Source organism: Girardinichthys multiradiatus, chromosome 13 (assembly GCF_021462225.1).
Source record: "Girardinichthys multiradiatus isolate DD_20200921_A chromosome 13, DD_fGirMul_XY1, whole genome shotgun sequence".
Lineage (NCBI taxonomy): Eukaryota > Metazoa > Chordata > Actinopteri > Cyprinodontiformes > Goodeidae > Girardinichthys > Girardinichthys multiradiatus.
Window position 1 is genome coordinate 16,111,933 of NC_061806.1, and position 121,896 is coordinate 16,233,828.

General features: G+C 40.8%; 1 protein-coding gene across 1 annotated transcript; it reads right to left on the minus strand.

Annotated features, from left to right (window-relative positions):
• Positions 1–54,650: 54,650 nt before the first annotated feature.
• angpt2b (angiopoietin 2b) lies at positions 54,651–108,877 on the minus strand. The gene is made up of 9 exons (XM_047383303.1): positions 107,985–108,877; positions 91,793–91,948; positions 91,030–91,151; positions 83,162–83,394; positions 81,524–81,648; positions 72,927–73,028; positions 62,715–62,881; positions 55,506–55,636; positions 54,651–55,261 (listed from the first exon to the last, which is right to left on the minus strand). Exons 1-9 carry the CDS (start codon positions 108,300–108,302, stop codon positions 55,098–55,100), a joined length of 1,518 nt encoding a protein of 505 aa, XP_047239259.1. The 5' UTR covers positions 108,303–108,877; the 3' UTR covers positions 54,651–55,097.
• Between the last annotated feature and the right edge of the window lie 13,019 nt (positions 108,878–121,896).

The following is a 121,896-nucleotide window of genomic DNA, read 5'->3' on the forward strand; positions in this document are numbered from 1 at the left end:
TGGGACAAAAAGGATATTGGGAGAGAAGATTTTGTCATACAGCTCATGAAAACCCAAAGTTCCTATCTCACAAAATTAGCATATCATTAAAAGGGTCTCTAAACGAGCTATGAACCTAATCATCTGAATCAACGAGTTAACTCTAAACACCTGCAGAAGATTCCTGAGGCCTTTAAAACTCCCAGCCTGGTTCATCACTCAAAACCCCAATCATGGGTAAGACTGCCGATCTGACTGCTGTCCAGAAGGCCACTATTGACACCCTCAAGCAAGAGGGTAAGACACAGAAAGAAATTTCTGAACGAATAGGCTGTTCCCAGAGTGCTGTATCAAGGCACCTCAGTGGGAAGTCTGTGGGAAGGAAAAAGTGTGGCAAAAAACGCTGCACAACGAGAAGAGGTGACCGGACCCTGAGGAAGATTGTGGAGAAGGGCCAATTCCAGACCTTGGGGGACCTGCGGAAGCAGTGGACTGAGTCTGGAGTAGAAACATCCAGAGCCACCGTGCACAGGCGTGTGCAGGAAATGGGCTACAGGTGCCGCATTCCCCAGTCCTGGGCTACAGAGAAGCAGCACTGGACTGTTGCTCAGTGGTCAAAGTACTTTTTTCGGATGAAAGCAAATTCTGCATGTCATTCGGAAATCAATGTGCCAGAGTCTGGAGGAAGACTGGGGAGAAGGAAATGCCAAAATGCCAGAAGTCCAGTGTCAAGTACCCACAGTCAGTGATGGTCTGGGGTGCCGTGTCAGCTGCTGGTGTTGGTCCACTGTGTTTTATCAAGGGCAGGGTCAATGCAGCTAGCTATCAGGAGATTTTGGAGCACTTCATGCTTCCATCTGCTGAAAAGCTTTATGGAGATGGAGATTTCATTTTTCAGCACGACCTGGCACCTGCTCACAGTGCCAAAACCACTGGTAAATGGTTTACTGACCATGGTATCAGTGTGCTCAATTGGCCTGCCAACTCTCCTGACCTTAACCCCATAGAGAATCTGTGGGATATTGTGAAGAGAACGTTGAGAGACTCAAGACCCAACACTATGGATGAGTTAAAGGCCGCTATCGAAGCATCCTGGGCCTCCATAAGACCTCGGCAGTGCCACAGGCTGATTGCCTCCATGCCGCATTGAAGCAGTCACTTCTGCAAAAGGATTCCCGACCAAGAATTGAGTGCATAACTGTACATGATTATTTGAAGGTTGACGTTTTTTGTATTAAAAACACTTTTCTTTTATTGATCGGATGAAATATGCTAATTTTGTGAGATAGGAATTTTGGGTTTTCATGAGCTGTATGCCAAAATCATCCATATTAAGACAATAAAAGACCTGAAATATTTCAGTTAGTGTGCAATGAATCTAAAATATATGAATGTTAAATTTTCATCATTACATTATAGAAAATAATGAACTTTATCACAATATGCTAATTTTTTGAGAAGGACCTGTATAATAGCCAGAGTGAGGATCCACAGACCTGCCCCCCTCGACACGAGACAGTAACGGAGGAGATCCAAGTGACACACATCCAAAGGCCCTCCAGATCCCTGGAATCCTTGGAGGACCACCGCCGGGACTACCGCAGCCCTCCAGAGAAGAGCAGAGGAGAGCCCCAGGGGAACCACCCAGCAGCCACAGTGCAAAAGCCCCAGGGAGCTGCAGCGACGAGCCCACAGGCCCCGCCGGCAGCCCTCTACACTGGAGGATAACCAGTCATGGACCCAGAGACTCGAGACCCTGGGGCACATCACCCTCAAGCAGAGGCCCGACTGAGTTAGGGGGTAAGCAGCCACCGGGAGTGAGCCGGCACACACTAAAGCACCCAGCCCCGGGCATTGACAACCAGCAATACATGATATTGTGGCAGAGACATCACCCAGTGTCAAGGATTTCATTGGAGTTTATGCATGAGGGAGTGTGGTGGGGAGGAAATACCCCCAACATTTGATGGGTGCCCTAAACTGATCCAGGAGAGGGAGCAGCACAAATCCCAAACTGACAAAAAAACAGGCACACGCAGTCACAATCACACATTCCCACACTCATGTATACATATAAAAACACTCACACCTACATGTCCAACATAAAGACACACAACACACTCCTCATACACACCCAACCAGGGCACAGATATCAAACACGTGCCCCTGAACTCAAACGCCATGAATCCCCTCCCCACAGGGGCACACCACCATAGAAGACCTCCACCGCTGAAAAGCCGATAATGACACATCCACACAGCGCAGGCCCCACAAAGTGTCGTGATGGCAAGGCAAGGGCCCAGCGCAACGCCACCTCGACCTTCGCCAACAATCGCAACAATACAGACACCACTGAGCACTGTGCTCACAACGGATCCCCTGTCCTCATACGAAGATGAGACAGAGAAAGCTGAGTATGCCCAATCTGCATAGGTTCAGCTCCAGAATTCTGTGGGGCTGAGATGGGGAAAATAGGTTCAAGTGAGGGACTAGGTAAATGAGTCCTACTTGCTCTTTGCTCAAGTCGAGATCTCTTTCTTTCTCTCATTCTGTTATCTAGTCTGACGGCTATCTTGATTAGCTCATTTAGTGTTGATGGCTCGTCGACTAACGCTAACTCGTTTTTCAATGATTTATTTAAAGCCTGAAAAAAGGCAGCCCTAAGAGCGCAATCATTCCATCCAGATGCAGCCGCCAAGATGCGGAAATCAATAGAAAACTCAGCCACAGATTGGTCTCTCTGTTTAATTGACCAAAGGCTAAGAGCATTTGCAGTTAAAGTTGTTCAATCTGTTGATTGGTCTGCTTTTGCTGTTCAAACAGAAAATATGATTATGGGTTATGATTTGGTGGTGTTGTTCAGACAGAGTTCTCCTGAGTGCTTCTGCTGGGTCTGTTTGGCCAGAGTGTTCTGTCATAATGGTTCTTACGGATCCGACCCACATGCAGAAAAGCAACTCAGGAGACAAAGATTTACGGTAATGTGTTTTATTTACAGTGAAGTGACTTCGACAGGGAAACAGGAACCAGGAAACCAACTGTAAAAACAAACAGGTTGATGAGCAAGATAACTCAGGGTCTTGAACTATTACTATAAGATTTAGTCTTACTTGGTTTATGGAGTGATCCGCCAGAGGGAGGAAAGTGGAGAGACCAAGATGTTGTTTACCCGTGAGACTGATTAGGATGAAGGTAATGTGTGCCAGAATGATTAATGGGTCCAGGAATACAGAAGTTGTCGCGATGGAAAAAGGAGGAGGGTGGACGAGGTTCTTGTAGGCTCGGCGAGGAGTGAGGAATTCAGGAAGCCGCCAACCAGCGACGTCAGAGAGGTGCGGTTCTTGATTAATGATGAACAATGGCTCTTCCACAGGAAAAGGTAAATCCTAGCTGTGTTCACCACAAGGCAAGGTCAGGTTCTGGTTCAGGTATTCCTGCAAAGTAACAAGATCAAGTTACTAGAAATTCCAGGCAAGGACAAGGCAAGGTAATGTGGCTTGAGCAGTACCACTAATGGACAACACTCTGGCAATGAGTTGTTGACAGCCTCCTCCTTAAATACTCCTCAGCAGGTGATCAAGGAAATGGTGAACACCTGTCGCCTCTCCTCCAGGTTCTGCGCCATCTAGGGGCTAAGCAAAGTAACAGCACCAAAACAGACAAAAATCCAGATAATGACACCAGGTAAACCATTTTGAGATGTATCGTAGCCTATTGGCTAAGAAGTAATGGTGAAAGTTAGGCAGATCTAGTTCTCCCTTATCTTTGGTCTTCTGTAGCATTTTTAAGCTAATACACAGGTGTTTATCTTTCCAAAGAAGTGGATTTCAGTCGTTACCTCTTCTATTTGGGTTATCATTTACATGCTCATTGACTGTATTTTGAAGGGACAGTCTTACTGTTTTGTAAAAGTGCCTTGCAAATATGTCTATATCTCTTGACTTTTTTCACATTTATCTAATTTTATTGCAGTGGCACTTTCTGTGATGGACAAACAAAAAGTAGTACACAGTGTGTTCCCTACATGGCTTGGGGTACACAGCGAATGGGAGTCCTGGGTTTCTTTCAACAATGACTTCCTTCTTGTCACTCTTTCATAAAGGTTCAATTTATGGGGTGCATGAGCAATAGTTGTCATGGTGAAAAGGTTTCCCACCTCAGCTGTGGATCTCTGCTTGTTGGGCCTCTTTGCTGTCCTGATTAATGCTCTCTTTGCCCAGCATATGAGTTTAGATGGACAGCCATGTCTTGGTCAGCTTGAAGTTGTGCTATACTTTTGATTTTTGGATGATGCGTTGAACAGTGAGCTTCTCCATGAGATGCTCACTGTTACTGGGATATAAGAGATACTGGTATATAATGTTGCTTTAAACTTCTCCACAACTTTGTCTCTAATGTGTCTTGTCTGTTCCTTGGTTTTAGTGTGGTTCTTTGTTCATTAGTGTTCTCTAACAAGTCTCTGAAACCTAAAAGGTTATTAAAGTGCAAACAAATTAAATAAAGTGCAAACAAGCAGTCTCTGTTTACAAACCAGAGTGTCTTCTGAAGAGATCTGGTTTTATTTAGGTTCCTTTGGAGGCTAAATAAAAATGCTCTCTACACTTTTTAGTTTGAACACCTTGTTTCATTTTCCTTCCATTTCCCAATAATGTGCTATACTGTGTTGGTCTCCATCAGATAAAGTTTGATGGTCGTAACGTGAAAAAGATGAACAGGTATGAATGCTTTTGCAAGGAACTTTAACAATTTCACATAAACATATACAATCAGATTATGTTTCACACAATGGCAAATTCTGCATTTGCAATTTGGTGACTTTATAATACAGTCTTTGTTAAAAAAATAAAATGTATTTTATGTATTGGGTTTCTCATCTTATTAAAATAAATTTTTAAAAATGCTGTTAGCTATAATGTGATCTGGTTCCTTTGGTTCCTTTGAGTGCAGGAGAGAAACAAGACATCTCAGTTCAAAATATATTTCACCCAGCTGCTGAGAGGAACAAAAGGCAGCCTGAGGTGTGTGATCTGTAAATGCATCACTCTGCTGCATTGTAGTTCCCCACTTTGATGGAATATATTTTAAATGTCAGTAGAGGGGTCAGTTAGTCTCTAAGCTGATGCGTCATGTGAATTTCACTTTTAAGAGTTCACTCTGAGGTAAATCATTCCACAGTGAGAGACAAGATATGTTTTATTCAGAGACCCCCTGTTCTGCCTTTTGGAAACAGTGCAGACTCAAGGAAGCAGGAAGTGGGATAAATATAGAATACAACCTTGCAAGCATGTACATAATTTCTATTTCTGTATACTAATTTGGTTTAAGTAACAATTCCATTTTAGACTTGTGTGAATGCATTCACACTATTGAGATCCTGTTTCTCTTTATTCTTTATTATTCCGTCTTCTTCTTATTATTATTCTGGTTGCTTCCGTACACTTTTTGATTTGCTTATCCTGCATACTTTGTGCTATTTTAACCGTTCAAATTTCAAAATATTCAGTCATTTCAGGACATTCCGGCTATAACATTTGGTGTTTATACCTTTTATACTTTTAAAAATATTCAACTTCTTATGGTTTTTTTGCTCCCATTGAAATGAATGGAAAACGACACATATTCCACTAAAACCTCACTGTTTTTGCCATTTAACTACTTCTGCATACTTTCATGTAGAAACACCATTCAACTTTTAAAATGCTTTCACAACCTTCTGCTATTAATTCAAATCAATTCAGTTTATTTATATAGCGCCAATTCACAACACATGTCGTCTCATTGCACTTCACAAAAGTCAGGTACATACATTCCAATTAATCCTAATCATTGAACTGTGCAATCAGATTCAGTTATTTATTCAAATTGGATAAAAAGTTTTTATGTCTAAGGAAACCCAGCAGATTTCAACCAGTCAGTGACTTGCAGTATTCCCTCCTCCCGGATGATCATGTAGAGACAGTGGACAGTCACTGGCGTTGACTTTGCAGCAATCCCTCATACTGTGCATGCACGTGGCGACAGTGTGGAGGAAAATCTCCCTTTTAACAGGAAGAAACCTCCAGCAGAACCACGACTGGCCCAAGGCGACTGTGGTTCAGTAGGAAGAGTAGTCGTCTTGCAATCGGAAGGTTGCGGGTTCAATTCCAGCTTCCTCCTGCTGTATGTGCCCCTGGGCAAGGCACTTAACCTCAAGTTGCCTACCGATCTGTGTGTCGGTGTATGAATATGTGAGCGTAAGTGAGTGCGATTGGGTGAATGTGGCTCTAGTGTAAAGCACTTTGAGCGGTCTGTATGACTGGAAAGGCGCTATATAAATTCAGTCTATTTACCATTTAACTAGGCTCAGTGTGAGTGGCCATCTGCCATGACTGACTGGGGGTTTGAGAGAACAGAGCAGAGACACAAAGAGAACAAAGAAGCACTGATCCAGGAGTACTTTCTATGGGAAGCAAAAGTAAATGTTAATGGATGTAGCTCCGTTAGTCGTTTCACCTACAAAGAAAGAACAGATAAACTCTGAGCCAGTTTTCAAGGTTAGAGTCTGAAAGAGAGCACATACAGTTAGTTACAGTTAAGCTCTGTCAATCGCCATGTCTAGGAGAGAGAAAGGGTTAAACACTAAAAGACAGGGCCATGTGGATCATCAGTAGAGGGTGAGCATGAAGTTGATGCCAGCAGAAGCTCGGACAATGCCCCTCTCCAGAAAGGTGTCACAGGTAGACACAGAGCCAGGCCAAGTGTAGATTGTAGGAAGAGGAAAGAGAGAACAAAGTTAAAAGCTGAAATAACAGCAAAATTGGAGAGTAGTGTGAGAATGTAGTGAAGAGGGTGAAAGTGGTCATTATGTCCTCCAGCAGCCTAAGCCTATAGCAGCATAACTACAAAGATAGCTCAGGATAACCTAAGGCACTCTAACTATAAGCTTTATCAAAATGGAAAGTTTTAAGCCTAGCCTTAAAAGTAGACAGTTTGTATATCTAGAGCCCACTGATGGCCATTGTTATACTAAAAACCACAACGATTGGGATACCTCTCTCTGTCAGACTGATTATAACCATTGGAAAAGAGAAGGGGTCATACAGGTAGCAGAAATGGAGGGTGTGTTTGCATCTCAACCATAACTGAGCTGGTTTAGGCTAAACCTGACTCCCCATTACTCCATCCAACAGGGAGGGAAGAAGACGGAGGTAAAAAAAAATAAGGAAGATAGCTCAGGATAACCTAAGCCACTCTAACTATAAGCTTTATCAAAAAGGAAAATTTTAAGCCTAGCCTTAAAAGTAGACAGGGTGTCTGCCTCACGGACTAAAACCGGGAGCGTCTTCCACAGGAGAGGAGCCTGATAACTAAAGGATCTGCCTCCCATTCTACTTCTAGAGACTCTAGGAACCACCAGTAAACCAGCAGTCTGAAAACGAAGTGCTCTGTTAGGAACATATGGAACAATCAGATCTCTGATATATGATGGAGCTAGATCATTAAGGGCTTTATATGTGAGGAGGAGAATTTTAAATTATATTCTGGATTCAACAGGGAGCCACTGAAGGGAAGCTAAAGTAGGGGAAATATGATCTCTCTTTTTAATTTTCATCAGAACTCTTGCTGCAGCATTTTGAATCAGCTGAAGGTTTTTAACTGCATTTTATGGACATCCTGATAGTAACGAATTACAATATTCCAGCCTTGAAGTAACAAATGCATGGACTAGTTCATCACTCCTCGACAGGATATTTCTAATTTTGGCAATGTTCCGGAAATGAAAGAAGGAAATCCTAGAAACCTGTTTGATATGGGATTTAAATGACATGTCCTGGTCAAAAATAACACCACGTTTTTTTACTTTATTATCGGATGTCAATTTAATGCGATCCAGCTTAAGTGATTGACTAAGCAGTTTATTTTTGAAAGACTCCAGTCCAAAGACGACAACTTCTGTCTTGTCTGAATTTAGAAGCAGAAAGTTTAAAGTCATCCAAGTTTTTATGTCTTCAAGACATGCTTGTAGTCTATCTAACTGGTTGGGCTCATCAGGATTCATGGATAAGTAAAGCTGAGTGTCATCAGCGTAACAGTGCAAATTTATTCTATACTGCCTGATAATTTTACCTGTTGGAAGCATATAATATAGTAAAGAGAATTGGCCCAAGTAGTGAACCTTGTGGGACTCCACAATTAACCCTGGAGTTTAAAGATGAGTTATCATTTACATGAACAAACTGGAATCTGTCAGGCAAATAAGATTTAAACCAGCCTAGCACTACTGTTTAATTCAACCATTTGATATCTTTTATAGTTTTTCTACAATTTTTATTCAGACTTTATTACAATTTTTTCAGATTTTAAGTTTTATAATGTAATCCAATGACGGAATCTTCGTGTCACTAGAATGTACACTCTAGGTTTTTGATTAACCTGAGAAAGAATGAACAAACTCTCCTCACTCGCTTAATTTTCACTCAACCTATACAAATTATACATCAAAACGTAGGATGCTCTTTCGCGATTAAGAAAATGTCACCCTCATTTACGTGGGACTAACAGTTTTCCGGCAACATGCTCCAAAGCAACGCAAAGTCAACACACCCTGAATTGGAAACCTACAGGAATTTCAGAAAAAATCAGAGCAAATAATCCTTAAACTCACATATTTTCAAATTGCCACCTCTCGTAAACCGTTCGAGGTAGAGACATGAGCCTTGTGCAGATTTATCTTCAGACCTTGCTGGCACTTACAGTGAAGGAATTATTTTGATATCTTTTATCATTTTGTCATAAAAAGGTCTGTTTAGGAGTACCAAATATTTCCTTCCCAAAATCGCTTGAAATTGAAAAATTTCAAAATTATCCACTTTTCTACACTGTCACATCTCCTACACGGACTTATGTAGACACATGAAAATCTCCAGGATTATTCACCAATCCCTGCTGATACCTACAGTCCAAAAATTGTTTGGATAACTTTTTTCGTTTCCTCGTGAAGTAGGTTTGTGTGAGAGTGAAAAATTCACCTTCACTCAGGTTAAAACTGGTCAAAATGATCCACTTTTTCATAGGGTCACACCTCCCAGACAGATTTTTGTAGAAACTCGAGAAGCTCCATGATTGTTCAGCAAGCCCTGCTGATTCATACGGTGCATGAATTAAATTGATACCCCTTATAGTTTTCGAGTTATTAGACGTTTGAGAGCATGTTTAGGCAGTTTTGTCTTTTTCTCCATTTTTCCCTTTCATTTCACCTAGTGTTGTGCCTTTAATATTATATTTTCAACAAAAATGTGTTAATATTCTCGTTCCCCCATCTGTTCTGAGAAAAACGGTCCAACAATGACGTCGATAGCCCTTACGGTTTCCGAGTTATGGGCGGTAGTTCGGGAGCATGTGCCTCCATGTTAAAAACCCAAGCCAAGGGGAGACGATAGTGAGATGCTGCGTTAGAAATGCTGCAGGTGTCAAGTTACACTGACACTCTTTGCTGATTGGCTGATTCATTCCTCATTGTTCTATTTATAGCTCTGTGTATCTTCCACTGTATATGTGTGTATGTGACTCTGCCTTTCTTCTGCCTCTCTTGTCTCCCTGTCTCCTACTCAGACACACAAGAGCCCTGACACAAACACACACACACACACACACCTCCATTAATTTTCCACACTACAAGCAAGACATGATCTTTCATTCAGGTCGGCAGCTGAAGATTATGTGGTCCAGGACTCCGGAGCTCCCTTCAAATTGGTTTTTCTATTATGCTCCTTTTCTCCATCCATTGCAGAGCTATTTGCCTTAAACCTTTGTGGTTGTGTGTGACTACTAAGCTGCCAGCGTTAATGTGTGCATAAGTGTGGGTGTCAAAGCAGAAAGTGAAGAGCTGTGCTGAAGGCTTGCATGCTGCTTTTTGGAGTTTTACTTTCAACATGTTTGGTAAAACGGTTTGACTTTTGGTAAAAGGACAGAAGACCTGGTACAGTAGTTTCAAATAAAATCAACTTATTTGATCATTGTTCCATTTTATCCTCCTCCTCTGATTGGATAATGAAACCTCTATGCATTGCGACGAAACTGGCTTAGTTATTCATCATTTATCATAGACACGGTTTCACAAATTCCTGGACTCTTTTTCAGTAACATAAAATTGTTGATTAGTTTAGTCATTCTACTGTGATATAAAATGTTTGTGTCTGGTCATTTGCAGGTATAGGGTTAATTTATTTTAACTGATTAAGGGTTACTAATCTAGACTGTTTCTTTGTAACCCAGTGGCAGTAAAGGTAAGTGTAAATCTACCAATGAGCCCTAAATCTACATGGTTCAACACTGAACAGAATTGGGTCTTTCAACAGGACATCGATCTCAAGCAGAAATCACAAATGGTTTTGGAATGAAGAAAGAAGGCTAACATTAATCTCCTGGAATGGTCCCAACCTCAACCATTTAAAAAATATAAATGCATCTTAATATGAATTTTTGCAAAGTATGAATGAAGCAGGATTCGTTTTAGTATTGTTTAGGTTAAGGTGTTAATTGACTATGTTCCTGTAAAGATAACTAAAGGCAACTTTAGGTGTTTGCCAGTTGATTTTTTTTCCTGTCTTTGTGTGTGCATAACCCTGCTGATTGTATCCCCTTTGTGTCCATGCTGAGAGCTGAAGGCGGTAGAGGGTCTTCCGGGTGACGGTTCCTCCGTGCTGTGGGAATGCAGTTTTCGAGCCATGGAACACTGATGCCGGAAAGATGCTGGACAGTTATCTGGCAACAAATATTGTGTGAGGCTGACTCATTTATACACCAGTAAACTGCCTCTGAAATCTAACTTGCAGTGCTGAAAACTGCTGTCATCAGAAATACATTTTCAAGTCCATAAGCCTTTATTTGGCATTATTTTCCCTGACTATCTTCCTGCGATCCCCTACACAGTATCTAATTTTTTGATCCGTTCACAGACAGTGTGACACAAGCTGAAGGACTAAGTTAAGGGGGTATGTGTGTAAGAGAGCATGCACTACAGAGCAGTAAAAAGATATGCCAAGTGTGGAATAATGGTTTGGCATGTGTGAAAATGAACACAGTGATTGGGATTAATGACCTTATGGGAGCTTAAAGTGGGCATAATGAGCTGGAAAAGGCATATTCTAGATAAACCTGCTGGAATGGTAATGGAACAAACTGCTGGAGTCAGGGCCCACCGTTGAAAGATATCGACTGCAGATTTGGACTTGATGGATTTCATTTATGCACACCTCAGGTGATGAAACTTCTTGATACTACATTACAACCAGCTTTCCTTTTTTCTATTTTGCTGCTTTGAGTAATGTTGTACAGTATCCATCATAAACAATGGTTAATATGGAACCCTAATGGAATTTTCACCTTCCACACATTTGTTGTTACTTATAATAGATGGTCTTTGAAATAATAGGCAAATTTTTGACCCAAATATTATTTTCTCCACTCCAGGCCATCTATTACAACATTGCCTCTTAAAACTGCAGTTCACATTCAGTACAACTAATCTGCATGTGGGATGCCTGTGCTGCCACATGGAAAAAAATATGGTTCATGTTAAATTGTTAGTAGTCAACAGTCAAATTAACTGATTTTAGGAATTGGTTATTTCACTGGATAAAACCTAGATTTTTGCAGAGTATAAGCAAGTTGTCATCCAAAATTTTAAAGTCATATACTAACATAGCATCCCTAAATGGGACATACAATGCTTTTAAATACTTCCATTTCACACTTAAATCATTCAGTTGTGGTGTACATAAAGTGGAACTGCTATGCTTTGGTCTAAATGTCTTATTATTGTAGCTCCACAAGCCCCTTTTTTTACCCCAATTCTGAGGTGCGTCTGAGAGAAACTCGTTTTGGTACCATCTCTTTAAATGCAATAGAGGCACTTCACACCCTCCCCCCCTCCAGGTCAAAGAGCGCTGCGCTTTAACTCATTTGGCCATTTTTGTAGTTTGATAGCAATTATCAAGTGCCGCAGAAAAAAGACCAAAATGGCAAAAACAATGCAAAACTGTTTATGTAATACTATTCAAATCGGCACACAGTACTGACATGAGCAGAAGACTCGATGCTACTGCTTTCACAACAATAGCCAGGACGTCATATCAACACATGATAAATTCATGTCTAAAATAAAGTTTGTTGTTATTTTAGCATTATTTGCTGTGTCCGTCTCTCCATAGACAGAAGGAACTGACCCCTCAATCAGATGAAGCCTTTCAGCAAATCCTTCTTGATACTGGAGGAGGTCGCTGAAGGAACTTATTGTTGAATTAGGGGAAATAGGAATTTCCCCACTTGTGTGGGAACATTTTCATGAAAAATAAAATTTAACCAGGCACTTCGAAGAGGTTCTAATGCTGGGGTGGTGTAATTAATTGTGTGGGTTAATACAACCAAGAACCAAACCAAACTTATTCTCTTTCAGCATAGGCATACTTGAGCTTGGACTACAAAATCACAGCAAGAAATAAATATGGACGATACGCAAAATTGATCAGCCGGAAGTCCATGACCTGATTTAGCTGTTCCACAGCAAATACTGTAACTTAACAGTTAGAGAAACATAATAGATGATAGAGAAAACTGAACAGACTGAAAAAGAAGACCCAAACAGAATATTTAGATATCTAGGCAGCACCTGGAGAAATTAAATTCAACTTCTCCGGACTCCTAGAGACTCCAAGTACACAACAAAATGTAGGCTAAAAAAGTGGATTTTGTATGATATGTGCCCTTTAAGGTTGACGTTTAACACTTTAATGCATACAAGCACATATTAATAAATTGGAATATCATTAAAAACTTCATTTATTTTAGTAATTCAATTAAAATTTGGTTGTCATATGTAGATTTAATACACACAGAGTGACACATTTCTAGGATCAATTTCTGTTACAGTTCATGATTAAGAAACACAATTTGAGGTTTTAGTAGGTGTATGCAGTGATCACCAAAATTAACAGTATAAACACAAAGTAAAAACATTTTACTTTGAATATTAAATAAAGTATTTGTCAACTTTTACATGTACATGAACTTTGATGAAATCCTATTCTTAATCTGTAAGGTCCAATTGCTTGATGGATCCACCTTTGTCAGCACTTTATCTATTCACTAAACATATTCCACAAGGTTGTGTGGAGTTAGATGAGAAAACCAGAATTGCAACCTCTGCTCAAATTCATCCCAAAGGTGTACAAAAAGGTTGAGGTCAGGACTCTCTGCAGGTCATCAAGATTCTCGACACCAAACTTTATACAATTGCAGTCATGGAAGTGATTGGAACACTGGAGTTCATTTATTTGGTGGTGCGACCTAGTACTTTTATATAGTATATGAGGTTCTCTTTGTTGGGCCCAGCCATATATGTAAAACAAATATCCATGGCTACACAAACAAAAGAGACTGATAATACATCCCAGAATGCATGGCAGTCAACTATTTTCAGGACAGCCCAAGGAAGGAGGAGTCAAAGCTGGAATCCTCGTGATGTCATGGAGCCACAAACAAAACACAGCTCCCAGCAGTATCTCGCTCTGTTACCTGCAACTCCTACAGAATGGATTATGAATGTCTTGATTTGTCTGTCTGTGTATCCAGTGTTCAGAATTAAGACTTAATCCTTTCTTTCTGAGCTTCTGTTATCAGAGCCAGATATTTATCCAGAAAAGACAGTGTCTCTAAGTGGAGCAGCCTCCCTTTTCCACTGCCCTGAGAACGAACACTGTAGGAACCGCAGCTGCCCACGCCTTCCAGCTTGCGTCCAGTCTGAACATCCTGTCCTCCTGTTCACCAGAACATTTCACGTATGACGTGGTGTCTGGGATTTACATCACAATACCTGACAGATTGAAAGTTGATTGGCTAATGACCCCTGATCAGGCGGTGCCCTGATTTGTTAGTCAGACTAGAAAATGTATTTTCTAAGTTTATTAGTAATTCTGTTAATATTTAATTGGTAATTTCAATCAATAATAGTTGCTCATAGCCAAACCAAACATACTGTTGGACGATATTTTTAAGAACTAAATTGCTGAACTACATTAACCTTTAGTACTATTAGAAATTCATGCACATATACTAAAAAATATAGGTACTGCTACCTTTTACAGAATTAGGATCTACCTTTGAGTTGCTGTTGTTTTTCTGTACAGAGCTCTACTAGCTTGTCACAGTAGGGTTTCACTTGTAGTGAGGATAACCAAATGAGAAACCACCATGGTGAATAAGTGAAAGGTGCAACTCTGACCCTCTGGGGGACCACTTGTTCTGAATGGAATAGTGGAAGCGAAAGGAGAAAAGAAAGGGTGCAGAGGAAGAAGAGAGGTGAAATGAAGGGTAAGGAGGAATGAAATGAAGCAATAAAAGGACTCTTTGGTGAACATGTGTCATCCACAGCTGCTGTCTTAATGCCTTCCAGCAATACTTGAGGCTTTAGGTCTCAACTGTGAACACCACTGTACAGATGAGGTTAGGGCAGGCCTGCAGGAAATAAAGGCAAATGTTCTGTGTGGGTGAAGAAGGTGCAAAGCAGAGTTAGCTCATGCGAGTGTAATAAGAATGTTGGAAAATGAAAAGGAGAAGGTAAGATTTGAGGGAACACACCATTCTCAACAAGTGACAATAATGTTAAGTGTGGAGTTCCTGTCACAATGCAAACTTTGATTCAATATCTGAAATCACATACATTTTCTACCACAACGACACCAAATTACCGTCTATTCAAATTTTTATTAATTAGAGTTTGTTACCGGCAAGTTACCATAGAGACTGGGCCTGCAAGTTTATAAGGCCAGATTGGCTAGAACTCGAGGAGATGACTCAGGAAATGTGTAGAAGCCTGTTCAGGAAAAAGCTTCAGTTGGTAACTAAAAGGTTCTCTTTATCATCTAACCTTCACCGCAGGAGACTGTGACTCAGTTTAAAGATCTTTTTCTTTGGTCACCTTCTCATCTTGGTGCTCAGAAAGCTGCGGGTGCCAAGGATAATAACACACATGTCCAGATGCACATAGATTCCAAAAGTCCTCCTACGTGGGATTTTCCGTGACAACTGAGTCTGTTTGTCATCACTCTTCTCTTAGTGTCTCTCTTGTCAGCAACCTGACTGCCAGTGTTTGTGTGTGCACATGTGAGTGGATTTGTTGTTTATGTGCCTTATGTCTTTACAATGTTGGTAAATAACCCCAGCAGCTCTCCAGGGCCCGATTCCACTCTGACAGAGAAATGACCACAGTGACCATGAGAGTAAACTGATAGTGCCAACAGATGGATGTCCATGCCCTTGTTGATGGAGGGTCTTCATGACCTACATCTAAACCCACACTGAAATTGAATGGTTGGGAGTGAACTCTGAGTGTAGGGTATGTCCCTTGCCATGACAGTGACTTTACAAACTGCAGTCTCCATGCAACACAGAACAGAATAAGGTTTATGTAAAAATAAGACAATAGCATTTTCCTTGGGTATAATAGTATCGTACCCTTCTTCTTCAGTATTTTTTCATGTTACATCATAGTTTATATGAGAAATGTTTTTTTGTTGCTATACACTGAGAAAAATGTCCTGTTGACCAGAATTTTCAGTTGGATCAGCTATAAGATCAATCCAATAACAACACTCTTCAGTGTGGATATTGTTGCTGAAGGAAAAATGACTCAGAGTGAGCTATTTTCAGTAAAAGTGATGTATTCCGACATTAGGTCATATGAAGAACAGAGATGTAAGAAACCATTTAAAGGGAAACGATTTTCCATTAAATATCAAGACATGTCTTTAGTTCACTCAGGCTACAAGAAAGAAGGGGTGAATGAGACACAAACAGATAAAAGGAAGACTTGATAGAGTACAGCGAAATTACTTCCACTAAGATAGAAATTTACAGTAAGTAACAATTTGTCTTGATGCCTAGTATAGTGTAGCAAGCTGCTATTTTGCAGTTTAGCTAAATCTTTTTTATCTGTTTTAATAATCATGGATTTGCAAGCATATCACCATAATGCCTGGACATGTCCAACATGACCACCAGTGGCGGTTGACCAGTGGTGGATACTCGTCTTTCAAGGAGGGGAAGCTCAATTTCAAGGTCACTGATTCGCTCATTTCGCTGTCAATCAAAAAGGGATTCAGTCTCAGATCATCCAATCATCATGCAGAAGCTGAGCGTCCGGGCCAGCCGAGGCCAGCCCACTGCCCCATAGACCCCCAGAGACACTGAGTGTCCGATGGGCGGGACAAAGTCCAGCATTTATCCAATTACTCGTCTCGTTTCACTGCAGCCGAGGCTGCCCCATAGACTCCCAGAGACGCTGAGCGTCCGATGGGCGGGACAAAACCCAGCATTTTTGCTTTGCTATTGAACTCACTGTTTAAAGCACTGTGAAGCTTCGGGAATGAGTGAGAGGAAAGCCGCGCCGTTACCAGTGATAAGAAGCTGATTCTGAACAAAAGTTGAGCGCGTTGTAGCACATATTTAGTCAATAACATGTACACACAACAGTATATATTTGATCACTTATTTTTTGACATTTTAGGGGAAGCTGAGCTTCCCTTGGAGTCTTAGAGCAATCACCACCACCATTCACTGTTGAAGCCACTATATAATCAACTGTTTCAAACTGTTAGAATCAGCTTCTTTACATGGTGTACATCTGACAAGCTTGGCAGCTAGCTTGGTTGGGCACATAATTCACTCAAAGTAATTGTGCATTACAGAAACAACTTTCCTAAAGATAAAATCAGAATTGGCTAACACTGGTAGTGGAAGATCAAATCTTTACAAAAAAACTATTTTTACAAAATGATTTGAAGATGGCCCCAAAATTCTTATCAGTGGATGTCTAATTATCTTTCTTTTAAGTTATACCCTCCAACATATCTTATGTGTGCTGTGAGAAAAAAACAAAAAAAAAAAAAAAAAAAAACAATTGTGGTGCAGATTATTTCTCCAGGTCAGTTGCCCACCTACCCACAGACCCCTCAATTAACCAGATAACTAATTCTGGTTAGTACACACTGGCTTGATATCAAGAGAGTTATCTACATTTCTAATACTGTCAGGTTATTTCTGTTCTTAGAAGACTATTAAAACTGCTATTGTTGAACTGTTTATAGTCTAATGTAGATCTTTGGGTTTTTATCCACAACATAAAGTACTGTCACCACTAGTTGCCATAATTCCTTTTAGTCGATGTACATAACACATCAACGTTAATAAACGTTTTATCCACCAAGTAATCATTCCTATACAAATAGTGAGTAAATCTGGTAAATTCTTTTCAAGACTAGTACACTAACAAATGTATCAAAAAAGTTTGAAGCTCTAAAATAACATCCAGCTTTCAGATAGGTTTTTCAAGTGAATCTGCAAAGACCCATGTAAACTAATCAGACATTCTTGTGCAATGTGTGTTGACAAGCCAAATTGGACTCACAGCTGAAGCTATACTGTCAGGTGTTAGAAAATCCATGTTAAACACATTGTGTTTGTCTTTGCTCCACGGCTTGGTTCTATGTACCCTTGGAGGTGAGTCAGAATTCTTCATCACTCTCCACCTTACAAAGACCTCGTTTCCAGCACACAGACAAGCAAAATTAAGGAGTTTGGTAGACTATTGCTATTCAGTGTGTCTGTGTGCATAAATGTGTGCTTTGGAGTTGACCCACTTTTACATAGTGTGAGAGAGGTAGAGCTGTAAAGGTTCTTCTGGCTTCCTTCCTCCAACTCCCTGCCCTAGCAATCTACAGATGGAGTGGTGGCTATGGCAACGCTGCAGTGGTGAGTTAAAAAGACGTGCCTTCTTGTGCTGACTCCCATTCCTTCTTTCTATCATTTGTTTCACTCCCGTTTGCCTGCTCAAGGCTGTGTCACGGGTATCCATCTAAATGTTGTCTTTATAATTACAAAGATCACTATCTGCTGAGATATTTTGTATGCTTGAATAGGGATTCTTTTTTTGCAGTAAGCTTCTTATTTAGCGTTGTTTGTGTCAAATCACTTCTCTACACTTCTTCAGTGGGGTAACTATAAAGGTTAATTGTAAATTATACTGATTTCATTTCAGCACAGCCACCACAATGCTTTCTCAATGGATCCAGTAGAATTTCACAATAAAGACATGTATTAATTTCAAAGTTTGTCTTCCAAAGGCTCCCTATATCACTCCCACATTTCTCATATTTATATTTTGATGACCAAAATAGAGAAAAGTAAATGCAGCATACAACTGGCCATTTTCCAATAACAGAATGTAGTTGTTTAATAAAATTATTTTCAATTTTCTCCACGTTTATTAATAGATGTAATGTGTTCTCAGTTTGAGAATGGGTGCTTAGAAATTTCAAAATTATTGCTCAATGAGTCAGGGAGTGACACTAGGGTCCAAACAGCAGTGTAACATTACACATTGAGAGTGGAAACTGACTCCACTTTGAGTGCCTGTAATGGTTCCCAGAAGGGTATCAGGATGTTCTGGATAGCATCCTGTTGTTGTTAAAGATACTGCTATTGTGATGTTGACTCTGCTTTCAGCTCACTTCTGATCCCATGATATCACCTCATTTGACAGCGCTCTTCCAGTCTCTCCATGTGTGTTTGTGTGTGTGCTTACCATCTCCTCTGGCAAAGTCCCACCATCCCTGCCCTGTAGTTTGAAGCTGAGGACTCTTGCCGAAGACAGGAGGCCTTTTGGGATGTGCAGACAAATTAACTTTTCATTAATTTCTCTCTGCCAACTCTCGTCTCCTTTCTCCCTCTCTTGCTCTTTCTCTGTCGCCTGATTTCTCCATTGCTTTTACTCCTCTTTCTGTTTCACTCACAGGTATCCTGCAACAGCACCCCTGGTACCTGTGCAAACACAGCAAATAAATCCAAAACTACACACGTGTAAAGGCACACACTCTCAACATTGTACAAACACTGCATGTAGCCAGCAATGAAGCAAACAGCTTCTACAGCAGCATATAACTGTTATCTTTTCCCTTTCTTCATCTTCACCTGTTCGGTATTCCCGAGGCTGATCCTGTGGAGAGAGGGCACAGGAATGCGGATGAATCACCTCCATGGGGTAATGTAAGAAAACCACAGGATAGTGAGGGTAAATACACACTGGAATTGCACACATTGGAACTTCCAAGAATGGGCACTGCATCAGCAAACACACAACCCCTCCATGCTAGTACTCACAAATCTCTTCCCTATGTACTACTTTGTGTTTACTGGAGTGTTTTTCCAGGGGACTGACAAATATTTAAACTGAAGAGGACAGTAAAATTGCCAGATTAAATCCTCTCTATGCTGAGCTATGCACAGATGGAGTAGGAAAAAAGAAGCAAACATTTGAGGGTTTTCACTTTTTGTCATCCATCACCTTATGCCTCTGTGCTCACGCACCAGAATAGAAAAAAAAAAAACAATGACAAGACAACCTGACATGTCCTTTTCAGGGGCCACAAAACTGAGCTGTCAAGTGGCTGTGACATGGGCGAGCTGTTGCATCCGGATGAATTTCTCGCACAAAACTGACTGAGGATGCAGTTGAACCCTGGAGCCACTGACATTTTAGATCTCAGCTCCTGAGACATTTAAGATGCTCACAGATGACATGTTACCTTGGCCAACTGCCTTCTTTCAGAAGTATGTGACTCTGCATGTCACAGAGCTGCAGGTAATGACAGATATGTCGAGATTTTGGCTGTGTTCCTGCAGAACCAGTTTACGAGTTGCTGGATCAGTTACGGGAAACCAATATATATATGTATATATATATATATATATATATATATATATATATATATATATATATATATATATATATATATATATATATATATATATATAGATACACACACACACCCACGCACACATACAACCTAAAATGAACAATCAGGTCTGCAGAGAGGATCTTCAGGATCTTCAGAGCTGACCTTCCCTCTATCCAATACTTGTACAGGTCTAAGGCAAGGAAAACATCTCTGCAGACCCCACACATCCTAGATACAAACTGTTTGGACATATGATGTTCGGGTCAGTGCTACAGAGCACTATTTCCACTAACATCGAGCCTCCACAAAGACCGTTTCTTCCCCCAGAATGTCACTCCAGTGAAAACTTAACAGTCTCAGAGAGCCCAGACTGAGACCCTGAATATTTGGATTTATTCAACCTTGTCTTCCTTTTATTGAAAAAAACACAATGTATAACAAAAGGAAAAAATATTTACCACCTATTTTTAGATAATTGTATTTTTATAATGTCTGTACAAGTCTTTACATTGAGATCTAAATAGAGCAAAGTAAAATCCTTTGTTGTAATTAAAGCAACATTTGCTTTAATTACAACTGTATGTATTTTAAAGTGTTTGGATATCTCAAGGCTTCTTTTTAGGAATGAATATCTAAAAGCTGTGCTGTGCATTTCTATTAAAACTCCCTGACTCAATTCTTGTAGAACCACCTGCAAGTCCTTTGGGGTGTCTTTCCATCAGTTGTCTGTATCTCCAGTAGACACTGAAATTTCTGGATATTCTTTTTTGCAAAATAGCTCAAGCTCACCCAAATTGTATGGGGAAAATATGTGAACATCAATTTTCAATTCTCACAAGAGAGTCCCATTTGGATTTAGATTGACTGAACTATTCTAACCGATGACTGTGCTTTGATCTAAACCGTTCCACTGTAGCTGTGTGTTTAGGGTCATTGTCCATTAGAAAGTAAACTTCTCACCCAGTGTCTAGTGCTTGAAATCCTATAACAGATTTTATTTACAGATTGCACAATATTTATCTGAATCTTCCCACCTTTCATAGCAGATCTCTTGTTCCTCCTGAAGAGCAACTTCTTCCATGTGTTTGCTGTGTTCCCTGGGTAGCTTGTAGCAAACATCCAACAGGATTTCCTATTGCTTTGTTTTTGACACACTTACATAAAGGCCAGATTTATCTACTGCATAACTATATGGATATGTCTAGAAATATTTGTCCTGTTGACAAATTCTCCCAGTTGGGCTATGGATCTGTTCAGCTCCTCCAGAGTTACCAAGAGCATCTTGCCTTCTTCTCTGAATAATAATTTATTTGCCGTCAACTTAGGTGGACAATGATTTATTAGTAGGTTTGCAACTGTGCTATACCCTTTCCATTTTCAGATGATGCATTAGTAGTTCTCTGTGAGGTATTAAAAGCTTGTTTGTTCTCTACCAAACCTCTGAGAACTTCACAAAACTGCTTTTATTATTCCAAGATTAAATTCAACACGTGAACTCTATTGACTAATTAGAAAAAGGCAAATGGTTGAACTGGACTTTATTAAGGGGCTTAAGAGTAAAGGGGGCACCATAAAGAACGCATGCCACACTTTTCAGATTTTTGTTTGCAAAAATAAAAAATAAAAATCAATCATTAAAAATGTTAACCTTCCTTCCATTTCACATTTACTCACTACTAAATGTTGGTCTTTCACATAAAATTCCAATATTTATAGAAGTCTGTGGTTGTAACATGGTGAAACTTGAAGGATTTGAAACCTTATGCAAGTTACGGTATAGATCGCACCCTACCCTTTTTTACTACAAGCCACATTCACTTACACTCATTCACACAAGACTTGCTAGTTTACATTGCCTCTTACTGGCTAGACAGTGCACTCATTCACACTCTGAGAAACGTGGAATGATGAAGCCGAGATTGAACACCAAATCTTCTGCATGGCAGATGAACAATCTGTGGTCTTTCTGCGTTATGGGTCTTTTTTCTTATGTGAATCTTGGGAGAAAGTGGAAAATGGTTGCCTCCATGTGCTCACTACAATCTTCGTAGTTTCAGTTAGAAATTTATCTTGATCAAATATTGATCAAAGCCATTACACAGCACTGTGAAAGCTGTGGCTTACTGTGTCTGTGTTTGTCTGTGAGTGAATCTGATTCTAAATGTGTAACAGAAAACGCAAAGTAAAAAAAAAAAAAAGAAAACTCAGGAGCACACAGAGAAAGGGGGGAAAGACAAAGGTATAAATAAAGGACAGTCCATGTTTTTTACAGCTGCACAGTCTAAAATGAATTGTGAGGAAAGTGATTGCATGGGTTCTTTGGGAAGAATACACAGATGTTGTGGCAGGCTTTGAGTTGCATCAACAATTAGTTAGAGTTTATGTGTTAACCATTTTAATAATATCAACTTTAAAACTTGTTGTATTCATACATCATAGGAAATGATCTATTTTCAGTCATTCTGTCATATAGGGTCTCTGTTATACTATCATATAATATTATCTGACTGGAGCATCATAATCACTACTAAGGTATTTATTTTTTCTTCAGTAAATCCAAATGAAGCAATTAAAGGTTTTTCCCCGTAGATGGTGCTCATCTGGATGATTTTACTTTTGTTGTTAATTTTGAAAAAATAATTTTGTTTTTCTAATCTTGTTACTGTCTAAATCTTTTTATCCCTTTCTCTTTAAATTGTAGTCCCTAATCAATACTCCCACTCTCTTTAAAGTCCAGTCTGCTCTGATTGGACTGCTAATGGGTCATAAATGCCAGAATGCGAGACAGCTGCTTCTTCTTGAATGTGCAAATCGAATGTGCAAAGAAAGAAAGAAAAACACAACCTACAGATGAGAGGTATTTTAGGTAATACAGGAGCTCTGTTTTCTGTCTCAATAAACTGTTTCTTTTAATTTTTCCTTTCTGTGTAGTTTCCAGGCTTTGTAGCTTTGCAGATTTTTAACATTTAAAAAGAAAATAATGTATAACGCACAAAACTGATGCCAAATCTCTAAAAGCATAATATGATCAATCATGTGTAATTAGTTTGAAAGACATTAGCAGATAAAGTATTTTGTCATGCTTGTTAAACACAGTGATACTGAACATAATAAATATTAATAGTAATTAAAACTGGACATTGTGCTGTATAGGAAAACACAATGTGAAAGCTGCTCAATCATTTTTGGCATTAACATGGATAGCACTGAAGTACAAACAGGTCACTGGATATTAGCTGTGAAGAGTTTTACCAGACGTGGAGATGCCTAAAAATAGTACAGTTCCAAAACAAGATCGCTTGGTTCCGCATAGATGGGCGACAGCAGCCAGACGCTGCCAGTGTGGATTGGTATAACTGCAACTAGTAGAGGCATATTATTTGAACAGCATTATACACCAAGAATGTCTGTTCAAAGGCTATTGTGACTATTGGATTTTTTTAACATAGAAAACACTTCTATTTGTCAATTAGCTTCTAATTCTTAGGCTGTTGTCACTCCCTTTCTTATGTTGCCATTTTAGTATCTCTGAAATGCTTTTTACTTGGGCCTGAATGTGAGCAAATCTGGTGTATTTTGTAAAACATAAAGCTCTGTCACATCTATTGAGAATGTGTGTCGCTTGTAATGTGCAACCATTTTGTAGTGCATAGTTATTGGCAATAAAGGTCTACAAATAATGGCATCAGACCATTTTACTTTATTTTTGTATTTGAGTACACTTGCACAAATTGCATAGCAGTTGTGCATATAAGTTGCATATATCAGATTTTCTGTACTCATGCCATGGCATGTTTGTACATGTCAAAATATCTTTGGCAGTCTGGTTTAGCCAGTGATACGATTGTGCATGCTACAGGTAAGGTAAGGTAAGGTAAGGTAAGGTAAGTTTAATTATATAGCGCTTTTCAGTAACGAGACACTCAAAGCGCTGTACATACAATTACAATACAATCACAAAGAAAATAAACACAGAACAAATTAAATGATACTACAATCTTTCTAAGAAATCTAGAAATATATGAATCTTTCTGAGAAACCTAATAGTCTCATCATTCCACTGAATTCTAACTAGGGAAGCTGAGTCAAAACAGCTTTAATCCACATTTTCAAGTGCTAATGATATATTGCTTTTACTAGTACTGAAGTTGAACTAAGTAATAACAGTAATAACAGTAATAACAGTCCATTGTAGTCTAATTAAGAAAGCTGGTTCATTGGTGTAAGAGCAGCTAAAGTCCAAATTACTAGTAATATTTGGTTTTCGCCGGTAATCCTTCTGATAAAACTAAGAATCAATGAAAAAGTAATGAAATACTAATAATAATTGGCTTTTGCTGGTAATCCTTCTGAGAAATCTGAAAGTCTATGAAAAGTAATGAATTCACACATTTAGGTAATGTAAGATAGGAGGAAAAAAAATCATATTTCAGACTCTATTCTTAGCAGAATAGTCTGAAATAGTACAAAAAACCTCAGCAGGGGTAAGCAAAACACATAAGTAAAGATTTAGCAAGGGTACGGTAGAATCTTGAGGGTGTGAATGTAAGTCTGAGTGTGTTTGGAAGAATTAGACTGTCAACACTGATAGAAGCGCCATTGTCTTTGAGAAGAGAGGTGGACGTTTTATCAATCGGCCGCATAGTCCTATCAGCACACAGCTGGTAGGGGAGTGCTGGGGAAGAGCATCGAGTTTAAATAACATCCAGGGGATATTTTGTCGATAGCCAGTTAGCAGAAGTTGCCAAGGCCACATTGGGGAGCTAGATTTAGAAAAAAAATAAATGTTGTGGTTCAGGCAGTTGTGAATTTCAAACTACCTTAAGAGTTTTACTCGTATGTCTCAATTCCGAATCCAAATAGCCAAATTGCTGGTACTTTCTGCAGATCTGGAGCGTACAACTTCTCCAAGATTATATCCTTTAACCTCTGAGTCCAACCGCTGCCAGGCTGCGATTCTGTTCAAGAATCGTGTCCAGCTTGCGATTCTGTTCTCTTAACATTCCAGTCTGAGTGTTGATCGCTCTACAGACTCCATCTAACATCGCAGGCAGCTTTGGAATACTTTGAACAGCCGCCCACGTTTTGCGAATCACTTGATAAGCCACGTAACCACCAACTCCAAAAAGCAGAATTCCTGTTATCAAAAGTCCAAATATGTACACATTTTCTATGTCCTCGACCGACATCGTAGTCAGGCACACAATCTTCCACTGCTGCCAAGAATCTATTGTGTATCCAGAGAAGAACGTCCCGTCTGGACAAGAGGGTCTCCTTTACCCTGTCTTCCCATTGAAAAGAAAAAAAATTGATCAATTACATTGAGAGTCCAGGTGACCAAATATGTAATTTAAAAGTTTGGAGGATATGCAAAGCAAAGCTCTGAGAAAAATACAGACAAAAAGCAGAAGCAGGGATCAGCAGGGAGGGAGGGAGAGAGAGAAAAAAGCAGTATGAGATGTGTAGAAAGGTGATGCTAGAATTGTGTATTTACTTAAATAAGACAATCCACATTTGCCATTAAACTCAAGGCAGATATGCAAAAGTTAAAGTGTGCCTTTAAAAAGATAGTACTAATGCTACTAGTACTACTACCACTCTAGTAATACTACTCCCTCTCCCCTCTACATTACAGAATAAATTAATATACCCAGTGGCGTGCACAGACATTTTGGGGGGCAGGTGCTCAAGGGGGAAAAAAGGGCACCTTGTGCAGCACATGGAGTTATTGGTTGCCTTTGTAGTGTGAGATTTATTACAGGCACAACAGGAATGTTAGGAATTATGATTATTGATTAATTAATCTTGATCAATAATTATAATAAAAAATAATAATTTGACTAAATTAATTTCTTAACCAAAATCCTCATTTATGAATCGAGACCAGAGATGTCTTCTGGTGTTGTAATTGTGGCTCAACGCCTTTGATAATTACAACTGTTAAATACTCAGTAATAATTAATAACTATTACCACAGATGTCACTGTTTAATCGACCGTTTCTGCCGAAACGTGTGGAACTTTTAACCTTATCTTGACTGACGAATCACTCTTGCACAAACTAAACACAAAACGCCTTCTGTTACCATCTATGTGAATATTTATTAAATCACAGCCTGATACAATCCGTTCTTCCGATTTAATAATCTTCACCTACTCAAACATGCAAAGTTCTAAACACAAGGGGTAAAATATCTAACTAAACAAAAATAAAGCAAAACAGCAGTATGGGATTAAACCAGCAGTTATGGCAAAATTGATAATATGACGAAAGGGGTGTGGTGGTGAGGATGTTGGGGCGCAGTTCCACTGTAACTCAGTTATACTCAGTCATAAAACTTCCCCCAACTCCTGAGCAGACAAATAGTTATAAAACTTTTGGCGGCAAGCTAGCAAGCAGTAAGGTTGCAGACAAAGAAAATGGGGAATTTCACCATGAGGTTATTTTAACAGTCCATCCTCAAAGCGCACCTGCGCTTGCTCTCAGGTGTTCAATACCCCGCAAAACACACACAAAGCTGGGAGCGCAGCGGCTTCCAGACGTCAACAAGGCACATCAAAGTTTCAATAACAAGGTCACATGCACATATCATTCAGAACACATTAGATTCTAACTGCACTAAAAATCTCCTCTACCCTGCCCGGCTATTCCTAATAAAGAAATAAAAAGATTAAAATAAAGGATGGGTTTTACTTGTTGAAGTTTCCTTCTGGGGCAGCGAGTGAGAGGGAAAAAGGGGGTGGGGGTGTTAAATTCACGTCTTTGATTGGCAAAGTGAAATTTCTAGCCTTCTTAGTCCAGAAACCTCAGTTATGAATTGTTCGTTGGCCAACGAGAGAGAATAAATGAGATCCACTCGGGACTCTTCTCCAGGTGATGACTCAAATGTCGGTAACCAGACCCCGTCTCCAGCTGAAGGCGAGTGTTCAAAATAGAGGCCCTGTTATATAGCGTTTGTGACGTCAGACTTGGGACGCCCCGTCATATCAGTTGTAGTGTCCGAAGGGATTTTGTAGGAGTGCACTGTCCTGGATACAAAATGGCCGAAAACACCAGGAGGTCTGGTGGCGTCCAGCGCCGTGCAAATAGTCCAATATTCAGCCAACAAGTGGTCCAACAGGAACGTAATTTATATGTATTACTAAGCACCCACAAAACAAACTGTCCTGTGGGATGTAGGGACATGACCACCCAGGAAAAAAAAACTCAAAACAAGAATACATTTTACTAAATTCTTAAGATTAATAAGGCAACAAAATTATCATAGATTGATTTAAAGTTAGATTACTGATTCACAACCTGAACTTCCTGAGTCAAATTTGAAACTTATGTTATCCTTCATTTTTTTTCTTTTTACACACTGAGCACAACATGTTTGTCTTGACTATATTATTCTCTACTCAGTCAGTCAGTCATTTTCTACCACTTATTCCATAGTGGGTTGCGGGGGAGCTGGTGCCTCCAGCAGTCTATGGGCGAGAGGTGGGGTGCACCCTGGACAGGTCGCCAGTCCATCGCAGGGCAACACTCAAACAACCATGCACACACTCATTCATACACCTAAGGGCAATTTAGAGAGACCAATTAACCTAACAGGCATGTCTTTGGACTGTGGTAGGAAGCCGAGTACCCGGTGAGAACCCACGCATGCACGGGGAGAACATGCAAACTCCATGCAGAAAGACCCCCGGCCGGCTATTGAACCCAGGACCTTCTTGCTGCAAGGCAACAGTGCTACCAACTGTGCCACCGTGCAGCCCATTTTTATTATTATTATTCTCTACTTTTATCACAAAATGTCTTCTGCACCAAATAATCTTATGTTGTAGAAAGCAGGTTACACTGCCAAATTTACCAGGTAAGTCACACTAAATGAGTTATCTTCAGAAATGTGAGTAACCATAAATTCTACAGTGTAAATCAACTATACCCAGAAAATAAGTTATAAAATCTTTATAGTCAAAATGAAACCAACAGCAGAGAATATGATCATAAGCAGAATCATCTATACTTCTGCATGTAGCCAGTATGATTTATGAGAAAAACTATTTTTAGAGAATAAAAATGAATGAGATTACAAGTCCTGAGAACTGATAAGATGTCTGCTATTTAGAAATTAAAATACTCTGATCACATCATCATTTTTACACACACAAAAGTAGAAAATACAACTTAGCCTAGATGCCCCACATTTAAGCTCATTTGGCCGTATTTGGAATAAAAAAAAAAACATGAGTCAAACAGAAATCATCAGGGACCATTATAGCAAATGTAATACGTACATCTACAGGGGTTGGAAAATGAAAATGAAACACCTGTCATTTTAGTGTGGGAGGTTTCATAGCTAAATTGGACCAGCCTGGTAGCCAGTCTTCATTGATTGCACATTGCACCAGTAAGAGCAGAGTGTGACGGTTCAATTAGCAGGGTAAGAGCACAGTTTTGCTCAAAATATTGAAATGCACACAACATTATGGGTGACATACCAGAGTTCAAAAGAGGACAAATTGTTGGTGCACGTCTTGCTGGCACATCTGTGACCAAGACAGCAAGTCTTTGTGATGTATCAAGAGCCACGGTATCCAGGGTAATGTCAGCAAACCACCAAGAAGGACAAACCACATCCAACAGGATTAACTGTGGATACAAGAGGAAGCTGTCTGAAAGGGATGTTCGGGTTCTAACCCAGATTGTATCCAAAAAACAAAAAACCACGGCTGCCCAAATCACGGCAGAATTAAATGTGCACCTGAACACTCCTGTTTCAACCAGAACTGTCCGTCGGGAGCTCCACAGGGTCAATATACACGGCCGGGCTGCTATAGCCAAACCTTTGGTCACTCATGCCAATGCCAAGCGTCAGTTTCAATGGTGCAAGGAGCGCAAATCTTGGGCTGTGGACAATGTGAAACATGTATTGTTCTCTGATGAGTCCACCTTTACTGTTTTCCCCACATCTGGGAGAAGCCCCAAAGAAGCGTACCACCCAGACTGTTGCATGCCCAGTGTGAAGCATGGGAGTGGATCAGTGATGGTTTGGGCTGCCATATCATGGCATTCCCTTGGCCCAATACTTTTGCTAGATGGGCACGTCACTGCCAAGGACTACCAAACCATTCTTGAGGACCATGTGCATCCAATGGTTCAAACATTGTATCCTGAAGGCGATGCTGTGTATCAGGATGACAATGCACCAATACACACAGCAAGACTGGTGAAAGATTGGTTTGATGAACATGAAAGTGAAGTTGAACATCTCCCATGGCCTGCACAGTCACCAGATCTAAATATTATTGAGCCACTTTGGGGTGTTTTGGAGGAGCGAGTCAGGAAACGTTTTCCTCCACCAGTATCACGTAGTGACCTTGCCACTATCCTGCAAGAAGAATGGCTTAAAATCCCTCTGACCACTGTGCAAGACTTGTATATGTCATTCCCAAGATGAATTGACGCTGTATTGGCCGCAAAAGGAGCCCCTACACCATACTAATAAATTATTGTGGTCTAAAACCAGGTGTTTCAGTTTCATTGTCCAACCCCTGTAGGTGTGTTATCATTTTTTATTGTTACATTGAATTTATTTATTAGATATATGTAGATATGTAGATATTAGATATATGTAGAAGACATTTATTGGTCTGTTCTGTTTAGATAACATGGTGGCAGGTGAAGTTTTAATTTTTTAATCCGAAGTTTAGGAAGCAAGTATATTCGTTTTGTTTGTTACCTGGATGGTTAGTCGGCCTGTCTGCAGGGCAGGGCTCCATTTGACGGCGGAGGGGAGGAGAGAAGAGGTAAGCTGCACCAGCGCACATCCACCTCTCCGCTATGCACGCAGCCCGTATCCGCTGAGAGACACACGAGGCGGGACACGGATGTGTGTTGCCGTGTGGGGAGGGAGGTAGTTGTCGATCAAAATTTCAAAACGTGGGGCACTGGTATTAAAGACCTTTAAATTCAGAAATTTTACCTTGGGCCCCTCACTATACACTGTAAAAAAAAAAAAAAAAAAGATTTCAGGAGGGCACTTTTTGTCCAAAGAATAAAAGTGCACGTGCTCTAGCATCAACTCATGTCTATCTGTGCACATCCCTGAATATACCTCTTACCTATGGTGCAAAAGCACAAACTATACTTACAGTTGAGTGGTAGCGGCAATCGTTGCAACTGGATTCAACTCTAAAGATCGTGTGGGGCTCGGCATGTAAAGGTAGAGCGCGTGACCCAAATATGGAGGCCTCAGTCCTCTTCACAGGGTCTTTTGCTTTTCTTCTGGGACTGATGTACATGCTTTAAACCAAAACAAGTTTGCTTCTAGGACAAAAAAACCTGTCTCATTTCCGAGCAAAATGATGGCTGAATATTCCCATACTGCCTGAAAATACATCCTCAGAATCTAATAAAGCCAGTACATCATTACATGAGCTTTTACAAAATGTTTAAAGGCGCAGTAATCTCAGTGTAAGCAAATTATCTCTCATTATTCTGGTATTTAGCAAATTAAAGTAAATGTTCGTCATCCTAACTGACATAAAACAGAAACGATTTAATCTCATTTTGTGTCTGACTGTGGGATAAAACATGATTATGTCGCTTTTATTTTTATGCAGTGTATGTAAATATCTGGTTTCATTTGCTGTGTACCCCCGTAATCACTGTTCCCTGCAACATTTGCAACATCCATGGCTTTGATGCTGGAGAAATGTTCTTTAGCTCTGTAGCGTATTCTAATTACACAAATTAGATGTTATGAGTTTCATGGTGTCAAAAAACTGGCAGGACATATTAGTAGAAGAAAACACTTAGGGTAGAGGAACAACTAATTTAGAATGTGAATTAAATACATAGGCTTCTTTAGCTCTGTACATTATGTTTACATTGAATAACATCTCTGAGAACTAAAGTACTTATAATAAAAACAAGAAAAATGTAATATTTGAGATATTCTTTTTTTAAATAATGTCTAGTGAGTGCACAAGGAAGGGACTAAGTTTTTTTTAATTCACAGTCCCCTGATTATGTGTTTTTGGAACTTTATTTAACCAGAGTTCCAATGGCCTCTTTAAGGCAATTAAAAAATTAATTGTGGAGTTCTTGGCATTTGCCCTTATGAGGAGATAAAGGCAGGTTTAGATCCATTTGGAAGATGTGCATCTATATTTGATGGGCTGGTTCTGTCTCAAATGTCAGGTTTGTGCAGATACTTAGAAAAACATAAAGGCATGCTCATCACATGCAACTTTGTCTTAATGATATAAAACCACAACGCATGATAGTACTAAATTTACTCATTTTGGGGGGAAAAAAAAGTCTTACCAGCGTATTTGATATTTTATGCTGAGTGGAAACTGCAAGCGTTTCTCTCTGAGAGCTGTTTCTTTAGTGGCGAGTCTCCTCACTGTCACAGCTGCGATGACTCCATAGAGTAACCTTTCTGTTCTCTGCCCACATACTCGTGAACGTGTCCAAGAGGAAGCCTGCTATTTTCATAAAGTTGAAAATGTACCTTCTCAGCACAGACTTCCACTTAAACACAGTTATTTGAAAATAGGGATTGGCTCTAATGTATATGAAGAGATGCTTTAATGTCACTTTGTCATGGCTGCTGACATTCCTGGCTATTTTTTTTCAACTCAGTAAAAATACATAGCCTACTTACTTTTTAGTAAATTGGAATATTATGGGAAAGATAATTTATTTCAGAAATATAAAATAATAATCATAAAATAATAAATAAAAATAATCAAACTCAGATACACAACACAAAGAGTAATCTATTTTTGTCTGAAAAAATTGAATATTACATATTTTGTGATACAGAAATATCAACCTATTGAAATGTATGTCTTTGTACGTAACAGTAAATGTACACAATACTTGGTTGGGGCTCCTTTGAATCTCTCTGGTAAAGAAGTGGCTTGACGCAAGAATTACAGCAGTTGTTGTCCATATTCAGGATCTTTCTGTATTTGGTGGCTCTTGAAGCACTCCAGCAGCATTCTACTCCTTGTGAATCTACTCCAAACTCTTTAATTGCCTTTGCTTTATAATTCTCAGGAGTTCTCACTGTAGCTTGTGTACTTTTTTCAGCCACACTTTTTCCTTCCACTTGTTTTCTATTATTTCTGGGATAACAAAATCTGTAAACAGCAAACTTTTCTTTAGCACTAACGTTTTGTGGCTTACCCTGCTTTGTAATATTCCTATTCACAGAGAAACAGAATTTTGATTTTTTATGATCAGCAAGCTATAACAATCAAAATTTACCAAAATTAAGTCTGGAAATATACCACTCTGTGTGTAATGAAACTATATAATCTACATTTTTTACATTTCTAACTGAAGCACTGATATAAATTAACTTGCAATTACATTTATTTTGCTGAGATGCACCTGTATAGTGAAAGAATTAATACATTGATAAAGAACCATAAAACAGCTTCTGGGATATCAATGAAAAGGCTGTACAATTAAATAAATTATTCTAAAAATTCTAAAACACTGACAGAGTTATAGGCAATGTGCTAGTGTAAATTCTGAGTAATCCAGGACATCACATTTGTAAGTGCTTTATAGAAGGTAACTGGACTTCTTTTGTTCCTGGGAGTCATTTCACCAGCAAAAGAAAGAGCAATGTGCACATTTAGACAGGAATGTCAGGTGGTTTAAGAGAGGAGTAAAAGAAGCCATCTATGTTAAACATGAAAAATCAACACATAACAAAGGAGGTGGCCTCACACTGTTGTCCTAATTGCTCCATCGGTGACATTAATGGGCCTGGTAGTGTGATTGTTCTCATTGCATCTTATAAGAATATTACATTCAACCATGAACTGAAAAAAGCCGTTTGCAGGAGAGGAGAAATGTCTTCAAGGAGATAGAAAACTCCAGTTCACATTAGGACTGACAAATTGATGTGGTAAGAAAGATATAATGTTAGGAAGGCACAAATAATAAGTCATTAATGTTCTGACTAATAGAGGAGGTCATTATTCCTGAACCTTGTTGCAGCCCTGCACTTGAGTGTAATCCTTTCATCACAAAGTTGATTACAATGCAGAGAGAAAGCTTTTCGAAACTTAAACCTTATGTTAAAACTGATAAGCTTTAATTATTACAATTCAAGTACACAGCCACAAATTAAGAACAGATGTCTTGAGCATTTCCTTACGTCAGTTTTTAAACCCTTACTTTTTTCACTTGCTTCTGAGTTATGACCTGTCCTACTTTCATTAGCATTAAGGACTTGAGTGGATTCCAGATGTGCTTTATTAGATTCAAAGGCCATGGTTAGAAAATCATCTGCCTTTCAAAAGCCTTACAGTTTTGGGGTTATAGTGTATGTACAAGTAAAAACATCCATCCATCTATTTTCTATACCCACTTCTTCCATGCAGGGCCACAGGGCAGCTGTTGCCTATCTCCAGCAGTCTACAGACAGGAGGTGGGGTACACCCTGGACAGGTCGCCAGTCCATCACATGGCAACACAGGACAAACAGTCTTGTTTTTTGGACTTTGGGAGGAAGCCGGTGTACTCAGCTTTATCATCATAGAAGAACTATTGAAAGTGGTGGGGGCGTACAAATACCTCAGTGTTCACCTGGACAACAGACGAGAGTGGAGCTACAGCTGTGAAGCTGTCTACAAGAAGGGACAGATTTCTCCTCTTGGGGAAGCTTAGGAACTTCAGTGTTTGGAGCACAATGCTGCATACCTTTTATAAGACTGTGGAGAGCGTGATCTCTTCTGCCATCATCTGTTAGGGTAGCAGCAGGGACTTAAAAAACCTCAACAAGCTAATAAAAAAGACTGGCTCTGTTCTGGGGACTCCTCTAGAACCTCTAGAGATGATTGTGCAAAGAAGGATTCTTAATAAAATGAATAACTTTATGCAGAACCCTGAGCATCTTCTTCATGAGACTGTGTCTTTAGTCAGGAGCCTATCAGATCTACTGAAGAAGCCTACAGACTGCTACAGGAGATTCTTCCTGACCGCAGCCATCAGCATCTACAACGTCTCTTTGAAGAAACCTGCATAATATGACTACAACATTTAATTTACATTTGGGTGATTATTTATTGAATTGAATTATGACAAAGTTACCATAAAGAAATAATTGATCAATAAAAGATTCAAAATGTTGTGCATTGTAATGACATTGTATATTGTTATGACTCTCAAATAACAAAGCAAAATATTCTAATATAACACAACTTCTCACCCCCACATCAGGTTTAAATGACTGAATAATCTTGAATAATGAAGATCTGAATAATCCCTTCATTTCACCGAGTTCAGCAGAAGCCTGGTATTCATTCATGAATTTAAACCAGGCGTTTTGAAGCAGGAAAGCAATCAAAACATGCAGGATATATATGTATATATATATACATGGGTTGGACAATGAAACTGAAACACCTGGTTTTAGACCACAATAATTTATTAGTATGGTGTAGGGCCTCCTTTTGCGGCCAATACAGCGTCAATTCATCTTGGGAATGACATATACAAGTCCTGCACAGTGGTCAGAGGGATTTTAAGCCATTCTTCTTGCAGGATAGTGGCCAGGTCACTACGTGATACTGGTGGAGGAAAACGTTTCCTGACTCAGTCCTCCAAGACACCCCAAAGTGGCTCAATAATAATTAGATATGGTGACTGTGCAGGCCATGGGAGATGTTCAACTTCACTTTCATGTTCATCAAACTAATCTTTCTCCAGTCTTGCTGTGTGTATTGGTGCATTGTCATCCTGATACACGGCACCGCCTTCAGGATACAATGTTTGAACCATTGGATGCACATGGTCCTCAAAAATGGTTCGGTAGTCCTTGGCAGTGACGTGAACATCTAGCACAAGTATTGGGCCAAGGGAATGCCATGATATGGCAGCCCAAACCATCACTGATCCACCCCCATGCTTCTCTCTGGGCATGCAACAGTCTGGGTGGTACGCTTCTTTGTGGCTTCTCCACACCGTAACTCTCCCGGATGTGGGGAAAACAGTAAAGGTGGACTCATCAGAGAACAATACATGTTTCACATTGTCCACAGCCCAAGATTTGCGCTCCTTGCACCATTGACATTGACATTTGGCATTGGTATGAGTGAGCAAAGGTTTGGCTATAGCAGCCCGGCCATGTATATTGACCCTGTGGAGCTCCCGACGGACAGTTCTGGTGGAAACATTTAATTCTGCAGCCGTGGTTTTATGTTTTTTGGATACAATCCGAGTTAGCACCCAGACATCCCTTTCAGACAGCTTCCTCTTGCGTCCACAGTTAATCCTGTTGGATGTGGTTCGTCCTTCTTGGTGGTATGCTGACACTTCCCTGGATACCGTGGTTCTTGATACATCACAAAGACTTGCTGTCTTGGTCACAGATGCGCCAGCAAGACGTGCACCAACAATTTGTCCTCTTTTGAACTCTGGTATGTCACCCATAATGTTGTGTGCATTTCAATATTTTGAGCAAAACTGTGCTCTTACCCTGCTAATTGAACCTTCACACTCTGCTCTTACTGGTGCCATGTGCAATCAATGAAGACTGGCTACCAGGCTGGTCCAATTTAGCCATGAAACCTCCCACACTAAAATGACAGGTGTTTCAGTTTCATTGTCCAACCCCTGTATATATACAGTATATATTTATTCAATTCAATTCAGTTTTATTTATATAGTGCCAATTCACAACACATGTTGTCTCTTGGCACTTCACAACAGTCAGGTACATACATTCCAATTAGTCCTAACCTTTGAACAGTGCAGTCAGAGTCAGTTATTTATTAAAATTAGATAAAAGGTTTTTCTGTCTGAGGAAACCCAACAGATTGCATCCAGTCAGTGACTTGCAGCATTCACTCCTCCCAGATGAACATGTAGAGACAGTGGACAGTCACTGTCATTGACTTTGCAGCAATCCCTCATACTGAGCATGCATGTAGCGACAGCAGAGAGGAAAAACTGCCTTTTAACAGGAAGAAACCTCCAGCAGAACCAGGGTCAGTGTGAACGGCCATCTGCCGTGACCGACTGGGGGTTTGAGAGAACAGAGCAGAGACACAAAGAGAACAAAGAAGCACTGATACAGGAGTACTTTCTATGGGAAGGAAAAGTAAATGTTAATGGATGTAGCTCCATTAGTTGTTTCACCTAGAAAGAAAGAACAGATAAACTCTGAGCCAGTTTTCAAGGTTAGAGTCTGAAAGAGAGCACATAGAGTTTGTTGCAGTTAAGCTCTGTCAATCGCCATGTCTAGGAGAGAGAAAGAGTTAAACACTAAAAGACAGGGCTATGTGGATCATCAGTAGAGGGTGAGCATTAAGTTGTTGCCAGCAGAAGCTCGGACAATGCCCCTCTCCAGAAAGGTGTCACAGGTAGACACAGAGCTGGGCCAGGGGTAGCTTCTAGGAAGAGAAAAGAGAGAACAAAGTTAAAAGCTGAAATAACAGCAAATAATGCAAAATTGGAGAGTATTGTGAGAATGTAGCAAAGAGGGTGAAAGGGGTCATTATGTCCTCCAGCAGCCTAAGCCTATAGCAGCATAACTATAGAGATAGTTTCAGTTCAGATTATTTAGCTAAACGGCCCTTATTTACAACAATGTCGTCTCAAGGCACCCCACATAGGGTCCCACTGATGGTCATTGTTATACTAAAAACCACAAGGATCGGGATACCTCTCTCTGTCTAACTGATTATAACCATTGGAAAAGAGAAGGGGTCATACAGGTAGTAGAAATGGAGGGTGTGTTTGCACCTCAACCATAACTGAGCCGGTTTAGGCTACACCTGACTCCCCCTTACTCCATCCAACAGGGAGGGAAGAAGACAGAGGTAAAAAATAAGGAAGATAGCTCAAGATAACCTAAGCCATTCTAACTATAAGCTTTATCAAAACGGAACGTTTTAAGCCTAGCCTTAAAGGTACACAGGGTGTCTGCCTCACGGACCAAAACCGGGAGCTGGTTCCACAGGAGAGGAACCTGATAACTATAGGATCTGCCTCCCATTCTACTTCTAGAGACTCTAGGAACCACCAGTAAACCTGCAGTCTGAGAGCGAAGTGCTCTGTTAGGAACATATGGAACAATCAGATCTCTGATATATGATGGAGCTAAATCATTAAGGCCTTTATATGTGAGGAGGATAATTTTAAATTATTTTCTGGATTTAACAGGGAGCCAATGAAGGGAAGCTAAAATAGGAGAAATATGATCTCTCTTTTTAATTTTCATCAGAAAAAAAAAAGAAAATCAATAAATATATATATATATATATATATATATATATATATGGTCTGTACTGTATATATATATATATACAGTACAGACCAAACGTTTGGACACAACTGATGGTCCCAACCCCATGTATAAGGGTTGAAATCCCACTTATTAAACATGACAGGGCACACCTGTTAAGTGAAAACCATTTCAGGTGACTACCTCTTGAAGCTCATCAACTGAATACCAAGAGTGTGTGGAGCAGTAATCAAAGCAAAAGGTGGCTACTTTGAAGAACCTAGAATATAAGACATATTTTCAGTTGTTTCACAGTTGTTCAGTATATATTTAATTATATATAGTATAGTATATATATACAATTCCACATGTGTTAATTCATAGTTTTGATGCCTTCAGTGTGAAGCTACAATATTTGTAGTCATGAAAATAAAGAAAACTCTTTGAATGAGAAGGTGTGTCCAAACCTTTGGTCTGTACTGTATATATATATATGTATATATATATATATATATATATATATATATATATGTATATATTGTATTTACCATTAGCGGTCTTTGAAACACTTAAATTTAATTTTAGGACACATGTAATTCCATGATATTTTTATGTTTTAATTTCCAACATAAGTTGTTGTAACATGTTTGTTTAGAATGGCACATTGTCCTAAAATTATGTCAAATCTTCCGGTTCAGGCTGATTAGGAGATAAATGGCTTAGTCATTGATACATCTGAGGAATGGCAGCGCTTGGGTATCAATGAGATCTGGTCTTCATATCTTTAAATCATCTCTGGTCTTTAATGTTAGTATCAGAATGCTTTCGATGATTTTATGATTCTGACATTAGAGTTAGAGTTCTCTCGCTCACCTTTGTTCACGCGGTGAAACACCGGAAGAGAGGGAAACGGGCTGGGTTGCTGGTACGACTTCGCCAGCGTGGACTACGAACACCGTTACCTGGAATATTTCTCTCTAACGTGCGCTCACTTCCCAACAAAATTGACGAACTACAACTGCTGTTGGGGAAAAACAGGGACTTTTATTCATCGGCAGTTTTGTGCTTCACGGAGACGTGGCTGTGTGGATTAATACCGGACTCTGCGCTGCAGCTGGCAGGATTCCAGCTCTACAGAGCGGACAGAGACACGGAACTCTCCGGCAAAGCGAAAGGTGGAGGAATCTGTTTTTACTTCAACAGTGGTTGGTGCAACGACGTGACAGTGATTCAGCAGCACTGTTCTCCAGACCTGGAAGCCTTCATCATAAACTGTAAGCCTTTCTATTCCCCCCGTGAGTTCGCTTCGTTCATCCTGGTCGGTGTTTACATCCCGCCGCAAGCTAACGTGCAGGTCGCACAGCGCATGCTCGCCGACCAGATACTGAGTGTGGAGCGGACCAACCCGGACTCCTTAGTAATCGTCGTTGGCGACTTTAACAAAGGTAATCTGACCCACAAACTCCCCAAATATAGACAGTTTATAAAATGTCCGACCAGAGAGGACAACATTCTGGATCACTGTTACACCACCATCAGAGACGCTTATCACGCGGTCCCACGTGCTGCACTGGGCCAATCCGACCACGTCATGGTCCACCTGATTCCTGCATACAGGCAGAAACTAAACCTCTGCAAACCTGTTGTGAGGACGACAAGGAAGTGGAGCAGTGAGGCTGTGGAGAATCTCCAGGCGTGTTTAGGCTGTACAGACTGGGATGTGTTCAGGACTACTACCAACAGTCTGGACGAGTACACAGAGGCTGTGACTTCCTACATCAGCTTCTGTGAGGACAGCTGTGTACCATCATGCACCAGGGTGAGTTACAACAACGACAAACCCTGGTTCACAGCTAAACTCAGAAGGTTAAGACTGGATAAGGAAGAGGCCTTCAGGAGTGGGGACAAAGACATATACAGAGAGGCTAAGTACAAGTTTGGCAAGGCAGTGAAAGAGGCCAAACGACTGTACTCTGAGAAGCTCCAAATTCAGTTCTCAGCCAACGACTCTGCGTCTGTCTGGAAAGGGCTCAAGCAAATCACCAACTACAAGCCAAAAGCCCCCCACTCCATCAACGACCGACGCCTCGCCAACGACCTGAACGAGTTCTACTGCCGCTTTGAAAGACAAACGGACAGTCCTGCAACCATCACCCACGACGCCCCCCAACAGCTGCAGCCACAATCCACCACCCCCACCTCCCCAACCTCAAGAGGGGCCTTGGCACCTCCAACCCCCACCCTGAAGTTCCCCCCCACCAGCCCCCTACCCACGCCGAGGACGGCTCTTTCCATCCAGGAGAGGGACGTCAACAAACTCTTCAGGAGACAGAACCCCCAGAAAGCTGCTGGTCCGGATTCTGTCTCACCAGCCAGCCTGAAGCACTGCGCTGATCAGCTGTCTCCAGTCTTCACAGACATTTTTAACACCTCACTGGAGACATGTCATGTGCCAGCCTGCTTCAAGTCCTCCACCATCGTCCCTGTTCCCAAGAAGCCAAGGACCACAGGGCTTAATGACTTCAGACCCGTCGCCCTGACCTCTGTGGTGATGAAGTCCTTTGAGCGCCTTGTGCTCTCACACCTAAAAGACATCACCGACCCCCTCCTGGACCCCCTGCAGTTTGCCTACAGAGCCAACAGGTCTGTAGATGATGCAGTCAACCTAGCCCTTCACTTCATCCTCCGGCACCTGGACTCCACAGGAACCTATGCCAGGATCCTGTTTGTGGATTTCAGCTCTGCCTTCAACACCATCGTCCCAGTTCTGCTACAGGAGAAGCTCTCCCAGTTGAGTGTGCACGACTCCACCTGCAGGTGGATCACTGACTTCCTGTCTGACAGGAAGCAGCGCGTGAGGCTGGGGAAGCACGTCTCTGACTCCCTGACCATCAGCACCGGTTCCCCCCAAGGCTGTGTTCTCTCTCCTCTGCTCTTCTCCCTGTACACCAACAGCTGCACCTCCAATCACCAGTCTGTCAAGCTTCTGAAGTTTGCGGACGACACCACCCTGATCGGACTCATCTCTGATGGTGACGAGTCCGCGTACAGATGGGAGGTGGACCATCTGTTGGACTGGTGCAGCCAGAACAATCTTGAGCTCAACGCTCTAAAGACAGTAGAGATGGTTGTGGACTTCAGGCAGAACCCAGCCCCACCTGCCCCCATCACCCTCTGTGACTCCACAATTAACACTGTGGAATCTTTCCGCTTCCTGGGAACCATCATCTCCCAGGATCTCAAGTGGGAGCCAAACATCAGCTCCCTCATCAAGAAAGCCCAGCAGAGGATGTTCTTCCTGCGGCAGCTGAAGAAATTCAACCTGCCAAAGACTATGATGGTGCACTTCTACACAGCCATCATTGAGTCCATCCTCACCTCCTCCATCACCATCTGGTACGCCGCTGCTACAGCCAAGGATAAGGGCAGGCTGCAGCGTGTCATTCGGTCTGCTGAGAAGGTGATTGGCTGCAGTCTACTGTCGCTCCAGGAACTGTACACCTCCAGGACCCTGAAGCGGGCAGGGAAGATTCTGGCTGATCCCTCCCACCCCGGTCACAGACTCTTTGAGACTCTCCCCTCTGGCAGGAGGCTGCGGTCCATCCGGACCAAAACCTCACGCCACAAGAACAGTTTTTTCCCATCTGCCACCAGCCTGGTTAACAAAGCCCGGAAACCACCCTGACACTCTCCCTTTCCCCCACACCCCCCCCTTTTTTTGCTGACAGGACACCTGGAACCTGTAACTCTATGCGTTACATTAACGCTCAGCACGGACTCCTGCTTTACTTGCACTGCCATACTTGCACAATGATCACCTGCACTGTAGTATTGCTCTTGCATCTTATACTGCTCTATATTTACTCTCACTCACTTAAAACTGTGCACATATATTTATATTATATTGTAGATATGTTTATACTGTTTAATTTGTATTGTATTGCACCGACTACGCCAAATCAAATTCCTTGTATGTCCAAAAACATACTTGGCAATAAAGCTTTTCTGATTCTGATTCTGATTCTCAGCTTAGCCCATGACACTATATGGCCTATTCTTACAGTCTAAGCATGCCAACTTTTTGTGGTACCATTAAATAAATTAAAGCTGTCAGCTGGAATTGAAGAATTAACCAATTACAGAATACAGCACAGAATTGTTATTTTATAGCAGTGTCTTTTTGGCAGATCATCGCTGCACAAAATGAGTCATCATTTGTCAGCTGTTAGCTGAAACACACATGCCTTCTTTTAGATTGTACAAGTAGTTGCCATAAAATCAAGAATGTTGTAGTACCCAGTTGTGATTGCTGATAGTCAGAGTAGAATCAGCACATCCGTCTTGATCGTACTATATTTAAATGCCTATTCCAACATTTAGGGGAACAGCATTTGAGCCAATCATCTTGTCCCGGCTTCCATATGTCTTATGTACACATCGGTTGGTATAGGAATACAAGCTGTTCACATAAAACTAAGGTACAAAAAAGGGAGGATATTGGGGATTTTAAAGATCCATGAAAAAAATGTAAGGAAGGAGCCTACAAGCAGATCTTTTAACATAAATGCTATTTGGATCCACTGAACTCAGATTTGTGGCTGATAATTGGACTCAGTGGTTGAAAGAACTGGGAAAATTACAGCTACTATGCACTGTTTCTGATAGCCACGATTGAACATACTTTTTTTAATCAAAGTATGTTTAATATCTTTTCACAACAGCATAAAGTCAAGAAACATTCCTTGGTTATGTATTGTCACCCTTCTCAAAAGTTGATTTAAACTGCTAATCCTTATGCGGGTTTCAAATGTTATTTTCCTGAGGTGCCCCCAACCCCACACCCCTCCTTCCTTTTGTAAGGTCCTATGAAGCCTTCAGTTAACCATCAGCTGGGAGGGCAACACATGGCAGGAGATGTGTTAATGAATGCAGAGTTACATAACCCAGACCCGTAGTTGAGGGAAAGACAGAAAGAACAAGCCGCCACAGCAGCAGCAGCCAGATTCACATCACTTGACACTCCAGCAACTGCAAGTGTGAGGTTGGGAAAGGGATATTATTTGTGCCACTAGTGCCCCCAAGTGGCCAGGGGAGGCTAATTTGAAAATATATATATATTATCCCTCCTTCAAACATGATCGACAGTGACTGTTTGCCTTTTCTCCTTCCGCACAGAAAACTTCAGAGACATTGGAGTCAATGTATCACATGAGACAGACTGAAATATGGACAGTATTGCTTTTTTGATGACTATTGTTCAATGTGCTGCATGCTGACACAGTAAACCACAGAGCAAGGACAGCATTACAAAACTGGCCCCTTGCCCTCCCTTTTCTCCTGCTCTTGCCAAAAAGCTATACCTGGACCTTGTCCTGGCCAGCCTTCAGAGCCCTTATGAATCAAAGACACCCCAGAACAAGAGGGAGACAGGGACTTATGAGCACAGTCTCTCCCTCCTATTTTCTCCTTCACCCTCTCCCTCCTGTTGCAGTCGGCAGCTCACATTTTCCTCCCTCCTCTTTTCTGCATCTAGCCGTCTTAGCCACAACTGATGATAAATCCTCAGTCGAATCTTTAAGCACCAACAGAGCAGAAACTGCTCAGGTTACCCTGTGCTCATATAGGTCAATATACACAACAGGTCAACATAGTTAGTGTTTGTGTATGTGTGTGAGGATGCCCATGCTTCCTCCTGTTTTTCCACCCATCTACAAGCTGATTTTTCTTCTTTTTCTGTTGCATTTAATTTAGTTGAATAAAGTTCCTCCCGGGCTTGAAAATTAATAATATGATTGGTGAGAAAGGGTACAAAAACTCAAGCAAACCAACAATTCAATTAAATTCAGTTTATTAATATAGCGCCAATTCACAACACATGTTGTGTCAAGGCACTTCAGAAAAGTCAGGTACATACATTCCAATTAATAACTAACCATTGAACAGTGTAGTCAGATTCAGTTATTTATTCAAATTGGATAAAACGTTTTTCTATCTAAGGAAACCCAGCAGATTGCATTGAGTCAGAGATTTGTAGCATTCACTCCTCCTGGATGAGCATGTAAAGACAGTGGACAGTCACTGGCGTTAACTTTGCAGCAATCCCTCATACTGAGCATGCATGTAGCGACAGTGGAGAGGAAAAACTCCCTTTTAACAGGAAGAAACCTCCAGCAGAACCAGGCTCAGTGTGAGCGGCCATCTGCCATGACCGACTGGGGGTTTGAGAGAACACAGCAGAGACACACAAAGAATACAGAAGCACTGATCCAGGTATACTTTCTATGGGAAGGAAAAGTAAATGTTAGTGGATGTAGCTCCTTTAGTCGTTTCATCTAGAAAGAAAGGACAGATAAACTTTGAGCCAGTTTTCAAGGATAGAGTCTGAAAGAGAGCACATATAATTAGTTACAGTAAAAGCTCAGTCAATTGTCATATCTAGGAGAGAGAAAGGGTTAAACACTGAAAGACAGGGCCAAGTGGATCATCTGTAGAAGGTGAGCATTACGTTGTTGCCAGCAATAGCTTGGACAATGCCCCTCTGCAGAAAGGTGTCACAGGTAGACACAGAGGCAGGTCAGGTGTAGCTTCTAGGAAGAGAAAAGAGAGAGAACATAAAGTTAAAAACTGAAATAACAGCAAATAACGCAAAATTGGAGAGTAGTGTGAGAATGTAGCGAAGAGGGTGAAAGTGGTCATTATGTCCTCCAGCAGCCTAAGTCTATAGCAGCATAACTACAGATATAGTTTCAGTTTCAGTTTATTTATTTATATAGCGCTTATTTACAACAATGTCGTCTCAAGGCACCCCACAAAGGGTCTGGAACGGCGCAGGGCTGCCGGAGAGGGCAGACAAAACCACCGAGTGCCAGAGCCCGGCCACACCAGAACGGGGCACGTGTTTGGGCACTAAGTAAAATAATAAACTAATAAAGTTTGTTCATCTAGAACCCACTGATGGCCATTGTTATACTAAAAACCAGAAGGATCGGGATACCTCTCTCTGTCTGACTGATTATAACCATTGGAAAAGAGAGAGGGTCATACAGGTAGCAGAAATGGAGGGTGTGTTTGCAACTCAACCATAACTGAGCCGGTTTAAGCTAAACCTGACTCCCCCTTACTCCATCCAATAGGGAGGGAGGAAGGCGGAGGTAAAAAATAAGGAAGATAGCTCAGGATAACCTAAGCCACTCTAACTATAAGCTTTATCAAAAAGGAAAATGTTAAGCCTAGCCTTAAAAGTAGACAGGGTGTCTGCCTCATGGACCAAAACCGGGAGCTGGTTCCACAGGACAGGAGCCTGATAACTATAGGATCTGTCTCCCATTCTACCTCTGGAGACTCTAGGAACCACCAGTAAACCTGCAGTCTGAGAACTAAGTGCTCTGTTAGGAACATATGGAACAATCAGATCTCTGATATATGATGGAGCTACATCATTAAGGGCTTTATATGTGAGGAGGAGAATTTTAAATTCTATTCTGGATTTAACAGGGAGCCAATGAAGGGAAGCTAAAGTAAGAGAAATATGGTCTCTCTTTGTAATTTTCATCAGAACTCTTGCTGCAGCATTTTGAATCAGCTGAAGGCTTTTAACTGCAACAGTGAGCTAAGGTGGTAGCATCTGATTGTTTCAACTAAATTTAAAGGTAATCTGTAATATGTTACTTGAATGTTTAATTTAAAGCTTTAGATCAACATCACTGGGGGGTGATACGACTGGTAAAAATGTGGTGTCAAATATGTATTGCCTCTATCATACTATTGTCTTGCTTTTCTAAGGCATATGAAGATAAACAACTTTAGGAAACTAGGATTCCATATCATTGCCTATTTTAACACCTGATATTGTATATGATTTTTAGCTAAGCCAAGTTTCCACAGACTTTTTGCAACATGTCAAATTTTGTGGCGTGAGAGATGCTACGTTTACTAACTGGATGCTTTAAAAGGTACACCTTGCTAGTACCAGTTTTGACTAATTTTTGCACTGAGAACAACTTTCATTCTGCATTGCAAACAGTTTGTCAGCTGCACATCTATAACGTGAATCTTCCTTACCACACAACTAAAAGGGGCTCTGTTGGATGGAAATTTGTGATTGTGGAGGCGACAGGGCTACATTGAACTCATTTTTATGTTTTTGAAACTAGTTTTTCATTGCACCATGTCAAAACAACTTTTTGATCCTTTGTAACATGGTGCATTATCTTGCTGGAATTAGCCATCAGAAGATGGGCATGGCATTTCAAATAGACCAATGCTGCACTCATAAAGTGATGGAGATGGTCAGTAACAATACTCAGGTAGGGTGTGCCATTTAAATGATGCTCAGTTGGTAGTAAGAGACCCAAAGGGTGCCAAGAAAATATCCCCTACATCATTACGCTACTGCCACCAACCTGAACCATTGATACGAGGTAAGATTGATTCATGATTTCATCTTGGTTATGCCAAATTCTTACCCAACAATCTAAATGTCACAGCTGAAATTGAGACACATCAGACCATTTTTCTTGCTTTGCAATCTGTTATCATCTACAGGGGTTGGACAATGAAAATGAAACACCTGTCATTTTAGTGTGGTAGGTTTCATGGCTAAATTGGACCAGCCTGGTAGCCAGTCTTCATTGATTGCACATTGCACCAGTAAGAGCAGAGTGTGAAGGTTCAATTAGCAGGGTAAGAGCACAGTTTTGCTCAAAATATTGAAATGCACACAACATTATGGGTGACATACCAGAGTTCAAAAGAGGACAAATTGTTGGTGTACGTCTTGCTGGCGCATCTGTGACCAAGACAGCAAGTCTTTGTGATTTATGAAGAGCCACAGTATCCAGGGTAATGTCAGCATACCACCAAGAAGGACGAACCACACCAACAGGTTTAACTGTGGACGCAAGAGGAAGCTGTCTGAAAGGGATGTTCGGGTGCTAACCCGGATTCTATCCAAAAAACATAAAACCACGGCTACCCAAATCACGGCAGAATTAAATGTGCACCTCAACTCTCCTGTCTCCACCAGAACTGTCCTTCGGGAGCTCCACAGGGTCAATATACACGGCCGGGCTGCTATAGCCAAACCTTTGGTCACTCATGCCAATGCCAAACGTTGGTTTCAATGGTGCAAGAAGCGCAAATCTTGGGCTGTGGACAATGTGAAACATGTATTGTTCTGTGATGAGTCCACCTTTACTGTTTTCCCCACATCTGGGAGAGTTACGGTGTGGAGAAGCCCCAAAGAAGCGTACCACCCAGACTGTTGCATGCCCAGAGTGAAGCGTGGCGGTGGATCAGTGATGGTTTGGGCTGCCATATCATGGCATTCCCTTGGCCCAATACTTGTGCTAGATGGGCGCGTCACTGCCAAGGACTACCGAACCATTCTTGAGGACCATGTGCATCCAATGGTTCAAACATTGTATCCTGAAGGCGGTGCCGTGTATCAGGATGACAATGCACCAATTCACACAGCAAGACTGGTGAAAGATTGGTTTGATGAACATGAAAGTGAAGTTGAACATCTCCCATGGCCTGCACAGTCACCAGATCTAAATATTATTGAACAACTTTGGGGTGTTTTGGAGGAGCGAGTCAGGAAATGTTTTCCTCCACCAGTATCACATAGTGACCTGGCCACTATCCTGCAAGAAGAATGGCTTAAAATCCCTCTGACCACTGTGCAGGACTTGTATATGTCATTCCCAAGACGAATTGACGCTGTATTGGCCGCAAAAGGAGGCCCTACACCATACTAATAAATTATTGTGGTCTAAAACCAGGTGTTTCAGTTTCATTGTCCAACCCCTGTAGTTTTAGTGTGCCCGTGTAGCCCATCTACTTCAAGGTTCAACGTGCTGTGCTGTCAGAGATGACATTCTGCAAACATGGTTGTAATTCTCCTCAGACCTCTGATATCAACAAGGGATATTTTTATCCACCTCAGGCTCGCTAAATATTTTCCTGTTTTTGAACCATTTTCCCAGGAAATTGACAGTCTGAATACAAAATTTAGGTAAATGTTTTTTTTTTTTTTATGTTTAACAACATAAATCTAAATGAGGATGTGTATGAATGTCCCTTAACTATACATTCACACTGCAGGTCTTAATGCTCAAATCAGATTTTTTCAGAAATCAGATTTTTTGTGTGGTCGTTCACATTACTTTGAAAATGTTGTGGCTCCAAATTGACCCACATGCGCACAATAAATACAGAGAAATAGATGTTATGGTTTAAGTGCACAACAGAAGACATTTGTTGTGTCAGCAGGTTCTGTGTGGGAAACATACAAGTAAAAGGTGAGTGAAACTCTTTGTTCCTTTTTAGGGAGATCTGACTGCCAATTCAGCGCAAAAATCTGTTTGAATGTGGAGACACAGCCAGCAATGGTGCGACAGGGATGTTAACAACTTAACAGAGACCGAGTTTATTCAGAACTTTATCATGTCAAGGGCAACTTTTAATCATATATGTTAGTGCCTCTCCTCTCAACTCCACAGGCAGAAGACCTGATGCAATCCAGTGTATGGGACTGCAGCGGGGCAGATCATCACATCATAGGTAACCTCGATAGCATTTTAAAGTCCTCTATTTGAAGACTCGTATACAAATTTTACAATACAAACTATGTCACACATCCAGACGGTTCCTATGAGCCTTTCAATTATGCTTGAATAAAATTTTATCTCTGTTTATTAATGAGCTCTAATGTCTTGCTGTCTCTCCAGTACGATTCTAGACCCCCGTCTGTTTTGCTAACTGCTACTGTTTCCTGTTGGGCGGCGCAACATTTTATTGAATTGGATGGAAAGTCACATTTAATCTGCCTTGGTTGTTCCCCCTGGAGTTGCAGGGGTTGGACAATGAAACTGAAACACCTGGTTTTAGACCACAATAATTTATTAGTATGGTGTAGGGGCTCCTTTTGCGGCCAATACAGCGTCAATTTGTCTTGGGAATGACATATACAAGTCCTGCACGGTGGTCAGAGGGATTTTAAGCCATTCTTCTTGCAGGATAGTGGCCAGGTCACTACGTGATACTGGTGGAGGAAAACGTTTCCTGACTCACACCTCCAAAACACCCACCAAGTGGCTCAATAATATTTCTGGTGACTGTTCAGGCCATGGGAGATGTTCAACTTCACTTTTATGTTCACCAAACCAATCTTTCACCAGTCTTGCTTTGTGTATTGGTGCATTGTCATCCTGATACACGGCACCGCCTTCAGGATACAATGTTTGAACCATTGGATGCACATGGTCCTCAAGAATGGTTCGGTAGTCCTTGGCAGTGACGCGCCCATCTAGCACAAGTATTGGGCCAAGGGAATGCCATGATATGGCAGCCCAAACCATCACTGATCCACCCCCATGCTTCACTCTGGGCATGCAACAGTCTGGGTGGTATGCTTCTTTGGGGCTTCTCCACACCGTAACTCTCCCAGATGTGGAGAAAACAGGAAAGGTGGACTCATCAGAGAACAATACATGTTTCACATTGTCCACAGCCCAAGATTTGCGCTCCTTGCACCATTGAAACCGACGTATGGCATTGGCATGATTGACCAAAGGTTTGGCTATAGCAGCCCGGCCGTGTATATTGACCCTGTGGAGCTCCCGATGGACAGTTCAGGTGGAAACAGGAAAGTTGAGGTGCACATTTAATTCTGCCGTGATTTGGGCAGCTGTGGTTTTATGTTTTTTGGATACAATCTGGGTTAGCACCCGAACATCCCTTTCAGACAGCTTCCTCTTGCGTTCACAGTTAATCCTGTTGGATGTGGTTCGTCCTTCTTGGTGGTATGCTGACATTACCCTGGATACCGTGGCTCTTGATACATCACAAAGACTTGCTGTCTTGGTCACAGATGCGCCAGCAAGACGTACACCAACAATTTGTCCTCTTTTGAACTCTGGTATGTCACCCATAATGTTGTGTGCATTTCAATATTTTGAGCAAAACTGTGCTCTTACCCTGCTAATTGAACCTTCACACTCTGCTCTTACTGGAGCAATGTGCAATCAATGAAGACTGGCTACCAGGCTGGTCCAATTTAGCCATGAAACATCCCACACTAAAATGACAAGTGTCCAACCCCTGTACATTGCAAAAGATCAGATACGAGTCCGATTAAGGACCACATATGAATGTGGCTCAAATGTGCCTTAAAAAAGTCAGATATGGGCCAGATATGAGCATTCACACTTGTTCTAAAAAGTCTGACCTGGTCACTTGACACCCAAAAAAATCTGATTTGGGCCACATTTGCCTGCAGTGTGAATGGGGCCTTTGACCACACATGAAAAGAGCAATGTAGGACGATTCTGAGATTAGCTTGAAGCTGTACTGCCCCATCACCTCTAATTTTCAGTTATTATCTGTATGTTTAGTACATAAATATATACAGATATCCTGTATGGATTGTAAATGGAGAAGGATAGAATTGGAAATATGAATGGTTTGTTGAACAAAGTTAAATTTGCTGAACCAGCCAAAGAAAACCTTTTACAATACTTTGTATATGGTTTAGTTTGTCAACAAAAAGCTATTGGAAACTAATCCATAGGTCTAAATTTCAGCAACATTTCTGAGTTTAAACATTGTATTGACATGCCACTGTATTTATTAATACACTTAATCCTTCATTGTGAGAAAATATCAGCACACTCTGACACATTATTATTATTATCATTATTATTATCATATGAAAAATATTTAAAGTTAGTTGTCTTCTTGTCTTTGCTTACAAAACACCCACCTAATAAACTGGGGTAAGACAAGCAGACAAGCAATTTGAGCCACACTCTGGTTTGCTTCACTGGACCTGAACACCATTTCATTTGTTGAGCTAGCAGGCCAAATCAAGCTGTCTTTATGAAAGTCTCTTTGATGGATTCACCCCTTGCCTTCTCCTGTTATGATCTATCACCTGAGCCTTGAGGTCGTGATAAACTTGTTTAGCATGGGGGTCAGCGCATGCAAGGGCAGCAACAGTGCAAGTTAGGGGCGGGGCTGCTTTTTGACTTGTACAGTTTGTTGAATGGCTCAGGTCTTTTGTCAAAACAGGCCCATGCACTACCAGAAATACCAAGCTGCTGCTTCTTCTGGATCCATCCATGATGGTATTTCTACTTCTGCCATACATTGTCTGGGTAATTATTTAAACAGATCAAGCACATTTCTGTAACAATATATATATTTAATTTTAATCAGAATATATGTTTTTAAAGAAGTCAAATGTGTTCTTTTATGACAATAGCTGCAATAAAAACTGTGTCAAATCAGCATGATCTGTATCACAACATTTCACACTCACATATTGTCACATCTCTGCAGTTCTTATTAAATTCACAGCAGCACAGATGAATCCCACAGAGAATATTAGATGCTTAGTGGCTCTCACTCTCTGTCTTCTCTTGAGCAAATGAAGCTTAGGACTTATCCCATATTGTAGATATGACCATCCGACATCCTCATGAGTCATTCTCCACTTAGCATCAGCTGCAGTCCCCAGTGTACGCTGGCAGATGCAGGTTACCGGGAGCTGAGGTGCAACCCATTCACTTTCTAATGGGCACCACAGGGATCGGTGTTATTGGATGATTCATCAGATTACTGCTGCAAAGCAGTCCTTGTTTGACTTTGGCCCTACAGTGTGTGTGGGTTGTTTAAAGTTGATGTTGTTAATGCGAAGACAAACACCCGGCACTGTGGGTGGCAACAAACACTACAATTGTTTTATTTTTTTTTCTTCTGTTATTGTTATTTTATAGTTTCAGGAAAATCAAAATAATATTCACATTCTTGTTTCCAGATGATTTTACAAATGTTTCCTTCTACAAAGTAAATCCCACCAGCAAAAGGGTATGATGTACAGAACCTCTAGCAAATAACAATTTGTGAGAGGTGTGTGTGTTGAATGAATTGGGGATATTTTATTGTGAAAAGCCCTTTGGGGGACAGAGTAAAGAGCAAAGGCAGTTACAGTTATTGTTCTTTATGGCTTTGTTATGAACAATGTAAAACCACTGAAGTGCAAGCTGGAATATATTTCCGTTTAGCTGCTGAACAAAATAAGCTGTGAAAAAGCATTCCAATGTGTTTCCTAAAAACCCTGCACAACATGTAGACCTTCAACGAAGGACTTTCTGTATTTTTTGTCTTTAAAACCAATCTGTGCCTTTAACAAATTTAACCCTAAAGGTACTTTTACAAAGTAAATTATTGTATTTGAATCCAGCATGATCCATTTTTATGCTGAGTCCATGTGGCTAGTAATGTTTTAGACCTAAATTTAATTGAAGTATTAGGTTAATATGAGGACACAAATATCGAGGCACGTGACGTCGGGTCTGGGGTCGGGACTCGCTGGAGAGCGCCTGGTGGCCGCGTCGCTCCTTGCGGGATCCAGCCGGGCCAAGCCCGAACGAGAGATGCGAGGCCATCCCCCAGTGGGCCCACCACCTGCAGGGGGAACCATGAGGGACCGGTGCAAAGAGGATTGGGTGGCGGACGAAGGCGGAGACCTCAGCGGCCCGATCCCCGGATGCTTAGGCTGGCTCTAGGGACGTGGAATGTCACCTCGCTGCGGGGGAAGGAGCCTGAGCTTGTGTGGCAGGTCGCGAGATATCGACTAGAAATAGTCGGGGTCGCCTTCACGCACATCGTGGGCTCTGGAACCCATCTCCTTGAGAGGGGTTGGACTCTCTTCTACTCTGGAGTGACCCACGGGGAAAGGCGACAGGCTGGTGTGGGTTTGCTTGTTGCCTCCCAGCTCAGCCGTCTCGTGTTGGGGTTTACCCCAGTGGATGAGAGGGTCGTATCCCTGCTCTTCGGTTTGGGGAGAGATCTCTGACTGTTGTCTCGGCCTACGGTCCGAGTGGTAGTGCGGAGTACCCAGCCTTCTTGGTGTCCCTGTCGGGGGTGCTGGATAGTGCCCCTCCCGGGGACTCCATTATTCTGCTGGGGGACTTCAACACCCCCGTGGGAAAAGACAGTGACACCTGGAGAGGTGTGATCGGGAGGAATGGCCTCCCCGATCTGAATCCGAGTGGTGTTTTGTTATTGGACTTCTGTACTAGTCACAGATTGTCCATAATGAACACCATGTTCAAACATAAGGGTGTCCATCAGTACACTTGGCACCAGGACACCCTACGCAGGAGGTCGATGATTGACTTTGTTGTCGTATCAGGTATCAGGTATCAGACCTTCGGCCGCACGTTTTCGACACTCGGGTGAAGAGAGGAGCTGAGCTGTACACTGATCACCACCTGGTGGTGAGTTGGATCCGCTGGAGGAGGAGAAAGCCGGACAGACTTGGCAGGCACAAGCGCATAGTGAGGGTCTGCGGGGAATGCCTGGCGGAGCCCTCGGCCAGGGATGTATTCAACTCCCACCTCCGGGAGAGCTTTGACCAGATCCCGGGGGATGTTGGAGACATAATGTCCGAGTGGACCATGTTCTCCGCATCTATTGTCGATGCTGCTGCCCGTAGCTGCGGCCATAAGGTCTGCGGAGCCTGTCACGGCAGCAATCCCAGAACCTGGTGGTGGACACCGGCAGTAAGGGATGCTGTCAAGCTGAAGAAGGAGTCCTATCGGCTGTGGTTGGCTTGTGGGACTCCTGAGGCGGCTGACGGGTACCATGAGGCCAAGGGTGCTGTGGCCCGGGCTGTGGCAGAGGCAAAAACGCGGGCCTGGGAGGAGTTCGGTGAAGTGTGAAGTTCTGTTGGTTTAAGGTTTTGCAGAGTTTTTCCCTTTTTTGAACTTCCTATTTTATTTTGTGCAGTGCTTTCTTGTCTAGTTTCAAACAACATCACTTCCTTTGATTCCCTCCATTAATCAGCCTAATGTTATCCACAACCTAATGTTATCCACTTGTGTCTCATTGTCCTTCTTTGTTTGTTTGCCTATTTATTCCTCACCCTGTGCAGCTTCCTTTGCCAGTTTGTCTTCATTCTTTGTGTCAAGCGTTCCAGCTTTTCTTTAAAACCTTGCCTTCTAGTGATTTTGACTCTTGAATTTTGGATTTGCCTCTGCCTCTGTTTTGGATACTTCAGCCTGGATCACATTGGATTTCTGTGTATCACCCTTGGACTGTATTAAAGGATTAATGCTTTTATGCCACTGTGTTGAGTCTTGCATTTGAGTCCTCCTCCATGTGCCACACTACAAATATGTCCTCATGCTTTTTTTCCAAAATATACCTAGTCAACCTGTCTAATGTCCTACTATTACATGGCATAAAAGTTGTGAAATAATTAGTCCTAAAGGTTATATTTTCCTACATCTAATAAAGTTTAATATGGGTCCCAAACCAAACAAAACCGTTACTTCAAAATCATCACATGGCACCTTATGTCTCTTTCTGCAGTCTTTAAGAAATATGTATATAATATTTCAAACACCTAACCAAGTTGCTTGGATTCTAAAACCCAACCACTTGTTCATACTGTAATACTATACAATGTGAACAAGGTCTTTCACAAGATTTTAAAAGTTTCCTCCAATTGACCAGTTTTTATTTTATTTTTTATTTCTAAAGTTAACCAAGTATTGTGCTCATATTGTACATTACACACTATGTTTAATCTTTGCAGTCATTAATGATGCATATAATGTTTTCTATACAAAAATGACTTTTTTTATTTTCTGAAAACTCAGTTTTTTATTCACAGCACTGTACAGTCCAAACTACACAGTTTGGACTGTACAATGCTGTGAAAAAACAAACATTTTTTGATTATTATTTTTTTATATTTACCTCTGCCTTCCTCCTTCCCTGTTGGATGGAGTAAGGGGGAGTCGGGTTTAGCCTAAACCAGCTCAGTTATGGTTGAGGTGCAAACACACCTCCATTTCTGCTACCTGTGCGACCCCCTCTCTTTTCCAATGGTTATAATCAGTCTGACAGAGAGAGGTACCCCCAGTCCTCGTGGTTTTTAGTATAACAATGGCCACCAGTGGGCTCTACATGGACACACTTTATCAGTGTATTATTTTACTTAGTACCCCTACACATAGCCCATTCTAAAATGGACGACATGTGTTGTGAATTGGCGCTATATAAATAAAACTGATTTGAATAAACTGAATTTATCTCTATTTCTACAGTCTTTTGAATTTACAGTATTAGGGTTAAGGTGAACAACTTATTTTAATACTGAAACCTGTTCTGCTCACAACATTTTATGAGAAAAAGAATGTTTGTTCTTGAAGTCTTCCTTAATGTTTTCGATATTTGTTTAGACCTGAAAAACATGTTTTTTATTCCTTAACCTAAGGAAGTGCATTGATCATAGCACTGTACATTTTAAACGATGCATCATCTTTATCTTTGCAGTCTTTTCGCTTTCAATGTTTTTTCTAAACGTAACGAAAGTATTTTAATTCTTGACTGTGACAATGTATTTTGACCACACCTTTGTACATTATCAAAAATGCCCTCTCTATTTTTGCACTCTTTCATGTTAACAATGTTGTTCCTCTTCTTTTTTTAATCCATAAACATGACCATATGTTTTGCTCACAACAATACATTACACACAGAATATTTCATCTCTCAAGTCTTTCACAAAGTTTCAAATGTTTCCCACAAGTGAAAAAGTATAAAAACTTTTAAATACAAAATAGTATTTTGTTCATAGCATGTTAGACAAATGTATCTTTTTTTATTTGTGCAGTCTTTCACAACTTTTACACTATGTTTTACACCAAACGAAGTTGTTTGAATGTCAAAACCAACCATGTTTCCTCCACCTTAAGAAGTTGCTTTTAAGTTGCTAATGTGTTGTTTTACTTCATAAATCTATCACACTTATTTGTGAGAATAAAAGTTAAACATGACATGTTTGAAACAACAGAAGTATTGTGATTGAAGGTCTTTCAGTTATCATCTTGTTACCATAAAGTCCAATGTGCTGACAGAAGGATGAACCTTTCAGAAATGCTCATGTGAGTTCTTTTTCAGGGTATGGACAAACTGGATGGTGGTCAATATTGGAGGCCTTCTTGCTTCAAATTACATATTCATGTTCATCGGTTGTTAGATTTATCTGCAATGTTAATTTCCGAAGGATCCATCGAGCAGAAGCCATTTCATCTGAAGTTAGCAGGACGCACCATCATAGTTGTCATGGTAGCCATCAGATTTGGACCCTTCCAGTAGTACCACTTAATGCCGTTAAAGCGGACTACATTGGATGAAACAGGGTAATATATGCCATTCAGGTTGGATGGGCCACAAGCGTCAAACCACCATCCTGCAGAGGAAGAATTTCAGAGAGTTCAAGGAGAAAGTCACAATCAGTCAAATTTAAGCTAATGAAATCTAAGACCTTATAGCTATAAGTCTGCAGTAACTTTATATTGGAGCAGAGGGAAAATAAAAAGCTCCCCAGGACATTTACAAGTGGACGAATAAAAATGTTCAACAAGATGGGTTGTAAAGAGAGACAGATTAAGACAGGGGCAGATGAGTAGCAGCATTTGATCGACGGTTCGTACCTCCCGAGGCGAGCTGTGCGCACTTGCAAGTACAGCGGTCGTTGTCTCTGTCCTTGGTACTAAACTGGCTCCCAGTGTGGGTGAGGCTGCTGGTTTTGCCGGCAGTGCCACCGAATCCCTTGATGTGAAGGCTAGATTTTAGCCAGAGTGCAACACAAAAGAAAGGCTCATTTTTTGTAACAAGCACATCCACTTCTGATTATTTGCAATAAATTCATGTTGGAGAACTTGTTGGAAATTGAAAACGGCATTGAGTAGCTACTGTCTGGAAAATGCTGTAAGCTGAGTATTCATTTAAAAAAAAAATCATTAAATGTTAGGCTCTTAAAAGTCTAAACACCCTTGTTAAGATGCTTTGAGTGAAAAAAAATAAAAATAAAAACACAAAAAAACATTTAAAAAGTGCAATAACCTGGTTTAGTGTGCAGACCATGAAACTTGTATTTTGATTAAAAACATTCTGATGTAATTTCAGCTTTCATTCTTTCCTTGGTGAGTCTATTAGCTTTTCAACATAGTAATATCTGCCCACTCGGCCTTTCAAAGGTGTTCAAGTCTTTACCAGCCCTTTTCAGGTGAGCCCACAGTTTTGCCCTCAGGTTCAGTTCAAGTCATCCTTTTGTTGATTTTGTTGTGCACTTGTCATTCATGTGATGATAAAATTTAAAATCTATATGCATTTTCAACATTTCTAGCAGAGATTCAAAAGCTTTGGATTAAATCTAACTGGGATTTGGACTTTTTATACCTGAATTTACCTCAAGAAACATTGTAGTTTCATCCGAAGAAAAGTGACTCCAGATCATGATGGCACCATTATTTTTCACTCTGGTTATGGCATTATTTTTGTAATGTTTGGTTTTTTTTTCCGTTTTCGGAATAAAGGGGTTCGACTTCACAGTCCTACTCCTTTGTCCAGACATATGGAGAAAAGATTAGATTTTTCTCTGGTTAATTGGATTCAGTATAATTGATGTTAGGCGAGTACCCAATAAGCCTAAATACTGAAATTAAATAACAAAAATGCTTTGAAAGGTTGCACAACAGGAATTTAGCAGCATTTGGTGTTTTTTTACATTTCTTTTCAGTTTTCAGCTATATATTAAATAGTAGTAAATATGAAAAAGTTTTAAAATTATTCATAATTAGCATATTCTTTACATTACAAAGCCTTGGTATTTTAACAGGGGTGAGTATTTTTAGAGCAACAGTAAGTAAACTCAACATCTCACAATCAGTTTGTTGTTATTTTGTACTACAGAATGATGAGTGGATAATACCTACCTTAAATGTTTTTAGAACCAATCTCATTGTTATGTATTTGTTTGATATGTCAGTGCATGGGGAAAAATAAAACTTAAGGACACAAGAAAATCTAATGCTTGTCTTTTTTGCTGCTTTTTTAACATTTAGAATCAAGTAAAGAAGTGCGATTTTGGGGAAAAATAAAACTCCTGTCTGTTTTGCACTGCAAAAAAAAATTCAAATTCAACACTTCCACAAAGACAATAATACAGAAAAATACATCTACAAAAAAGATCTTGGCATACAAGGTAAAAGCTCCCCTGAGGTTCACATTGTTGCTAAACATCAGTGTGAAAATTACCCAAAATAAATCTCATTATTTTCCTTCCATGCCGTGCTTTGAGAAACAGCCCAATTTGAAAACGAGTTCCTGCCCAAGTTCCAGCCATTCTTCTCTTACAAAGCATTGACTGATTAAATGAATGTGCATGTGTGTCTCTTTGAGTCTGTTTGTCCACCCAAGTGTGAGTCAGAGCTGCTTTGGAGAGAGCGGATGAGGTCGGTCCTGCTGCCTCGAATTGCTGTTCCAGTTAGAGACAAGCACTCCTTCTGAGTTTTCTGGTACCCCTGTGCCCCCCAACCCCCCACGCCTGTTGCCCAGAGGAATGCTGTCTGTGATGACTAAATGAAGAATATTCCTCTCAAATTTGTAGGTTCAAAGGGCAGGACAACATGTCATGAAGGGATGCGAGAGGAGAGCTTGAAATGACAGCAGTGGGTAGGGGAATGATGGTGGAATAGCAAAAGGATTTGGAAGTTTTGTCAAGGGCCGAAAAATAAACTTTATTTTCCTTGTAATAGATATGGTATGAAGGAAATTGGGCACTTCCAATGAGAGGCTACAGGATATCCTATTGGAATATACAGTTCTCTGAAAACCATTTGCCCCTTTACACATTTTCTATTTTTACTTTTTGTCACACATCAAACAGATTTAAATATCACACAATTGTGCGAACTCACTGTGAATACATTCAAAATGCAAAGGATGATTTAATTTATTAAGGGTAAAAGGCTATCCAAATAACTTGGCCATGTTTGGAAAAATAACTGTACCCCAGACCTAAAAACTGGCTGTCCTACCCTTAGTGGCAGAAGCTGCAATCAAGAGTTTGTTGCCAAATCTTAAACATCATTGTAGAAGAATTTTGACCCAATCCTTTTAGCAGAATTGTTTAAGGTAACTCCACAGCATCAGAGAGATTTAAGCTGAGATTTTGACTATGCCTCTCCAAAACCGTTTTTTAAGTCACTCAGAGGTGGATTTGCTGATGTACTTTGTAACTTTGTTATGCTATGTTATGGGACGTTATTCAGATTCTGAAGCACCTGAAAAAAAATTCCTCACCATTACACTATTGCCACCATCGCCACCACATTCATCATCATGTTAGTAGTGTTCTTTTAAATCAGAAGTGCTTTTGGCCTTGGAGGTTTCCCATGTCATGAATACTATTTTTCCCAGTCTCCTCCTTATTGTTGAATCATGAACACTGACACCCTCTTTTGTGACCTTCTGGATTATTCGTTGACATGCCCTTTGAGTAATTTTGGTAAACTGGCTATTCCTGGGAGTTTTACCACAGTTCTATGTTTTCTCCATTTGCAGGTAATGACTCTCCCTTAATAAATGAAACCATCATTTGAAAATTGCATTTTGAAAATGGAATATGAAAATTTTAAACAATAAAGTGTGACAAAAAAAATCTACTTTTTCACAGCACTGTATGGATAATGGAGGGTTCTGGTTCTTTTAACCCTTTAAAAACAATTTTATTAGCCATGATTGCCAAACAAATTGTCAGAGCGATTCTAATAAATATGTAGAATAAGGTAGGTGTCATTTTATGTATTATATTATGCATAGTAACAAAGACAGGATTGTATTAACTGAATGTCTACCACTTTCTTCACTGTAAGGACAGCTATTTTTGGCAACCTCAAAGGAAGAGGTTTTCCAACATGCCTATGATTTATGTATAAATTTTGCGAAGTATTCTTGGTAAAAAGCTCCACACTGCTCCAGGGAGTGCACTGGATCCAGCTGGGAATGAGGAATTTCTCCAGCTGGCTTCCTGTGGAGCACCCAGAGCTGTGGCTTGGGAGCAAAAATATAAAGCTACAGGGTCAAGCCGGCGTTTTCCAGCATGCATATAAAGCTGGTATGAATTAAACAGAATGTGATCTCAGATGTAGCGGGCAAAGAGAAGTGATTACACAGATTCAGGTGCATTGTCTCACACAGAGTAGCCTGAAGCAAATGGTGAAACACTTTTTATTGGGCTAATTATGAGGAAGAAACACAGGGAAAAGCAATTTTCTGCATTATTAAGGATTTTGAAAGCCTACACCTACATATGATTATGATTTGTCATCTGTCAGATCATCAGCCTCCATAAACACTCGCTAAACAAGGGTGGGTTCCAAACTTTATATTAAATTTAACTTCAGCTTCTTTCTTTTCAGAAGAAGAATAGCTTCAGCACACCCAAACATAATCTCGTTAGAGATTGTAGGGTTACTGGGGGTTCAACTTGTCACATCCCGGCAGTGGCAGCTACAGCTGAGTGTTTCAGTTCAACTCCAGGGGGAGAATGTGGCTCCCTGTAGGGAATTTCAGGGGCAGCTGGAACTGCTGTGACGTGGGAAGAAAACTGATAAGAGACAAGTCATTTCATAACCTCTGCTTAGCTGCTCATTTTAAATAATATTTTAGTAAAGCCTGTAGGAGTGAAAATAGACCTCCATGATGACCCCCCTTCAAGTCATATGTCATGGAGGTGGGAGGAGCACAAACTTGAATGCATTTTGTTGGAATCTTATTTAATAGGCCAGCACCAAATAGTGCATAGTTGTGGAATGAAATAAAATTATGCTTTTTTTCAAAATATTTTACAGACAAAAATATAGAATGCAAAGCATGCATTGTATTGTATACAATATAGTGTCATTTACTCTGGTATCTCTATATATAATCTAGTGCAACCAAGTGCTTCCAAAATGTATCTTATTAGTAAATTAGTACACATCATCCATGCAATGAAACATGGTGGTGGCAATGATTATGTTATGTTGATTCTTTTCTTCAGCAGTCATGGGGGGGTGGTCAGAGTTAACCGGAAGATGAAAAGTGGTTCTACAAAGTGATGACTCGGAAGGGCTGAATGCCATTTCATAAAACAATTGTATTTATTTTTTCGTTAATAATTTTAAAAGATATGTATATTATTTCACCCATAGCACTAATCTGTGTACTTTGTAAATCCCAATAAGCCGGCGTTTTGTTCAATTGTGTCATGATGTAGGGTTGTTTGGTTTTTGGTTTCGGGTTTCTTCTTATGTTTTTCACAGTTAAGGTTTTGACTCGTTCTTTTGTTATTCTTCTTCTTAGATTTTGAATCATGCTTCTGCTATTTTCCTGGTCATGCTTTAGTTTTGTTGTCTTGTTCATGTTTTGTCAAGTTTGGTTTTCCTTTACTGGTTATGCTTTAGCTTCATGTTTTTCTAGTTTGTTTATTAGAGTCTTTGTTTTTGCCGCAGCCACGTTTTGTTCTGTCTGTCAATTAAGTTTATTCGGCTCACCTGTCCAAGTTAATCTGTCTCCTTGCTCTCACCTGGTTTTCACTCGATATATTCACACCTGCTCTGTTAGTCTTCGCAGAAACATCTTTCACTCTCATGCTCAAGTCTTGTTTTTTGACCATGCCATTGCCTGTCTTGCCTGCCCGTTTGTTTTGTTCCTGCCTCCTGCTAAGTGAGTTTTTGTTATTAAACCTTTTTTTTTCACTTACCTTCATGCTGTCTGCTCATCTGCATTCTGGGGTCCAATTCCAAGTAAACCGTGACAGAATGTTTCTGCCAAACACAGAGCTTGCAGACAGTAGGCAGGAGAGCGCCAGGGATCGCTGGGTTAAGCAGTAGATGAAGGAGGCGATGAGACTTCTGCCGACTGATTTTGAGGTTCTGCCATCTCCTCTGCTGCTGGAACAGATGGAGCGTGAGGCGGCCCAGCGCCAGAGAGTTCGGGAGGGCTGTTCTGTCCCTCTGCCTCAGCTCCGACGTTCCCCACCTGCTTCCGTACCGGCAACAAAGCCGTCATCTTCCTCCCGCCGCAAGAATCACCGTCATGCAGGGATTCCCAGCCGGTCGCCTGGCGAGGAGGTGGTTTCCCTGCCAGCTGATGTGAGGGCTGCAGCAAGTAAGCCCGCATCTTCGTCTGCCACAGCACTTTCTCCTAGGCTCGCTGCACCTCTGCCCATGCCGTCTGCGCTTGCTTCAGGCCGGTGTTCTGGGGCAACACCTGCCAAGCTGGAGCAGCGCTTGAGGTTCACTGCACGCCAAATAAAGAACCTCAGGACGACTGGTCTTCTGTATTCCTCTCCTGAGCTGATGGAGAGGATAAAGCAGATCGAGATGGAGTATGAAGCGGCAGTAAGGCTGTTTTACTGCCATCCTCCATCACCCACGTCAAGTCTCCAGGAAGCTGCTGCAGAGCAGCTCACGTCAAGTCTCCAGGGAGCTGCTGCTGCTGCAGAGCAGCCCACGTCAGGTCCGCAGCCTGACACACCACAGCCTCAGCCTGACTCCAGGCCAGACACACCACAGCCTGACCCTAAGTCAGCCTCAACCCCCTCCACACGGCCCAGAAGACGTCGTAAGAGGGACGCCCCGGCTCAAGTCATAGGGGGCCCCGGCGGCGCCTCTGCTCACGCCACTGAGGGTCTTGGTGACGCCTGAGCTCCTACTCACGTCACTGAGGGTCCCGCCGATGCCTCAGCTCTCGCACACGTCACTGAGGGTCCCGCCGATGCCTCAGCTCTTGCACACGTCACTGAGGGTCCCGCCGACGCCTCAGCTCTTGCACACGTCACTGAGGGTCCCGCCGACGCCTCAGCTCTTTCACACGTCACTGAGGGTTCCGCCGACGCCTCAGCTCCTGCTCAGGTCACTGAGGGTCTGGTCGACGCCTCAGCTCTTGCACACGTCACTGAGGGTCCGGACGACGCCTCAGCTCCTGCTCACGTCACGGAGAATCCCGTCGACGCCTCAGCTCCTGTTCCTATTCTGCAGGAGTTTAAGGAACGTTTTGTCGTCGTTCTGGCTTTTGAACCCAGAGCTGAGAGTTCGCCAGGCTCTGCTTCAGCCTCTGAGGGTTCGTCAGGCTCCACGCCTCTGGGGTTCCACAGAGTTTTTGGGGGGGCCTCTACTCTCCTCTGTCGGCCTCCTGACCTACCTGCAGGTTCCTGTCGCAGGCTGCCACGGCTTCGCCGCCGACTGCCCGGAACTCTGTGGTGCAGGTCTGGTCGCCTGCTGGAACTCTGTGCCTGCTGGGGACGACCTCCTGGTTGCCCGCCTGAACTCTGGGCCTGCTGAGGACAACCTCCTGGTCGCCCGCCTGAACTCTGTGCCTGCTGGGGACGACCTCCTGGTCGCCCGCCTGAACTCTGTTTTTGTTTTGGTTTTCACTCGATATATTCACACCTGCTCTGTTTGTCTTTGCGGAAACATCTTTCACTCTCATGCTCATGTCTAGCGCTCATGTCTAGTTCTCTAACCAAGTCTTGTTTTTTTTTTTATCATGCCTGTCTTGCCTGCCCGTTTGTTTTGTTCCTGCCTCCTGCTGAGTGTGAGTTTTTGTTATTAAACCTTTTTTTTCTTTTTTCACTGACTATTACGCTGCCTGCTCATCTGCATTCTGGGGTCCAATTCCAAGTAAACCATGACAGAACCGTGACAAGTTGGTTTAAATATGTTTGCAAGTCATTTTGGTTTTCTTGTATACTCTGTCTGATAAAATGTTAATTTTGAATTGAATTTATGCTAAGTCTAAGGAAAAAAAATCTCTTCTAAAAGAAAAATGTATGTTTAAAAAAAAAAAATAAATAAATGATTTTGTAATATTACCTGTAGTTGTTGTCTTCATCATCTATGTAGAAGTGATCATACTGTGAAAAGGCTTCGTTCCCCTCTCTGTCTCGGAGCTGGATGTGCAGACTGTATTCCTGCGAACTGGTCAGCTTGTGAATGATATCGTTTCCCAGCCAGTGTTCCCCTGATGGCACTCCAAAGCCCTGGATTCAATGCAAAGACAATGAAAACAATAGAAGAAGAAAATATTCTACAAAGGGAATCGTTTTTCCTGCTGTCTGCCAAATATTTTTGGAGTTACTATGAAAATGGAGCTCACTTCTTGCAGGCACATCTATCATTTTGATGTGTTAAGACATTTGACTGCATTTGGGATGTAAAAGACTCCATACCAAAAAGCCAGAGTCAGTCAGTGGTGACATGAAGTTGCCTTTTTTTCCTATCAGTGCTCCATCTCAATCACCTCTAAATAAAATAAAAGCTAAAGTAACCACTAGCTGTGAGAAATAATCCATTATTTGGACATAGGAAATTGACATGAATGTAAGTTATACACATTTTTGGCAAAGGAAGTGAAAAATGATTAATGAATTGCACAAAACATAGGTAACATTTTTACGCTCTAGCAGATGCTTTTGCATTGACAATTGTTTTCTAACAAATATTAGAAGAATCATATTACAGGTTCTGGTTCCAGTATTGCAAGATTTTATCCAGAGACAACATAAAACTAATCTTCACCTTAATTACTAAACACCACATTGCTTCATCTACTCATTTATTACAACTTCACTGTTATCCAAAATAAAATTCAGGTTCCAAACTTTACACACCAAAGGAAAGTAATTATAGTAATATTGAATTTCTCCAAAAATACTGTTAGGATTATTTTAATGCATTTATTAATACAATTTAAACTTCATTGGTTCATAATTTTCGGGAGCTGTTGAGAGTATTTATCAGTTCTTTCTTTAAGTTTCAGAGGAATTAATTTAGTTTTGTGATGAAAATATAACATCAAAGTATTTTGTTTTAAATGACTGTGATGAGTGATGTGATCCCCTAACTGTTCACAAATATAATTGTTAGGCAGCTGTTCAGTGTTCTAAAATGTGGATATCACAAACAGAAATGAAACACTTTTTGTGTTATACAAAAAGTACTGTTACATCAAGTATTTATGTTGTATCAATACCCCTGTATTGTATAGGGTACATATATTGGGGATGAAGCGATTTTTGTGGTACTGGGCATAGACAGTCAGTCACTTTTTGACATAATGTCAAAACATATAATATCTCTGTACCTAATGATCTACTGATCATCTGAAGGCGAGAGTTCAATAGTCCAGATACAGTCTTAGTGCCCCCAAGTGATTGAATAATCAAAAATTGATAGAATCCACTCCCATGCCATTTCAGGTACTAGCATTCATCAAGCCGAGGTGAATGAATCTTCTTCAGTGTACACAAAATGTCTGCATTGTGCAGCTTAAGATTAAGTGATGTTATTTTCGGATAATTAGTGCGACTCTTGTGTAACAGTGGTGGTGAAATAAATAGGAGCAATCTATATAATTGTTGACCAAATAACAAAAAAAACAATCTTTCACCAGTAGACAGTAGGCAACAGTAGACAACCCTTCCTGCCTCTACAAGACACAGGAGAATAAGTCGCATTCATGTGCTGCAAAGGAAATACCCTTCAGTAATGAAAATGTGTCAGATGTTGAAAAAGCAGACATTTTTGTCTTGTTTGATGAACTGAATCGTTTAGGTGCGCCAGGGTGAAAAACCACAACACATGTGATCTTTGAGAAGCAACTTTTGCTGACTTGAAATAAAACAAATAGCACAATGAGAATTATTAAAGTGGGAAAAAAAGTGGAAAATATTAAAAAAGTCGACACAGGGAGTGGGGATTCTACCAAAATTACATCACGGTCAAATAAATGTTAAAAGCCCAAACGCCACATTTTAGCCTCTACAGGACTCTGCAGGCATAAAAGTGTGCTGAAAAAAAGAACAAGTACTGCTTGATTCGAAAGGTTGCCAGCAGAAAGTCAGATCTGTTTGAAAAAAAAAAAAAAAAAGTTGCACAGCCTATATTTGCAAGGTTACATTTGAGCAAACCACAAGACTTCTGGAAGAATGTAATTTGGACAGATGAGCCAAAAGTGGAGACGTCTTGCTAGAGTGCATTTGGCTAAAGTCAAATAATATTTCAGCGCTCACACTTCATACCAACTGTCAAGCACAGCAGGGGAGGTCCGAAGGCTTGTTTTGAGAACACAAGACCTGGACACCTTGCAATCACTGAGTCGGACATGAACTCCTATGTATACCACAGCATTTTACTGTCAAATATGGAGCCATCTGTCTGACAAGTGAAGCTTGGCTACAAACGTATCATACCAACAAGATAATACTCCAAAAGCCATTCGCAAACCAGCAGCAGAACAGCTACAAAACGGACAGAAGGTGTTGCCATGGCAAAGTTAAAGTCCTGCCATTAACTTTTCTGGGACAATAAGGTGACTGTGAATAAGTTAATGGCTGCTGAAATGTAATGATCAGAAGCAATCGAGAAAATAAAAGTGGAAAAGGGGCACAGTGGTGACGCAGGAGTAAAGCCTGTGACCCATGTACAGAGGCTACAGTCTTTTAAGAAGCCGTTATGGGTTCCAACCCCCGGTCATTGACCTTTGCTTCATGTCTTCCCCTCTCTCTCTCAACCCCATTTTCTGTCAATCAACTTTCAAAATAAAGGCCACTTTTGCCAAAGAAAAAAAACAATTACATCAATAAATTAATAAAAGTGTAATGAAATTCTCCAGAACCTTATTAAACAGTGATATGGCTATACAGAATCAGAATCAACTTCATTTGCCATGTTTTTGCACATAAATGAGGAAACTGGCTTCAATTCCACTTTGCTCTTAATGAGGATTCTTGTTTTTTGTTTGTTTTTATAAATATAAAAGAGAAATAACAATATTTATGTAAATATTATTCTATACAGTTTTTTTACAAAAAAGGAAATACATGTTAGAATTAGTGTCACTATATGGAAGCAAATCGTTACCATATTTCAAATGAAAAAGCATTTTCAGAAATGCTTTTTCATTTTAAGAGTGTGGCTGCATTGTTTGACTCATAAATGAAATTAGTAATCAATAATCCTATTTGCATTTTAATTTTCTTCTTCAAGACTGCTCATTCTTTCACTTAATTAAAATGAAAAAGAAAAAGACATTTGAGATTTATTTTTCAAAATGTACCCCAGCAAATAGATACCAAAATTCAATTTGAAATGTAAAATTTGAAAATGAAAAAGCATTTCCAGAAATGCTTTTTCATTTTAAGAATGTGGCTGCATTATTTGACCCATAAATAAAATTAGTAATCAATCATCCTATTTGCATTTGCTTCTTCACGACTGCACATTTTATGCCATAACCAAAAAGAAAACAAAGCAGAAATTGCTTTTTCGTTTTCGTGATCTGCCCGCAAAGTACTGCCCAGAACTCGAAAACGAAAAAGCATTCCGAGCGCCGGGCGTAGCAGAGTGACGTCAGCAGCCGCTCTTCCTCAGCTCCCTGCTGATCGAGCTACCCATCTTGTTCGGTAGGGGGTGCTATGCACGTCTGCATTGCATTACATTGCAAACGTGCCGAGAAATTGATTGAATTGCAGCAGGGCCGAGCTCAATTTGTGGCAGTGGCAGGCAGAACTGGTAGTTCCGGTGGCATCCTTGTGGCAGCCTTATGGCCTGGGACATCCAGCGTGTTTTTAAGCATTTATTTATAATTTTCTGTGAGTGACAATTCAGAATAGCTGCTTGTGCTCTATAATAAACCGGCTGTTTGTGCAATAAATCTTCGTCATCCTTTCAACACGTCACACATACACATAGTGCTATTTATTTTCCATGTCAAGTAAATACAATATCCTTATGTTATGGGTCTGAAGCTGTTTATTCCATAATAATCAATAATGAAATCATTATGTAAAGGTAACAGGCTATAACAACAATGACATCCCGTCTGCCAATAATCAGAATTGGCATCACTTCCGGTGGCAGCTCCACAGACACTATTAACAATAATGACAACCATAACCAAGATGGCGCCGCAGATGGTCGCCTCGGTGTGTTGGTGCGCATTGTTTTGTTTTGTTTTTTGCTTTAAAACGGTCTTCTGTGATGGTACCCGGAGCTCTCTCACCAGAGAGGAACTCATGAACATCAGGGCTACTATACCAGAGGAGTTATTTCCAACTTTTCTGCCTACTGCTCTGGAATTTCTGGACATTCTGGTCAAAGGTGCGCTCACCTTTGTTCACGCGGTGAAACGCCGGAAGAGAGGGAAACGGGCTGGGGTGCTGGTATGTCTTCGCCAGCGTGGACTACGAACACCGTTACCTGGAATATTTCTCTCTAACGTGCGCTCACTTCCCAACAAAATTGACGAACTACAACTGCTGTTGGGGAAAAACAGGGACTTTTATTCATCGGCAGTTTTGTGCTTCACGGAGACGTGGCTGTGTGGATTAATACCGGACTCTGCGCTGCAGCTGGCAGGATTCCAGCTCTACAGAGCGGACAGAGACACGGAACTCTCTGGCAAAGCAAAAGGTGGAGGAATCTGTTTTTACCTCAACAGTGGTTGGTGCAACGACGTGACAGTGATTCAGCAGCACTGTTCTCCAGACCTGGAAGCCTTCATCATAAACTGTAAGCCTTTCTATTCCCCCCGTGAGTTCGCTTCGTTCATCCTGGTCGGTGTTTACATCCTGCCGCAAGCTAACGTGCAGGTCGCACAGCGCATGCTCGCCGACCAGATACTGAGTGTGGAGCGGACCAACCCGGACTCCTTAGTAATCGTCGTTGGTGACTTTAACAAAGGTAATCTCACCCACGAACTCCCCAAATATAGACAGTTTATAAAATGTCCGACCAGAGAGGACAACATTCTGGATCACTGTTACACCACCATCAGAGACGCTTATCACGCCGTCCCACGTGCTGCACTGGGCCAATCCGACCACATCATGGTCCACCTGATTCCTGCATACAGGCAGAAACTAAAGCTCTGCAAACCTGTTGTGAGGACGACAAGGAAGTGGAGCAGTGAGGCTGTGGAGAATCTCCAGGCGTGTTTAGGCTGTACAGACTGGGATGTGTTCAGGACTACTACCAACAGTCTGGACGAGTACACAGAGGCTGTGACTTCCTACATCAGCTTCTGTGAGGACAGCTGTGTACCATCATGCACCAGGGTGAGTTACAACAACGACAAACCCTGGTTCACAGCTAAACTCAGAAGGTTAAGACTGGATAAGGAAGAGGCCTTCAGGAGTGGGGACAAAGACATATACAGAGAGGCAAAGTACAAGTTTGGCAAGGCAGTGAAAGAGGCCAAACGACTGTACTCTGAGAAGCTCCAAAACCAGTTCTCAGCCAACGACTCTGCGTCTGTCTGGAAAGGGCTCAAGCAAATCACCAACTACAAGCCGAAAGCCCCCCACTCCATCAACCACCGACGCCTCGCCAACGACCTGAACAAGTTCTACTGCCGCTTTGAAAGACAAAGGGACAGTCCTGCAACGTCCCCCCACGACGCCGCCCAACAGCTGCAGCCACAATCCACCACCCCCATCTCTCCAACCTCAAGAGGGGCCTTGGCACCTCCAACCCCCACCCTGAAGTTCCCCCCCACCAGCCCCCTACCCACGCCGAGGACGGCTCTTTCCATCCAGGAGAGGGACGTAAACAAACTCTTCAGGAGACAGAACCCCCGGAAAGCTGCTGGTCCGGATTCTGTTTCACCAGCCAGCCTGAAGCACTGCGCTGACCAGCTGTCTCCAGTCTTCACAGACATTTTTAACACCTCACTGGAGACATGTCATGTGCCAGCCTGCTTCAAGTCCTCCACCATCGTCCCTGTCCCCAAGAAGCCCAGGACCACAGGGCTTAATGACTTCAGACCCGTCGCCCTGACCTCTGTGGTGATGAAGTCCTTTGAGCGCCTTGTGCTCTCACACCTAAAAGACATCACCGACCCCCTCCTGGACCCCCCTACAGAGCCAATAGGTCTGTAGATGATGCAGTCAACATAGCCCTTCACTTCATCCTCCGGCACCTGGACTCCACAGGAACCTATGCCAGGATCCTGTTTGTGGATTTCAGCCCTGCCTTCAACACCATCATTCCAGTTCTGCTACAGGAGAAGCTCTCCCAGCTGAGTGTGCCCGACTCCACCTGCAGGTGGATCACTGACTTCCTGTCTGACAGGAAGCAGCGCGTGAGGCTGGGGAAGCACGTCTCTGAATCCCTGACCATCAGCACCGGTTCCCCCCAAGGCTGTGTTCTCTCTCCTCTGCTCTTCTCCCTGTACACCAACAGCTGCACCTCCAGTCACCAGTCTGTCAAGCTTCTGAAGTTTGCGGACGACACCACCCTGATCGGACTCATCTCTGATGGTGACGAGTCCGCGTACAGATGGGAGGTGGACCATCTGTTGGACTGGTGCAGCCAGAACAACCTTGAGCTCAACACTCTAAAGACAGTGGAGATGGTTGTGGACTTCAGACAGAACCCAGCCCCACCTGCCCCCATCACCCTCTGTGACTCCACAATTGACACTTTGGAATCTTTCCGCTTCCTGGGAACCATCATCTCCCAGGATCTCAAGTGGGAGCCAAACATCAGCTCCCTCATCAAGAAAGCCCAACAGAGGATGTTCTTCCTGCGGCAGCTGAAGAAATTCAACCTGCCAAAGACTATGATGGTGCACTTCTACACAGCCATCATTGAGTCCATCCTCACCTCCTCCATCACCATCTGGTACGCCGCTGCTACAGCCAAGGATAAGGGCAGGCTGCAGCGTGTCATTCAGTCTGCTGAGAAGGTGATTGGCTGCAGTCTACTGTCGCTCCAGGAACTGTACACCTCCAGGACCCTGAAGCGGGCAGGGAAGATTCTGGCTGATCCCTCCCACCCCGGTCACAGACTCTTTGAGACTCTCCCCTCTGGCAGGAGGCTGCGGTCCATCCGGACCAAAACCTCACGCCACAAGAACAGTTTTTTCCCATCTGCCACCAGCCTTGTTAACAAAGCCCAGAAACCACCCTGACATTCTCCCATTGTAAATGTTGAAATTGACATATTTTGAGCATATTGTGTTATATATAGTTATATATAGTTTTTTGCCTTGCTTGGGCTTTGTTGAGGTCCCCCATCTCACCTGGTCATTGCCAACATTTTAGTATTATTATGGACCGAACACGATTCGATCGTCAAAAGGGCGTCCAACGCCTCAAGTTGGACGCTTGTGCACTTTGATGTCAGATGCTCTAAACGCATGCTAAAAACGCTAAAGAGGCGCGTGTGGACAGACGCACGTTTCCTTTGCCGCTCTCTTGTGTACAATGGCAGATGCAATCGAGAGAGTGACCTTCTCCACTGGCTCGTTTTAGGAGCTGTGGCTTCGCTCCACTCAGGTGGGGGTGGCAGGAGAAGCAGCGAGGAGAGACGCCACTGTTTCGATTGGTGAAGCTCCAGAGTTTGCCTTATGAAGAAGTTTTTGTCTCAGCCATGGCAATAATACGGACACAGACTTTAAAGTGCATAAATGCGGACTTTTGACCATGGTAAAGTTAGATTTGGATTGGATATTTGTACTCCACGGACTTCCTCCCGTTTGATCCGAGGCAGACAGTATGATTACGGGCAGCTACTCTCTGCCTGCTGCCTCTTCCTGCAGACGCTCATTCGCGGTTAAGGACCATCAATAAATGTCAGAATAAAACACTCTGTTTCATGGTCGTGGTGGTATTATTTTGCTTGTTTTGAGGGAAATGTATGTGAATCTGAACAGCTGATTTTATGTGTGATGAGCTGGTTTAGGAAATACAGTGCTCTGCCTGCGTGTAATTGAGAAAGCAGATGTGTCCTTTTTCTTTTTCAGCCTTCAGGCGTGGTTTATGATTAGTGCATAGTAAAGTGGCCCTTCTCTCCCATGATAAAATATATCACTATGTTACAAAGCTGAGCTTCTCTGATTGGTTGACGCACCGCGCTTTGTTGATAGACGTTGCATGAAAACCAGACGCCCCTGACGCTCAAATTGCATTCGTTCTGGAAGACAATTAGAGTAGGCCTGCATATTCTTCTGGTTTTTGATTCTCAGGCTGTTAGTTTTATTATTTGATTTTTTTTTTCTTGTTGAGAAATTTAATATGTTTTGTTAGTATGTTAAATTAAAATGAGTAGATTTTTATCACCTCTACTTTTTCATTTCCTGGCACCTGGTTGACATTGTACCTGCTAAAGAAAAAGTGCTAGCTCAACAAGTACCCTAAACATACCAAGGAAATCCAGCAATTAACTAATAGGTTCATACAAAACAGATTCGCTGTGTAATAGAACACCAATCCAAAGTGAGTTTCGTCTCTAACAGGGTTTCTTCCAGCATTGGCTATGTATTTAGTTCTATCTATCCTTCTCATCAACTCTGACCATCATTGCTGTTCCTGCTGAAGAAAAGCATCCCCACATTATGATGCTGCCACCACTACATTTAATTGCGTTCAAGTTAATGTCCAGTATTAATTTTCTAACACACAATATTTTGTAGTTTAATCTTTACCAGAGCACCTTTTTCTACATTGTGGTGTCCAAACGTTTTGACAAGTTGAAGGTACTCACAGGTCACAGAGTCTTGCTGTTAATTAATAGTATTTTTTTATGGATGTCTTTCAACAATTCTTTTCTTGCCACTATTTTATAAAGGCCAGATTGGTGGAGTACACAACTAATGGTTGTCAGCAAAGTCTGTCATTTGAGTTGTGGATCTCTGCAACTTCTCAACAGTTACCATGGGCCCGTTGGCTGCTTCTGGTGGATGGCCATGACTTGGTAGGTTTTGTCATATTGTTTTGGTCTTTGGACGCTTTGAACAATTCTCCCCAAGAAATGCTTAAAATAAAATACAATATTGTGTTGGTCTCATCACATGAAGTCCTACTAAAACACATTAAGGTAATTGCAATATGAATGACATTTTACTACTGTGACCATTAAAATTTTTCATACCCCTAGAATCGTTTAAATTTTTTTCTCCATTAATAGATATATTTCCATTAACGCTTTTCACTTGCATTGCTTGGCTTTCAATGTAGAATGAAAAATATTCTAAATCTGCCTCTGAAAGTTAAACGTTTATAGAACTAGGAGTAATTCTTGGAACATCAAGTCTAGCTCTCACACATTTTCTATGTTATTTCTCCTTACTGTGAGAAGATGCAGTGCAAGTAGGTGCGAAGCATTTATCACCCGACCAGAACCCCAGGATGCAACATTTGATAAAGTCTGACCACAGCTTCTGAGAATATGGAGTAAGGACAGAAGCAACAAAGCATTTTAGGGCATATTATCTGCTATCGACGGGGCCCCTGTGCTCCCATGCACCCAGATGGAGTGAAATGTTTATCATCCGCTTATAAAAATATTGTCCTTGAAAGAGGTTTTCAAGTCGTTTTTTTAAAACTTTTTCGTGAGTGTCACTCTTTGTGTTTGTATCCACAATCACAGTTCATTTCTCAGTGCAAATCAGAGACATAACACCACATTCAGTGAAAACCACTAAACCTGCATTGCCTATTTGTTCTGTGAGTAATTTAACAGTCAGAGAGGATTGCATGCTGCTTTTTCATTGTTTTCCTTGAGCAAAAATAACACATTTTTCATTTAAAAAGGATTTGTAATCACATCTAAAACATAATTTAAACTCTGGCAAAAACAAAACTCATAAATGTTAAAACATGTGTGACAGAGCCAAAACACCAGAGCTACTTTATGGTCTCTTGTGCCCACTTTAGACCATTTTGCATGAAAACTTTAGCAATCTTGAGGACTGATACAAATAATAGTTTACTGTGGGTCAGCTTTGGAAAAAATGTGTGTTTGGGTATGATGAATGTGGGTGAGTGAGTGAGTGTGTGTTGGGGAGGTTGACACAGAAAGAGAGAGCGAGAGCAGGTGCAATAACATGGAGGGTGGTAGGGAACATGAGGGCAGCCAAATACAACAACCGCAGGTCACCTGGGATCACAGGATAGCCACTCTCCCACGCCTTTTCAAGCCAAACCACCCATGGACAGTTATTGAAACCTCCTGTGCAGGTCTGCAGCACTGGCCCACATGACCTTATGATACTGATGCAGCCTTGATGTCTTGAAAACACACCGTTTTGTAGTCGTTCCAGCTGCGATGGAAGTCGATGGAGCCATTGATCCGATGCTGCAGCACCGTCCATCCCCCACCTCTGGTCTTCATGTCACAATAAACCTATGAAAAAAAAGACAGATAAAACCAGCTCTCATCAATCAGTCCTGTCAGAATAAACAAGATGTAGTAGTATGTCAAAAGGCTTACACTTGAGAGTGCCAGCTTTATAAACACCTTTAGTCCCGCTTTGATATCTCAACTAAGAGAAAAACAAATGCAAACTGACATTTTTTTTTAAATCTGAGCACACACATTTGCCAGAATCATTTTTGCTATTTTCCTAAGGACCCTGAACACTGATCCATAGTCTGTTCTGTCTCAAACCAGATGGTGAGAGTAATTCCGATTTTGTCCAACAGCTGCTAACAGTACAGTGTGACTCTTTAGCAGCTAAAAGATAAATGTTTTCACAGACAGCTCTTTGGTGTTTGACAGATCTGAACAGAGTGAAGCTTTTTAACCAACTTTCTGCAGTCTAGAAAACATAATACTGTTAGTCTTATCTTTTAGCATGATTATTTATATTTTCCTACTTCAACACATTCAGTTTTATGCAAACGAATTTACACCCCTCAAATATTGCCACATTTACATTGTCACAATGTTATTTGATAGATTAACACAAGGTAGTACATAACTGTGAAGTGAAACAACAATACATTGTTTTATTTGTTTTTTCACAAAAGCAATTTTAAAAATGTAGAATGCATTCATATTTAGCCCACCTTAGTAAAATCTTTGTTGAACCACTTTCCGCTGCTTTGCAGCTGCAGGTCTTTTGAGATTTGTCTCTACCAGTTTTGCACATTAAATTTTCAAATCTTGCCACAGATTAACAATTGGATTTATGTCTGGAATTAGGCAATTCTAACACATGAATATGTTTTGTCTCAACCGTTCAGTTGTAGCTCTGGCAGTATGTTTAGTGCATCTTACAGATTTTCCTAAAGGATTGCACTGTATTTCACTCTATCTGTCATCAAATCAACTTTGACCAACCTGAGTCTCTGCTTAAGAAAAGTATTCCCACAGCATAATATTGCGACACGTTTCGCCATTGGGATACTGTGTTCAGGGTGATGTACATTGTTTTGTTTTCCACCACACACAGGGTTTTGCATATAGGCCAAGAAGTTTAATTTTGGCCTCATATGAGCAGAAGACCTTCTTCTACATGTCTGCCGTTTCCTACGTGGCTTGCAGCAGATTTCAAAGGGGACTTCTTTTGGCTTTATGTCTTCCTTTCAACAATGGTGTTCTTCTTTGTAGGGTGCCTGGCTATTCGTTTTTTTGTTAACTGAACTCCCAACCAGAGATGTGGATCGCTGTAGCTTTTCCAGTGTTACCATGGGACTCTTTACTGCTTCTCTGATTAATGGACTTTATTTCATTTATAGCTGACTTTCAAGGCCAATTTGTTTCCCTGATTTTTTGTGGGGAGGTAGCAGAGTAAGGAAAGCTGAATACAAATGCCCCAATTTTCAATATTTTTATTTGTAAATTCTGTGTTGTTGTTCCCCATAACACTTATGCACCACGTTTTGTATGCAGTAAAAAAGTAATACAATACCATGAAATTCAAGGGCGAATAATATTTTTGCAAGGCACTTTAAGCATATTGATTGCCAAGGGTATTTGTGATTAGACAGGCCTTTCAAAATCACGGGTTGCAAAACCAGAAGACTGACCGAGTGTAATGTCATGAAGAGAGTAATATCATGAGGAAATAAAACACACCAAACGCTGTCAGTTATTTGAGGGCTTCCATAAAAGCTTGAGGAAAATAAAGGGGGAACCCTCCATTTTGGGGTGTCACAGAATGATATGACCCAGGTGGGGTGGAAAAACTAACATCCCAGTTTGTTCACATATCCCAGGAGTGGGGGTGGGAGGTGGTTGGTTGAGGAAGAGGCTTTAGCGTTTTGGGTTACAGCAGACTGTTTTCCATCTTTCTTGGCAGAAGAACTAGAAATGAATTGTACTTATTCATCTAGTGACAGATTTGGAATTCTAGACATGTTTCAGACATTTGAAGTGTTCAGCTGGATGTCTTCCAACCACTGTACTGGAAATGACTTGACTGAGTGAGTTTCCCCTGTGGGTGAAAGATTTAATATTTTTTATCACTTGGATCGGTTTTGATTAAACATGTATAATTAAATCAACAGACTTGGACAGTGTTTTTTTGTATTGTTTTTGAGCACTTTATTTGGATTCTTGTGCAGCGTTGTCACTTCAGGTCATGAATACTGTCAGCAGCGGTGGTGACTCGCGAACAATCTCCAGAATCTGAAATGCTGATGACAATCCATTAAAGAAAAGTTGATTTTTTTTTTCACTTTTTAATTAATTTGGGGTTGCATCTGGCATCAGAGTAGTCAGGCCGCATTAGCAAAAATACAATCCTCTGTTTGTATGGCTTTCAAAATAAAATAAAAAATAATAAAAAAATAAATAATGAAAATATTATTTAAATAGGGACCACACTGTTTAGCTGTTCATATCCTGACAGTTTTTGCACAAATACATACATGAAGAGTATGTGAACTGACAAAGATAGTTTCAGAAAGCAATGAATGCCCAAGGTAACTCTGAAGGCCTCTCTCCGGCCTGTAAAGACAGACTGACATCATAATCTTCTAGCAGCCCTGCTTTGAAAGTTCTTGCATTTTCTGTGCAGAACTATAGTCTTGAGTTGCATCCAGCAAAATATGTGATTGTTCAGAAATACTAAATGGGCATAGTTACTACACAGACAAATGCAGCAGTGGGAAAAAATATGTAGACTTCCCAGCAGTTTTACCCTTTAGTTTTTGAGAACAATTAATTGTTTTTCCTTCCACTCAACTTTCACATTTTGATTAATATGCCTGAATAAAGCATCTTGTGAGCAGCCAGATTCTTTAGCAATGATGCATTATGACTTATCCTTTTTGTGGATTGCGTAAGTGCCTGCTGAACAACTGTCAAGTCAGCAGTCCCATGATTGTGATGGGAAGAACGTAAAATTTTTGTATTAAAAACGACTCTTTTTTTTACACGTGTTGTCAGTCATAAAGGCTTAAAATACACGACTTTGTGTTTATCATCTATAACAAATATTATTTAAAGTGAATTACTAAACATATTAGTTTTTTGATGATATTCTCATTTATTGAGATGCTCTTGAAAGTGGGTTAGAAAAATGAACAGATAGAGAACTATTCATTTGATAAAAAGAAATGATAATGAAATGCTTTATTCATAATTCCTTTGGTTTTGGTAAAAAAGCTCACTGCTTAGAAAATAGGCCAATTTGTTTTTGCCTCATTTTATAGAGCCACCCACCTTGCCAGGCACACTGGACCTGGAATGAAATTGAAATTGGCATAGATTGAAAGCAGCCTTAATTTAGGGAGGGTGGTTGAGGGGGTCGGGTTGCTAACTTGTATCGGTGGAAACTCACATTGGCCCCAGTTGGCAGGAAACACAAGGCACTAGTGCCTAACACCTGGTTGCCCACAGGAAATGAGGAACAGGAACTGGGGAAAAAACACATGCAGAAAGAGATGGTGCCAACAGTAAACTAGACTAAAAGCAATGCATAGCAAACAGCTGTTTCATGACTATTATTATTTATTTTTCTCTGTGTTTGTTTTTCCTCCTGTTAAGCTCTTAGAGAGAGAAAACAGTCCATGACTGGTGGATGTGATTTACTGAAATGATAGTCTGCTGCTGGATGCCATGGTTGACTAAGCACAAGCATGTTCCTTCAGATCAAAGGAGGCACCTCGGCTTCTCTGACTTTGCATTCAGCAGCACATACTACTTGCCCATGTCGCCAGCAGGGCGTAAAACTCTTGTTGCTTATTATTTTTGCTCTTTGTAACACAGCATGGCATCTCTAGCTACCTCGGCACCAAAGCCTCAGCAAATTACCTTGAAATCATGGTATTTTTTTTTCCTTCCAGGATTTATTGATACCCTGTCGAATCCCACTATACAATGTGTGTGTGTGTGTGTGTGTGTGTGTGTGTGTGTGTGTGTGTGGCTCACTGGCCTGTGAAGTTAATATAGAAAATAAAACTGGTTTCAGAACTGTAAACTGAGAGGCAAAAGGACAAGTCCTCTGATAAAGTTTCATGTCACTGTTAGTCTGGTGATATTTGCAGAAAAAGGTCAATGACTTTGAACTTCTTTATCCCTGCAGCCATGTGTTCTTGGTTGTCACTTACAAGGTTTCTCCAAACAAGGCACAGTCAGACTGAAGAGACAAATCAGACCTTTCTAAACAATGCAGATAATGAATTCTTTGTGCATCATTTCCATCAATGATTTAGACAGAGATGCATCTGTCACACATTCTTATATGTTGCTATGGACTCTCATTTGTAACATTGTCTTGACTTGTGGCAACAGTGATGAATCTTAGAATATTTATTAATGGTTTTGTTCTATATTCCTTTGTTTATTTTAGTTTTTCTTTATATAGGCCCTTAAAAAAACAATACTTTAGTTATCTGCCACAGAGTGTTTTCCATGTAGGCCAGAATGTCTAGTGAACTGACTCCTTATTGCTTTCTTTCAACAGTGACTTTCATCTGGCCACTCTTCTATAAAGGTTAGACATAACTAATAAATGTCAATTCAACAGATTATTCCAAGGACAGCTGATTACACTAGATTCTGTTAAGGTGGATAAATGTTAAGTGGGCTGAATCCAAGTACATGCCACATTTGTATTTGTAAAACATTTGTAACCATGTCTCCTTTTAATTCAACTTTACAATTAGGCTCCACTTAGTCCATGTGTTGGTCCATGTAAAATGACCAAAAATATAGGTGTGTGATTGAATGTCACAAAATCAAAGGGTATGACTAGTTTTGACTAGTTTTGATAAGGTAAGGTAAGGTAGGTAAGTTTATTTATATAGCGCTTTTCAGCAACGAGACACTCAAAGCGCTGTACATACAATTACAATACAATCACAAAGCAAATAAACACAGATACAGACACAGAAAAAACAAATCAAATGATAAAATCAAACAACAGAGGTAATTTAAAAAACTAAAATAAAATAAAGAGAAAAGAATGATGGACAAGAAAATGAAAGGAAAATTGGACTGAAAACACAACTAATTATGCCTAAATGGCACAGTCAAAGGCCACTATAAACAAATAAGTTTTTAATCTTGATTTAAAGCAACTTAGGGTTTCGGCGCTTTTACAGTTTTCTGGGAGTTTGTTCCAGATTAGTGGAGCATAAGAACTAAAAGCGGCTTCTCCATGTTTGGTTCTGGTTTTGGGTACGCAGAGTAGATTTGAGCGAGATGACCTGAGAGGTCTGGCTGGTTGATACACTGACAACATGTATTTTGGTGCTAAGCCATTCAGTGATTTATAGACAAACAGAAGTATTTTAAACTCTATTCTCTGAGCTGCAGGGAGCCAGTGTAAGGACTTTAGAACCGGGGTGATGTGCTCCACTTTCTTAGTTCTAGTGAGGACACGGGCAGCAGCAATCTGGATCAACTGCAGCTGTCTGATCGACTTTTTAGGCAGGCCTGTGAAGACACCGTTGCAGTAATCAATTCTACTAAACATGAACGCATAAATTAGTTTTTCAAGGTCCTGCTGAGACAGTAGTCCTTTAAACCTGGAGATGTTCTTTAGGTGATAGAAGGCTGACCTTGTTACTACATTTATGTGCCTCTGAAGGTTCAGGTCTGAGTCCATCACTACACCCAGGTTTCAAGCCTGACTGGTGGTTTCTAGCTGTAGTAACTGAAGCTGTGTGCTAACTTTTAAACGCTCTTCCTTTGGTCCAAGATTATTACTTCAGTTTTGTTTTGATTCAGCTGAAGAAAATTTAGGCCCATCCATGCATTGATTTCTTCTAAGCATTTACCCAGCGCTTGAATGGGTTCATGGTCACCTGGTGACATCGTAACGTATAGCTGTGTGTCGTCTGCATAGTTATGATAACTTACGTTGTTGTTCATTAAAATCTGAGTTAGGGGAAGCATGTAGATATTGAATAGGAGGGGCCCAAAGATGGACCCTTGGGGAACGCCACATGTGATTTTTGTGCTCTCTGATGTAAAGTTACCTACTGACACAAAAAAGTCCCTGTCCTTCAAGTAGGATTTAAACCAGTTGAGTGCTGTACCAGAAAGGCCGATCCAGTTTTCCAGGTGCTCTAATAAAATGGAGTGATCAACAGTGTCGAATGCTGCACTAAGGTCCAATAATACCAGCACTGTGGTTCTTCCACAGTCTGCATTTATACGGATGTCATTGAACACCTTGACAAGAGCAGTCTCTGTACTGTGGTGAGCCTGACTAGAAGACATGGTTGGTCGTTGTTAGGAAGTTGTTTGACTGCTGAAACACAGCTTTTTCAATAATCTTACTGATGAAAGGGAGGTTTGATATAGGCCTGTAGTTCTGTAGTAGCAGCTTGTCCAAGTTGCTCTTTTTCAATAGAGGTTTGATTATTGCTGTTATTAGGGCCTGGGGGAAAACACCTGACAAAAGGGACGTGTTTATTATCTGTGTTAAATCAGATGTTATTACAGGCAAAGCTTTCTTAAGGAAAGCTGTGGGTAAAAGATCGAGACAGCAGGAAGAAGAGCTTAGTTGCTGTACAATTTCTTCTAAGATTTTGCAGTTTATTTGGTGAAATTGGGACATTTTGTCAAAATCAGTTCTAGTTGGAGACAACATTGGTACTGGAGTTGATGTGGGTGTGCTGACTGCCCCTCTGATCTTTTGGGTTTGTTCAGTGAAGAATTTAGCAAATTCATTGTAGAGTGGAGTTCAGATGCTACAGTTACAGGAGGGTTTGTTAACCTGTTGACCGTGGCTAATAATGCACGAGCATTGTTAATGTTTTTGCTGATAATCTCAGAAAAGAAGAATTCCCTTGCATTTTTCAGTTGTAGGTTATATTTGTATAGTCTCTCTTTATAGATAATATAGTGAACCTGGAGTCCAGTCTTTCGCCACCTGCGTTCAGCTTTTTGTCACTCCTTTTTTTTACTTCTGACTGGTGGAGCACTTCTCCATGGAGACATTTTCTTCCCAGAAATGACTTTCACTTTAATTGGAGCAATTGAATCAATGATGTCCGAGATTTTAGAATGAAAGTTATCTACCAGCTCATCTAAGGCAAAGTAGAGGTAGAAGAGTAAATCTGGTTAAAGGTTTCAGCAGCACCGTCCTTTAAAGATGCGTTTTCTTATCGTGTCTCTTTGGCAAACTGAGTCATTGCAGATGATGCTTTCAAAAATAACAGAAAAGTGGTCAGATAGGGCAACATCAGTTACAGAAACCTTGGAAATGTTTAGACCCTTAGTGATGATCAAGTCCAAAATATGTCCCTGTTTGTGCGTTTGCTGTTTAACATGTTGAGTCAAACCAAAATTTCTAAGAGTGTCACATAGATCTATTGGACTTCTTTCTTCAGGATTGTCCATGTGAATGTTGAAGTCTCCCACAATAATTAAACAGTCATAGTCAACACATATCACAGATAAAAACTCATTAAAATCACTGATAAAGTTTGTTTTGGACTTAGGAGGCCTGTAAATATTCAAGAACATGGTTCGGAACGTGCTCTTTACCTGGAGAGCCAAATATTCAAAAGAGTCAAATTTGCCCAGAAATACTTTTTTACACTCTAATAAATCTTTAAACAAAGTGGTCACCCCCCAACTTTTCTTTGCTGTCTGCTCTCACAAAGAAAATTGTAGTTCGGAGGCGTCGCCTCTATCAGAATGGGAGCTTCATTAAATTCATGTAACCATGTTTCTGTTAAAAACATAACATCAAGATCGTGGTCAGTAATGAAGTCATTGATTAAAAATGATTTTCCTGACAGAGATCTAATGTTCAGTAAAGCCAGTTTATATGACTTAGTTGCTGATATTAACTCTGTGTCTGGTTGTACCTGACAGTTTATGGCTTTTGTTGATTGTTTATTACTGTCTCTTATCCTTTTGGCTTTGTTCTTTCTGTCACGTATAAGCACAGAGATTTTACAACTACCTCCTATTAGGGGCCCAAGTTTTTCCTGGACATGCTAATTTCTGAAAGAGTTACCACTGGGGCCCAGACTGTATCACAGAGAAGTGATTTGAAGGTCCTGATTAGGAGGAGATAGATTAGGAGGTTGTGGAGGTCTGCGGCATTTGGAAGATGTTGGTTTAGTAGCAGGGCCTAGGCCACGGGGGGTGTTGAATGGAGAAGATGTCAGAGCCATTTGGGTCCTGATTTTAAGAGCTCCTTTCATGTTATCAGAATCCAGTAAAGCAAAAAGCGGGCTCAGTGGGGAGATGGGAGAGTTCTGTGTGGTCTGGGTCGGGGTCTGGGGTGAGGGGGGTTTACCGGGGGTGTCGGTATGGGTCTGGGTTTGGGGGGATGGGGGTATAATGGGGGGGTCCACTTCTCCTGTGGATTTCGACGGGGAGACTTCAACTATACTGGTAGGCAGTATAGATGAGAAAATCTAAATGCATATCAGGTGAAGGTTGTATAAAACAGTTTAATGCTTACAGGATGAAAGCATTTCTACCTTTACATCCTGGGTGGAGTTGTGCAGGTGTATGTTGTATAATCCGCTCTCCTTCACTCCTGACCTCAGAATCTCTGCACAGTCCCTGAAAGTACGTCTTTCCATCTTGGGCATATTGGAGATTTCTGCAGAAACACAGAAGCACATGTTGACAGAATGATAACTTAAGGCTTTACACACAGACTCGCATGGAATACAGTGTATGATCTGACTGCCTAAAGCAGTTGAAGTCTGCTGAGTGTATTTCAAATCGGAATTACACTGCTAATTTACCTACATGACAAATCCTAACTCCTATCATTATAATCAATATCATTATAATCATTATAAGTTGGTTCCACTTCACAATTTTAAAACATTTTTTTCAAATAAAAAACTGAAAAGTGTGGTGTGCAAAATTATTCAGCTCGCTTTACTCTGAGTGCAACCAATTGTCTTCAGAAGTTGCCTGATGATCGCTAATGACTAAATAATACAGCTGATCTGTGACAGCCTCAGAGGTTGGTTTGGAGAATATTGGGGAGCAAACAGCATCATGAAGTCCAAGAAACACACCAGACAGGTCAGGGATAAAGTTGTGGAGAAGTGTAAAGCGGCATTTGGCTAGCAAAAAGATTTCCCAAGCTTTGAAGATCTCACGGAGCACTGTTCAATCCATCATCTGGAAATGGAAAGTATATAGCACAAATTTAATCTACCAAGACAAGGCCGTCCACCTAAACTTACTGGCAACTGATCAGAGATGCAGCCAAGAGGCCCATGGTGACTTTAGAACAACTGCAGAGATCCACAACTCAAGTGGGGGAATCTGTCCACAGGACAACTATTAATCATGCACTGCACAAGTGTGGTGTATGGAAGAGGATGAGAAGAAAGCCATTGTTAAAAGAAAACCATAGATGTCCCGTTTGCAGTTTGCCAGAAGCCATGTTGGGGACACAGCAAACATGTCGATGAAGGTGCTTTGGATAGATGAGACCACAATTGTACTTTTTGACCAAAATGCAAAACGCCATGTGTATGAGAACTAACACTGCACATCACTCTGAATACACCATCCCCACTGTCAGATATGGTGGTGGCAGCGTCATGCTCTGAGGGTGCTTCTCTTCAGCAGGGACAAGGAAGGTGGTCAGACTTGATGGGAAGATGGATGGAGCCAAATACAGGGCAGTCCTGGAAGAAAACCTGTTGGAGACTACAAAAGACTTGAGACTGGGGCAGAGGTTCACCTTCCAGCAGGGCAACGACCCTTAACATAAAGCTAGGGCTACAATGGAAGGAGTTTAAACAAAACATATTAATGTGTTAAAAAGGCCCAGTCAAAGTCCAGACCTAAATCCAGTTTTTTATTTGTAAAAAAAAAAAAAAGACAAATCAGGTATAATTTATCTTGCGCTTCACAATTATATACCACTTTGTGTTGGTCTTCCACATAAAAGTCCAATAAAATATACTTATGTTTGTGGTCGTAATAATAATAATATGTGGAAAAGGTCAAGGGTATAAACATTTTTACAAGCCTCTGTATATATATATATATAAATCACCTTTTTTGTTTACATTTGAATCTATTAATTAAAATGTCTATTTGTGGGCATAATGTGTTGATCCAAACATAGACCCACAAATCCTTACCATTGCATTGACTGACTTTTGTCAGCAGCTGCTCAACGGTGTTTGTCATCCTTTCCTGCTGTCTCTGCAGTGCAGTACTGTTGAGCATTGAGCTTCCAAGTTCACCCTCGAGCTGACTGACCAGGTGACTCTGCCTTTCCAAAACATCTTGAAGCTGTTGCTTTTCACCCTGCAAGTCCTGCAGCTCCTTCCCATAGCGTGCCTCCAGTGCTAAAAGCCTTTGTTCTAGAAAGCTGAAGAAGTAGATCTATGTCAATTTCGCAAAGTATCCTCATAAAATGCAAATTGCAATGAATAATAAAAGTGAGCGCAAGTGCATAATCAGTCCATTTGTCATTTACCTTTCAAAGCAGATACTGCACAGAGTTACACATTTACATGAGGATGACTAATAGACATCAGCACAGCCGTCTCACTGGGCTAGCATCATATAAACACCTGTACCACAGCAGTGCTCACAGATGGCCCAGCATGCTAAAATGCTCAATCATGGCCTGAAGGAAGCGACCTGACAGCATGTATGTGTGTGTGTATGGGTGTGTGTATCTTTCTTGTGTTTTTGTGTCTGCAGGAGTGGCTTACCCTAGCTAAATGAAGATCATAAATCCCTACAATTTGATCTTTATGGCTTTGACTAATGACTATGCAACAGTTATTTATTGAATCAATTCAACCACCCAGACAGAACAAGCTACTTCGATGCTTCCTTCACACAGTGACTACACTCCACATGGATCCACAGTCTCTCACTTTAGCCAGCCGCCCAGTATATGGTGGTGTCGGAGGATCAATCCAAATCAATTTTTGCGTTTCTTCCAACTTATGTTTGCTTTGTGGTGAAATACTAGAGGTAAATCAAGCTCACATATTGTTCACTGCTGTGTGAATTGAAGTTTGAGGATCAGTTTCTCTGTAGAGCATGGCATAAAACCAGAACAGCAATGTTTTAACAGTTAGGGGAGTTGACAGTATAAACATGTCATTTTTGGATTGCATTGCGCCCTGTGCTATTAGAATTTTCTGCTTATGATATTCTGCTATTTGTTATTTTAATATGCAAAGTATACACTGCTGGCCACCTGCTCTCCACCCCCCCTGCAGTGGAGCTTGCTTCCTGCCAATAGCATTTCATATGTAATGCCTAAGAAAACAAAAGCTTCTCTGTGCCCATTTTTAGCTTGGCAGCAGATCAGAAACTTCCTCGGTGCCCTGAAGCCCCAGCAGTGGTGGCTTTCAGCAATTATAGCTGCTCTTTTTTTTTTATTCCACAGGTACCTGTGCCACTTGTTTCACAAGGATGTATTAATTTGTTTAGATATCAGTGCCATGTTACCCGCAGCAAAGGATGAGGTCTGAAAGGGCACAGCAGAGTTATGGAAGATGGAATGTTTAACAGGTGCTGAACCCAGGGTACTGTGATCCCCCTTGGCCACATGGAACAGATGGATGTAATAAAAAACATGCAGATGCAATGAAAAATATTTGAATTTGAATCCCCCCCCCAAACCAATCCCCAGGCCCGACAAATCGTACCTCGCCCGAAGGAGCCACCGCTCCTCAACAAAAAGGAGCCAGCCGGAAGCGTGCGCAGCACCGACCAAGAGTGCGGCCCTTCCACAGAAAAAAAGAGCAGACCAGCTGGCCCAGCGTAACCAGAATATGCCATACAAAGGAGGGCACATGACCAACATGCCCAACCACCCAATACCACGTGGCAGAGCCAACAGAACACCCAGTCCGCGATGCCCGGCACCAGACCCCAGCCACAACCAGGCAAGCAGGGCAACAAAACACGTCCCACACCAATACCGAGGCCGCCAACAAGAAACACCCGACCCAAAATGGCAGGCCCACAAAAATGCAAGTTCCGGACCAGCATAGGCACATGCATGCCCTACAAAAAATCGAGCCGAGACCCCCCGGGGCAGTCAGGCAATGCACCATCCCACCCACCACCATGCCCAAGGAGAAGACACCAGCCTAACAAGCACAAGGGTGGCAAAGAAGGGCCACAGCACACACAGCAAAGAGACCCCCCCCCAAATACAGAACCTCCGACATCCATGCCAGCCAAGCAGAAACGATAGAGCCAAGCCAAGCTGTGGTTCCCCCGGGCCAACGTAACAGCAACACCACACATCCTTCCATACATTGGTAGGGGCACGGTGGAGACCACCAACCCCAAGCACACACCACCCACCAGGAACACCCCTGCAGACAAGCAAACCCCACCTCAGCATAAGGCCGAGAGGCCAGATGCAACCGCCGAGCCCAGCAATACCCGCCCTGCCGTGCAAAACACAGAGGCCAGAGCTGCCACGCACAAGACCACCACCCTGACACCACAGCACGCCAAACAGCGGAGGACAGTACAGCGGAGACAGAAATGAGCACCCAAAGCGGAAGCCATGCACAAAGCCCACACCATGCAAATGTACCGCCACCAGCCCTCCAAAAACAAAGCTTCCTGCAAAAGTGCACCCAGGTCCAAGAACATGCCCAACCCCAATGCCCCTGCCTGAAGTAGCCCCACAAGAAAACCCACACCGAAGCCCACAAAAAGCAGAGAGCCCACAGAGCCAAAACAAAAACACACCAAGGACTGTAGGAATAGTGTATTAAATTAAGTAATCTGTGTGCATTTGTGGATGAATGCCTCCCTTTTATGAAACCAGTTTGGTCAGGATGTATTATGAGAGGAGTTACCTTTTCTAGTCTTTTTGCAAGGGCTTTACACATTATTTTAAGAACAACATCAACAAGGGATATGGGACGGTAGCTGGTTGGAAGTACTGGGCCTTTTCCTGGTTTTAACAGGAGAGTTACAGTGCCTTGTGAAAGTACTCGGCCCCTTTGAACTGGTCAACCTCTTGCCACATTTCAGGCTTCAAACATAAAGATATAAAATATTTTGTTTTTGTAAAGAATCAACAAGTGGCACACAATCGTGAAGTGGAATGCAATTTATTGGATGTGTCAAACTTTTTTAACAAATAAAAAACTGAAAAGTAGGTCGTGCAATATTATTCGGCCCCCTTGCATTAATGCTTTGTAGCGCCACCTTTGCTGCAATTACAGCTGCAAGTCGCTTGGGGTATGTCTCTTATCAGTTTTGAACATCGAGAGACTGAAGTTCTTGCCCATTCTTCCTTGCAAAACAGCTCGAGCTCAGTGAGGTTGGATGGAGAGCGTTCGTGAACAGCAGTCTTCAGCTCTTTCCACAGATTCTCGATTGGATTCAGGTCTGGACTTTGACTTGGCCATTCCAACAACTGGATACGTTTATTTGTGAACCATTCCATTGTAGATTTGGCTTCATGTTTTGGATCATTGTCTTGTTGGAAGATAAATCTCCGTCCCAATCTCAGGTCTCTTGCAGACTCCAACGGGTTTTCTTCCAGAATGGTGCTGTATTTGGCCCCATCCATCTTTCCATCAATTTTGACCATCTTCCCTATCCCTGCTGACGATAAGCAGGCCCAAACCATGATGTTGCCTCCACCATGTTTGACAGTGGGGATGGTGTGTTCAGGGTGATGAGCTGTGTTGCTTTTACGCCAAACATATCATTTTGCATTGTGGCCAAACAGTTTGATTTTGGTTTCATCTGACCAGAGCACCTGCTTCCACATGTTTGGAGTGTCTCCCAGGTGGCTTGTGGCAAACTTTAAACGAGACTTTTTATGGATATCTTTGAGAAATGGCTTTCTTCTTGCCACTCTTCCATAAAGGCCAGATTGGTGCAGTGTACGACTGATTGTTGTCCTATGGACAGACTCTCCCACCTCAGCTGTAGATCTCTGCAGTTCATCCAGAGTGATCATGGGCCTCTTGGCTGCATCTCTGATCAGTCTTCTCCTTGTTTGAGATGAACGTTTAGAGGGATGGCCGGGTCTTGGTAGATTTGCAGTTGTCTGATACTCCTTCCATTTCAATATGATTGCTTGCACAGTGCTCCTTGGGATGTTTAAAGCTTGGGAAATCTTTTTATATCCAACTCCGACTTTAAACTTATTCACAACAGTATCTCGGACCTGCCTGGTGTGTTCCTTGGTCTTCATGATGCTCTCTGCGCTTTGAACAGAACTCTGAGACTATCACAGAGCAGGTGCATTTATACGGAGACTTGATTACACACAGGTGGATTTTATTTATCATCATCAGTCATTTGGGACAACATTGGATCATTCGGAGATCCTCACTGAACTTCTGGAGTGAGTTTGCAGCACTGAAAGTAAAAGGGCCGAATAATATTGCATGCCCCACTTTTCAGTTTTTTATTTGTTAAAAAAGTTTGACACATCAAATAAATTTTATTCTACTTCACGGTTGTGTACCACTTGTTAATTCTTCACAAAAAATTTGAATTTTATATCTTTATGTCTGAACCCTGAAATCTGGCAAGAGGTTGACCAGTTCAACCGAAGGGGGGCCGAGTACTTTCGCAAGGCACTGTATGTTGGCAGAATTCATATTTAGCGGAAGTATTCCATTTTCTTTGGTTTTCTGTACCATTCTTTGGAATGTTGGAGCCAAAATATTCCAGAATTCTTTTAAGAACTCTGTTGGGAATCCATCTGGGCCTGGAGCTTTTTTACTGGGCATGCTTGTGAGAGCTTATTGTATTTTGGCTACAGTCAGTGGTGCATCCAGGGCCATCAGTTGATTATCTGATATTTTAGGAAGTGTTACTTTATGCAGGAATTGATTAATGTCGTTATCTGATGGGTCTATCTGTTGTGAGTATAAAGTTTAATAGAAATCTTTGAAAGTGCTGTTTATTCTTTCAGGATTACAAACTGTATTCCCTGTCGAGTCTTTAAGACCAAATATAGTTGTCAGTCAGTCAGTCAGTCATTTTCTACTGCTTATTCCATAGTGGAATAACCTGGACAGGTTGCCAGTCCATCACAGGGCAACACACAAACAACCATGTGCATCTCAGTGTCTGAAACGTCAGTCAACAACGAGCTGCTGACTAAGAAATAATCCAGATGGGAGTAAAAGTGATGGACATGTGAGAAGAAAGTATATTCTCAGTGATTAGAGTGAAGAGATCGCCATGCATAGCAAAGTCCGTAATCACTCATGTACTGTTTAACTATATTTATTGTTTGCCAACTGCGCTGAGTCCCTGTTGTAGTCAACCAGTCTAATTCTTCATTTTTTAAGTTGAGACCGCCTCCAAGAAGAAGTGAGCAATCCAAGTGTTTAGATAAAAAACAAATGGAAGAATGGGGGGTCATCAACATTTGGTGCATATATACTGACAATACATATCTTTTGGTTATGTATAGATATTTTCATTATTATATATCTACCCTCTGGATCTATAACTGTGTCTAATACTGTAAAATTTAAATTTTTTGGATTAGGATTGCTACTACCCTTTGCCTAGAATTATAGCAGGCAGAAAACAAATTAGGAAACTCATGTGATTTAAGACCATTTGCAGCTGTGGCAGATTTATGAATCTCTTCTAATAAGACAATGTCTGCCTGTCTTCTTTTAAGTTTATTAAAAATGTTTAACTTTTTTCTCTCTGCTGCCAGCTCCATGCACATTCTATGTGACAAATCTTAGTGTACCCATAGTTGTGCATGTATTGCTAAATTTGGACAGCGCATGTCACCACAGAAACGGACAGAGCCAAGTTAAATCATAGTTAATGCTTTGGGTTGCCTGATATGAAGTCTAGAAGCAGAGACATAGCAGAGAAAAAGATAGAAATTTAAGAAGGTGCTGGAGGTAAGAGGGGGTGAGAGATATAAGAATATGTTACGAAATATTTGTGTATGTGAGTGTGCATGTTTGTGTGTGACAGAAAGAAAAAAGTGACAGAGAGGTGCAGTAAATAAGAGGTAAATGAGAGGAGACAAAAATGAGCAGATACCCAGAAGCCCAGCCTTGGCCCCACTCACATCAAACAGTGTAAACAACATGCTGAGCTGTGCTTTACATTAGATTACATTTGCCAGTTATCAACCTCTTATCTAACCAGTGTTACATGTTTTAGATTAACTTGCTGTTGCTCCTAATAAAGCCACGGAGTGATCTCCCAGTCCCTGAACAACTGACCATTGACATCAAGTTTATCTACAGCCACTGTAGCTCTGGAGCGTTCGGTGATATATTTCTTCCTGATTGGGAATAAAACTCGTCTCCGATCAAGGACCTCCTTTGGAATCTGGTCATTAACGCCGAAGTTCGTTCCCAGCAGCTCTCTGCCCCAACTTTTGACCTGCTCTTTTTGCTTGCAGTGCTCGAATTTTGCTACAATTGGCCGAGGTCGGTTTTGATCGGGCTTCTTACCTCTGAGCCGGTGAACATGATGGAAAGTGATGTTTTTCACCTCGTCACTTGGGAGTTTCAGCTGACGTTAGAGAAATTCACGGACCGTGAATTTGGCATCCTCCTCTGCCCATTCTGGGATGCCGGAGAAGACAAGGTTGTCCTGCATGCCCCGAGCCTGTATTTCCAGGATGGTCTCCTTCATTTTTTTATTTTCTCCAGCCAGCTGCGTCATTCCATCGGTAAGTGTTTTTACGTTATCCCTCAGCGTTTGGTTCTCAGCTGTGAGCGAAGCTAGCTGTTCTTGCTAAACTCCAGAGACTCCCTCAGAGCTTGAAATTCCCTGTGGAGAACTTCCACCAGGGTTAGACGACCATCCAGGCTGGTTAGCTTCTTGTCGATAGAGTCCAGGACATCAGGGTAGCTTTTCTCTGGGGTGATAGTGGAGGTGCTGGCTGAGCACTCTGAACGGGTGCAATTTGATGTTGGTGTGGCCATGGTTGGAGATTTTTGTGGCTTGCCCATTGCAATGTTATCAAAACATTCGTCCACATAGCTCTCCAGGCTGTCCAAGGTATCCTCATCCAGTTTGTTTTATTGAAAAAATATGAGACAGTGGTGAGTATATTACACGTTTATGTGTTCGACTTGAATTTATTGGCTTGTTTTATCTTAGTTTTAGCACAACTCTGGCGAGATTTTAGTAGCTCATCACCTCCAAATGGACAGTATTTTCTCAATGTAACAGTATTTTCCTTTTACATTTAATAAAACTGTCAAGAATGCAAAGGTTTCCAGACAATGGAGGCCAAAAACAGGTTGCCCAAAATGTCTGACCTCCTATTTTATTTCTAAGTTGTAACATTTGCGCAACAGAATTTCTTAAAAATGTTCAAAAACTTGGTTGTAGTCAGACAGAATATCTTCATTTGCCATTGAAATAGTTGCTTGTCAGCAGTAGATATGTAGTAAACTTACAGCCCAACTGTACAACTTGACGTTTTAAACAGATACCACACAACACAATCACACATAACACACCACTTACAATTTTTCCAATCTAAACACGTGTCCCTCAAATACATTTATTTTGTAATTGTTTCATAAACTTTCAAGAAATTAAAGACAGTGTGGACATTTAATAAAGGCTTTGCTTTTTTGTTTTCTTCCCCAGGGTCTTCTTAGAACACCTTGAAGGTGTTTACAGTTCACCAGTTATGTTTCTGCTTGACCTCAAGGTAAAGATTTTATTCAATATTGCATATTTTTGGTATCAATGTTTTCTTTAGCTCATTGAAAGAAAAAGGCTGAAAAATGGCACCATTACCAGCAGCTAAAGCCAACAAGTACACAGAAGAAATACCAGGCTTGAGTACATAGGTGTTTTCAGGGAAGTGAAGAACCTTAGTAGCCATAGCAATAAAAACACTGCATGACCTGGTGTTCCACCAAACTTATCCTGTGATTAACATTTAGCCAAAGCAGTCTTGAAGCACTTAAGCTAACATCATAAGTCTAAAGAAGATGTGCCCGTACTCACATACAAGAACACTTAGCTGCGCTTTCTTTTTGCTCACCTGTTTTTATCACTGAGGCGTGAGATTTCTTGAGTCTGTAGGAGAATGTGTTTCTCCAGGCGGTTCGTAAAGAGCGAATATTCAAGGAGCTGGATCTCCAGGCGGCTTGTCTGATTTAACACCTATAGATTGACAGAAAGTAAAAACATAAGCCAATCACACCTCGCAAAGATAAAGGAATAAAGTAAGGGGATGCTGGGCAGTGAATTCCTTAAAAAAGATAAACAGCCTCACACAACACATCACAAATCCTACAATTTGTCTCCTCTGATCTTGTAATCAAAACATGAATAAGACTGATCTCATATGTCACGTTTTGAAGTTGCAGATCAACACAGGATGGAACAAAGCAGCTTGAATATTTGTACAGGTGGCAGTTTTATATCAATTATGATAAGAGAAAATGAGAGGCAAAACAACCCAATCTGTAATAACAAGTCTGGCATGATTGAAGTCACATCTGTGTTGTGCTACTGAGCTTTATGTTTTAATTGGCTTATTGTCAGTCACTTCTTGCAGCTCATTGTGTCAATCAGAGTCTGTGTAACCAAATACCAGCTGCTTAAAAGCGGCTGCCGACATCTTTGGGCACGGCTTTCCAGCAGGTTACATCTGATTTCCATTTAATTAGATATTCCGAAAAGTGCTTTCGCAGAGACATAATTTGTTTTTGTTCTAGCTTGACCCATGCAGTTTTTAATTTGACTTGGCTAAAAACAAGTTACCCCAGGTCAACCTCAGTCCCCCTTCCTAACTCACTCACCTGGGTCTCAACATCTGTCAGTTTGCGAGTCTGCTCTGCTGATTGGCTGAGGAGGTTGGTTCCCATCTGCAGCATGGCGGCTGTCTGGGTGTGTACTGTTGATCTCTTTATTTCCTCCACACCAGAGCGTACATTCTCCTGGATGAAGTTTTCCAGCTATATAGACAAAAACAAAGCAATATATACATAGATATTATTTTGTATCACAGCTTAATGGTAGGTAAAAGAACCAACCATCGATATGTTTTTTTCTTCACTCAATTATCTTCAGATCTGTGGTGGAATTGGAAAATTTGGGGCTTTTAGGGAACTAACTTGGTATTCTCTTTACAGTGCCTTGCAAAGAATTAATAGCCCTTGAGGTTTTTTACATTTTGTTACATTACAACCCACAACATCAGTAGAAATATTGTAAAGACCTTGGAAATATTATTTAACAAATAAAATCATGAATACTAAAGAATATACCAGACAGGTCAGGTCAGGGATAACGTTGTGAAGAGGTTTTCCTAACTGCCAATCTATTAAGACAAGGCCATTAAACTAAACTGAAAAGAAGGGCAGCTATCAGAAAAGCAACAAAGATACTAATTGCAACTCTGACAGAAGTGCAAAGATCCACAGTTCAGCTGGGAGAGTTTTTTGATTGCACAAATATTAGTCATGCTCAAATCTTGCCTTTTAGTAAGAGTAGCAAAAAAAAGGCATTGAAAGAAAGTCATAAAGTCATGTTGAGGGTACAGCAAATATGTGGAAGAAGGTGATCTGGTAAGATGAGACCACAATGAAAATATTTGCTTTTTTTATGCAAAAAGCAATGTGTTTCAGAAAACGAATTCTGCCCATCCCCAAGGAAGCACCATGTCCATAGTGAAGCATGGTAGTCGTATCATCATGCTGTGGGGATGCTTTTCTTCAGCAAAGACTGAGAAGCTTATCAGAAGTCAATCAGAAAATGGATAGAGCTAAACACAGCACAGTTCTATAGGAAAACGTTTTAGACTCTGCAAACAACTTCAGACTAGGGCAGTGGAACACATTGTAGGGGGCCGCAGAAGATAATATGTGAAAAAGTTCAAAGGATATGAATAATTTGCTGTGTATTTTCATCTGCTTGTCTTCTAAAAATTATCTAAATAAATGGTGGAATATCTTTTATGAAGGCAAAAACAACATTTATTATTGTATTATATCTAATGGAGTTTAATCTAACTCAAGTATATTGATTTTCTTAATAATATTATCATATTTAGCATTAAAGTATAGATCAAACTCTAGTTTTCTAGCAGTAAATGATTAAATTTTGTTTGCAACTAAGCAAAGTACACTATTCAACTGGAGAGCATCAATATTTATAGCTCTTTTAAGGGAAAGAGATCATACTTTACTCATTAAACTGCACACTGGAAAATGAAGTCTCGAAGGAGAAAGCACTCAATATCATCCTGCTAATGAGTTGTTGTCCACAAAATCTGAGTAGAATTCAAATCAAAATACAATTACTTGTTTGGTGTTATTTTAAACATTAGAAAATCTAGCCTAGAGAAATTTGGTTATTATAAAACAATATGGAAATTGTTTTTTTTTTTTCTGTTATTTTTATGTAATAGAAAGATAACCTGATGCAAGTGCAAAAATAGAGATATCTGCGGTTTAGCTTTTTGAGTTGTGCTGATTTTCTCTCTTTCTCAATTAGATGCTTTTTAAACTTTCACCCCATTTTAAATTGTCTAATTTTTCTCTTGCTAGTAATCATATCTTACATTATGCTAGTTTAGGACAACTGCAGGGGCGGAAATCTGTTCACAACAAAGGATCTGAAGAGATTACTTAGTGGATTAAAGCCATCTCCACCAGAAAAGCAAAACTCCCTGAATTATAATCATACTTACGAATTCAAGCCACTATCTGCCGCTCGTCCAAGTCTCTGCATTACAGCCTTTGTGCTGGAACTCAATCTGGAGGTCTTGATAGGCTTCATCCCCAACCCTTTCCAGTTGCATTAATTGAAGCTCTGTCACGGGCTGCGCAATGTGGCCAGATAAAGCACTTTTGGGATGCACTGTAATTCATTTTTACTATGTCGAACAGGGTCATGAGAGGGATCAGTGCTGAGAAAATCTTAGGAGTTGGACTATGAGATATCTTAATTACTGAGCCAACAGCTGCACTTTCTGCCTGTTATAATTACAAAAGACAGAAACATATCTGCTGGGTGTTATGGTGTATGACACTGATTAATGGTGGCCAATTAAGATGGATGGGACACGACTGAAAATTGTGGCTTTAACGCATTGATTTTTCAGTATTTCTACAGAGGGCTGGCAATTTCATTGCTAACTTATATCAAAAAATGAATGCATTCACATAAAGTTTTTATATGTTTCACTAACCCCCCCCAAAAGCTTTGGCATTTGGTGAATTATTGCAGCTTGCATTTGCAAAATGTATTGGCAGCAAACCGATTTGTTTATACATTTGTTATTACCTTTAGTTTTCAATCCATTCATCTATGTCTGCATCAAGTTAATTACAATCAGGGTCACAGGGACTACAGCTTATCCTAAAAGTCAAGATGTAGGGAGCACTGTGGATTTACCAGTCCACCACAAGCCAACACCAAAAGTAAGTGGACTGAACTTGAAGAGCAAATTTCTAATTTCCTTAACAACTCAAAGCACTTTCACATTGCATTAACACATTCATACACCAAAACAAAGGCAGCCTGGAAACACTTCAACACGTGGCAGGGAGAAGCTGGAATCGTCCTCCCAATCTTTTGATTATCAGACAAATAGGACTTCAATATTCAACCACAAAAAACGTGATACATTTATGTGTGCTCATACCTAATGAAAATATAAAGTCTCCAGTTGACCAACATACATCATTCTGGGCTGTGGCAGAAAACTGGAATACCGTGAGAAACACCTATGAATGCACTGGAAGAACCTGAACATAATGAAACATCCAGTCAAAATTTCACGATGCAGTTTTAACCACCAAACCAGCACACAGTCCCCTTCACTTAAACCTCTATGAAAAATCTGGAGATTATCCTTTTATGGCCAAAGGTTTTATTTTAAATTTTATTTATTTTAGTACCTATCTCCTATCTCCGGCAGTCAGTGGACAAAAAAGCAGGATATATCCTGGACAGTTCACAAGTTCATGAAAGGGAAACACAGATACAAACAGGACTAAAACTATGAACATAGGTGATGACCATTCCAACCATTCCCAATCTTGCAGCTTTGTAGTTTCTGGTGATGTCGTTCTTCACATTTTTAGGTACAAAATAGAGTTGTCTTATCTTACAAGCCAATTCTTACCCACCCTGAATGTTTCATACTCATTTTGACAACCATGCTTTAAAAATTACTTCTAGATCAATATAAGGAAATGTTACTACATGACTCCAGTTAATGTCTCCCTGGAGAAGCGTTGTGCTGTTTCGATAAGATGTCAAAATCTTGTATATCATTACTCCAGTCCACTGGCCCAAATGATTATCAGAACCAAAATACATGTAAATAGGGTGTAAAACAAGTGTTTAGAAAATAATATAATATTAAATAACAGACTGAAGCATTATATGACTGCATCTTACTCTATAGCTATGCTTGCATGCACAAAATTTCATGATCGGATTGGAATGTATTTAGAATAAAAACAAAAAAATAATCGGATTGCAGTTTATATGGGCACACAATCAATCAATCTAATCATGAAGTGCATTTAAATGCGCATGACTTTGTTCAGAATAGAACCACTGAGATGCGCAGTTATTAAATTTCCCTAAAAAAAAGACAGAAGAAGAACTTTCTTCTCTGCTTAATAACAAAAACAATAGCAAACAAAGCAGTAGTGCACCAGTTCGCTTATATTCTGAGTGCCCAGGATGGAATCATACCAGGTTCTAATCATGGTTGAGACGTTACTGAACTCCCTAATTAAGCAACAACCTCAGCAACACACGCTACTGGTCTATCTGCGTTACAGGATGAGAGAGCGGAACGAAATAAGCATTCTTAAAAGTTAAAAGTGATGCCTCAAACGTTAGCGCTACTGGTCCTCCCTCCACCAAAGAGCAGAAACCAGTGGATGAAAGTAAGAAGTAAAGACTGGTGCGAGTGGGTAGTGTCATGGAGTTCACTGATCAGGAGTGGAAGCAACATTTTTTATTTGGTCGACTGTCCGATCAATTCTGACCTCCTCCAGATTTTCACGGACTTTCATTAGTCTAAATAATTCTGTGTTCCTAGACTTTCCACCATTAACGCGTTCAATAATTTTGAGCTCTTTTGAAGTTTCTAATAGATAAGTTGTGTCGCACACGGACCAGTTTTGCTTCCCCGACATAGCTAGCTGTGTGTGTAGCTATTCGTCTAGCCACTCAAAGTGAAAAATATGTCACCTTAACGTGGGGCGCACATGTGCACTCAGGTCAGCGTGCCAACAACAGATGGTGTAATTCACAACATGTTACTGTGAAGTGTCCTCTTTGCAGCCTGGATAATAACTGTATGCAGTAAATTTGTGTCCATATTACTTACATTGCAGTATATTTAAGAAAGTTCACCACTGTTATTTTGGCACCTACTTAGATTCCACCTTCAGCTGTTGCTGACACCGCATGTAATGTCAGCATCTTAGTTATTGCTAAGCTAAAGACACAACACCCCAACGTGTCCGTGGCAATATCTGGTGATTTTATTCACACCTCGCTCTCTGCTACACTTCCAAAATTTCAATAGTTTGTCAGCTGCTCTTCCAAAGAAAACAAAACAGGGGATTTGTTATATGCAAATGTCACAGATTCATTTATCTCCAAAGCAAGACCTCCTCTTGGAAAATCAAATTACAATCTTTGTTCTCTGCTTGGAATGTAAATCCCTTGTTCAGAGGCAAGTTGTAGGGAAGAAAACTATGAGAAGATTGTCAGTTGAAGAACACTGAAATGCTTCCCCTGTAACAAGCCCTAAATCACCAGTTATCTGAAAGAGCTGCTAAATGAGAAGAAACAGCCTTTCAGGGAGGAAGACAGGGAAATAGTGAGAAGTATCCAAAAGGAACTTGAAGTCCAGGTTAGAGACAGCAAAGAGGCATTCAGGAAGAAGCAGGATAGCAAGCTTCAGCAGAACAATATCTGAGATGTGTGGTCAGGGATGACGAATATTCTTGGCTTCTAGCAGAAGGGGGATTTGATAGTTGGAAGTCTGCACAGAGCCACTGAACTGAACCCATTCTTCAATAGATTCAGATCAGGAACAAGTTAAGCATCCTCCTCTCCTGTCCCCAGCCAAACAGACACCCACCATCCTTTGGTGATGTAAGGAGAAACATGAGTACATCAAATCCTATTTATATCATGGGAGAAGAAGTAGAGGTGGTGGAGATATAGAAATACCGTTGTGTTCACCTGAACAACAGACTGGACTAGAGAAGCAACAGTGAAGCCATCTACAAGAAGGGGAACAACAGACTGTATTTCTCGGGGAAGGTCCTTTAGTGTTTGCAGCAAAATGCTGTTTATCTTCCACAAGTCTCTTCTGCCATCATCTGTTGGGGTTGCAGCATCAGAGCCAGTGACTTAAAAAACCTCAACAAGTTGTTAAAAAGGCTGGTCCTGTTCTGGGGACTTAATGTATCTGGAATCTCTGGAGATGATTGTGCAAACATGGATTCTTTATAAAAGAAAGAACATTAGGGACAACAATGAGAATTCTCTTCATCAGACTGTCAAACAACAACAGTGTCTTCAGTCGGAGGCTTCTTCAGATCCGGTGTAATAATGATCCATTAGCATCTACAACAAATCTTTGAAGAAACCTTTATAATATGAGTTTTAACAACATTTAGTTACCCTTTGGAATTAATAAAGTATTTTTAAAGAACCAGTTGGTTTAGGCTTGATAAAGTAACAATTTGAAAATAACTTAAATATATTAATAAAAAGGCAATGCAAAGAGGCTAAACAAGCAAAATCACACTATTTATTAAATAAAGGCTACCTTACTGTAATACATGTTTTACCGAGCTTTCAGCAAAAATACATAGTTTTTTCTTCTTCCAACAGATATAGAACCTTGAGCAAACGTCACTATTATTTATCCCTACACGGATAGCTTTCAAACTAGATTTAGGATTGTTGGGACCCCAGCCATGGGGACAACATAAGAACTTTTCTGGAACTTTCAAAATAAATCGCAATAACCTACATCCAGCACAGCCAAAAACGGGGTAACAGCAGTTTTACCGAGACATGATGTCACTGTCCAAATAAAAACCACGGTTTTGCAACAAACTGACCTCTTCCACTCAGGTCACCAGCAGAACTGGATGGAGGGACACAGCGCGCTAATGTCTCTTTGCGGGCAAACAGACATAACTCTTCAAACTGGATCCAAGAGTGTCATACGATCACGCAATCATATGCACTGAGATAAATAGGAATGAATTGCTCTTTGTATATCCGGTATTCATTCATGAACGTGGGTCATTAAGGTACAAGCGTTGCTTGACTTTCTTTCTGAAGTCTACAGAAGCAAACTGTGTTCCAGAGAGTTCCCAGCAGAGACCCTGTCTCAACAACGCTGAGTGGAGCAGTTTTCCCAGTCTGAAGGAAGGACAACGGGACCGCATCACCGTGGTTACAGCTGTAAAGTGCAGTTTAGCCGGCCAGCTGACAGAACGAGCCGCCCCACCCCACAGCTACGGAGGTTAGCTGCAGTGAACTCTTTGTTCACTGTGGATGCTTCCTCCAACTTTGTCCCCGTGCAACTTTTCCTCAGCACGATTCATCTAAGAGGTAGTGTTGGGCAGAGAGTAAGTAGTTTTAGAATGAAATAATTTAAACATTTTTCATTTTATGATGCTTGGTTTGGAGCATTAACCCTTCATATTCATAATTACAACAGGATGTTCTAAATCATGAGCTGTTATATATTTGAGATAAGTAAAAAATATGCATATTTAGGAAATTAAAAGGCAACAGTTAGAATAATTAGACAAATCTGCCTTCAAATTATTATCTTAAAGTAATAAATACTTCCAATGCTTACATTGTGTTTTGCGATTAGAAATGTTTTGTGATTAGAGATGTTATTAACAATTCCTGACCATATTACATGTGTTCAACAAAATATGTACAAATTCTAAAGTTAATAGGATTTTTTGTGCTCCCTTATCATTGGTTTTAATTATTGTTCATTTTGGCCAGCCAAACCAGATTGTAGTTTTTCATTTGCAATGTTAGTGGATGACAAACTGTAATGCTGACAGGCAAATATCCAAGTTACAAATTATATTCAAGACACTTTGATCTCATTGCAGAATTTCTAAAATAGCATAATCCAAACAGCCTCTTAAAAGCACTAACAAACACAGGCTTACATTCCATTACCAACCCCTCGGGGCAGTAGAGGGCCAATGGGACAATATAGGGGGGTTCGATTGATGTGATGGAGTTTAGTCCTAAAGAAAACAAACATGGGTCTTTTCTTGGAAATACAAGAGAAGGAATCTGGAGCTTTAATACAGTCAGCAGAGACATCTCTGCAGAACATGGTGGATTAGTGTTAGCACTCCAAATTTAACATTTGTGGATGTATGTTTTCTTTCAAGGGGCTAGGGTAGAATGCTCACAGAGTGCATTGTAGTGGCCCCCAGGGGAGCTTTCAATGAGACCGTGCAAAGTTTCATGTAGACACCAACACACCCACACACACACACACAATGTAGCCCTTCTACATACAATCTACCCAGTTCTCTCCAGGCCCTCATGCAGATAAACCTAATGAGCCTCACAAGGTGCTGAAAAAGCTTTGCTGTCTGGGGTCAAAAGTCAGAATACTTTCGTGCATAACTAAAAGAGTCTCTTAGGGGTCATGCAATGTTTATGTGGAAATCCCTCCTTACATGCGATCATTTATGCATCGCTTTGACCTGGTGGGGGTAACTTGTTGATAGGCCAGAATCTTTGTGTTCATTCCAGATGTTAGGTTGAAGAAGTTGGCTGCAGAGCGTTCTGTGTCAGCAGAGATTTTACTCTGGATGTGAGGGGGATTTAAACCATATTTCCTTCATAGCTGTTTATATAACAATGTTTTAATTCATTTTTTTTACTCTTTAGTGTGTGTATTTCAAAGTTGTTTGTTTTACTCAAATAGTCATTTGTTAGAGCCTGTGAGATATAGGACCCCAGAATGCAGACCAGAAGGCAGCATGACAGTAAGTGCAAAAGATTTAATAACAAAAAACTCACTCACTACAGGAGGCAGGAACAAAACAAACGGGCAGGCAAGACAGGCATGGCATGATCAAAAAACAAGACTTGAGCATGAAAACTAGACATGAGCATGAGAGCAAGACATGAGAAATGTTTCCGCGACAACTAACTGAACAGGTGTGTATATATGGAGTGAAAACCAGGTGGAGCAAGGAGACAGATTAACTTGGACAGGTGAACCGAATAAACTTAATTGACAGACAGAACAAAACGTGGCTGCGGCAAAAACAGAGACTCTAATATACAAACAAAACCAAACTTGACAAAACATGAGCAAGACGACAAAACTAAAGCATGACCAGGAAAATAACAGAAGCATGATTCAAAATCTAAGAAGAATAATAACAAAAGAACGAGTGAAAACCTTAACTGTGAAAAACATAAGAAAAACCAAAAACCAAACAACCCCAGATCATAACAGTCATTGGCTATTTGTCACAAAAACAAGTAAAATAATAATACAAAGAATAAACAAGAAAAAAGCAAAATGATCAGTGTGATATAGGATTTATTATTGTGGCATTAGGGCTTTCCTACTGCAAGCATGTATATGGCCCTAGGGTATTTTTTAGAAGGCTAAGCCTCAAAACTTGATATCAGAAATGGTGTGAGCAGGACAGTACACTACCTTGGGAAGTGCTGTATTCAAACCTCTTTTTCACATTTTGTGAAACTTCAGTGTATTTTGTTGGGATGTTATGAGTTATATCAACACTGAATGCACCATGAAGTGAAGTGAATCAAATATTTGACATAATTTTTAAATTTTTTTGTATCGTTTACAAATAAAAATCTGATAATCTTGGACACATTCCCACATTACAATCACTTCAACATATCTGAAGAGAAAAACAACTACTGGCAAGGCAATGTTACACAGAACTTTCATGTAGATAAAATATTTTATTTTAGATTGAAGAAATGTCATTTTATGAATACAGTTTTGTTGGGTTAATTGAAAAAATGTATTGTCTACAGTGCCTTGCAAAGTTTTCATGAGAGCTGAAGTTTTCTAGATTTTGTTAACTTTCAGTGACTAACCTGAATCTATGTTATTAAGATTGTAAGTGATGAACCAGCACAACGTGGTGCATAACTGTGAATTAGATGAAAAGCGATACATGGCTTTTAAAGTATTTACAAATAAAAAAAATAACATTTGTGATATTAACCTCTAAAGAAGCATTTTTTGCTTAAAAATGCACAATAAACTAAATCAAGAATAGCTCCAGAGTTATGAGGTCTAAACACAAACTTTTGATACTTGTGTAAAGGTAAGACATAAAAGAATATGTTTTTCAAGTTGAACCTCTATTACAGCTTTTACTGTGTCTGATTTATTTGTGATTAAACAAAGGAAACCTTTTTCTAAATAAAGAGTGTCAAACACTATGGAAATCCCTGTGAAAACCCAGGAAAAGCCTCAGATTTTATAAATCCACATCTTGACAATAACTGCAGCAAATTTGGACTGAATCAGTTGAAGCATATTTGTTCCACAAACGTTTTAGTGCACACTGTGCCAGGGAGAGCTGTCACTTTGGCACAATTTAGCCAAATGTACCCAAAACTGTGCCAAATGTGTTTTTCACCTCGTGAAAGGGAATCTGGTCAAATAGAAGTGCTAATTTCTATTACAGGACTCCTTCCACATATGATATAGCCTTTGCTGAGGACATTTACCCTGTGTATCATCATAACATACCATTGTGGACAACATAAACTCAAAAAGTTAAGAGAAAATGCAGAGAATTCTATCCCTTTGTTTCTAACTGTAGGGATTATTGAAAAAAAGAATAATAATGGGAAACTATGTAAACAATTATATTTGTCTATGAAAAACAATGTATACAAATGTCCACAAAATATTTATCAATGAAAAACTGTTATCTGATGAACACAATGAACAAGTCACAGCTAGGTATTGGTACGTTTCACATTTGAACCGATAAGGTACCAATACCTGGTACCTTGGAATCGATACCGGTACTCAGTGGTACCAATTTTCGGTACTTTTGTGTGTGTTTATGTGGTAATAAATGTTAATTCGTTTAATAAAAAAAAAAAATCTCAAACCTTTTCAATTTAACATGTATTTATCAATATGTAAACTTTAATGAATACATCAAAACAACAACCAGCTGTTTGTATTGTAACATCACAGTTGTTTCAAACATTTCTTCAACACAAAAACCCTTAACTGACTACGCAGTTTGTTTTCTTAATGATGCACAAATTAAAACCCAGCTGCAGATGACGAGTCACTAACGGATGCAGGCTTGCTAACGGTGCTGAATTCAGGAGTTGTAGCCGTAGATCTGAGGCTGTCGAAAATTGTGCACTCTTCAGCCTTGAGAAAAATCTTGCCCTTAACCAGGTGCTTCTTCAGATTGGAAGCATTCCCACTGCTGGCCTTGCACTTTGTGTCACAATTATTGCAGCGAACGTAATCTGCATCGTACAAGTGTCAGCATGTAACAAAAATAAAGCCCATTTTTCAATCTGTGCCCATGAATTACTAAACTGTGCTCTCAGTTTCTGCAATCCTTCTGCATGGTTTGTTAAACTGTGCTCTCTGTTTTGCAATACGTGCGTGCAGACACTTGCCAGACTCTATAGCATCAATTTTGAAAAGTGGAGCCATACTTTCGAACGTTTTTTATCAGCCATGCTTTGTTGACTGTAGCAGCGGCTATGCTATTGTGTGTGCAATGCTGTGTTCATGTACGGAATGGAAAATCTCCCACTCTTCCACTCTTCAGTGTCACAATGATGTGTTTAGGTACCGAAAAATGGTACCATTTAAATTTATGTGCATTGGTACTTGGTAGCACTGACAGAATTCGGTCGGTACCTATAAAAGTATCGAATTCGGTACCCATCTCTACTCACAGCCAGAATAGTCTGCTACTCTGTTGGAAACAAATAAGCATACTGCACAACCTGCCTTCCTTAAACACACGTGCATATATATATATATATATATATATATATATATATAAATATATGTGTGTGTGTGTATATATATATATATACCTCCACACATCCCCCATTCCACACACACTTGTAAATACTGCTCCTTGTCCTCGTTTTTGTCCTTCTAGAGTGTTTTTACATAACATGGTTGAGGAAACCTAAGTCAAATTCCTTGTTTGTGCACACAAACTTGGCCAAAGTTGACAGTGACTCTGATTTTGAGTCAAACTCAAAACAAACAAGCCTTGAATCATTATCATTATCACAAATGTGATTTTAAACACAGGAGATTAGCTATAACGTGCTGTCCACGCTTATGCATTTTAACCCTTTTATTAATGGTATTTTAAAGGTATGTGTTTGTTTCTGATGATAAGCTATAAGCTTCTTTTCTTAGCTTCAACCGCTAAAAGCTAACAACACGTGCTTGCCTGCTAAAGATCATTTACCCAAAAAGGTTGTTAATTTTCAATCTAGTAAAATAATATTTCTCTAAATATTATTTTACTAAACTTGATAACTAAGTAACACAATTAAGCCCATTTCTCAAAGAGTTGACTCTTATTCAAAATAATCTTTCCTTAAATGATCTGAACTTATATAGCGCCTTTCCAGTCATACGAACACTCAAAGTGCTTTATACTAGAGCCACATTCACCCAATCACACTCACTAACGCTCACGCATTCATACACTAATGGTGGTTGGTAGGCAACTTGAGGTTAAGTGCCTTGCCCAGGAGCACATTGACATATGGCACGAGGAAGCTGGAATCGAACCCACAACCTTCTGATTGCAAGATGACTGCTCTTCCTACTGAACCACAGTCACCTCATATATATATACATCATCAAAACTATGAATTAACACGTGTAATTATATACTGAACAAAAAAGTGTGAAACAACTGAAAATATGTCTTATATTCTAGCTTCTTCAAAGTAGCCACCTTTTGCTTTGATTACTGCTCCGCACACTCTTGGCATTCTGTTGATGAGCTTCAAGAGGTAGTCACTTGAAATGGTTTTCCAACAGTCTTGAAGGAGTTGCCAGAGATGCTTAGCACTTGTTGCCCTTTTGCCTTCACTCTGCGGTCCAGCTCACCCCAAACCATCTCGATTGTGTTCAGATCCGGTGACTGTGAAGGCCAGGTCATCTGGCGCAGCACCCCATCACTCTCCATCTTGGTCAAATATCCCCTTACACACCCTGGAAGTGTGTTTGGGGTCATTGTCCTTTTGAAAAATAAATTATGGTCCAACTAAACGCAAACCGGATGGAATAGCATGCCGCTGCAACATGCTGTGGTACTCATGCTGGTTCAGTATGCCTTCAATTTTGAATAAATCCCCAACAGTGTCACCAGCAAAGCACCATCACACCTCCTCCATGCTTCACGGTGGGAAGCAGGCATGTAGTTCATCCATTCACCTCTTCTGCACCGCACAAAGACACGGACTCATCAGACTTCAAAGCACAGATTTCCACTGGTCTAATGTCCATTCCTTGTGTTCTTTAGCCCAAACACTTCTCTTCTGCGTGTTGCCTGTCCTCAGCAGTAATTCCCTAGCAACTATTTTACCATGAAGGCCTGATTCACACAGTCTCCTCTTAACAGTTGTTCTACAGTTGTTCTAGAGATGTGTCTGCTGCTAGAACTCTCTGTGGCATTGACCTGTTCTCTAATCTGAGCTGCTGTTAACCTGCGATTTCTGAAGCTGGTTTCTGATTTCTTGTCGTCCGCAGCAGAAGTGACTCTTGGTCTTCCTTTCCTGGGCAGGTCCTCATGTGAGCCAGTTTCTTTGTAGCGCTTGATGGTTTTTGCGACTGCACTTGGGGACACTTTCAAAGTTGTTCCAGTTGTTCAGACTGACTGACCTTCATTTCTTAAAGTAATGATGGCCACTCGTTTTTCTTTGCTTAGCTGCTTTGTTATTGCCATAATACAAATTCTAACCGTCTATTCAGTATGACTATCAGCTGTGTACTGTATCCACCTCCTGCACAACACAACTGATGGTCCCAACCCCATTTATAAGGCTTGAATTCCCACTTATTAAACCTGACAATGCACACCTGTGAAGTGAAAACCATTTCAGGTGACTACCTCTTGAAGCTCATCAACAGAATGCCAAGAGTGTGCAGAGCAGTAATCAAAGCAAAAGGTGGCTACTTTGAAGAACCTAGAATATAAGACATATTTTCAGTTGTTTCACATTTTTTGTTCAGTATATAATTCCACATGTGTTAATTCATAGTTTTGATGCCTTCAGTGTGAAGCTACAATATTCATAGTCATGAAAGTAAAGAAAACGTTTGAATGAGAAGGTATGTCCAAACTATTGGTCTGTACTGTATATAAATATTATTTTAATAAATAAACGCAGCTAATTAAACACCGTTGAGAATTGGTCATCCAGAAGATTGGTTTTATTCAGCAAATCATTCTTTAAAATATTATTTTATTAAAATAATATTTTATCTGATCTTGCATTTTGAATGGTTGTCTAAAGGTACACCAATTATTGCCTAAGTTAATTCCAAGAATAACTTAACTTCAATTCCAGATTCTTCAAGATAATCCTTGGTTCACAAACAAATAACAACGCAATGTCAAATAAAATCCAATTAAAATACACTATTGTGGAAAAATCTGAAAGCAGTATGAATAGTTGTGCAATGCGCTGTATGGATTTTTTATAGCAAGTCAGAGACAAGTGTCGATAATACGATGTTACCCCCATGGTTCAAAAATACAGTGGAAAAAGATTAGTAGTGTAATTATGAAAGATTTCAAAATAGAAAGAGAATATTTGTGAGGAAAGGAAACAGTCTAATTTGTGACAATAGAGGAGGAAATACAGGTATATTTAAAAAGGAACTGAATATCATTATATATATATATATATATATATATATATATATATATATATACATATATATATATATATATATATATATATATATATCAGTGGCGATTGCTCTAAGACTGCGTGATGTGATTTGTATGTGACACAAACACAACAGTATTGACTGCTCGTCAGTCTGTGGTTGTTGTCAGACACACAGTGACAAAAGAGAGCCAGAGAAGGTGGCGGGCCAACAATGCAGAAGACCGGATGGCAACTATCAAAGCAACCTGGGCTTCCATTACGCCTCGGCAGTGCCACACGTTAATGGCCTCCTTGCCACGCTGCATTGAACCAATAATTTGGGTGGCTGTAGCTCAGGTCATTCATCCTGTAACTGGAAGGTTGCCAGTTCAAACTCCTGCTCCGTCCATCTCAGTTGTCCTTGGGCAAGACACCTTACCCACCTTGTCTGCTGATGGAGGTCAGAGGGCACCTGTGGCCCCAATTGTATGGAAGCCCCACCTCTGTCAGTCTGCCCCAGGGCACCTACCACTGTCAGTGTGTGTATGAATAGATGGATGACTGATTGAAGGGTAAAGTGCTTTGGAGTCCTCTAACTTGATAAAGCCCTATACAAGTGCAGGCCATTTTACCATAATACAATTAAAAGGAGGTCCAACCAAGTATTGAATGCATAGAAATGGTGGGTTGCGGGGAGCTGGTGCTTATCTCCAGCAGTCTATGGGTGGGAGGCAGGGTACACCCTGGACAGGTCACCAGACCATCGCAGGGCAACACACAAACAAGCATGCACACACTCATTCATACACCTAAGGGCAATTTAGAGTGACCAATTAACCTAACAGGCATGTCTTTGGACTGTGGGAGGAAGCCGGAGTACCCAGAGAGAACCCACACATGCACGGGGAGAACATGCAAACTCCATGCAGAAAGACCCCTGGCCAGGAATCAAACCCAGAACCTTCTTGCTGCAAGATAACAGCGCTACCCACTGTGCCACCATGCATTTTTAAATGCTATAATAAAATCATTACTGTTTCTCCAATGTCAGTGTAACTCAACACTTTGTCACAAACATTTACAACCATTTAGGGGATTAGTGTACCCCATAAATATTCTGTAAAGAGTCCAGACAAGAATAAAGACGAGTGAGGAGCGGTGCTCTACAATGGCCAAATACTGATTCTATGTCCTTAGCTGTACAAACTCCATTGTGAAGCCATCATTGTAGTTCACTCGGCCATAATCTGAGCTAAGCAGAACTGCAAAGGCCAAATGTCCAGTAAGGAGACGTACCCAAATGTGTCTCCCTCAGATAAACAGCTTTTTCAGTGACATATCATACTATTATGTAAATTGGGTTTGGAAAGATTTAGGGTGACCTTGACTTATAGGCAGACTAAAAATGGTCTGTTCACTTGTTGCCTCATTTAGAGGGTTTAACTGTGTGAGAGATTTTTGGCAGACCAGCATACTCTCAAACTCCAGTTGTGTGCTATGAAAGTTATGACTTTTTGGGGATTTAAATACTGAGACCCATTTATATGTCAGGCATAGTGATGAAGCTAACTATGAAGACAGGAAGCATTCAGGAAATCTCAGCCTTATCAATAATAAAGGTCTGTCAACAAATGTAATAAGATAGTGTACTCTGAGTAGATCATGTGCTTTGATTTACAGTGTTTAGTCTGAAGGTCTGCAGGACTCAGTGAGACGTTTAGAAATAAAAATAGAACAGAAGGAGGAAAAGGAGAAGGAAACTGTCAGCTTAAGGGAAACTCACGAGGAGCATTAACGATTTGCATCAATTGGCGCCTTGGACACACGTTGAAAGAGTTTAGCTGAAGTGCACAAAGACACAACGGACTACTGGAGTTCAGTCATGGATAGTTTTACCTTCTGATAAGCACAGGTTTTAGAAGGATGACTGGACAATTCACCTCAAAGTGTCGTCCAGCAAACAAACAATCCCAGCATGTGTTGTGTAATGGAAAACATGGGTGCATGATGTCACCTAAGTGTGTCGCCCTCTTCTAAAGAGTTCTGAGATCTTACCTTCTGCAGCCACTGAGTGTTATTCTCCATGGCACTTTCCAGAGTCTCCAGTTTCTGCTGCTGCCAGGAAGGCCTTTCCTCTTGAGATAAATCGTCCTTGGAATGGCTTTTGTCAGGCTCAGCGTCAGGTGGTGAGTCTCTCTGCAGGGTATTTGTTACCTGGAAGTCCTTTAATGGTTGGCAATGCTCCACCTCAGGGAGGATGAAGGTGTAGGTGCAGGAGCCGTGCTGCACACGGTGCTGCTGACGTTGGGAGGCGATCCCTGTGGTCAGCAGGTAGGCCAAGTAGACGAGAGTCAGGGACAGGAGGTGGCCCATGTCGTGGTAAAAGAAGGGAAAAGGGAAGCAGGGAGAGGGAAAATGAGGTTTCACCACCTGGTCAGGTGGCTGAGTTAGGTTTCCTTTCTGTCTTGTGTTCTTTTGTGAAATTTCCTTCTACGCTCTTGTAGAATCTTTCTTCTGTTGCTTCAGCTTCTGTTTTATAACTTTTCCTTCTCCTTATCTGGCCAGTTCTCTTGTTTCCTTTTGTGTCCAGAGTTTTCTTGGGGTAAGTTTATCCTCCTTCTGTTTTGTGTGAAGGAAGACAAAAAACATACACACACCGGAAACTGAGGATTACTCCGTATATTAACTCCAATGCTTAGCCAGCACATGTAGCTCTGGCCAGAAAGCCAAGAGCAGGCTCCGAACATGTATCACTCTTCCAAAATATTTCTGGCCTCAGAAAAGTCCTTTGAAGCCACTGGAGTCCAGGCGCTGGTCTTGGGGAGACGAAAGATCAGAGGTACTGTGGTGAGTGGCCTGTTTTAGGATGTTGGCTGTAGTGGTAAAGCCCTTTAGAGGAAAGGAGAGAGAGGCGTGTGTCCCTACATGCATAAAACCACACACACACACACATACACACTTTGCTCATAATCACTCAACCACCCTTCTCTCTTTTTTCTTTCTCCCTCCCTTTTATGGTACTCCTGTTTGGGGGGGTTGAAGAGGAAGCTACAAAAATACACTTGGCTCCCCACAAGGAAAAAAAGGAACTTTCTGTGAAAACTTTCTCCTCCCTCTCGCTCTCTACCAGTCTTTGTGTCATATCCTCAGCTCAAGTTTAATTTAGTTGCAGGGCCATTATCAGACACAATATTTCATCAGCAAGTACACCAAGTCAGTGTGAGCATTATTAGAGTTTTATGATTTTTGATAAACATTCTGGTTGGTTAACAGAATACAGACCAATGGTTTTGTTACTGTCTCCAAGTGCCACAGGGGGTGCTTTGCCAACCGGATTCAGTTTTTCTGTCAACTAATCTCATAAATTTGTTTATTGTCACTCAGAATGATTTGGAAGATGATCTCATGTAATGATACTCCTGTTACTGCTTTTTTATTTTTCGCCTATTCTTTAAAGGAAAGAAAAAAAAATTCTCGCTGTGTGTTGATTCGAGAGGGTTTTTTACTTATTCTGACTGCACGACTCTGAAACGAGAACAGCGTTTCCCAAAACAAATGTATAAAGTGTGGTGATGATAACATACTGTGTTAATTGGGTGTAGGTAATTCTGACACTGCCTTTTCTTCTTTAAATGGCAGCATTTATAAATTATTTCAATTTGTAAGGTCAAACAAAGAACATGAATTTGAAAAAAAGATGTCACATTTCAACGTTATAGTAAAACTGTGTTTGTATTTATGTTTCGCAACAAAAAACTCACCAATTGTTTTTTACATATTAGAACTAGCACCCAACCTGGGTTAAAACCTGGGTTCATTTCAGATTCATTTATTTGTGGAGGCAGAAATGTTTCTTGATTTTTGTCATTCAGTGCGTTTACCACATCTGTCAAACAGACCTGGTACACCAAAATGAGTAGTCACGGCAACATCTGGCAGAGGTCTCTGTTTGTTAAATCCAGGTAAGGGTTATACCCAAAACACTGGGAGGTTTGGGACATGAAATCTGAATCGGACATGTTCAGGAAATCAATTGCAGTTAAGGGTTGAAGGAACTGCAGCCAATAGGTCATTGGATCTTGCTGTAGTACCCAGTGACAAATTTGTTGCTGTTATGGAAGCTGTCAAGCTTGTTGGGACCCACAGCCATGGTTACAACAGGTCCCAGCAGAGACGCTGTCTCTACGACACCGAGTGAAGCAGTTTCCCGGTCTGAAAGGAGGACAACAGGGACTGCATCACCGTGATTACCGTAGCAACTGTCCAGTTTGGTTGGCCCGACAGAGGGAGCCACCCCTACCCAGCGGCTACGGAGGTTAGCTGTAGCTAACCCTTTTGCTCACAGAGCTTTCTTCAAACTTCGTCGTTGCCCGGACAACCTTTCCTCAGCAGGTTCAAACGAGGTTAGGTTTGGGCAGAGAGAAGTGATTTAGGATGAAATGACCTAAACATTTTTCATTTTATGAAGTTTGGTTTTGTTTGTGTTGAACTCAGCTATCTTGGTGCTGACAGGCTATCTGCAGCACACGTGCTCAGTTTTGTGTTTGTGTTCTGTGTTTATGTGTTTTAAAGTTAAGACAAACTTTACTTCAAGGGTGATTTAAACACAGAAGATTGATAATAACGCGTCGTCCCCGCTTATGCATTCGAACCCTTTTATTAACGGTATTTTAAAGGTGTGTGTTTGATTCTGGTGCCAAGCAATCAGCTTCTTTTGTTAGCTTTAACTGCTAACAGCTAAGAACACGTGCTTGCTACTAAAGATCATCTACCCAGAAAGGTTGTTAGTTTTCGATCCAGTAAATAATATTTCCCTAAACATTATTTTACTAAACTTGATAACTAAGTAAACACCATTAAGCCCCATTTCTCCTGAAAAATTTGACTCTTTTCCAAAATATTTCCTTAAATATTTTACTATTTCCTTAATAATATTTCTTTAAATATTATATTGATAAATAAAGGCAGCTAAAGAGACACCATTGAGAATTAGTCTTCCAGAAGGTGTGCTTTATTCAGCAGATCATTCTTTAAAACATTATTTTATCAAAATAATATTATATCTGATCTTGCATTGTGAATGGTTGTCTAAAGGTATGCTGAGTATTGCCTAAGTTGGTTCCAAGACTAACTTAACTTCATTTCCAGATTCTTCAAGATAATCATTGGTTCTCAAACATAAACATTGCATGGTAATGTTGCATCACTCTTTTGGTTATGGTTTCAACCATTTTAATCCACTTGTTTATATTGTACATAGCCATGAGTCTTCCTTATTCTTTAATTCTACTTGGTAGTTTAGTTGGATTGTTTTAGCATAGTAAAGAGTTTGTTGATTGAAATATATTTGACTTTGAGTTGAATTATTTTTGTTAATAAATTCTTGTATTTTAAGAAATTGTGTGAATTCATTCCATGTGTGTGCAGAGTTTTGCTGTTCAATAATGTCAGAGCTTGGCTCACCCTTTTCGATTTTGTCCTAATGCCACCGGCTTACTGGGCTGGTATTCACAGGACAACCCTTAACAGACCGAAATATTATTTGATAAAATATTATGGTATTAATATTAAATAATATATTCAGATTCATAGTCACAACATATTAAAGAAATAAGCCTTTATGGTTTGGCTGTCCGCATGGACTCAACAATCAGCTAAGAGGTAAGTGATTAAAGGACCATGGTTACTGTTGTTACAGAAGAATAAACTGCTGTGCAAAGAAGATTCAGCTTGCCTCAAGAAATGTTTGCAAGATCAGAAAGGAAAGCAAGGCCCACCCAGCCTATTTGTGCTTTTGGTAGGGAACAGCAGACAGAGGAAATTATACTGTCAAGCAGTGAAGGAAATACTTTAAGCTTGTTCTGAATCTGGTCTATAACAGTGAGGAGGCTGATTATCTCCTTAACTTGTCACGGGTTGCTGAGGTTGTGCCTCCTTGTGGCAGGGCGCTAAGATAAAAACAAGATTTTCCATAAGATGAAGGAGTTTTTGTGGGGCAGAACCTGTAGAGTGACTGACTGCAGTTGTGTCCCAATTAAAGAAAAGGAAAAATAAAAGAGTACTGCCCACTGCTTTTTAATCACTGGAATATACTTGGCACTCACCCTCCCTATTAAGGGAGACTCTATGGTGCAAAAAAGAAGGCTCAAAAAACAAAGATCAAAAGATACAGTACCCTAGCAAGTGGAGACGAAGTGGAGAAGAAGCATTCGAGGCCAGCTGAGGTGGAGAAGAATCCTTGGAGGCTGGCTGAACATGGGACTGCTCATTATCCAACCCCTAGGAGGATTTGTGATCAGGAGTGCAGCAGAAGAAGTCTGAACAGCAGATACTGATGGTGGTAATGATGACTGAGCCAGAGGCGCAGATGGTGATGATGATCATTGAGCCAGAGATGGTGATGATGATAGTGATGATGAAGGCTGCACCAGGGGAGCAAAAACAGTACACCAGAGATCTGCAGCTACTGCTACAGTTACTGGAGTGAGAGTCGCTGCTTCTGCTGATGTGGGAACTGCTGTAACAGCAGTGAAGGACAAGGACGTGAACCTGGGATCTGCTGTGGCTGCTGCTTTTGACTGCACATAGGAGTTGGAAAAATCTGTCTTCCATGGTTGACTACTGAAGGGCACTGAAGGAACAATGCAAGGCGGAGGATAATCTAAGGTTCGGGGAAGCTGAGCAGTGGCCTGTGACATGAATCTGGCTTAGGGTCAGGAAGACAAGGCCTGGGGTAGAAGGAAGTTGTTGACCAGAACCTCCAAAAGAGGAGAGGAGGTGACAGTTAAACCTTTCAGACCAGGAATGGAGGCATTGGCGTGACTCTCTGTAGAAAGAGTGGAGACGTCAGCCTTACCCTCCAGAATGGGGATGTGAGTGTCTCGATGACGATGTCATCTCCAGTGGGAGGAGGAGGAAACAGGACGTGCTTAGATAGATGGTGGAAATTTTAGTGATGGCTGAGACCTGGAACTCTGCTGACCTGATGGAGGAATTGTGAGGCTTCAAGCTCAGGTCCCAGCAGCAATGGGCTGGAGATGCCGGCGTTCTCTTTGTCAGGCAGACTGACAATGCCCAAACGTCGAAGAGGAGGTATACTGCCACGGGCATACCCTGATGGTGCGAGCGCTAGTCTAGGACCTCAAAAGATCTTCAGCAGCAGTGGAGAAGGCAGGATCTCTATGTCCTTATATTACTGTTCTGCCTCCTCTAGCTGCTGCCGAATCCAACATAGAGTTTCTGCAGCTTCCCTGTCCGTATGATCCAGATTAGACTCAGAATCAGAATCAGCTATATTGCCAAATTTGTGCACACAAACAATTATTTTTTTTATCTCCGGTACACTTTGCTCTCAGTGAAGATTTTTTTTTTTTTTTTTGACTTATGACTGGGGGAGCTGCACAGTGGCGCAGTTGCCTTGCCGCAAGAAGGTCCTGGGTTCGATTCCCGACTGGGGGTCTTTCTGCATGGAGTTTGCATGCTCTCCCCGTGCATGCGTGGGTTCTCACCGGGTACTCCGGCTTCCTCCCACAGTCCAAAGACATGCCTGTTAGGTTAATTGGTCACTCTAAATTGCCCTTAGGTGTATGAATGAGTGTGTGCATGCTTGTTTGTGTGTTGCCCTGCGATGGTCTGGTGACCTGTCCAGGGTGTACCCTGCCTCTCGCCCATAGACTGCTGGAGATAGGCACCAGCTCCCCCGCGACCCACTTTGGAATAAGCGGTAGAAAATGACTGACTGACTGACTTATGACTGGGTTCATCTGTCATAAGGTGCTGGTTTTACACAGAACGAAAATGCAAAAAGGAACTTGGGAGCTGCAACATTATAATGAAAACCTACTAGTAAATGCAGGACACGGAACATAGACAAGGGGTCATGTGATAATGGTAAATGGACTGAATTTTATATAGCGCCTTTCCAGTCATACAGACCGCTCAAAGCGCTTTACACTAGAGCCACATTCACCCAATCGCACTCACTAACGCTCACACATTCATACACCGATACGCAGATCGGTAGGCAACTTGAGGTTAAGTGCCTTGCCCAGGGGCACATCAACATACAGCAGGAGGAAGCTGGAATCAAACCCACAACCTTCCGATTGCAAGACGACCACTCTTCCTACTGAGCCACAGTCGCCTCCACAGTTGAATCCATTAGGGAATAATGAAACTAGAGAGTTAAAATACGGAGGCAGGGTGCAGAAATGACAGATGAACCAGAAGAGCTAATCAGATGAAATGTGGAGCATCTGGAGCAGGGAGAATGCAAGTCAACTCAAGAAGGGGAGGCTAATTAATACAGATGGGCAAAAACACAGAGACATCCAGGTGAGTAACAAAAATCACATAAAGAACAACATATACAGTAAAGAAATGGTCAAAAAGTACACACAGGAAAATCAAAACCCCAAACACCTGCAGATTGTGACACAGATGTCAGGAAACCCCATTTACAACAGCCAAACCTCTTTCAGGCTCATCAGATACAATAAAGATAATGGAAGGTGTAAACTTAGAGAGACTGAATGCTGGAACTGAACCAACATTACATTAAATGTGGAAACTTTAACAGGAGTGTTTGCACATTCAAGAGCTACTGTGATTTGCAAAAAGGCAGTTAGATATATTCAAAAGGAATGTGAGGGAGTCACTGTTGCCCAGGATATTTTTTTTCCCAAAACAGTGAATTTTTTATTTAGTTTTTTTCCCCACTATATAAATGTATGTAATTTCAAGTTTAGAATGTTCAAATGTTTTCAGTGAGATTCTGATACTTCAAGAACAACATAAATTATTTTGAAGCTTTTCACACATTTTTTACCAGAAATGCCAATAACAGTATTAAATGCTGCGGTGCGCAGAATGAATAACACTTTGAAACCAAGATGTGAAACCAGTCTGATCGGGTGATGGAGTGGAGGCCCGAGGAGATAAGGGAGTTGGAAGGAGCTAGGAAGCCAGATGGTAGCGATGGGGTGGAGGAGGGTCGAAGCTTGCCAGGAGAACAGGGAGATCTATGGTTGGAGGTCCTTAAAAGCGAAGCCTTGAAGGGTGATTGGCTGGAGGAATGCAGACTTGATGCTGATTGGTTGGAGCGGAGATGCATGATGGAGTCATAGGACGGAGCCGGTGGTGGAGGTGAGTCTTCCAGATTGAATTTTCATCAAAACTCCATTTGTGGTATACAGATCAGCTGTATTAGATTCCTGATAATATTTTTCCAAAACTTCAACTCCTGAAAAATTTATATTGCTGCTTTTTTCTGATGCATAATAAACACCAACCCAGCCTTATCTCCTGCTTTGCTAAAAATGTTTAAACACACAATACAATCATTGTCAGCACTGGCATTGAACTCCTTTTCAGTCACTTTAAATGAACCCAGTTTCATTCAAATACTTGTTTAATAATGACCAAATATTAATAATCAACAAAAAAAGAGGAAGTTGCTCCAGCACACATCCGACATGATTGCTGTGTTTGCTTCCTGTAACTTTCAACATCAACCTCTTCTTTCTTCCTTTTGCTTTTTCCTATAACAGTTTCACTATGAAAACCTCAGTCTTGCATATGCTTTTTCAAATGCCCTTGCCCACATCTTCCAAACATGATGACCAGTCTAATCTGCCACTGTTTTGTGGAAGCCTAATGAACCTGAATCCTGAAATCCCCCGTGTGGCCGCATCACTAAGCATACCAGTGACTCAGATCTATATCTGCTCACACGGACATATATCCATCTATGCTCACACGCACTGGATACAAGAAATCAACTTTTTTTGCATAGATAATGAGTGCTGATTTCATCCAACAGCCTGTCAGTGTTTAATGTTCTCCTTCGGTGTGTGATGTTCTCCTTTGGAAAATGGCAAAAACAAATTCTGTTTCACTTCATTTTCAAACTCCTGGAGTAGTTTTTCTTCAGTCTGTGAGGCGTCTCCCTCTGCACACTGGTGAGGCATCAAATTGACTTGTATGCTGAATAAATTAAACGATATCCAACTACTGTTCGCAGGAGAAAAAAAGCCCCTGCAGATTATCTTGTTGCCATGTATAATGATCAGATTTGCAGAAAACAAAGAAATGGAAAAAATTTTTATTTGGAGTAAAAATTATTTTTTCTACTCAGATGATTTATGCATGAACACAATAATACTGCTGTTTTTATGTGTGAAACATGCTAAAATGTGAGTAAAAATGGCTACTGAATTGGTTAACAGCAACATGATAATGATCTCATGCAAACACACCAATGCTGTGTTGTCCAAAGGCTCAATGGTGAGAGCTGTTCCCCTTACGGCCTCTTTCTTGAAAAGTAACACATTCACATTTTATTGGGCTTAAGTTTTTAATTTAAATCAAAAACAGCAAAGAGGGTGGGATTAGATCTTTTATGGCATGAGATGAAAAAATATAAGTCAGAAGGTTTAAGTCACTGTCTTTATGGTTATTTATGGTGGTGACTTAAACAATTAAACTGACCCATGTTATTCTACATATATGTTGTTACCATTTCCAAATACATTTTTAACATTAACAGGCTTCTTTCAGTTGTGCAACAGAAATTATAGAGGGAAGTGGCCATTGGTGTTTGTTGAGAAGAGCTTAAATTCCTTCCAGTACTATTTTATGAAGTAAATATCCATTTATTAACGACAGCTCTCTCTAAAACTATGATCAGTCATAAACATTAAAGCTGCTAGCCAGAGTCTTCTGTGGAATCGATTAAACTAACTTTAGATTTAGTTTGTCACCCATAGAACAACATGTCATTCTCAGTTTTACAATCTGTTTTTGTGTTTAATTGTAAATTCTTACTCATTAACACTTTAATCTATACTACCAGGTTTCCATGTTCACATGCCTTTAGTGACAAAACAGATAAGGCAATTAACGTTTTTGTTTATTTGTTTATTTAGTCAAATCCTCCTTCAAAAGCATTTACTTGACAAATGTTTGAGCTGCATGTGAGAAAATGGAACATGGAAGTAAAGAGGACCAAGGCAGATTAAGATGTCCAGAATTTCTTAGCATCAATCTTCAGTGATCATTTTGAATCAATTTTCTATAAAAAAAAAAAAACATGACGTCTTTTTAATGCATTCCATTAAAATGATCTTCAAGTCAATGTTTGAGCAGAACTGCTGTGTCCCCTCTTACTTTCACAGAAATGATTGCCAGGCTCAAAAACTTATACTGAACCCAGTCCTATCAATTACCTTCATTTAATACCGTGGGGGTGAAGTAATAGTAAAGTATTAGAGTAGTAGTGCCACTGTACTGGCAAATTATGTAACTTTTTATGGTGACACAAGCAGAATAAGGCATAGATGAAATAAAATCAGGCAGAAATAAGAACAGATCTGTACTACTTAACATTTTTTAGATAATCATTTTTATAGTCACTGTTTGCTTCGCCTGTGTTATCCACAGCAGCATCCACAATTGCTTGGGGACCAACTCTGTCAAACTGACTTAAACGTGTATCTGAATGAGAGTTTTTTACAACACCCAACAAAACTTGTGTCTCACACAAGATAACCATGTGCAACAACAATGTGCCACTTTTCTGAACATGATGAGTGAGGCACAAGAATACATATATATATTTATAAACCAATTCTTTGTTAAATGCAAACTAGGAAAAAGTGACAATGGTTCTTAAAGGGTTTGTACAGGTTGCCACTGCTGGTGAAAATTGTGTTTGTTGTGTTGATTTATGGGCCCAGTGCAAAATGACCATACCAAGATGATCACGGTGATTCACTTCACTTGACAATGCCTTTAGCAGCTTTAATGTTGTACCTGATGGGTGCCGTATATCAGATAATTTATGTCTGCAATATAAGGCACACAACAGACACCAGAGCGACATCTCTGTTTTAAGATGTTATACACATACTGTGTGTTTTTGTGACAGTAAAAACCGTCTTCAAAATGTTCATTAAAGTGTAATTACAGCTGGCAGAAGGTTTTATGAGACAAATTATGTTTTACAACAAAACTGTATCAGTCATTTTTAGATATGAGCTGGTGACTTTGAGACACGAGAAACAATCTATCAAATGTAAGGTTAAAAGATGTGATTATTGATATGTACAATTGAAATGCAAGCAGCATTTCATGCTCTTTGAAACAGAATTGGGAATAAAATGGTTGCCAAGTGCCAATATTTCATAGATTTTTTTTCAGTTAGAGCACTCTCCCAGGGGAATGCTGGTTGTTTAGTTTAGTGTCTCCTGTCAGACCAAGGTATTTCCCGTAGCTCCCTGAAGGACCTAATTCAATCCGCCGGTTGGATGTGAAGGTGACATTCAGTCTCCTGCCCCCCTCCCCTCTGGTCTGGATCCTGGCGACTGGGTTTCTTCCACATTAGCACTGTCTGTCACCCAGAACCTTTCCCTGGGGGTGATAAAAAACACATGATCCTTCATCTTGTGTTGAAATAATTTAGAAAATAACATAATTTGTTTTTATTTTTTACTATTAAAAATGTAGGTGAGTATGAATGGATTTCATCTGATGAAGGCCATCCACAGCGGTTTTGTTATTCCAGTAGAGAGTCTCCACCCATGTGTTACAGCCTCTCACAGTGGGACCCATCACTCCATGCAGCAATACAAACCTTCCTCCTGGGCAGGGTGGACACACCAGAGAGAGTGAACACAGCAGGCACAGATTTCCCTTAAAACCTGCTCCTTTTCTGTCTGGGAGTCAGAATAACAAAAAAGTAATTAAATGAAAGCAGTTAAATAAACTGAAAACAGAGCCTATCACAAAAGTCACCCATAAAAACAACCATGGTTAGGTGCATTAATTTAGACAAAATAAATATTCATCCATTGTTTTTATATTTCTACTTATTTGTTAATAGAGTTAAAAATATCAAAATGTTAAGTATGAAAATGGACTTACAGAAATCCAAATTGAATGGCAGATTGGCACTCACTACCTCACTTGGTATATAGACCAAACTTGAAAAATGTTTTAATACCAAACAAACTTGCATTGTCTAAGCAGCTTGTCACAATGTATACTTTTCCCTCATGTTTTCAGATATCCACAGTTCAAAGATTTTCTTCAATTTTTTCCAACTTTCCAGATGTTCTGGTCACCAACATGAATAAGTTTCTTCTCTCAAAGCCATTTATCAAAAGTCTAATAAAGCTAATAAAGCTCCACATAGTTTTAACAAACTATGTGGAGCAACTTCCTCTGAGAAAACAAGGGACAAACAAGGGAAAACAAGGGAGAAAGACTAGGTTGGCTTTACAAGGGTTTTGATCCTAACTGTGACTGGTGTGGCAGTGAAAACAACACCTTTTAATCCAGATTTTTTGGAATTCCTGCTTTCAATTTTTGGAGAGAGGTTTGTTATCTCCTCTCCTTTGTACAGCAGCTGTGGAATATACATCAGCTATGTAAACAAATAGGAACTGTCTTTTGGTTCTCATCTGCCCAGTCATGCCATATTAATGAGACACAGGATGATTGCCCCACGCAAATGACATAATGTCTTGTCTCAATCTTAACAAGATTCTTCTATTAGGAATAAAATAAAAACATTTGATCAATTATATGGTAATATCTAAGTTCAGGTGCCACTAAAGGGGGTTTGGGTACCCGGGAGACAAGACCCACCCCATCAGTGATGTTAATGTTGCATTATAATCTGAATTATTTTGTACAGGTGTGGTTATCTGCAGTCCTTCAGAACTGAAACACAGAATGACATCCAGTACTACAGCAATTGGCACTGGTTGCAATAAATGTGCTAACTTTCGTATACAGGTCCTTCTCAAAATATTAGCATATTGTGATAAAGTTCATTATTTTCCATAATGTAATGATGAAAATTTAACATTCATATATTTTAGATTCATTACACACTAACTGAAATATTTCAGGTCTTTTATTGTCTTAATACGGATGATTTTGGCATACAGCTCATGAAAACCCAAAATTCCTATCTCACAAAATTAGCATATCATTAAAAGGGTCTCTAAACGAGCTAGGAACCTAATCATCTGAATCAACAAGTTAACTCTAAACACCTGTAAAAGATTCTTGAGGCCTTTAAAACTCCCAGCCTGGTTCATCACTCAAAACCCCAATCATGGGTAAGACTGCCGACCTGACTGCTGTCCAGAAGGCCACTATTGACACCCTCAAGCAAGAGGGTAAGACACAGAAAGAAATTTCTGAATGAATAGGCTGTTCCCAGAGTGCTGTATCAAGGCACCTCAGTGGGAAGTCTGTGGGAAGGAAAAAGTGTGGCAGAAAACGCTGCACAACGAGAAGAGGTGACCGGACCCTGAGGAAGATTGTGGAGAAGGGCTGATTCCAGACCTTGGGGGACCTGCGGAAGCAGTGGACTGAGTCTGGAGTAGAAACATCCAGAGCCACCGTTCACAGGCGTGTGCAGGAAATGGGCTACAGGTGCCGCATTCCCCAGGTCAAGCCACTTTTGAACCAGAAACAGCGGCAGAAGCGCCTGACCTGGGCTACAGAGAAGCAGCACTGGACTGTTGCTCAGTGGTCCAAAGTACTTTTTTCGGATGAAAGCAAATTCTGCATGTCATTCGGAAATCAAGGTGCCAGAGTCTGGAGGAAGACAGGGGAGAAGGAAATGCCAGAAGTCCAGTGTCAAGTACCCACAGTCAGTGATGGTCTGAGGTGCCGTGTAAGCTGTTGGTGTTGGTCCACTGTGTTTTATCAAGGGCAGGGTCAATGCAGCTAGCTATCAGGAGATTTTGGAGCACTTCATGCTTCCATCTGCTGAAAAGCTTTATGGAGATGAAGATTTCATTTTTCAGCACGACCTGGCACCTGCTCACAGTGCCAAAACCACTGGTAAATGGTTTACTGACCATGGTATCACTGTGCTCAATTGGCCTGCCAACTCTCCTGACCTGAACCCCATAGAGAATCTGTGGGATATTGTGAAGAGAACGTTGAGAGACTCAAGACCCAACACTCTGGATGAGCTAAAGGCCACTATTGAAGCATCCTGGGCCTCCATAAGACCTCAGCAGTGCCACAGGCTGATTGCCTCCATGCCACGCCGCATTGAAGCATTCATTTCTGCCAAAGGATTCCCGACCAAGTATTGAGTGCATAATTGTACATGATTATTTGAAAGTTGACGTTTTTTGTATTAAAAACACTTTTCTTTTATTGGTTGGATGAAATATGCTAATTTTGTGAGATAGGAATTTTGGGTTTTCATGAGCTATATGCCAAAATCATCCGTATTAAGACAATAAAAGACCTGAAATATTTCAGTTAGTGTGCAATGAATCTAAAATATATGAATGTTAAATTTTCATCATTACATTATGGAAAATAATCAACTTTATCACAATATGCTAATATTTTGAGAAGGACCTGTATATCAGGCAGCAAAACTTTTACATCTATAAGTCTGTCAAGGAGTCCTTATTTGTTTAATTACCGCTTGTTTTATATTAGACCTCTTCTCTGGGGTGGGTGGGGTTTCTTTTTGTATGTTTTATCATTTAAAATGTTCCACCCTCTTCTACACTGACCATCATTCATAGATGCCTATCTATTTGTTGGTCCAAGGAAATACCAAAAGATTTGACTATTTCATACTTTCACCAACTCCCTGTAGCAGATTAATTATAAGGCTTTATAACAGCAGTGGTGGTGATTTTTGTATACTTTTGCTGCCTCCCATCTTGCTTTTTCCTCTAAGGAACAAGTCAGCCAGGCAACGGCAAACCCAGGGGAGCTGTTTCTTAAAGAAAAACAAAGTTGAGGTCTCCTAATTTCAACTGCAAATAATGTGAACTGAAATAAATCAAATCTGACAAGCCAAAGAGTGAGAGAAGCCTTTCCATTGGCCTCCGTCAGAGACATGCAGTGCTGTTAAATCAAACTCCTGTTGTGTTTACTCATTAGTGGGTTGAGATTTCTTGTGCTCATAGGTGTTTGACAG

Bases quoted from the DNA above. Each gene is read 5' to 3' on its own strand.
- angpt2b (XM_047383303.1), bottom strand. From the start codon at position 108,302: ATGGGCCACCTCCTGTCCCTGACTCTCGTCTACTTGGCCTACCTGCTG. The intron at 81,649-83,161 runs GTAAGGATTTGT...GTGTTTCTGCAG, and splicing joins AAAAGTCAGTCAATGCAATG to AAATCTCCAATATGCCCAAG. The intron at 55,637-62,714 runs GTAATATTACAA...GCTAAAATCTAG, and splicing joins GATGAAGACAACAACTACAG to CCTTCACATCAAGGGATTCG.